General features: G+C 47.8%; 1 protein-coding gene and 1 long non-coding RNA gene across 2 annotated transcripts; both read right to left on the minus strand.

Moving 5' to 3' along the window:
• Positions 1-17,684: 17,684 nt before the first annotated feature.
• ANKRD33B (ankyrin repeat domain 33B) lies at positions 17,685-103,282 on the minus strand. Its single transcript, XM_050794071.1, has 4 exons — positions 102,790-103,282; positions 46,662-46,791; positions 29,102-29,242; positions 17,685-18,557 (listed from the first exon to the last, which is right to left on the minus strand). The coding sequence occupies exons 1-4, from the start codon at positions 103,141-103,143 to the stop codon at positions 17,716-17,718; spliced, it is 1,467 nt and encodes a 488-aa protein (XP_050650028.1). The 5' UTR covers positions 103,144-103,282; the 3' UTR covers positions 17,685-17,715.
• Positions 24,060-28,700, minus strand: LOC126956838 (uncharacterized). The gene is made up of 4 exons (XR_007726493.1): positions 28,130-28,700; positions 28,006-28,098; positions 27,851-27,974; positions 24,060-27,713 (listed from the first exon to the last, which is right to left on the minus strand). It is a non-coding gene; the product is annotated as an uncharacterized LOC126956838 (long non-coding RNA).
• Positions 103,283-144,179: the final 40,897 nt, after the last annotated feature.

Consider the following 144,179-nt stretch of genomic DNA (forward strand, 5'->3'; position numbering starts at 1 on the left):
TGTAACAGAAAAGTTCAGAGTACAGATTTTGAGGCTGAACACCCTGGGTTATATCTCAGCACCTTCACTCACTAGCATCAAGACCTTGGATAGGTTACTTGACCTCTCTGTATCTGTTTCCCCATCTGTAAAACAAGCATGAAATGGTATCTATGTTACAGCGTTGTTACGTGACTGGCAATCAGAGGACCTAGCTGTTCCTCTAACTCTTGGGGTCCTACTATGGTAGGCACTTTTATAAGTATAGGCCATGATCATGATGATGACAGTGACAGTGACAATGATGATTACTGGATTTTCTGTGATATGCAGGTAAACCTGACCTGGTACATATGCTCACAATGGCCGAGCCAGAATGGGTTTTCCCTTGAACAAAGGAAGAGACACTACTCTTCAATACCTTTCAGTAGCTTCCCTGTGAAGCTGCGAGTTCAGAAGAGCAGAGGCCAACCAGACGTAATGGCTCACACCTGTAATCCTAGCACTTTGGGAGGCCAAGGTGGGAGGATCAGTTGAGCCCAGACATTCAAGACCAACCTGGGAAACATGATGAAACCCCATCTCCACAAAAAATACAAAAACTAGCCAGGCATGGTAGCACACACCCATAGTCTCAGCTAGTTGGGTGGCTGAGATGGGAGGATCGCTTGAGCCTGGGAGGTTGAGGCTGCAGTGAGCCAAGATCCCCAACACTGCACTCCAGCCTGAGTGACAGAGCCAGACCCTGTCTCCAAAAAAATAGAGCAGAGCCCACTTTCAAGACAGAGCACACTGGAGCAACAGAAAATAACCCACTTAGCCAATTATTGGTTCAATTGTGCTAAGTCAGCATTCAAGTTGTGGACAATAGAAAGGATCTCCAAGGATGTGTGGGGAAAAGGAGGGAAGAAAACATACAGAGACTAAAGGTCAAGGTTGAGGCCCCAGAGGGAGCATGGGTGCCCAGCAGGGGAGTTGGTGAAGTTGTCCCCTCGGGTGGGGCCTGTTGTGACTGACTCATCCTTCACCGAAGGTTAAAACCTTCGTTGGGTAAGCTCTGCATCACTGGCTGTGGAAGCCAGGCTCCTGATTGCCTTTGAGGTTCTGCCATTTTCTATGTGTCTGTTCTCACGGCATGACCCTGTGATACAATTAGACCCAGTATCAAGTGTGTCTACATGGATGTCAGTGGGCCTCTTGGGATTTGTACCAGTGCAGCCCAGAGCCAGGTACATAGGAAAAAATGTGGCCTTGCCCACAGAGAGGTCTGGCCATTTCCCTCAGCTCTAGGAGGTGACTGATGGCATACCTGATAGGAATGTCTTTGTTGGTGGCAAAGGCTGGCCACGTGGAACCTTAGCATAGAGTCAGCCACATCTGACAGTCTCAGGATAAGAGCTGGCCATGCAGGAAAGACCAACCATGGTGACTTTGAGTTACACAATATATAGGTGGCCTTAGTGCCTGATTTCAATTATGTATGTGATCAATCAATCATTTGTTCATGCTTGTGTAGTGAGGCCCCAATAAAAATTCTGCACACTGAAGCTCTGGCAAGCTTCCTTGGTTGACAATACTCCATGCATTTGCCACGCATCATTGGCAGGAGGGCGACGCATCCTTAGGACAGTGGAAGTTTCACATTTCAGAGCCTCCCTGACTGCCCCATGCTTCTCTGCCTTTGGCTCATTTCTGTTGGTGCCCTTGCCCTGTATTCAATGACTATAATAGCTTTCACTGAGTTCTGTGAATCCTTTTAGCAAACTCTTAAAGTGGGAGGTAGCTTGGGGAACCCTCCAAGCTTGCAGTTGCTGTCAGAAGTGAGGGCGGACTTGGAAACTGTGTCCTGAAACCTTACAGTCGGGGTGCCTGGTGCACCCATAACCTTTCTGGGAAACAGATGCAGACACAGGCATCAGATGGCTCCGTAGCCACCTCAGCCCCATTTCTTTATGCAGCTTCCTCTGGCCGAGGCCCTTCTCTTGGGGGAGCAGTTGCTGCCCGAGGGTCAGGGGCACGCCACGCTCTGTGCTCAGTCTGGGCAGAGAGTCTCGAATAAGACCCCTTTGCATACTGTTTCATTGGTCAGAAATACAGGGGCAGTGGGTTGTGTCTGAGCAGGCTGTCACATGCCTTTCTCAGCCCTGATTTTCTGAAGCTTCCCATATGTCCATAATTTCTTTATAAAAGCGGCATGATTTTTCCTCGCTTGGAGATGAGAAAACAAGCTGGACATAATGAAATCCTTCATCTATTGGCTGCGTTCTGCAGTCTAGAGGCAGCAGCAGGCCATGCTTGCTGGAGCTCTATCCATGAGGATGCCAGCATGGGCTGCAGTTGGGTGCCACCTGCAGGGTGAAGGGCCGAGAGGAGAGGCTCCACCGTTTCACAGAAGGCCCACGTTTCCTGTCGCCCTAGCTTTTCTCCTCGTTCCAAGTGGCTGGACGGTGGGAGAGCAGATTAGGGACACCATCCACCCCGGAGGGGTCCCCTCCTCTCAGAAGGCCCCAGGCCAGGCCTCTTCACCACGCCTTACTCTAGGCTCTGGGAGAAACGGGGGGCTTCTCCTGGGGGCTGCTCGCCTATTCTTACCAGGATTGGAAAGATTTGGGCCCAGATGGTCTGGGACGCTGTTGCTGGTACTGAGGACACCACGGGGTCTTCCAGACCATGATGACAGCATGGCCCTAGGGGCAAGGAGCGGGGGTATCTCTTCACCAGCTGGAAGGCCATGCACGGTGTAAGGCAGTGCACCAGAGCCAGGGCTCACACAGGGCCTGGGGCAAAGAGCTGTGGCCTGATTCTCCTGGAGACCTATAATGGAAGGCGTGATCATTCAGAAGGATTTTAAACAGCAGTCCCCAACCTTTTCGACACCAGGAACTGGTTTCGTGAAAAAAAATTTTTCCAATGACTGGGAGTGGGTGGGTGGCCAGAGAGGGGGCAGCAGATGGTTTCAGAAGGAAACTGTTCCCCCTCAGATCATGAGGCAGGTACTAGATTCTCATAAGGAGTGTGAGACCTAGATCTCTCGCATGTGCAGTTCACAATAGGGTTCACGCTCCTATGAGAATCTAATGCCACCGCTGATCTGACAGGAGGCGGAGCCCAGGCGGTAATGCTCGCCCACCCGCTGCTCACCTCCTGCTGTGTGGCCTTGGTCCAGGGGTTGGGGCCCCTGCTTTAAAACACACCCCACTGCAGGCTGTATTATGCTGATCTACCTTCCATCAAGAATCGCTGGGGGGTGACGGAGTTTGGGGAACTGCTCCTGATCACTGGGAGAGTGTGGAGGCAGAGATGGAGAACTCCTGAGGACTGTCAGTCAAGGTGATGGGCACAGAGTCTATGCTCAGAGTGGCCCCCAGCATCGTTCTGTCCAGGACTGGCCCAGGCAGGGTCTGCAGCGAATTCAGAAATTCGCTCTTCTCTAGGACGTAACACCCTGTCAGAGTCATACAGAGAGTATGCATCCAAGGCTGGAGAAACTGTGTAGCCAGGGCTGGAACCCCGCCTCTGCCCCAAAGCCCCCTCCCCACACAGCCTAGAATATGCGGACTGCTGCTGGGTTTCATTAAGCTGGCACAGTGCCTTCATCCAGTCTGCTTTTCTGGGAGGAGAGCCAAGCCAAGCCTAATGGAGCAGGTACTTTCCGCGTTGCTGTCTCCTGGAGGGCTGATTTCACTTGTTTCCATTGTCATTTAATATGTCCCTAGTCAAACAATGCCCTCATTGAAGCAGGCTAATCAGCAATGTCCTGCAGCATTTGGGAGGACAGCCACCTCCCACAGGCCAATACGCAGCCCCTGGCGGCAGGTCACTTTTCTGACCCCTGGGCACAAGGGAGGAGGTGGACCACTGCCCTGAGCCTCGCTTCTGGCTTCCTCCAGCTCCTGCTCCTCTCCCAGGAAGGCAGCTCTGTCCCTGGGAATGAGTCACTGCCAGCGATGCAGAGGGGAACAGGTGCCAACGGGGGAGCCGGAAACCCCAGCTGGGCCCTGGGCCCTGGAGCGCGGAGTGACTGGAGGCCCTCTCTCCGCTCCTGCCTCTCTGTGGGGTGCAGGGGGCTTTCATCTGGGGTCACTGGGTGGGTTTGGTCAGGTTCCAGCTGTGAACATTCTTTTAGTCTCAGGAATGGAAAAGCCCAGGCAGCCACGGCTGTGGGCCCTGAATAGTCGAGAAACTTAGAGCTGCTGGAAAGTGAGCCGGTGGGCGTGGCAGACAGGGGTGGGGTTGGGTTAAAACTGCCCTCCCTCACCTGCAGCCTCAGTGACTGACCCTCGGGAAGATGACCCTGGTGGTCCTGGGTTTTGTAGCCATCTGTTATTTAGTTTGAAGCAGGACAGAGGAAGGCAGGAAACCACCTTTCAGTGACCTCCAGCTCTGCAGCAGCCTCGTTAAAGATCTGAGTCGAATTTCTGTCATTTAATTAAATTGTTATGCAAACCCTACAATCCCCACTTTACAAATGAGGACCCTGGGCATGGGAAATTAAATAACATGCCCACACCACAGCCAACGCGGGCAGGGTTGACCCACAGGCCATGCCGTGACTCCGAGGTCCAGGCTGCCGCTGCCGGGGTGAAGAGCTGGGCTCTGCTCACGGCCCCTGCTCAGTCGCGAGGCCCAAGTCAAAACGTGGCCCCGGCTCTCCTCTCTGTCAGCTCACAAATACCAGGTAGCAACTCCCGTGGGCCAAGCCCAGTTTAGGTGCTGGGACGGACGCGTCATGGGGAATGGACTCCAGGCAGAAGAGTAGAGAAAATGCCATAAAGGAAAGAGGAGAGTGACAGGGGGCAGTGCACTTCAAGGGGAGCTAAATTTAGCTGGGGGTCCGGCAAGGACCTGAGCAATGACACTGGGCTGAAGGCCGGGCAGGGAAAGCAGGAAGAGGAACAAGCAGGTAGGCCACACCCCATGGGCCTCCAGGCCATGGGCCAGGGGCTGGGTGGCTTTTCTAGGTGCAACCAAAGACTGCTGGCAGGTTTTGAGCAGGACAGCGGCAGGATCCCATCCATACCCTCAACAGATCCTCTGCCCATTGTGGGAAGGATGGATTTGCGGGGAACGAACGTGTAATGAGGCCGTTGTCAGGGAGGTGTGATGGTAGCTCAGGTTAGGCTGGTAGCAGAGAACGGGTGAACGATTTGAGGTCTATTTCACAAATAATACAATATAAAGCCTGAAATTAAAATTCAAGATGTTTTGCTTCTGACACTGGGTGAACCCAGGAGAGAACGGAGTGGTCCAACCATGCGCTGTGCTCCCTGCTCTGCTGCCGTGGATACGGCCCCCAGCCAACCTGCCCTCCTGTCACCGGACCAGATACAGTCCTGTACTGCTCTGCTGCCGTGGATACGGCCCTCAGCCAACCTGCCCTCCTGTCACCGGACCAGATGCAGTCCTGCTACCCCTACAGAGCGGCTTCCATGGCCCACCAGCCCCTGCAATGTTCCTAACAAGCCGATTGTATCTTCCTGTGGAGATGGGGTGGGGGCACCCCACCTTCTCGATACCACAGAGCCTGCCTCGCCCAGGCCCTGGTTGTTTACGCTGTTCCCCCTGTGGTCTGACAGGCAGTGGCCTCCTCCTGGGCTGTGAGTGCGTGTGATAAATACACCACTGTTGATTGAGTGTGTCCAGTGTCGGGTGTTGGGTGTGCAGCCATCCCGATGCCCCGGGGTGGAAATGTCTCCCTCACACAGATGGAGAAGTTGCCATCAGATTTGCAGCTGGCCAGGGTGGTGGGGTGAGGGCCCTTCCAGGCTCTCAGCATCCTGATTCAATAGTCTGTGGTAGTGGTGTGGGTTTAATTGTGTCCCCCCCAAAATATGTTCAAGTTCTAACCCATGTCCCTGTGAATGTGACCTTATTTGGAAATAGGGTCTCTGTACATACAAGCAAGTTAAGATGAGGTTGCACTGGATGAGGGTAGCGATGAGCCAATGGCTGGTGGTCTTATAGAAAGAGGAACATTTGGACACACACACAAAGAAGATGGCCTCGTGATGACAGAAACTAGAGCGATGCTGCTACAAGCTAAGGAATACCAAGGGTCACCAGCAGCCGCCAGAGGCTGGAGGAGGTGGGAGGGAATTCCCCCAGAGCCTTCAGGGGGAGTGCGGCCCTGACAACATCACGTGACCTTGAACTTCTGTCCTCCAAAGCTTTGAGAGAATACATTTATTTCAAGCTATCCATGTTTGTGGTAATTGGCTAAGGCAACTCGAAGAAAGGCATACAGGTGGGGCTGGAGAACCTGCATTTCTACAGTTTTCCAGGTGATGCTGATGTTACTGGTCCGGGGACCGCCCACGGAGAACCACGGTGCAGGTAACTGCGGTTCATCACCGAGAAGATGAGAGTTGCTGCAACGTCTCAAGGGCCCCCTGGCCCTGAGTCCACAATGAGGACCAGTGTGTGGAGTTAGAGGAACACAGCCTGGGGCTGGGCACGTGGAGGAGACCCTCAGGGGCAGCACCTGCAAAGCAGGGGGAGGAAGCGCAGGTGGCCGTGGTTCTACCACCCCACCTGCCCCCTCTCACCCTCCAACAGACATTGTGGGCTTAAATCAAGCCAGGAGAAGCTCGTGTGCACCTGGGAGGCCCTTTCAGATGGGGCTTGGCGAGGCAGGACTTCTCATCCCTTCAAATGGTCACCGTGGACTACGAGCAGGTCAGGGCCCCTGTCATGGGGTGAAGGGGCATTGGGGTGCTCAGGGCTGACACCAAGGCAGGCCCTTTTGGCAGGACACAGACCAGCCATCTTTAGCCCAGGCTGGAGGGCGGCTTCCCCAGGTACCCCCTTGCACTGGGCTGAGGACATTCCACAGCGTTTTTCAGTACAGGGCACCGGCTTCCCCGCACAGTTCGTGCACCCGAACCCTCCTGTCTCCCACGGCCCAGAGAGGGGCCTCCGGGTCTAACTTCTCACCTAGGCTGTGGGGATTAATAAGGCTTTTCTTACATAAGAGCTGACAAAATGGTGAAGTCTTTTCCTTGCAGCTGACCGATTTCTTGATTTCTTGTTTTAAAAATACTGCTTTTGGAATATCAAGGTGCTTTTGAGTTGGATTGATGTATTTTAATTATTTTTACCCAAAAGAACCTATTAACCTTTTGCTAGGTTTCTGTTGGCTTTTTAAGGGAGAGCAGTAAAGGGCTTAGGCAGCATAAGGCTGGAAGTACAGGCGATGTGAGGGGTATGGCAGTGGCGGCCGTCCTGCCCGGCGGCTGTCACCCCTTCCCCACTCCTGCCCAGGCCACACTGCTGGGGGAACAGTGACCCCTCAGGTCTGGGAAGCCCCTGGCTGGCAAGCTGACAATTTCTGCCTGAGCAATTTGCACATCAAAGTTGTCATCAGACTGGAAGCTTTGGGGCCACCTTTCATGTCCCTGGATGGAAACCAGCCTGGACATCATCAAGGAAAATGGCAGGCATGACCTGCTGGGAGCAAAGACCACGTAAAGGGTCTTGGTGAAGGAGGAGCACAAGGGGCTATGTGCAAAATCCTCAGCGGACATTCTGGACCGCTTCAGCCCAGCGTGGGCAGACACAGCCGCGAGGCAGCTGGACTGGGCGAGCTCCCTGGGAAGGTGCTCCTCTCTTCCACAGGAAAGAACTTAGCGCACGTGCCCCCAGTATCTCCAGTCAGGAAGATGAAGGAGACAAGACCACCTTTCTCCTAGCCCTCCCCAACCCCATTTCCCTTTTCCCATCCCAGTTCTCTGGATTTCCCATGGGGATCCTCCCTTGTGTGTTACCTTCCTTTTCAATCATATTTCACCCAACACACAGGCACATTGGCTCTTTCACAAATGAGCACAAATAATCGCCCATAACAATCTCTCCCTAGGACAAAGGTTCATAGATAACATTTTATTCCCTACTTAGACCCTTCCTTAATAATCACGTAGGATTATGATATTTAATGATTGAGACTTCCAATTTCCTACATTCAAAACGGAGCTTCCCAAATAAATAGGGGCTGGTTGTTTTCAGTCCCATCAGATACAACCTAAGTGAGTTGTGTACACATGTACATGTCTTTCAGCTAAAGGGAAACAAAGTACCTATATGTCATTAGAAGAAAGTATAGAAGAAAAAGATTGTTCATTGGGGGTAGGAAAGGCCTTTTTTAAAAAAACACAGGATGCAAATAACAAAACAAACAAAAGTTGGACAAATTTGACTTAATTATAATTTAAATCTTCTGCATTACAGAAGATACCTTAATAAGTGATAAAACAAGAGAAAATGCACGCCACATGAATGAAATATGATCCCAAATACATATCAACCTCCAGCAAAAATGACACCAAAAAGTGAAATGAAAACCAAATGAGGGGCCAGGTGTGGTGGCTCACGCCAGTAATCCTAGCACTTTGGGAGGCCGAGGCAGGCGGATCACTCGAGATCAGCAGTTCGAGACAAGCCTAGCCAACATGGCAAAACCCATCTCTACTAAAAATACAAAAATTAGTGCCCGTAATCCCAGCTACTCGGGAGGCTGAGGCGGGAGAATCGCTTGAACCCAGGAGGCAGAGGTTGAAGTGAGCCAAGATTATGCCACTGCACTCCAGCCTGGGAGACAGAGTGAGACTCCGTCTCAAAAATAAAAAAGTAAAATAAAATTCCACCCACCACTCCCATCCTTAGGAAAAAAAAAAAAAAAAAACAACAACATCAGATGAGACATGGATACAATGTGTAAAAATAGGAAATTAAAATGGCTGAAAAACAGGTGAAAAGATGTTCAGCCTCATCAACAACTGGGAACATGAAAATTAAAACGAGATACAATTTTCTAACTGTTGGGAAAGGACCTCTCTTGCCCCCTGCTGGTGGTTGCACACACCGCAGAGCTTTGAAAAGGCCGCCATGGCAGTGACTATGGCAATTAAAACACATATTCTTTAAACCCGGGCAGATCTCACTTCTGCACTGCTATCTTAAAGGATATCCATTTGTGTATATAATTGGGTAGGTACAAGGATCTTCATTACTAGCAAATCATGACAACCGGGACCATTTGAATAGTTCACCCATGAGAAAATGGTTAAATGAACCATGGTGCACTTCTGCTAAGGAATACTACACAGCAGTGAAAAAGAACAAAGTGGGGACCAACACACCCTTCTCAAAACACAGTGAGTGAATGGGACTGTATGTCCCATGGGGTCCTGTTTGCACAGCACAGAGGGAAGAAGGCATTAAAAAGATATTTCTAGAAGGATGTACAAATAGCTGGTCTGAGGGACTGCCCTGGGGGAAGGTAAGTCACTTTCATCTGAGAACTTTGTAAAATGTTTAGTTTTTTTTCTCTCATATTTGTGTATTACTTTTTTAGCTGTCAAAAGAAAATAAAACTAATATTTAAATTATTTAAAAATCTCTCTAGGGACATATTTTAAGTAAAGAAAAGAAACTGACGGACAACCTGTACAGTATACCATTTAGGCAAAAGAACACACGGAAACTGAACTATATTCTTGTTTTTATGTATGTACATAAATTCATGGCAACACCCCTGAAGGATGCCCACCTGCCAGTGGGTTCTTCTGAGAAGAGGCGGATTGTAATGAGATCATCTGAACATGTGACAAACTATTTGTGGGGAACTCACAATTTTTAAATATTATCTTTGAAAAATAAAGTGAAAGTTTGTCACAATAAGAAGGTGCATGTCTATTTCAATGAAAAGAAGGGAGTGACATGAAAAACTCCTGGTATAGTTCACTGTATCACTCTCTAATTTATACACACTTAAGTTTATTCAAATATCACACATTTGGACCATAAGAATGTGTTTTAACAAGTGATTTTTTATTCTTTAGCTACAATTCTCCCACATTTTTACATTATCCCATTTTTTCCATATTTTTTTAAACATTAGTACATAATTTGTTAGAAGTTAAAAGGGAAAAACATTTTTTTCTGACTAATATCACATTATATTTAGCTTAAAGATTATTAACTTTTTGAATATCAAAAATTGAAGCTGCTGGGAATCACATTTATTTGTAGGTTCCCAAATAGCCCTGAGGTCTGAATAGGAAAATATCTTTTATAAACTATAACAAAACTCTCACCTCAAAATAAAACACTATGAAATTTACACAATATATCTGTACTTAGTATCTTTACAATATCCAGAAACCTAATGGATTATTAGAAATGACAATGCAAATAGGTTTACATTCAGAAAAAAAGACAGCTTATACTAAGAGGACCTAACTTGCAACCTGGCACCCTGTGCAGGAATCTGTTCAATCCTTAGAATGGCCATAAAGTCATCTTTGTTAAAAACACAGGTCCTTGGACACCCCCAAATGCCAGGCAGACCAAAGACAATTCCAGTACACTGGCTTTTACAGTTCATCTGAATGGGGTATAAGTTTCAAATTCCTTCGGATGCCCCGAAGGCTCACAGGGATGCTGGTCATATTTCTGGGACTGTCATCGCCTTTTGCAGTTTTCATCAGGTGTATCCATAGCTGTGCAGTTCTAAACCAGCTACCAGAACTTTTGCTCAAAAAACTGGTGTTAAGGTGCCTCCATACCTACCTCCCCAAACTTCTTAAAGCATCAGGCCAACACAGACCATTGCTTTACCGGATGGAAAGTTTCGTGGTTTTTTTTTTTTTCTTTTTATTTAAATACAATAGAAGGGTGTAGTATTATGACAAAACTAGTTCCTTCAAAAACCAAACTGTGTTAGCATTGATTAGAGTATCTAATACATAGGCAGACTTGGGGAAATACCAGGGCTTCCTCAGGATAAGGTGTTGATTCTACGGGTAACCTGCAGCCAAATGTCAAGGGCTGTAGGCTGAATTCCTGGGGAGCTCTTCCAGGGGTAAAGAATCCTCTTGGGCCTGGGCCCCTTGGGTTTGGGTTCCTCCGTGCAGCCAAGGTAGGGCAGAGGCAGAGAGATGGCCCAGAGCTGGCCAAATGGGTTCTCTATGAGCCGCCTGGGTCAACGCTGCCTTTCAATAAAAACCTGGACTATGATGACCCTAGCCGTGTTCTGTGCCACAGCAGGCGGAATGCTGACAGTGAGACCCCACTGAGTACACTGAACAACACACCATCAAAGCAGGTTCCATCTGACATTGCCCACAGCCAAGCTATAGCAGCATTGTAACCTTTGCCGGCACAAAGCCCAGTGTCCCTTTAGTTCATTTGTGTGTATGAGTACACACACGTGTGCTCGCCTGTGCACACACTCACACCTTAGTGTACACTGGCCACATTGGCACTGCCTGCTGCCGAGGGCTGTGCCTTTTATCAAGTCTTATTCAGGCTGGGTGAGCCTGAGGAAACTGTGTATGTAATACCGGCTTTCAGCTGAGTCGCTCGAAAGTAAGTCAAAGCAATCCAGGTAGTGTGTGTTTCTTTTTCCTGTTTCTTTCAAAACAACCTCCAGAGGAGATTTTTTAGTCACTTATTTAAAATGTTAATGAAGGAACCTGGGAGTGCAAGGGCACAGAAATGAGCAGCTGATTCAAGAGTTATACCAGTGTGTAAGCAAGTTCCAAACGCACCGAGAGGCGTGGAGGGGAAGATGCAAGCAGCGCCTTGAGAGACACTGCTTTTGTTGTAAGCTCTCCGCAGCTCCCAGCATGACCGCCGCAACGGCATTCATCCCACTGCAGTTGTCATCAATGGGACTTTATTGTTTTAGAAAGATGTCATAGTCACGGTCCCACCTGTCCTTCCCTGGACTGTGGCCCTCCAGGCAGTCCCAGGCAGGTGCCGGCTGAAACGGGCTGGTGTAGAAACCAAGGACCAGGCCCAAAGAAACAGGGTCCCCAGGTGTTTCCAAGGGGAAGCACTGATTACCAGGTGCAGAATCCACACAGTTACCCACTGTGGGAGGCAGAGGGACCTTTGCAAATCCCCAGGGAGTGTGCTAGAATTTCCCCAAATACTGCAAAAGGGAAAAAGTGCTTGCGCTTTATCATGTGAAAGACTAATGGTGTCTAGGAGCTGACACAGCACAGGGGGACTCTGACCACTCAGGAACAGTGAGCTGTGTCAGGACGGAAATGAGCAAGCCTGAGTCTCCGGCGCACCTGGGGAAAGAGTAGCGCAGGGCGCACATCAGGGCTGTGCCTCACTCCGCAGAGCACACTCGGGTCCCCAGGGTACAGATGAACAGCAGCCTTCCCACGTCATGTAGTGTGGACAGCGGGGCTGGGGGGAATGTAGTGCTCTTGCAGGCGGGCTACCAGGGATATGGCAGACTCACTTTTCAGGGCCCATTCATTTCCTCTCTGGGATGCATTTCATCATAATCACTCGGTACCCACGCTTCTTCCCAACAGCCTGGAAACAGCAGGCTGTGCATCCTTTTCAGGCCTGGGGTCTGGCCCTACTCCAGGGGCTTCTGTTTCACTCACAACAGCCTCATCTCCACTCCTGAGACCTGGTCACCACCAACAGCAGGGAGAGAAGCGGGCAGAGGGGCCCAGCATGGCCCTCCTGCATCCATAAATCCTATTTTCCAACCGACATCACGGACTCCCTCTCTCCCGCTCCCAGGAGGAGCCTCTTGCCTCAGGAGTGGCCACGCTGAGATGACAAAGCCATTGCAATTCTGATCTCCATAGTCCTGAGGTCTCCAGTGCTGCCAGGAGTCTGTCAGGAGGAGCTTGACAGGACGGAAGACGTCCACGATGTTCCCAAGTGCAGCCAAGGGGCAGCCTCTGCACAGCGAGGTAATTCCAGATGAACGGCTCCATGCTGTTCCCTCCTCCTTTCTGGTGAGTTTAGTGCTGGGCTGACTGTAGAACACTTTATTCACAGAAACAAGTAGAAACAATTGTCACTCTTAGTTCATGTGCTCCAATGTCAGACCGGGAGCAGCCGGTTCCGGAGGGAAGAGAGAGGACTGGCCTATCTGTGTTCTCATCAGCCGCCTCCATGCACACGGAGGTGGATTTCATTGTTGCTGATACACATGTTCCATCCACAAGAGGCAACTCAGAGGGACTGAAGCGACTTCACACCCACCCCAAAGCCATTTCTGCCACCAAAGTCCCCGATCTAGAATCACCAAGAAGTCTCCATCAAGGGTAAGCCCCAGGTATCTCAGTTGTTACCAGCAGCATTGACATTGTCTGAGAAATATTTTTTCTGTCCAGTTAAAGCATAATTTACTCAAACACTAAAAAGTAGTAAAATAGACTTCAACTTTTCCTCTATTTTTATATATAAATTTATATATAAATCCCTGAGAAAGTACCTGTCAACTTGAAATTCACTATCTACAGTTAATAAACATCAGGGTGCAGGTAGGGACCCCAAGTCCCATCCCTCTGCACAGCAGGGGCTGCGCTGTCATGGCAGGAGAGCAAACCAGGTCTCCCTTCCGAGCAAAGAAGAGGCGGTGGGAGAGGCACAGCTGTGGAGGAATTCTAAGCCATCAGCGCAGACACTAGCAGGCCTGCCACTCATTCAGTCTGGGGTCTAGGAGGTCCCACCATGATAACCCCGCAGGGACACCACATGCCTCGCAGAGGCCCTGGCTTTTCTGTCCTTGGTAGACCTTAGTGTAGGTGGTGCCAGGGATGATCAAGAACTTAACCAGCTGGGAGAAGAAAACAGGCAAAGGAAGGAAAGGCTAATGAGGAAGAAGAGATGAGGTGACGGAGGCAGGAGAATGTGGAGGCAAAGCCAGAGAGGGCACTGCCGTGGCCACTGACAGAAGAGGAGAAGGAGTTGGTGCTCATCGGTCCCCTCCTCCCTGAACCACATTGGGGATGCAGGGAGGGTGAGCCCTCGGTGAGTGAATGCAGCTGTTCAAAGCAACGAAAATAGACAAAAATGAAAAATGTTCTCTAAAGACACTAGGCTTTTGGAGAGGCCACTGTGAGACCCCTGACTGCCAGATACCCAGCGGTGCTGAGTGGGGATGGGACAAGAAGCCTGCCCCTCCCAGCCCTGTCCACATCCTGAGACCGAGGGGCCTGTGTCACCAGTACCTAGGGCTGGAGGAAAGGGCTTCCAAATGGCTCAGGAAGATGAGCAGGTGTTTCTCCCCACCTCTATGACCAGATGACCACACCTCCCGTGAGGAATCCCTTACCCAAAAGAAGTGAACATAATAATGTTGCTTAAGTATAAACTGACCCGTCAGGTCACCCCGACACTGACTCCATGACACCCCCTCAAGGTGGCTCTGTTTCCCCATCATCTGGGCTTCCCTCCCTGGTCTCCTGCACTCCCTGAGCCTGACTGGGGGCCCACCTGTCCCCTCTGTGCCCACTCCAAAGAGAACAAGAAACAAAGAGCAGAAGGGCCCCCGACAGGTCGAGGCTAGAGGCTTGGCAACACTTCCTTGACTTGAAAAATTCCTCTACTAGCAAATCTGCTTCCACATGGCAAAAATGAGAAGTGCTGGGCCAGCAGCCACGAGCACAGCTGCAGGAGCTGCCTGGACCCACTGCATGGGCCAAAGGGAAGGGCTGTCCACAGGCAGGCTATGGCTAGAATGAGTCTAGAGAGGGACTGGGGAGAGTCTCCAAGTCAATCAGGAATGACCCTTCTTTCAGTTGGGTCTGGCAGGTTTTCAAAATCCAATCTTTCCACTGAGGCCACACCAAAGCTCCCCAGGAGGTGAGGCTTCCCCCCATGCAGCTGTCGTTTCCCCTCAAGTTGCAAACACTGGCCAGGTAACAGCAGCTTCCACTCACCAGGCAAGTGGCCAGCCCTCCTTCAGGTTTGCCAAAGAAATCCATGTCCTGCCCCACGCTTGTTGGCTCAGCAGGCTTTTCAAAATGCAGGTATCTCTAGAGCTGTTTTGTGGACACCAGGAGCATCACTGGACAAGCCCTTTGCTGGCCCCAGAGTATCCTGTGTACCTGGATGAGGCTGGAACACATTGGAGGCAGGGCCACAACACGTCCACTCCAGAACAGCGTGGGACCTGAGGAAATCACCAGTAATTTGCTGTCCCATCACTGCTGTTCCACACAACCCTGGAGACTCTGAGCATGGGTTGTGGTGAGGTAGCAGCTGGGCAGGACCAGAAATGTCCATTTTTGATATGGAAGCAGCAGACACCCAGGCTTGGGGTAGAAGTGGGGGCTCCATACCACTCCCATACCATGCCAGGAATGCCTGGCAACCCACCAAGGGTCAGATGCCACGTCAGCCCAAGCAGAAGCTGCCTGGCCCTGGCTGTTCCAATGACAATCAGACATTCTTGGGAAGGTGGAGCCTTTGTGGGAGCTCAGAATGGGTGTCCTCCTGAAATCACTATGTTAGAGCCGCAGTTCTCAATGCAGGCTGCAGTGCAGTCACCTGCAGAGCTTTAGGACGCTCCCAGGGCTCGCCTTCTGGGACCAGGACCTTGAGAACTTTCACAGCAGGGGTAGCCGGTGTTGAGAAGTGTGCCTGGAAAACCACGTGGCACTGCCTGGCTGGGTCCTCGGTTGACAGAGGTGGGGGTGGGGCTCGTGGTGTCTTGGTAATGCTGTGAATTATGTACGTGTGGCAGGAAGGTGCCACATGCCAAAGGAGTCAGAAAAGACAACCCCCAAAGATAACCAGTCTCAGTCACAGTCCCCACCTCCTCAAAGGGGACATGGCCAATCCCAACTCCTTGGCCACGAGAGTGACCCACAGTCAACTAGTATCTGCAGTTCTCAAAGAGGGTCCAGTCTCCTGCGGCATTCATCACGGTACCTTTCTGGGATTAAGGAGGAACTCACTGCAATCTGACCTTAAACACTGTATCATCATCGCACCAATCTTCCATTAACCTGGGTGCAGCCTGCAGTCCTGTTCAATGGAGTTTTTGGAGAGGCTAGTTTAGGATCCCTGGTTGCTCGATGCCTGATGGTGCCAAGTGGAAGGGAGTATGGAGAAGCCTGCACCAGCCCTGCCTGCGTCCTGAGACAGACACTCTGTATCACGATGTATCTAGGGTTATTAGGGTTATAGTACAGAGCCTCCAAATAGGCCTGTGATCGTGCGTGTCCAAGTATTTAATACTGAAATAAAGTGCATATGTGACAGATACTCTACAACCCACACAGCCAGAGCCATTAGAATTAGAAGCTCCCGCCTGAGTTTCCAGCTTTCATACCCTGCACTGCCGAATTAGAATACTGCAAATCTGATAATGATTAAAAATACAAAAATATGCAGAAAACTCCCTTTGATAAATTCAAATTTGATCACCAAGAAAAGTGATCTTCATGTCACCTTGGAGAGAAAAGTGATCTCCATGTGACTTTGGAGATAAAAGTGTGGATTTAAAACCCTCACCGAGAGCTTGTGACCCAAGGCAAATCACACCCGTGCCCTGCCCTGCTCAGGGCCCCGCATCTTGGAAATTCTATGAGGTCGGCATGAGGATGAACTAAACACCAAGTGCAGTCCTCAAAGGAAAAGGAAAAGAAATACCCACACACGGGACTCTTTGGAACTGAGCCTGGAGGAGGGGGCTGCCCGGTCTACTCCAGGAGAATTTGCCGAAAACAAGTCTGTTCCCCATTCCATTCTCTCGCCTGTTCTACAAATTGCCTCCTCCCCATTCCTGTAATTTGTATCATTCTGGGCTCCTGATTCTTGTTGCATCTTTTTGACATATTAAGGATATCCGGATTTGAATTACTTAAGAGCACATATGGCTTAATTTTGTATTTCTGGTAATCATTTATTAAATTTGCCCCATTTTATCGAATGACAGTTTTTTTCTCATATCTATTTTTAATGTTAAAGATTTCCTATCCAGTTTATCTAAAACCCTTTGCTTAAAATGAGTTTAATTCTAGCAATAAATAGATGTTTATCTCTCCATTGTTTTATAATTTGACAATATGTTTTCCCTCAATATATTACTGTATGGATAAGAGTTTTTTTTTTTTTTTTTTTTTTTTTTTGAGACAGGGTCTTGCTTTCACCCAGGCTGGAGTGCAGTGGCCGGAAACTGCAAGCTCCGCCTCCCGGGTTCACGCCATTACAATACGGGCGCCCGCCACCTCGCCCGGCTAGTTTTTTGTATTTTTTAGTAGAGACGGGGACCGGGTTCAGGATGGTCTCGATCTCCTGACCTTGTGATCCGCCCGTCTCGGCCTCCCATACAGGCTTGAGTGCCGGATAAGAGTTTTAAAAAGAACTGAGTCAATGCCTCTGTCAAACAGAACTATCTGGCATCACTTAAGCTAATTAGTAAGAACATCCAGCGCACACCTACACCCACGATGAGGAGAAAAGACCAAACAATCAAAAAGGGGAGAATCCCATGATGTCTGTGTGAACTCATACAGGTATCATGAATACTTATTGCTAGAAACAGTATTTTAAACAAAAGGTCTTCAGGCAAGTGTATTAAAACTGCCTTGGATATAAGGGGCCCTATCACTTGTAAAACGTTGCAAATTTGATAAATAATGATTAAAAATACAAAATTACGCAGAAAACGCCCTTTGATAAATTGATCTTTAAAAAAAAAAAAATCCTAATTGAGGTTCTCTAAATGGAGCCTTTTAGGCAACGTGCCCGCTAGGTGTACTGATTGCTAGGAGGGCTGGTGACAGGCGAATCGATGTGGCTCCCCCAGCCCTCTCCTGGAAGCAGCCTGGACAGACAGCCTGGAAATGCGCGTGGCCCCGTGGTCCATGGAGCGTCCGTGGTGCGATGCGCAACGAGGCCGCCTCCTTCTCCGCGACCAGCCCCGAGGCCTCGCCCCGGCCCCGGCCCCCACGCCAGGCACACAGGCCCTCACGTCCTCTTCTTCCAGGGCGCGGAGCGCCTCTCCTTCTGCGCCTCGGCCTGGCGCTTCTTCTCGGCCTCCTCTGCCTTCCGCTTCTCCTCCTTGGCCTCCTTGTACCGCCACTTGGGGATCTGCAGGTGGCCGCTGTCCTTGGTGCTGCCCTTCCGCGCCGGCCGCTCGGGCTGGAAGGTGGGCGCCGGCGCCTTGCTGACTCGGACCCGGGGCACCACCACGCCGGGCCTCACGCTTCTCCGCCGCAGGCGCTGCAGGGGCAGGAGGCTGGCCTTCCGCGAGGAGGGCGCGCCGGGGCCCCGGGACGGGGGCGGGAGGTCGGCTCTCGGGGAGCCCTCCCGGCAGTCCACATCCTCCGTGCCGGTCTGCCCGCGTTGCCCTGCGCCTCCCACCCCATCCGCCTCCTGCGCCTGGGGGCCCCGCGCCGCCCGCGCCGCCAGGATCTCCTGCACCGCCAGCCGCCTCTTCCCCACGCACGGGGGGCTCTCGGGGCACACGGTCTGGCACACGATGGCCACGGCGGGGCTGTAGAGGCTCGTGGTCATCCGGACCATGTGGTCCAGGGCACCCCCGTCCTCTGGGCCCCGCATGGTGCGCGGCGTCAGCGCGGACAGCACGCAGTCCGTGAGCCTCTGCAGGCAGTTCTTGGAGCCCGCGGGCTTCCGCGCCGCTTCGGGGGGCGGCGGCAGCTCGGGCCGGTACTTCTCCCAGAACTGCTCCGGGCAAGGGCGCTCCAGCAGCCTCTGCATGAGGCGGACGGCATCCACGCGGCCCGTGTAAGTGGCCCATTCCTGCGGCGACATCCCACGGCGGGGGTCCCTCGCGTGGACATCCGCCCCTGCAAAACGCAAAACACACACAGGAGTGGGTGGCGGCAACAAGGACTCTTCCCTCCCAAGGCAGAGCCTGGGGCAAAGCCAAGCCTCCTAACAGAGGGCACCCTAGACCCGGCCACTGCGCGAACCCTGCGCTCATCCGAGCACCCAAAGTTGGGCCTGGAGTGCAGTGATGGGAACACGGCCCACTGCAGCCTCAACCTCCTGGGCTCAAGCCATCCTCCCAAGTCAGCCTCCCGAGTAGCTGGGACTACACCACGGCCCACCTGTAGAGATGGGGCCTTGCTCTGTTGCGCAAGCTGGTTTCGAACTGCTGGGCTCAAGCAATTCTCCCACCTCCACCTTCCAAAGTGCTGGGATTACAGGCGTGAGCCACCGTTGCCCAGCCCAGTCCAACCTGCCTTTTAAGTGCTCCATTTGATTATCTGTCTTGAATGAAACCCTGCCTGAATTCAGCACCTACATTACAGATTTTTTTTTTTTTAGATGGAATTTCGCTCTTGTTGCCCAGGCTAGAGTGCAATGGTGCGATCTCGGCTCACCACAACCTCTGCCTCCTGGGTTCAAGCGATTCTCCTGCCTCAGCCTCCCAAGTAGCTGGGATTACAAGCATGTGCCACCACACCGGACTAATTTTGTATTTGTGGTAGAAAGGGGGTTTCTCCATGTTGGTCAGGCTAGTCTTGAACTCTTGACCTCAGGTGATCCACCCGCCTTGGCCTCCCAAAGTGCTGGGATCACAGGCATGAGCCACCACACCCGGCCAAATTACAGAATTTTTTAAAGAAATAAGATCCTATAGCTTTCTGTCAATGGAGAGAAGAACAGACAATAAAGCTGCCTTGGATACCTGAATGCTGTGGTTAGAATAGTCTAAAAATACGACTAGTAACAGTGACTCGCAAAGTGGTGGCGCCCCAGCTGTGGCCTCACTCTGAGGACTGCCATGGGTCCTGGACTGTGGGAAATGGGTGGTCCTTTGCTTCTCCCACTGCGGACTAGCTGGCCGAGCTCTGTCTATCTTTAACAGATGGTGGGCTTTTCCAGAATAGAAAAATTCATTTTTGTTTGCTCAACACATCTCATCCTGGTGGGTAGGGGGCATGAATTTTAAAAAGGCTTGTTGCAAAATGAATGGCAGTCACAGTGGCTGTGGGACCTGCCTGAGACCCCCAAGCTAGTAACAGAGACAGGGTCTAAGACTTGGGTGTCCTAACCTCAGTCTAATGTACTTCCTACCACCTGGCAGGCCCGGTGTGATGGTTAGTTTTAGTTTTCTATGTCAACTTGGCTAGGCTAGAATACCAAGTGATTTAATCAGACATGGATCTAAGTGTTGCCCCGAAGGTATTTTGCAGCTGTGGTTAACATCTATAATCAGTTGACTTTAAGTCAAGATTGACCTCCATAATGTGGGTGGGCCTCGCCCAATCTGCTGAGGGCCTTCAGAGCAAAGACCAAGGTTTCCTGGAGAAAAATAAATTCCTCCTCAAGACTGCAGCATCTACGTACTCCTGCCTGAGTTTCCAGCCTTCAAGCCTACTGCACCAATTTCAGACTCACCAATCCCCACAACCACACAGTCAGCTCCTTAAAATAAATCTCTTGATATCCACAGCCTATTGGTTGTCTGACAGGTCCCCTTACATAGTCTCCCTGACACTAGTCACTAGTCACTTAATAAATCTCCCCAGGCCACCCACTGCCCCCAAATATTAAATATTGCAAAGTTAAACTTCAACTCAACTTGATGAAATCTGCATAAATTTCAATGCTACAGTATAGAAATTAATATGGAATTGCTGTTCAATTAATATTGGTCCAATCTCAATCCCACATACTGTTAAAAATCATTGAGGGGCCAGGCGCAGTGGCTCACACCTGTAATCCTAGCACTTTGGGAGGGCAAGGAGGGAAGATTACCTGAGGTCAGGAGTTTGAGACCAACCTGGCCAACACATGGTGAAACCCCATCTCCACTAAAAACACACAAAATATTCACTTGGCATGGCGACGGGCACCTGTAATCCCAACTACTCAGGAGGCTGAGGTGGGAGAATTGCTTCAACCGGGAGGGGGAGGTTGCAGTGAACCGAGATGGCGCCACCGCACTCCAGCCTGACTAACAGAGCCAGACTCCATTTCAAAACCAAAGAAACCATTGAGGATTTCAAGTCCCATTAGTCCCATCTCCACCAGCAAAGCAACATGGAGAACTAGGGCAGTTATCTAGTCTGTGAGCTCCTCGGGGACTGGGCCCAACAGACGCTTCTTCATGTATATCCCATGCAGACCCAGACCCAGTTGTCTGACATGTGATGGCCGATCAATATGTGCTGAACTGAGGAAGGCCGGGTCCCCAGCCGCTGCCCTGGCCTGCCGGCCCACAGTGGCCTCATGGCTCCCGCAGACCCAGCTCACCTGAGCTTGCCTGGTAAGGATCTGAATTCTGTGACACATTAAAGAATAGCCATATTAGAAGAGTGGTAATTATTTGGAACTGGATATCAGGATGGAACTCATTAGCGAGAGTACAATTTATAAACTGACTAAAATGAAAAGGGGGCAGTAAAAGTGTCATAGCAAAAAATAGATGACACATTAAACCTTAATTAATTGCATGTCACTTAAAAAAGGAACAAACTGCAAAATTAAAATCTTAATGAACACTGCCTGAAAGAGACATTTTTCGAATGCTAATGGAAAACCAGAGGAAGAGCTGTCCAAAGTTTTGCACTCTTCGTCCTGATGTTCACCTATCTTTTCAAAATGATCTCAGAAAAGACAAAGACTCTAAGGAACAAAGGCCACTGGATCCTAGAATCCGAGTCATGCTATAAATTAGGGATCAGCTGCCTTAGGAAGAGACTGTAAAGGGTCATATTAATGACCTGAACACAGTAATTAAATTATAAAAGATAAGTACTGATTAATAACATTTTATGCAAACACCTTTCAGAGAATACAGAGGATTTCTGAAATGCCACTGTATCCATCTTCCTGCCAGCAGACCCCCCAGCATCCTCACCTTCCACCTAGTGTCGTTTTGCCCAGGGCTCAACCATACGGACAAAAGTGGGGCTGCCGCCCATGGGTCCACTTGCTGCCTTGTTGAGCGCTCTAAGTCTACACAAAAATCCTCTATTTCACTTGAGGGAGCAACATCCTCAGTTCTTGGCAATGCATCACAATCAGTCTAACCCAGGACTTCTGAACCTCAGCACTATTGACATATTAGGCCAGGTAATTATTTTGGTATGGGTTGTCCTGTGCATTGGAGAACACTTAACAGCATCCCTGATCTCTACCTTCTTCTAGATGCCAGTAGCACTCCGCCAGTTCTGACAACCAAAAATGTCTCCAGATGGTCAAATGTCCCCTGGGGCAACATTACCTCCAGCTGAGAAGCACTAGTCGAATCTAATGGCTGCAATCCTGTTCCCCATTCTTCCAGCCTCCCTTACAGCTACAAGTAGCCAAGCAACCCAGCAGTGGTGACTGAGCCCTAAAGGTTTTGCATCCTGACGAAAGGGACCAGCATGGTTGGTGCTGCTGCAGCTTCCTGTCTGAAATACGGATTGGGTGATTCTTGTGGAATCAAGGGGTGACAGATCAACAGGCTAAGGGGAGCCAAATGGACAGGAGGAAACCACTGGGGTCTGTGTTGTCCTCATGAAGTCCAGGGCCAGCTCTGGAGGGTGACTGCCAACCTCAGACTTCTAAGGAGCTGAGAAATGCAGCCTGTTTTCTTTAAGCTGCTGTCTAGTCAGGATTTCTGTTACTTGCAGCCAAAAACATTCCAAACAGGTGCTAATGGGAAAAAAAAATCTATACTTTCCATCACTCATTCTCAAGAAGGCTTTCTCCGGGAGCCATGGCCAGGCCCAGGACTAGCAGGAGGTGGGTGGAGCGTGAAGCCCTGAATGTGTCACTTCCCTTCCTGTTTCTCCACCAGCCCCCACCCACCCCCATGTTATCCATCCTATAAACCCCAGCTCAGGTCTCTCTCTTGCAAGGGGGCCTTTCCTGGCCACAGGGGACCACTATGGACCAGCCCTCACTGCTTCCTCTTGTGCCACCTCCAGCCTGCATCTTGGGCATTGTGGGTATAATCAGGATGACAAATCTGGATTAGGGTCCCGAGAAAGAGCTTGTGCTCCAGCCCAGCAGGGAGGACAAGCCACCCCCCCCGCCACACAGCAGGTGGGAAGTGTGCTCAAAGTTCTCATCTCCCCTCAAAGAGGGACTGGAGTTGGAAAATAAACGTCCCAGCATCTCTGCGATATCTTTTCCTCATATTGGAGGGTCCAGGGGATCTGAGTCCCAGCTGCCCACAAGGGGAATCTGCTCATTGGTGGACATGTCTTAGCTTCCATTCTTCCCAATCTCACTTCCCGCTCCCTCCCTCCACTTCCTGGGGCCACCTTCCTACGAAACTACTTGCCCTCAAGTCCTTGTCTCAAGGTTTGCTTTTCAGGTGACACAGAATGCTTGACTTTTCATCCTTCCTCTGGCTAATGACTTCAAACAATTCTACATGGCAAATTCACACTTCATAGGAAACGTATGTTTTCCTTATAAACAGAAAGAAACCTCTATGTGGTTGGAAATCATCTGACTTTCCAGGAGATATCAGGGCTTCCCTGAGACAAGAGCAACCCTCCGACCCACAGTGGGAGCATCTGTGATCTCTGTTCCTCACCGTCCTTTAAATCCACTTTGCTCCTTGGAATCACAGCAAGATTTGAGGTTACTGCTGCTTGTTTTTGCTTCCTGAAGGCTGGGGCAGTTACACCGCACTTCAGGTCTGAAAGTGAACTCCCTTAAGCAAGCCTGGAACCTGCTAACCTCCACAGATTCTGCCTGTCTTCAGAAAAAAATCACATCCTCGATATGCTTCTCGGAGTCACCTATTTAAACAGACCTGTCACTGTGGGCCTTAATATTTCAATGAATTAACAAGGTTCTGCAACTCCCCTTGCAATGCTCTTCAGAACAGCCTGAGTTATTCCTTACGAGGCCAAAACCAAAGATGCAATCGATCAGCCTCTCAGAACCCGGTTATACTTTTTATTAAAATCTGAAGTGTCCGTCTAAAACAAAGGCTCTGGCTATTAGTTTCTTTAAATGGTTTAATTTTTCTTAATATCACATATTTAAATGGAAAGAATAAGACTTAAAATATTTGCACAAATTTTACAAATATACCAACATCTGTCCTTACTGCTGTCCACTAATCCTGGGGAAGCAATTCAACACTTTTTTTTTTTTTTTTACAATACTTATCCATCTACTGGAAAAGGAAAATAAAACCCACTTTTCTTGGGCGAACTGTAAGCTTAGTAGTAATAGTAGAAGATGAAAATTTTCTATAAGTTCTACACTACAACCAAAGCTTAAGAGGCAGCTCAAAAGCTCCCTAAAAAATACATTACTTTTTTTTTTTTGAGACAGAGTTTCATCTGCTGCCCAGGCTGGAGTGCAGTGGCACGATATCGGCTCACTGCAACCTCCACCTCCTAGGTTCAAGCAACTCTCTTGCCTCAGCCTCCTGAGTAGCCGGGATTACGGGCGTGTGCTACCTCACCCGGTTAAATTTTGTTTGTATTTTTAGTAGAGGCGGGATTTCACCATGTTGGCCAGGCTGGTCTCGAACTTCTGTCCTCAGGTGATCCACCCACCTTAGTCTCCCATAGTGCTGAGATTACAGACGTTAGCCACGGTGCCCGGCCAAGATGTCACACTTTTATTTGAGGGAGGAATACAGAACAAGAGAGGAAGAGTACACAGAGGGGAAAATGTTTCTTCTCACTTTGTATATCCTTTCCCATTTAAATTATTTACATCAGTGGTTCTCAACGGGAAGCAATTCTTCCCCCAAACTGGGAGACTGTTAGCAACATCTAGAGATATTTTTGGTAGTCACAACTGGGGAGGTGCTACAGTCGTCTTGTGGGTAGAGGCCAGGGATGCCACTAAAAATCCTACAGTTTGAAAGACAGCCCCTACAACACAGAATTATCTGGCTCTGCATGTCAGCAGTGCTGAAATTAAGAAACCCCCGGCCAGGTGCGGTGGCTCACACTTGTAATCCCAGCACTTTGGGAGGCTGAGGAGGGCAGATCACAAGGTCAGGAGTTTGAGACCAGCCTAGCCAATATGGAGAAACCCTGTCTCTACTAAAAATACAAAAATTAGCTGGGCACGGTGGCAGACGCCTGTAGTCCCAGCTACTCAGGAGGCTGAGGCAGGAGAATCGCTTGAACTCGGGAGACGGAGATTGCAGTGAGCTGAGATCGTACCACTGCACTCCAGCCTGGGCGATAGAGTGAGACTCTGTCTCAAAACAAAAAAAAAAAGCAAAATACAAAAACCCTGAGGTAGGGGCTTACTACCCTCACTAAGAAAGTTTAAGTATCTCATTCACAAGATATTTTTCAAAGGGAAAAACAAACCATATTTTTTCATTCACTTAACAGATAACTATTGAACACACAAACTCACCAATAATGATAATAATAACAATAACAATAATCACAACCAACATGTCCAGAAGGCTTCTCCAAGCCAGGCAGGCACCTGGGGGCTGCTCCCACGTGAACTTGCTCAATCCGCATCCCGCCTTCCTGCAGTGGGTGCTATCATTAGCCTCATTTTATAGAAGAGGAAACTGAGTCCTAGAGAGGTGAGTGACAGGCTGCAGGTGTAGAGATGGGAAGTGGAGAAGACGAATTTGAAACTGGGTCCTGGCTCCTGCGTTATTTCTGTTCAGCTTCTTGCTCTGTACCTTGTACAGGACAGGGAGAGACTCACTACAGGATCCCACAGACAATAATCTGTGGATTGTTCTAGACTGTGACGGGGGATGGGCCTGCAAAGTGGGGAACAGGGGAGGGAGAGTATAAAATCTAATGCCAAATTTGTATCCAAATAACTGATGGGGGGAAAGCAATGTCAGCAGCAAACCCACTGCCCACAGGCTCATCGTTCCAAGAGATGTGCAAGGTGTTTCTGGAATCCTCTAAATGCTGTCACACATGCCTGAAACCCCCAGGAGACCCAGGGAAGAAAGCACAGCAGTTGAACCAAATGACGAGAGGGCAACTGACCTACAAAAGGTTTGCAGTTCAAATTAGTTCAGTCGGAAAGTGCACTGATGTGACTGACATCATAAATGTTCAGTTGAAAAAGTAAATTACCAAAGATCTACACTCAATTATAACTAGATCCAGAAATAGCAAAAGCATCTGAAGCTCCCGCCAAACACAAAAGCACCACATAATCACCATTTAATTAGAAGGAACCATTTCTCATTGATAAGGGCAGGCAGGGCCAAAACTCTGTTGAAACTGATATCTCGTTGATTTTTTTTTAAATGAAACTATCATCTCTGAATCAAAAATACAATCGATGGGACTCACTTTTAATTATGATTTTTTTTCTTTATTTCTAAGAAAGTTTTCATCTTTGAAGCCTCTATTCTTATTCACTGAACTTATTTTTCTTATAGCATCCCCTAGGACTAAAGAATCCCCTAAGGTTAAAGCAGAAGGAAAGATAAATCTGAAGCAGTTGTGAATCCTGTAACTCCAGACTGATCTCGAGAAAAACAACAGATAGGCTCAGACGAGGCAGCGCTGCACACTGGCTGGAATCAAGACTGTCCCGTCACAGGCAACAGGTTATGACAGAAACTTCACAGACCCGAGAAAAGACTAGGGGCGGGATGCGGTGGCTCACGCCTGTAATCCCAACACTTTGGGAGGCTAAGGCGGGCAGATCACCTGACGTCAGGAGTTCGAGACAAACCTGGCCAACGTGGTGAAACCCTGTCTCTACTAAAAATACAAAAATTAGCTGGGTGTGGTGGTAGGTGCCTGTAATCCCAGCTACTCGGCAGGCTGAGGCAGGAGAATCACTTGAACCTGGGAGGTGGAGGTTGCAGTGAGCCAAGATTGCGCTATTGCACTCCAGCCTGGGCGACAGAGTGTGTCGAAGAAAGAAGAAAGAAGAAGAAAGAAGAAGAAGAAGACTGGAAAGAAGACGACGACTAGGGACAGCGACAAAGTGAGACTGTCTCAAAAAAAAAAGACAAAAAAAGAAGAAAAAGACTGGGGACAACTAAGAAGACAACTAAATGTGGGAGCCCAGCAGGGGTCCTGGAACAGAAAAGTGACATTACTGGAAGCACCGATGCCTGGGAAAACTCTGATGCCACCCTCAGGATAACCAAGACAGGGGTGGTGCTGTGGTCTGAATGGTGACGACCCTCCAAAATTCCTATGCTGGAACTTCAGACTCCCTGGGATGGCATTAAGAGGTGAGGCCTTGAGGAGGTGATTAGATTACGAAGGCTGTGCCCTCCTGAATCAAACTAGTGCCTTATGAAAGAGGTTTTGAGGATGCCTCGGCGTCCGCTCTGCCATGAGAGGAGACAGCAAGAAGGAAGGGGCATCAGCAGACATCGGCCCTGCCGGCACCTTGATCTTGGACTTCTCAGCCTCCCCAAGTGTGAGCAATACATTTTACAGTTTGTAAATTACCCAGGTGAGGTATTTTGTTACCGCAGCAGAACAAGTAAGAATAGAGAGGAAATCCACTTCTTCAGGAACTTGCAATGCCAAGCAGGACTGGCTGAACCCAGTGCCAAGAACAAAAATAAAGAGAAATTAAAATAACAGAATTAAGTAACGGTGAAAGCAGCATCGCACATTCACTGAGATTTCAGCTGCTCACTGAATCTAACACCACATGCGCTTGACACGTATTTTCTCATTTAATTCTCAAAATAACCCAAAGAGGTTGCCCGAAGGATGATCATTGATTCTATTTCAGAGTGAAGAACAGAATTAAAGCTATTAGTTGTGTAGCATTTAGCTTAGTAGCTCATTGCAGCCGGATAGCCTTTAGCAGTATATAAAGTGTTGTCATATTTTAGCCTCAGGGAGGTGAGGGAGAAAGGTCATTACTCCCATTTCACAGATGGAACAGGAAAGTGCTTTCTCCAAGATGGCGCGAAAGACAAAGGGAGGTTGATTCAGTTTGATAGCCTGAGAATTTTCCACTCTATGACACATCAAAGAAAACAGAATTTGCCACATACATCACCATGCAATACCACATTGCCTACTAACATTACCACGCAACTCCGCAGTCACCTGCTAACGTCACCACGCGACTCCACGTCACCTGCTAACGTCACCACGCGACTCCACGTCACCTGCTAACGTCACCTCCTAACGTCACCACGCGACTCCACGTCACCTGCTAACGTCACCACGCGACTCCACGTCACCTGCTAACGTCACCACGCGACTCCACGTCACCTCCTAACGTCACCACGCGACTCCACGTCACCTGCTAACGTCACCACGCGACTCCACGTCACCTCCTAACGTCACCACGCGACTCCACGTCACCTGCTAACGTCACCACGCGACTCCACGTCACCTCCTAACGTCACCACGGGACTCCACGTCACCTGCTAACGTCACCACGCGACTCCACGTCACCTCCTAACGTCACCACGCGACTCCACGTCACCTGCTAACGTCACCACGCGACTCCACGTCACCTGCTAACGTCACCACGCGACTCCACGTCACCTCCTAACGTCACCATGTGACTCCACGTCACCTCCTAATGTTACCACACAACATGTCGTCTTCTAACGTTACCATGCAACTCCACATCACCTCCTAACGTCACCATGCAACTCCATGTTGCCTCCTAACATCACCATGCAACTCCACGTCACCTTCCAACATTACCATGCAACTCCATATCACATCCCAACATTAATATGCAACTCCGCATCACCTCCTAATGTCACCATGCAACTCCACGTCACCTCCTAACGTTACCATGCAACTCCACGTCACCTCCCAACGTTACCATGCAACTCCACGTCACCTCCCAACGTTACCATGCAACTCCACGTCACCTCCTAACGTTACCATGCAACTCCACATCACCTCCTAATGTTACCATGCAACTCCACATCACCTCCCAATGTTACCAGGCAACTCCACCTCACCTCCTAACATTACCATGCAACTCCACATCGCCTCGTAACATTACTATGCAATGCCACCCACCAGCAAGCAGGGACCTAGGATGGCCTGGGCCGTTCCCACCATCCCTACACCCACCTTCAACAGCACAGTCTTGCCATTTACAGCCAAGAGATCTCCCCTTTCTGAGGAAGAACAGATATGGACAGGGCTGGGGGTGTAGAATGGGTGAGCAGGAGGAAAACAGAAGGTGAGGGAAGATGCCACCCACTGCAAAGCTCAGCAGGGAGCAGGAAGGGGCGTCCTGAAGGGAACAAATGCATGGCTTCTCCCCGTGATCCTGAAAGCATTTGTTGTTGGCTTTTTAAAAAACTCAGATAATTACAGCAGTGTACCTCAGTGAAGAAACTATTCCTTATTGCAGCAGCTAGGCGTTGTTTCTATGGGAGTGATTAATCTCAAAATATATTCCTTAAAGGAGCAACTCTGGTGTCCCGGGGCCCCCGGAAGTTGCACGGGACAGGTGGACATACCTGCTAGCATCAGGGCTCGGATGCAGTCCGTTCGACCCTGCATGGCGGCTTTCATCAGGGCGGTGAACCCGAACGCGTTTCTCCTTTCAAGGTCAAGACCGGGAAAATAGTTCAACAAGTAGTTAGTGATGATAGCGTGCCCTGTAAAGAGAAGTGTACACGTGTATTGGTTCCCACTTCCACAAAATGTGCTGATTCCAGCCAGGCCTTCCTAGAGGGAGAAAGAAACACCGAGTCAGCCCTGGGCCAGCCAGTCTGCTGTGTGAGTTTTTCTCGGACCCAAGATAGAATTCTCCCGGAGCCCAGGAAACAGAGGAAAGCAGAGGGCACCGCCCTGGCTGCAGCACTGCTGTTTTGGGTTCTTGCAGGTCTCCTTCCACAAAGCACTTGCGGGAGGAGCTGTCCCATCACACTGTTGGGAGTGGACGTGGGGGGCAGGGACTCTGCGGGTAGGTAGGGAGCTCAGCCTCAGACAGCCAATGCGGGCAGGAAGCCTCAACTCCAAGCAGCAGACGCCCATGCAAACAGATGCAAAGCTGCAAATGAGCTTCAGAACCACTTCCAAGTGCTCCGGAGCTGCAGGGAGGAAAAAGTCATCATCACAGCAATAGGACAGTGCCAATTCACGCTGGCACCCTCTGTTCCCACCCAGAAGCGGCAGTCTCTCTCTCTCCACCCGTATCCGCCACCCCACCTTCCCCCCCGCCGCCGTCTCTCTCTCTCTCTCTCTCTCTCTCTCTCTCTCTCTCTCTCTCTCTCCCCCCACCTACCTACCCCACACATCCCACAGAGTGTCGCAGGCAAGGCCCTCAGCTATAAAGCAAAGCAGGTAAGGAGATTTCTTAGAGAACACAGATTTCTCCCCTTTCTCACCTTGCACCTCCAAAAAGGATCTAACTTTCTGCTCATTCCCAGGCACGCCCATGGTGCTCTCAGTTCATGGTGAATAAGGAGACCATCAGAGCAACAGTGCTGTTTCCAGAATTCACCCAAGGAAAACCAAAATGGAGTGGGAGAGCATCCTCTTTGGGTCAACTGTCCATGCCGCCTGATGCCAGCTAGCCCATAGGTCCTTGTGTGCGTATACCTCCCCCACTTCAGTGCCCTGGAGCAGGGTCAGTCCCAGCCTTGGCACAGTCGGCACGGGGGGCCACATGACTCTCAGTTGTGGGGACTGCCCTGCGCACTGCAGGATGCTGGGCAGATCCCTGGTCTCTACACCAATAGATGCCAGTAGCAACCACCCCCACTCCTGCACAGGTTGTGACAACCAAAACTGTGTCCAGACACTGCCAAATCACCATCAGTGGGGCAACAACACCGCAGGTGAGAACCACTGTCCCCAAACTCAGACCTCATTCCTTCATGACCAACCACAGCTGGTGGAAAGAGCTTCCTCCCTCCCTCCGCCGCACCCTCCCCTTAGCTGCCACCTCCATCCAGGCCCCTGCTGATGAGGTCTGAACCCCTTGGGAACATGAGCAGTCTGCCCGAGTCTCTCCTCCTGAACCCCAGGGGAGGTGCTGGGTACCCAGTTCCCATCTTTTTTGTTTATTTAAGAGATGGAGTCTCTCTCTGTCACTCAGACTGGAGTGCAGGAGCACGATCATAGCTCACGGTAGTCTGGACCTACTGGGCTCAAGAGATCCTCCCTCCTCAGCCTCCCAAGTAACTGGGCTCACGGGCGAGCACCATCATGCCCAGCTAATTGAAAAAAATTCTTTTTTGTAGAGATGGGATCTCCTAATGTTGCCGAGGCTGGTCTCAAACTCCTGCATTCAAGCAATTCACCTGCCTCAGCCTCCCAAAGTGCTGGGATTCCAGGCGTGAGCCACTGTGCCTAGCCACAGTGCCCCATCCTGATGCACCGGGGATGCAGTGTTCAGAAATCCCCACATATTCGTTCCAACTCCAGCGTGTTCCTTTCAGCCCCCACTGTTGTAGCTGCAGGGGCCTCGTGGACGTTTCTATGCACTCCCTCCTTAACTTGGTATCACCTCTCCCCAGGAACCCCTGAATCACGGAGAAGCCGGGCTCAGGGCCCAGACTCCCCACAGGCATCTGGTTTGCACAGAAACTTCCAATGGGTGGCACTGCCTGAGATTTGGGATGGGAGAGAGGTGGCAAGGACATTACTCTGGGGTCGGGCAGGCATGAGACCTGAGGTGCCTCCCCAGCCCAGTCCACCTCTGCAGACAGAATACTAAGTGAGCATGAGGCTGCAGAGCTTCCAGCATTCCCCACTGCGGCTGAGATTCCAGCAGGCAGGGCTGGGTGCCCTTGATCTCTGCTCCCCCAGCCCCTTCAGTTCAGCAAATCCAATATGAAACCCTCCGATATATCAAGTGGTTTCTGTCTCCCCAGTCACACCCTGAGGGATAGTACTGCCGGGGCTGGAACCCAGTTTCCCTCTTTGAGGGCCACTCTGGGCTGCTGCCCCACCAGTATGAAATCCTGTGGGTTTGCTCTCCATCAATCCAAGCGAAGAAGGAACGGGCAACCAAAATCAGGAGTGAACTGTCCTGAGGAGCAAGCTCGCCATTGACCTCAGCCCGTCCCCTTTTCACATTTCACCACAAATGTGAAAAGGGGAACCTTGTATCTTTTTGAAAAAGAAGCCCTGATGAGTGTAACAGTGTTCGAGTTATAAGCAGGAGACAAAGGGTACGATCCCCTCGCTGCGTGACTCACAGCCAGTCGCTGGTGCTTTTTTGACTCATTTACACCACATTGCCCTCCCTCGTCCTTTACTATGTGCGGGGAGGGGATAAGGCCAGCTGTCAGGTACCCAGAGCTGCTGAATTACTCTAAACTGGGCGGTGGTGCGGGAAGCTGGGGGAATCCTTTGATCTCAGTTTGGTTTATGGTCCAGTTAAATGCTTGGCGGCACCTGTCAGTTAGATTTAGCCAGGGTCATAGTAAAACGAATTGCAATTCATTTGGAGCCATTTCTTTAAACTGTGAAATAGCATGTCCGTCACAATCTTCAGCAGGATGTTCCTTTGCACTGATATATCCTAAGCGCTTTGAATAGGTGGAAACACGAAAAATTGAAAGTCCACAAAGCAAACCGCCCATTATACAGATCTGTTCTGCATATTATGTTGCGTTCAGAAAAACCAACATGCAGCCAGCTCGTTCTGACTATAGGCCTGAGCTTTTGATGATCCAAGAAATCACGCCCTGCTTCCCACGGGTTTTCCCAGGATGGCAGAATAATACCTCTCATCACACAGATGACCCCATTCAATGGAAATCAAAGGTGGACCCAATACTTCTAAGAATGTATAAGTATCAACCTTTATTCTCTAAAAACAATGATGAGTAACCAAATGGAGCTTTCCTTTTCTTTATATATATGAGACACACAGCCTTCCTTGCACAAGGGAACCCAAACACACGCCATATTGAAATCTACTTTAAGGCCAGGTGCAGTGGCTCACTCCTGTAATCCCAGCACTTTGGGAGGCCGAGGCAGGCAGATCACTTGAGGCCAGGACTTCGAGACCAGCCTGGGCAACATACTGAAACCCTGTCTCTACTAAAAATACAAAAATTAGCTGGGTATGGTGGTGCATGCCTATATTCCCAGCTACTCAGGAGGTCGAGACAGGAGAATTGCTTGAACCTGGGAGGTGGAGGTTGCAGTGAGATGAGATCACGCCACTGAACTCCAGCCTAGGTGACAGTGTGAGACTCTGCCTCCAAAAAAAAAATCTAGTTTGAGCCCAGTCCAACTTGGACATTACGGAATCTGACTCAATTCCTGAAATCCTCAGAGAAGCCCTTTTAAAGGGTAGGCTCACCTAGAGAACCCCAGAACACCCCCTCTCCCCCAGTGAGCCCTACCCTGCTTAAGAGAAGGTGACAAGTGACCCAGGGAGGAAGTGAATTTGAATGAAATTGCATCACTCAGACACAGTGTAGACAATGAGCTCAGTACTGAAGACAGCTGGCTCTGAGAACAGCCAGGTTCAAGGGCCAGGCCTGCCACTCAGAATCTGGGTGGCTTTTGGCAGTCAGCTTTTCCACATCTGTAAAATAAGGGATAATATTCACCTCCCATTTGTGAAAATTACAGGAGACAATATGTGTAAACGGTGACCAGCAGAATAGAAAAATCCAGAAGAAAAATTCTGAGTAATCTAGGCAGGCACTCCACTCTCAAGGGGCCAGAACGTGTTCCCCTCTCCTTAACCTGCAGGCTGTGCGCAATGACTTCCCATGAAAGACTATTACACGGAAACGGGGGAGGAGGGAGAGAACCTTCCAGGGAGAAACCTGCTAACATGACCTCAGCCAGGGGACCAAGGCCAACATTATCAGCAATGGGTCAGGTTGGTAGTGTGTCTCCTAGTGCCATGTGTTGAGAATGGCCCTTTATCAGGGGCCTTCCTCTAAAAACTCATAACTCCAGTCTCATCACAAGAAAAGCATCAGACACGTCCAAATTAAGGAACATTCTGCAATGTACCCGACCAGTCCTCAAAACTGTCAAGGTCGTGAAAAACAAGAGAAGTCTGAGAAGCTCACAGCCAAGAGGAGCCTGAGGAGCCATGAGTGCTAAATGCCACATGTGATCCTGCAACAGAAAAAGGAAATCCGGGAAACGCTGAGGAAATCTGAATAAAGAACAGACTTCAGTTAATAATGGTGCATTGACACAGGTCCATTCATTGTGTCCAACGCATCACAGACGTCAGATCTTAACAACAGAGGAACTGGTGTGAGGCACACAGGCATTCTCTGTACAGTGTTTGCAGTTTCTCTGTAAGCATAAACTATTCTCAAATCAAAAGTTTATTTTAAAAAAGAGGAGACAGGCCTGGTGCAGTGGCTCACGCCTGTAATCCCAGCACTCTGGGACGCCGAGGCGGGTGGATCACGTGGTCAAGAGATCAAACCATCCTAGCCAACATGGTGAAACCCCGTCTCTACTAAAAATACAAAAATTAGCTGGGAGTGGTAGCAGATGCCTGTAATCCCAGCTACTGGGGAGGCTGAGGCAGGACAATCACTTCAACCCAGGAGGTGGAGGTTGCAGTGAGCAGAGATCACACCAGCGTACTCCAGCCTGGGCAACAGAGCAAGACACTGTCTCAAAATAAATAAATAAATAAATAAAAATAAAAATAAAAAAAGGGGAGAACTAGCACAGAGCTATTCAAAATGAGTGCAAGGTTGGGACGATGATTCAGGGCTGGCTGTGCAGCCTGGTGTGGGGCCTCTCCACCCTGGACCTGAGGCTCTCCGAGTGGTGGGGAGCTCACCAGGAGACCACAGGAGCATTCAGGAGGCAGAGTTGGAGTCCAGCCCCCAACCCCGGGCGGGCAGGAGGAGGGAGTGGAGTGTTTGATTCAGAGAGCTCCTAAACGAGTGGATGCACAGGTCTGTGGTATGCAAAAGAGGAAAGCTGGAGATGACGCCTGGCCCTGCCACGCCCCTGGTTCCGCTCTGCATGGATGCCAAGGCGCCTTTATTGGGAGATACACAGAGGTGGACACCCACACCACCTGGGCCCAACCGGCTTCTCAGCCTGGCCCAACAGCCCTCCTGTGCTTCCCGGTTGACTTTTCCCCAGGCCCCATGGGGAAAATGTTAAACTTTTCATATGGAAGTCACCTACCTCAGGCAAACCCCTCTCCTGGATGACTCATCTTCAAGTTCACAGAGGGAACAGAAACCACCAGAAGGGAAGTCCCTCGGCTTTCCCCCATCGCCCCCCACGCTGCCCACATTCATGGGCCTCCGAGAAGGAAAAGTGAAATCCTGAGCCCTCCAACGGACTGAACCAGCCCCCTCCTGGCCAAGAGGACCCCAGAGAACTCTTGAAAACTGACTCCCGGCTATGACAGGATGGAAGGGCAATGCGCCTGTTATACCCATTCCTTGCTAACCACCGCGAGGCTTCCTTTCTAAGGCTAAACAGAAACCAGCCCGTTCTAAATACTCCTCCACTGATATAAACCAACCGCCTGATGCTGCCCCGCCCTTCTGTGATTTGGACAAAACAACCGACCAGCATTCCACCCTCGGATCCTGCTAACGCTGTCGCTTTTTGAACACAGGTCCCAGGGAGAGGCATGGAGCTCGGAGCTCGACTGCACACGCGCATGTTTCTCCTGTCATCAATATTCAATGCTTCTCCCATAGCTTACAGAATGTGTGTATTGAGCCACCTCGTTCACACGCATTGTTCCTCTGTCTTGTTCTTCTGCCCCTGGAAGGGTCTGTTTCTGGCTTCTGGCCAGAGGCTCTGCTTCCCTGCCACAATGGCCACCCTGCAGGCTGCAACCCTTTATGAGTAGAAAGCTCTTCTTTCCAAGTTTATGAACCTCGCCAGTCCTCAGTTCACATTTCCTACAGAAAACGCAGGGGATTCTCCTCTTGCTGAAAGAGGCGCATCCCTGCTTCTCCCCTCCTGTGCTTGACAGCCACTCCCTGCCCACTGCTGTGGAATATTTATCAGATCCCTCCTGTTTCTCTTCAATCTCTCCTTCCTTGCAGACTCACTTCCCTCAGAATGCTGTTGGGGCTTAGGAAGCAATACCCCACAGTGAAGGCCTCAGAAGCAAAGGTTTCTCTCTGCCCTCCTGCGCTCCCGTCTCTCAGTCCCTTCTTCCCGGAGGCCAACCATCCAAACCGGAATCCCTCTTCCCCAAGGCAGATCTTTGACCAGAACCCCCTTTCCCTAAAGCCAGCCATAAAACCTAAAAGTACTGCTCTAACATAAAGAAATTATCTGGCCTGCCATGTCTGACCGTAGGTCTTAAGATCCCCATTCTAGAAGCGCCATTCCCAGAAGGAAGGAATGCTGCTCAGAGAAACCTGGAAGAATCTAGACAGGTGGGCCCGTGGGGTTTCCCCACTCAGTCTATTAGGAGTCCCTCTACCTGGAATATTCTGCCTCGTCTTTTTACCTGGTGACCTGATGAGCCATCCCTTCCAACGCCAGGTCTTCCCTGGTGCCCCGGCCCCACGGTGTCTCATTGCCCACATTCCCATGCACGTGTGGGGATCCCACAGCCGCCACAGCCCTCGTTACCCAATTCACAAGCCTAAAACTTCCAACTGACTGCATGCTCTGGGGTGCTCAATAAATATGCATTAGATGAAAAGGCTGAAACATTCCTACTTCTCCTTTGGGAAAAGTTTATTTATTGAAAGTATCAGGGTGGGCAAGATGGCTCATGCCTGCAATCCCAGCAGAGAGGCCAAGGCCAGAAGAGGCCAGGGAGGCTGAAGCTAAAGGATCACTTGAGCCTAGGAGTTAGATACAAGCCTGGGCAACATGGCAAGATCCCATCTCAAAAAATAAAAATAAAAATTAGCAGGGCTGGCCAGGCGCGGTGGTTCATGCCTGTAACCCCAGCACTTTGGGAGGCCGAAGGGGATGGATCACCTGAGATCAGGAGTTCGAGACCAGCCTGGCCAACATGGTGAAACGCCATCTCTACTAAAAATACAAAAAATTAGCCGGGCGTGGTGGCAGACACCTGTAATCCCAGCTACTTGGGAGGCTGAGGCAGGAGAATCACTTGAACCCAGGAGGCGGAGATTGCTGTGAGCCAAGATCACATCATTGCACTCCAGCCTGGGCAACAAGAGCAAAACTCCATCTGAAAAAAAAAAAACAGGCAACGAACACAAACTGCTCTAAAAATGGGAAAATGTTACAGAATTGGGTTGTCTAAGACTTGACTGACTCAAGGCATTCAAATTGCAGTTCTCCAGACGAGGCCAGTAGAGGGGGCTGTCGGCTTTGAAACTATAACATCATACCAGCCACGCGGCATGAACACACTCCAGAAATTCTTAGCATAAGGCATTTACCATGCAGATGGCCGGGCAGGGTTAGTAGGGGAGGGCAGCATCCCTGCTCTCTGCAGAACAGGCAGGAGTCTGATGCAGGAACCGGGCAAGCCCCCACCTGGCTAAGGAGCCCTCCTGGCTGGCCAGTGGGCAGGGGTGTGGCCCTGCCATGGCCAATCAGAAGAGCTCAGAAAAGCTCGCAGGAAAAGATAAGGCAGCGTTGGGAAACCAAGACTCGCCAAGTTCTACTCTCTTGTTTGAAGCGGTACAAATTGAGAAAAAAGAAAGCACTTCCAAACAACATGAACACCACAATGTGATCATGTGCACTGCTTAATAAAATAAGATCGTGATCATGTGCACTGCTTAATAAAATAAGATAAATAGCATGAAGAGGCATTGTTCCTGGCTTCCGACCAAGTCATACATTCTCCTCTGAACTGGGACTCTCCCTGATTCAGCTCAGGAGCCAGGGCTCCACAGCAGCCCAAACCCACAGCCACCCCTCGGAATCCCTGCCGTTCCGTCCCCGTCTCCGGGCAGCATCCTGCCAGGCTGGCTCTCAGCACATAGCCTTCAGAATTTTACAATTAAATGCAAGAAATAACAAGCTGCAAGCACACATCAGAGGTTCCTTATACCCAAAACAAGCTTCACGGGCTCTATCCCATCACCAGCTCAAAGAGACCCCTGGCGTTTCCTCACTTCACCACGTTCATGCTGTTCTGTTAAAGCACAGCAAGGAAACAGATATAAACACACAGCTCTATCCATGGGACTCCTTATTCATTCCTTTGGTTATCTTATTTTATTTTTGTTAGAGGCGAGGTGGTGAAAGTTGAAATGACTGGCTAAATGAGATTTAGAGATTACATGAGGATTTATTTTCATACATTTCTCTCCATTTACAGACCTAGTACAGATTTGGCTGTATTTTTATTGTGCATTAGATAGCAGAGGAAATTAGACTTTTTAGAGAACACTCAAATGGCAGATGAAGGCATTTGCATCCGAATTTGTGCTCATAAATGCTGCGTCCTCCAGAAACCCAGAGCTCCCAACTCCCAGACAACCAACCTAGTTGCCATAGCAAATAATATAAACATATGGCTGCTTTAAGATTTTGCTTCACAATGCTGATTCTGCTTAGTGTGACTGCCGTCTACACAAGCCATCCTCCATCACTGGTTTGGCACAGGCTTGTGACACAACCCTGGTTGGTGAGATGACAACGACACTCCTCTGGAGCCTTCTGGAAATGTTTTCCTGTGTTATAAAAGGAAATGCCGACAGGGATTTGCTCCTCTTCCTTGACATCCCTGAGTGTTGCAACGTGAAGCCATGGCACTTCTAGCAGCTGGGGCCAGCTTGGGACCATGAGGGAAAAGGTAAAAGAATTTCTGAGAAGGGGCTCTAGGTCCCAGCATCACCCAGCTACTCAGTGAAGCAGCCCTGCAACATCACCTGCAGATGTCCTGTGTTGCAAGAGAAGGCAGCGTCCTTGTGGTTGAAGCCAAAAGCATCCTAACAGGCACTAGGCTCAAAAGAGAGCTGGGGAAATACAACTGAAAACCAGAGTTTTGGTTCGCTGTGAGTAGGGAAATACTGAAAAGACTGATCTCAGTCAGGGCTGGCAAGAACACTCTTGGTCACTCAGGGGAAAGGAGAAATCGCCACAGCTTTCTCACGGCCATTGGCAGCTGTGTACACTTAAAACAGGCACAGCCCTTGCTGAAGCAATTCTGTTCTCAGAGTGTGTCTGCACACTGCTTCTCCTCTTCCTTGCCCTGCTTTCGGCCTAGGAAGCTGACCTGCACCACCAGCACCTGCCCGGTTTCCACCCCAGTGAGGTTTCTGGGGTGGCTCAGCAGGGGACCAGGGTGGAAGGAGCGGGATATCCAGCCCTACCTCCCACTCCAGCCCCTGATTGGGGTTCTAGGTTGAGGCCGCCTCTCAGGTTCCAGCTTCTTGGCCTGGGTCACTCTCTGCAGAGCCCCTCCCCTTAATCCTTTCAATGTTGGTTCCCTTAACTCTACCCTTCCCCTGTAATTGACAGGCCCTCATCAAGTCCTCTGTTCAGCCCTCTGAGCACACCTGTCACTCAACATGCCTCCTGCCAGGACCCTAACACGCTCTCCTCAGAGATGCACCCCAAACCCAAGGACTTCATGACAGCCTTGCTGCCATTGGGTAACTCAAAAGTTCACCTGTCCAATAACCGGGACAGTTAAGTATACCATGGTTCATGCACTTTACACAATATCCTCTTTTCAAACAAGTATTTAGGAAGCAAGTACTTCATGTCCAAGGACTGGCCTAAGAGCCGGGTCCACCACAATGAATGAAAGCAATCAGAATGAAGCCTCCCAAACTTGAAGTCTTGGTGGGGAACTGGTATGAGCCACACATCCCATGCAGGAAGGCAGGGCTATGAGCACCCGGGAGGGCTCAGGGACACCGATGCAGCAGGAGCTCCTAGATTAATTACTAAGTGAACAAAACCACTAAACACACAATCTCAACAGAACTAGCCTAGTCATGTGAATAAAAAGTGCACATACATACGTGCGTGTTTGGAAAGGACTGAATGAGGTCTGAAGAGGTAACTCCTGAGTGCTGATAAGGGAGCTGGAATGTTTGGGAGATTGAGAAGGGATCTTTTTCTTCCTTCCTGATACTACTTTTGTAGTCATTTTTGGCTGTGAGCACATAGGCGTAGACAACTTTTGAAATTAACAAATCATCAAATAAATAAAACTGGTTATGAAATTGATTAAAATGGGACATCACCTGATTGGGCCTAAACAGCCTCTTTGGCAAAACAGCACAGGAAAGTCATTTTCACTGTAATTCCCTGATGCCTCTGTGTCTTTTCTCACAACATCTCTCCTGGGGTCTGTGACTCTGATCGTCTTCAGTGTCCACTGAGAGGCGCCCTTGGCCGTCATCAGACTAAAAACCTCCAAGCCCTCCATCCTCAACATGGGGTCCCTGGGCCAGTGGCATCAGCCTCACTGGGAAACCTGTTGATCTGCTCATTCTTGGGCCACACCCCAGGCCTATCCAAAGAAAGACTCCAGGGCCAGGGCCTGGCAGTCTGTGCTTCCACCAGACCTGTGTTAATGCTCACATGAACCAGCCGAGGTGATGCTGATGCCAGAGGCGCAAGGCTGGGAGCCAGTGTCTAAGCAACGATGCCCATGGGGATGGGGCAGCCCCTAAAGTTTCAGAAAGAAATTAAGGAAAATCTCTTCTGCACGTTGAGGCAATTAAGACACACACAAGGAAGCTTTTTAATCTGTGTTTGTTTAAATGACGTGAAGTCCCTCTCCCCTCCGCCTCCCTGTGCAACCTCAACAATTCAGTCCCAAAGCCTCAGGCAGCGGCCTAGGCTGGGTGTCCAGGGATCAGAGCCCAGGCCAGAGGGTGGGTGCACACCGAGCTGGCCACAGAGAGCTCAAGCAAATCAGTAAATAGGGGAAGATAACAAAAGCCAGTAAAAAAGAAAAAAAAAAAGGCCAGGCCCGGTAGCTCACGCCTGTAATTCCAGCACTTTGGGAGGCCAAGGTGGGTGGATCACTTGAGGTCAGGAGTTCAAAACCAGTCTGCCCTACACGGTAAAACCCCGCCTTTACTGAAAATACAAAAAGTAGCTGGGCGTGGTGACTGGCGCCTATAATCCCAGCTACTCAGGAGGCTGAGGCAAGGGAATCGCTTGAACCTGGGAAATGGAGGTTGCAGAGAGCTGAGATCGTGTCCCCGCACCCCAGCCTGGGCAATAGAGCAAGACTCAGACTCAAAAAAAGAAAAAGAAAGAAAGAAAACAAGAAGACAAAATACATTATAATAATGATTTTATTTAAATGTAAAAGGCAGAGTAAACCCATCTAGGCATCAAATCATTAACAACAGTTAACTCCAGAGAGCAGAACTGGAGGAGGGCTGAGAGTGAGGTACGGGAGATATTCACCCAGAAGTTCCTTGTTCATGTGGGGTTTTTTCCTCCCAAACACTCTGTATTGTATTTTAAAATCAGACTCCAAGAACATCAGCCAGGCCAAGTGGAGGAAGCAGGATAACGGCTGAGGCCTCTGCTCGCCTCCTCCTGTCCACTCAGGCAGGTTGCCAGCTGTGACGCTGCCCTCAGGACAGCCCGGACCCTTGTCCACACCCCGGCCATCCAATCCTGCTACTTGACTTGGACTCCAGCTCTGTCTGGCAGCCTGGGTCCCCCTGGGTAGGCCAGCTCCCAGGAGAGCTGAGAACACGGGAATCTTCGCCCCACCCAGCTTCCCACCTGCCACAGTCTGCATGTTTCTGTCCTCCGAAATTGCTGTGCGAAAATCCTGTACCCAGGTCGATGCTACAGCAGGTGGCTTTGGGAGGTGATTAGGTCCTGAGGGAGGGGGTCCTCGTGGTGGGATTAGTGCCCTCACAAAAGAGGCCCTGGAGAGCTCCTTATTTCCTTATCGCAGCCTGGGCAGCTGAAGACACCATCCGTGACGAAAGGCAACAGAGAGAAGCCAGGAGTGGACTAGAACCATCAAGGACCACCACCCTATTTCTGTTTCTTAAGTAAGATGGCAGAGACAGGCCCCTGTTGATGGGGAGGATGAGGTATTACACCTAATTCAGTGAACCCTGCAAAACTCCGGCAATGCCCCACAGATAGAAGGGCAGAAAAGGAGAGGTGGCCTATGGGGATGCTTTGAGACCCACCGATGACATCTTGCAACACCCCAGGCACGAGGCCAGGCAGGGCACTAAGCTCCCGATGCCACCTTCCCCCTAAGGTGCCACCAGGCAAAGAGCGGGGGCTCCTCCTTGGTTGTTACAGCCTCCCCTGCCACACTCAACTCGGAAGTAAAACTACACAGCGCAGGAGGGGAGTGGCTGTGGGGCCTGCACCTGGTCCCGAATTCTTCCCGCCATGCCCCAGGCTGCTGGGCGCGGAGCCTGGAAAGCAGCTGGAGCCTTTTCCTCCTCTCTTTGCCAGAGCGCCCTCCAATCTCCAAGAGGACCTGTGTCATCCTTGACTTAAAATAAACCGGAGGATGAGCGCAGTCCCAGCAGAAGGATGAGCAAGCCAGAAAAAAAAAAAAAAAAAAAAAAAAACAAAAAAAAACCCTGGATCAGTGTAAAGACAGTGAGATTCAAAAAGAAGGCGGCTGGGCTACAGGATCAGGGCAGCACCTTCATCTGCAATAGATTGATTGCTCCCCGGTTGTCTCGTGCCTAGGAAACCATTTTAAAAATGAAATTGGTTTATTGCAAGAAGCAAAAGAAAATTTTTCAAATTTTAACAATCCATATTCTTAGAAAAATTCAATAGGTCACTGATTCAGTGAAAAACATAAGCATTTGTGGAAAGGGAAGCAATTTGAAATCTGGAGAGACGGCATGAAGTTAAAAAAAATTGAACTGCGTTTTTGAATACGGTGTATAAGACCAAATAACTTTTGGTGGAATATATTGGAAGAAAACAATCACAAAGAAATAACGGGCTTTTACTTAGCAGGTCTGATGTTGGTAGCAGTGGTGGTATTCTAATTTCTGACTCTTTGGTAAAATAAATAAATAAACAAACAAACAAACAAACTATCCATAGCTGGAAACTGAGCTAATGAGGTGACTGGGTCTCTTTTCCCTCCAGGAAAGTGCTGGTGCTGGGTGCTGGGTGCTGGGTTCTGGGTGCTGGGTGCTGTCCAGGGGACCCTCTGGGAGTACTTACTTCCTAGGCGGCTCCACAACTCTACGGGCATAGAAGTTAAGCTGTAAAACTGATTGTCTACAGCAAGGCAATGGCACTGTATCTGGTAGAGATATAATTTACTTCCTGTTATAGCTCAGGCTGCTATAACAAAATACCATAGACTGGATGGCTTAAACAACAGACATGTATTTCTCACAGTTCTGGAGACTGTGAAGTCGAAGAACAAGGCACCAACAGATTCCTTTGCTGATGAGGCTCCTCCTCCTGGTTTATAGGCAGCTGTCTTCTCACTGTGTCCTCACATGGTGGGGAAAGAGCGAGCTCCGGTCTCTTCCTCTTCTTATAAGGACACTAATCCCATCATGGTGGCCCTACTCTCATGACCTCATCTAAACTTAATTACTTCCCAAAATCCCCCCCTTCTAATGCATCATATTGGGGGTTGGCGTTTCAACATATGAATTTGACAGGGGGGACATAAACATTCAGTCTATAACATCACCTTATAGAAAAGATAACCCACAACATTATATTATATTGCTTTATAGGATATTAACCAGTTTTGCATCTATTAGCAGATGTATTTCAGCATTTGTGACTGCCTCTATGTGCCTGTTCTTCAAATTTCCTTTGAACTGGCCTTAACTAATTACTAGCCCATCACTAATTAATGAGTTTTCACTTTCTATCCACCTAACAGTCAAGTTTTAAGCTTTTGAAAATTATCCTTTAGTATCACCATTTTGTGCACATCTGTCACAGGACAGGAAAATGAGTAAATGCATTGTGATTGCAGCAAACCAGGTTTCTTGCTGACAAAGAATGGGGAGAAGCATATAGAGGGTGAAGAGGAGGAAGACTATGGTGTTGCATTTGGATTGGAGGTATCCTTATTTTTAAAATTTTTTTTCTAACTCTGCTCACTGAAATGCCTAGAAGCAATAACATTTAGTGCAAATGAGCACAGCTAGAGGCCAGATTTTGGTTTCTAAACACCATTCCCCACTAAAAAAGAGCTATCATTCCTTGAAGATACAGCTGGTTGCAGATGGGGACTGGGAAACCCCAGGGAGAATGTGGAACACTTTGGTGTGCCATAAATCAAGAAAATACTCAAAACTGACAGAAACATGACAAAAAGACACTGGAGCCATCTTCAGGGTTACCCACTGGCTAGGTTTGGGATAACTTCAGCACTGAAAAGAACTAAGGTGTTATTGAAGTAGAACACACAACATTTTTAAAAAATGAGTAATGGTACTGAAAAAAAGGGTGGGGCTAAAGGAAAGCTCTTCTTTATAGAAAAATATCAGATAATAAGTGTAAAATAAATGATTCAGAAAAGGATTATCAAGGGCAAAAATTGGTGGGGAGACAGGATATTTATACAATCTCTAAGTATCACCTTGCAGATTACTTCTTAATTGCAGAGGGGAAATATCTGCCTTTAAAATGGAGAAATGTGGTGATTCTCACAGTAAGCAGTTCATCAAATTTTAGCATCATCCACATCAGGACAAACTGGCGGTATGTGTTCCTGATCGGACACACCAAGGATATAGCACGGCCAATGCCATATTCTTGCCAAAAATATACACTGTGCTTCAGACTCTGAAGAAACAATCATGGGTGAATACGAAATCAAAACACCTGCAAATAGGCAAGACTTTGGGAAGTACCTCATGAGTATCAAAGCACAGCTATTATCTCTAACACACAAAGAGCTCTGGCAGATCAGTAAGAAAAGAAATCCCTTCTTATCGTACAGTCTCATACCGTCATGACCTAATCCATGTCCCAGCTCTCACCAGCAACACCTGTCCCTCATCTGGATTTTTTTTTTTTTTTTTTTTTTTTTTTTTTTGAGACGGAGTCTCGCTCTGTCGCCGAGGCTGGAGTGCAGTGGCGCGATCTCGGCTCACTGCAAGCTCCGCCTCCCGGGTTCACGCCATTCTCCTGCCTCAGCCTCCCGAGTAGCTGGGACTACAGGCGCCCACAACCGCGCCCGGCTTCTCATCTGGATTTCTAGCAGGGACCAGATTTTGGAGCTCCATCTCTTCCTGACTTGCCATGGAGACCTCTTTACTTAGAGGTCTCAGAGCATTTCAAAGTTATGAGAGCCAGCTCAAAACCAGTGTTCCTCCCATTCCTCTTCTTTTACTTATATGCCTTTTGCAGCTGGTGTTATCCCCTGTCCCAAAGCCCAAAGCCATCCTAGATCCCCAGCTCTCCTCAATGGCCCACATCACCACCACCGCCACCTGTGTTTGCAGCCGCACAGCTCCCGGCCCTTCCCTGTGCTCTGAGCCCTCTGCTAGGCCCCCAGGATCCTCTCACCCCTGTCACCACTCACACAGCCTCACGTTACTGAAATACATTCTCTTGCACTGTGCTTAGACTTTTAATGGTCTGGTCCCCGTCCTCCCCTCATCTCTCCTAGACACATGCCATCCTACAGCCATGCCCACCTACACTGTCCCTAAGACTCGCCATTCCTGAGAACTGCCCGGCTCCCTCTCTGCCCCAGCTCAAACCCCCTTCTTGCGAGACCTCTAGCCTTCAGGCTAGATGGAGTGTTCTTGTCCCACAGCACCGAGCTCCAGCAGACAGATGGTGCCGGGCTTCACGTCTGTTTCTCTGTCCCATGAGCTGCAGAATTACTCAAGGATGGGGCTGCCCTGTACTTCTGTATCCTTGGTCCCTGACATGGCAGCTGGCCCACGAGAGGAAATGAATCACTGAATGCCTTACAAAGCCTTTTCACACTCTTGCTAGGCTTTCAAAGCCTGGAATCCTCCATGGAGGTGATGCCTCACGCTCCGAAACCTGAGGAGGTGAACACATGTTAGCGCAGCCCCTAGCCCTTTCTAAGTTTGGAGAGTTCCCCACTCTATTCGTCTTGATTGAAAAGTGGGGTGCCCAGACCACTCCCACCATGGGGGATGAAACTGTCAAACACTGGTTTTTCCAGCCTCCCTGGCCCCCCACCCATCAGATCCACCCAGGGTGGCTTTGGTACAGGGGCTTGTGAAGCAACAAGGGACAAGGAGGTCTCCCTTTGGTGACAGCAACAGCTGTTTCCCAACCAGAATCAACATACAGTGTGGTCCGGGGCACTTCCTCCAGTTTCCAGGCCCTGAGTGGGATTCTCAACAACCCCTGACAACCGTGTGAGCTTCCCCTGCTTCCCTCAACACACAAGCGCCTGTCCTTCCTGGCTCAGCCACAGGCAGCTTCTTTGCTTGCAACTGAGAACCTGACCAATGAAACAGACAGAATCTTTGGAGGCCAAGAAATTTGAAAGGGGTCAGTGATAAACCTGGTCAAGACCACTGTTCCAAATGAAGTGTAATTATGAAGAGGCAAGCATAGGTTTCATGTCAGTCCTCAAAAAAATGTCTGGATACAATTCCAAAGGAGGAGAGCCGCCATGCACTTGGCAACACTGACATAAGCGCCGTCCTCTCGATGACTATGATGGGCTGAGGGCCACGTGCTTGGATACCCGCTCACAAGAGGCTCCCACTAATTTCGTCTCAGCTTGTTACACGGATACTCTAACAGCTCTCAGAAACAGTTCCTGGCATTTCTTTAATTCTACAGGTAAAGTGCAAGGTCACCTTCTATACGTGTCTACTTTCATGATTAACTACTACCGAGACACACGACTGTCTCTTCCACTGGTGGGTCTGCCAGCCTTGTGCCACCCCCTGTCTTTGGAGCAGGATGGAGTGTGAGGCTCCAGGTGAAGCGGTGACAAGGGTGGCTTTCTGGTGCAGACTCATATTCAAAAACTTTGGACAGTATCAGAGCTTGATCTGCCCACACTGAATTCTGAACAAGTGGGTAAATGCATAGTGTCCCAAATGCACAGCTTGTGCACTCACAGCGATCAGCCCTTCCCTGGCACCCCTCAGTAGCAGGACATGGTTTCCGATCATTTCCATCCTGACTGCATCGTACCGGGAGCCCGGGCTGCCTGGGGGCGGTGCTCTGGCCACGGCTCTGGGAGGAAAGGGGGAAGCCAGCTCTTACCTGCCTGTGCAGCTGTGATTAGGGCTGTGTTCCCCTCGCTGTCCTGCCAGTTGACGTCAACGTGGGGGCACTCTGCTAAGGCCACCACGGTATCCACAAAGCCGTGGTAGCAGGCGACAATAAGGCCGGTCTAGAAATGAAGAGGGGAAGCGGGTCAGAGGGGCAGAGCCGGAGCATGGTGGGTCAGCACTGGGGACCCCAAGGGGCACCCACTACCCTCCAGGGGGCTGGACAGGGCAATGACAGGGACCTGGAGTCCCAATTCTCAGAGGTGGTTTAGAGTGAGCCAGCTGCTCGATCCTTCTCAAATGTGTGTTAAGCACTGACTCGAGTGAGGGCCTAGACGTGAAAACATCAGTGAACTGCTAAGGCCTCAGCCCTCCTGGGGTGTGCTTCCCCCAGGGAGGGAAACGCACCAACTATGGGGCTCGTAGAGAAATAAACGACAGAGCGCGGCAGACGGCGATGGGGTAAAAAAGGTGCGTGCAGGGCAGGGTGCAGCTCTCTAGGGAATAGGGTGGTCAGGCTGGGCTTGGCAGAAGTGAGGTTGGGGTCTGTGCGTGAAAGAGGCAAGGCAATGGGCCACAGGGATAAAGAGAGGGGGAACGCCCCAGTAGAGGAAACAGCTCAAGCAAAGGCCCCAAGTCAGGACCGTGCCTGGTGCATCCAGGGAGCGGCCCAGAGGCCGGCGGGGCTAGAGCAGAGTGAGTGAGAAGAAGAGGAGTAACCTGGGTCCAGGAGGCAACAGGGGGTCTCAGAGGCCGTGGACAGGGCCCTGGGGACCCCCCGAGTAGGGTGAGTGTCCTGAGCCATCGGCTGCCAATCATCCGCATCCACTCTGGCTGCTGGGCAGGAAATAGGCTCTAGAAGAACAGGGTGGAAGCGGGAGCTGGTGGGAGACCACTGTGGGGCCAGGCAGGCGAGGATGGTGTCACACCAGGGTGGGGGCAGCAGTTGGGGAGGCAAATTTGGATTCTGGAAAGGAAGATTTGCTGTTAGAATGGAGGTGACGTTGAGTAGAAAAAGAGCCCAGGATGACCCCAAAGTTTTGGCCCTAGCAGCTGAGAGGATGCAGTTGCCATCAAATGAGAGGGACAGGCTATGGGACAGGGTGGGCGTGGGGACAGATGGCCTGCAGACTTCAGTGTATTGTATGATACTGTCTCTGGACAACCCAGTGGTGACGTCAGGTAGAGATGGATAGCAGCGTGGAGTCATGGAGAGAGAACCAAGCTCGATAGATACACTGAGAGTTGATTTTGTACATCTATCAATTAAATATTACCAAACGTTAAAATCTTAGCTCCCAGTGGAATGGCGCAAGAAGTGGGGCTTTGGTGGGGTGATTAAATCACAAGGGTGGAGCTCTCATGGATGGGATTAGTGTCCTATAAAAGGGACCTCAAGAGCTCTCTTGTGCCTTTCTCCTCCAAGTGAGGACGCAGGCAGAAGTCTGCAGTCTGCATACTGGAAGAGGGCCCGGGCCAGAACCCCACCGTGCTGGTGCCCTGATCCTGGGCTTCCAGCCACCAGGAATGTGAGAAATAAATTTCCACTCTGTGTAAGATCTTAGCCTTCCAGCCCCTAGAACTGTGAGGAATAAACTTCCATTATAAGTAAGTACCCCGTCTATGGTGTTTTGTTGCAGCAGCCCAAGTTGACAAGGAGACTTTATAACAAAGGAAAACAGCGTAGACTCAGGTGTGAGGCTCACCGCCTCACAGACGTACATAAAGTGAGATGCTAAAATTCAACCCAGGGTAGGAGCTAATGACCAAGCAATCAAGTGTCACTCTTGGCAGTGCCAGCCACACCACCACTGCATGGGAGGCACAAAGTTTACCTTGAGAGCCACTCCACAGTGGCCCAGCCGATTTTCACCAGATTTATTGATTTATTTATTTTTTTGAGACAGAGTTTCGCTCTTGTTGCCCAGGCTGGAGTGCAATGGCGCAATTTCAGCTCATTGCAACCTCCACCTCCTGGGTTCAAGTGATTCTCTTGCCTCAGTCTCTCAAGTAACTGGGACTACAGTCATGTGCCACCACACCCGGCTAATTTTGTATTTTTAGTAGAGACAGAGTTTCGTCATGTTGGTCAGGCTGGTCTTGAAATCCTGACCTCATGATCCACCCGCCTCGGTCTCCCAAAGGGCTGAGATTATAGGCGTGAGCCAACACGCCCGGCCAATTTTTAGTAAGAATATAATTTTTCATGGAACAATAAGAGGACTCGAGTAGCTCTGCCCACTTACCTCAATAAGGCTCCTAGTTGCCCCACAGAAGAATATTAAATCACAAATATTCATGTTTTTAAAGTTCTACAGAATACCATTGATTTTCTAACACTGACATCCATACCACGGCATAATGAACTCAATAACTGTTAACTATGGAAAAGGGTCTTTAATACACTCTAGCTTATGCGCCCTTTGAAAGAGGTCACTCCATCGATACGGTGAAATGTTTCACAATAATCTAATTTTAAATAGAAAAGAGTGGGCTGCAGGCAGGCTCTCCTTAGAAGCCGCTGAGGTTTACAGCCTCTCTGGGAACTAAGAGTTCGCTGCCGCCACCACCTCCATTCTCCCAGCTAACCTACCAGCCTGCTTTCGCATAAATGTGCCGGAAAACTTGTCATTCCACCCAGGGAGCGCCCAAAAACCGTTTTTAGCTTCTTTGGATGGAGATATTGCTCTAGTATTCTACAATTTCCTGACTTATAAATAAAACATATTGAACATAATGTAACATCTTCCTCTGCATATAATTACACAAGTAGCTCATATTTATTGCAGAAAAAGATCCAAAAATTAAAGAGAAGAAGTAAAGTTATAGACCAGACACACACATATGCCCACATTTTTCTTTAAACTAAAACAGGACCATTTGCTATATGTCTTAGTTAGGACTATATCAGCAATATCTTCACATCAATAAAAGTAACTCTGTGTCAAAATTTCTGATAGATACGGAGTATTCTATTCTATGTGGGGTAGAATTGTCATTATTTAACAAACCCCTATTCTCGGATACTCAGATGATCTGTTTCTCACTTTCTCATGAGTAAAACCTGCAATGAAAGCCCTGGAGCTAAGGCTTTGTGTATTTTGTTTCTTGTTTTCTCAGGAAACATTGTTAGGAGCAGGATTTCTGGATTAAAGAAAATAGGTATTTTGAAAGCTTTTAGCATATACTGCAAACCTGCCCTTCAGGAAGGTCCCAGATGGCATCTGCCTTTGCCAACCCTGACATCCAACCTGCACTTAAAGGGCTCAGGTTAAAAGGAACGCCTTCCCTAGGTGGCTACAAGAGGGACATGCTCAGGGCTCCGGAAGTATCTGGCTCCTGAATTAGGTCTCTTTCAGGACCACCCTCCCCTCCCCTCCTTCTCACCTCAACCAGGGAAGGGTTCTGCTCCGGACAGATAGCACCTCCTCCCTCCACCACACTCCTCCAGCTTCCTAAGGTAAAACTTCCCAAAATGTGCAGCAGGCACCTGCTGGCAGCCACCTTGGGAAGGCTGATATAGTATTTAGAAACCTAAAAACATCACTTTTTTTTTTTTTTTTTTGAGACAGAGTTTTGCTCTGTGGCCCAGGCTGGAGTACAGTGGTGCGATCTTGCCTCACTGCAACCTCTGCCTCCCGGGTTCAAGCCATTTTCCTGCCTCAGCCTCCCGAGTAGCTGGGACTACAGGTGCCTGCCACCAAGCCCAGCTAATTTTTGTATTTTTTAATAGAGACAGGGTTTTACCATGTTGGCCAGGCTGGTCTTGAACTCCTGACCTTGAATGATCTACCTCAGCCTCCCAAAGTGTTGGGATTACAGGCATGAGCCACAGCTCCCAGCCAGAACATCACTTATTATATTAACAAATTAAATGAGGCCAGGTGCAGTGGCTTGTGCCTATAATTCCAGCACTTTGGGAGGCCAAGATGGGAAGACCACTGGAGGCCAGGAGTTTGAGACCAGCCTGGGCAAGACAGTGAGACACCATCTCTACAAAAAAAAAATTTTTTTAATTAGCCATACATGGTAGCACATGCCTGTCGTCCCAGCTACTCAGGAGGCTGAGATGGGAGGATTGCTTGTGCCCGGGAAGTCAAGGCTGCAGTGAGCCGAGATCATGCCACTGAACGCCAGGCTGGGTGACAAAGCAAGACCCTGTCTCAAAAAAAAATTGGGGATGGGAGGAAGATGATCATTATCTAAGTGAGTTAAAGCTCTCAACACATACACATGCACACACAGGAAACTGCATAGAAAACATCTAGAAGAACCACACCAAAATATTAAGAACAGAAGGAACATGAATGGGAGGTATGTGATGGTTAATTTCATGTATCAACTTGGCTAGGCCACAGTACCTAGGTATTTGGTCAAACATTATTCTAGATATTTCTGTGAAGGTATTCTTTAAATGAGACTGATACTTAAATCAACAGACTTTGAGTAAAGTAGATGCCCTCCGTCATGTGAGTGGGCCTCATCCAATCAGCTAAAAACCTTAAGAGGAAAAAGGCTAGCCTCCCCACACCCTGGGAAGAAAAAACTTGACCAGCAGCACTGCCTTCGGAGTCAAACTGCAACTCTCCCCCAGATCTCCAGGTTTGAACTTGCCAGCCCCTACAATCACACACGCCACTTCCTTAAAACAAATCTCTCTCTTTCTCTACATATATGTACACACACACACACACATACAATTTCTCTGGAGACCCCTGACTAATCCAGGGTGGGTGGGGTGGTGAAGGAATATTTTGGAAGAACTACTTTCACTTTTTTTTTTTTTTTTTAAGATGGAGTCTCACTGTCACCAGGCTGGAGGGCAGTGACGCGATCTCAGCTCACTACAACCTCCACCTCCTGGGTTCAAGCGATTCTCCTGCCTCAGCTTCCCACGTAGCTGGGACTACAGGCGCATGCCACCACGCCCAGCCAATTTTTGTATTTTTAGTAGAGACGGGGGTTTCACCATATTGGCCAGGATGGTCTCAATCTCCTGACCCTGTGATCCGCCCTCCTCGGCCTCCCAAAGTGCTGGGATTACAGATGTGAGCCACCCCATATGATTCTGTGCAGTTAGAATTCTTATGTAAAACAAAGCTGTATTCATGAGGAAATGATATCGTTTTAATTAACATTGAAAAAAGCAAGCAAACACAATGTTTACATTAATAACATCCTCATTAAGAAATAGTTTTACAATAACCACTGTAAACAAATGCAAACAAGAGCTGTCTGTGAAAGAAAAAGGAGGGCTGGGTGCTGTGTGAGGCCCAGCACAGTCTACAGAAGAAGTGGGAGTCCACGACAGCCAGGGGAGAGACCGAGGCACCAGAGGCCCAGGGAGCCCCAGAACCACGTGGGGCCTATGGTACCACAGTAGGGGAGCCATCATCCTGATGACCCAGAATAAAAAGGATGTCACCATGCTTGAGTGTGAGAAAAAATTCCAAGAACCAAGAGAGTACATTTCAGATACTTAAAAATCCATTTCTATAAAACCCCATAATAACACCAGCAATAGGTCAGGGGAGATGTCTGTGTGGCTTTATGAATGAATGCAAGAATTCTGGCCTCTAAAGAGCTACTATATTTCTAAAAGGTGGCCATGAGCTCCTGCTAACACATGTCTGATTTGCTGGGTAAACTATTTTAGGCAAGTTTCAATCATCTCAGGATATTTTAAGACAATGGAAATTAAAATCATCAGGGGTCTAAGAAAAGAATCTTGCATTGGGGACAGGGGTGGGCATCCAGGATAAACATCAGTGATAGCATTTGGTCGCAGCAGCTGCAATGGCACAAGAGAGATGGATTCCCTGTGAGGAGCCGACTTCCCGGTTCAGTTCACACAGGTAATTTAGGAATACTCAGGCGGCATGAATGAAGACTGACTCAAATGCTCCATTCTGAATGTCCTCTGGAGACAGAGCCTTACTATCTGCCATGCACGGAACATTTGTGTCCCTTCAAAATTCATATGTTGAAATCCTAACCCTCACGGTGATGGTATTAGGAGATGCAGCCGCTGGGAGGTAACCAGGTCATAAGGGCAGCGCCAATGGGATTGGTGCCCTTATACAAGAGGACCCCAAGAGCTGCCTTGCCCTCTCCACCCTGTAGGGACACAGTAAGAAAGTGCTGTCTATGAACCAGAAAGCAGGCCCATGATCTTGGACTTCTCAGCCTCCAGAACGGTCAGAAATAAATCTCCATTGTTTATAAGTCACCCAGTTTACTGTATTGCGTTATAGCAGCCTCAGCAGACTAAGACATCATCTAATTAAGCTATTCTCCAAACAAGATTCCAAAGGAAAGGATACTTCATACAAGTCTTAAAAATTCTAAGATCCCTCAACACCAGTTCATTGCTTCAACATATCATAGAAAAGCAGTGAGTACTGCAGCCTCAAGCCCAGTGCCACAGGCAGGAATCCTTTCCCTGGGCCTAAATGGAATGAAAGAGCATGAGAGGGAGGCCCCAGGAAGACAGGGAGTCTTCAACACATGTGGCTTGTAGAGAAGACCAAGTGTGCACATCAACCACCACTGCTGGCCTTAAATTCCACACTACGCTATGCACTGGGTGTCATACAAGGCAAACCCTTCCCGGTCAACTCTCAAGGCTGGTAAATGAATTCAGCTGCAAAGACCAGCCAGCAAACTTCCTTTCTGAAGGGTCTCCCTAGGAGTTCCGATTTGTCTGCAATTTCTATGATATGACATCTATTTTCTTTTAAATACACTCCCTAAGTGTGATTGTTAGTATCTCGAACCAGATACTTTCTGGGATGTGTTGTTAGAAGTTTGGAGGGTAAAGGTCGGGTCCAGTTCTAGTGCAGAGGAGTGGCAAGTGGCAAGGGGAGAGGATTTCCTGGCCAGGAGGCAGGACCCAGCACTGCAGGTCAGACACCACCACTTCAGTCCACTGCCTCTCCAAAGCCAGCTCATTATAAAGAATCCCGTGGAACGTTCCGTGCACCAAACCTTAACCATGGATCAGTGTTGGGGAAAAGCGGGCGAACCACACAGACACAGGGACAACCCCAGTGAGCTGCCTGGACTCAGGCAGCCCCTGTTCCAAGTGCCCTTTGGTATGTGTGTATGAGTGTTTATTACGAAAAAAAATCCAAATATAGAGAAAAGTAAAATAGAAAGTAAGATAAGTAAGATAAACACCCATGTCTTCATCGGTTACATTAACAAAGGTCAATATTTTGTCATAACTGCTTCAAACTTTTTAAAGGAATCCGCATTACAGAAAAAGTTGAAATGCCTTTTTGTACTTTCTTCTCCGTCCCTCCCAGAGGTGATCACTATTTGGTGCTGCTGTGAATGCTCTGATTTTGCTTTTGCATTTTTATTACATATGCATGTATCCATAAACAATATATTTATTTATTTTTACGCATTTATTTCGAGACAGAGTTTCACTCTGCTGCCCAGGCTGGAGTGCAGTGGCACAATCTCAGCTCATTGCAACCTCTGCCCCCCAGGTTCAAGCAATTCTCCTGCCTCAGCCTCCCAGGTAGCTGGGATTACAGTCTCCTGCCACCACGCCCAGCTAAATTTTTTTACTTTTAGTAGAGATAGGTGTTCGCCACGTTGGCCAAGCTGGTCTCAAACTCCTGACCTCAGGTGATCCACCCACCTCAGCCTCCCAAAGTGCTAGGATTACAGATGTGAGCCACTGTGCCCGGCCCATAAGCGATATATTTAATAGAGAGCATTATTTCCTATTTCAAATATTTGCACAAAACGCTCTGCATGTACATTTGAGCCTGAAACTTGGTTTATTCAAGCAATGCTGGACGTGATCTAGCCAAATCACTGGCAAATGCATTGTGATTACTATAGTGTCTCTGCATGTCCATCCATGCCCCTGAACTGATAGACACTGTGTCCAAAGTTCAGTGATTACAAACACAGAGCACTGAAATTAAAACCTTGATCTGTATCTCGTGATGCACCTCAGCTGAAAATTAACTGGGATCCTTGTCTGTGTCAGTTTTTCGACTAGGGCACTATTGACAAGTGGGGCCAGATAATTCTTTATTCTGGGAGGGCTGTCCCCTGTACGATACAATCCCTGGCCTCTACCCATTAGATGTCAGGAGCATCTTCTACCCTCATTTATGACAACCCAAAATGCCTCCAGACATTGCCAAATGCACCCTGGGAAGCAAAATTGCCCCCAGGAGAGAACCAGTGCTCTAAGTGGACAAGCTGGGGGTAGAACATGAGCCAAAGTCCTCTCCAAAGCGGCTGTAACAACTTCAACTCCACCACTCATGGGTGAATGTTACAGTTTTTCTTCATTCTCACCAATTCCCAATACCTTTGCATTTTCACCAATCGGATGCGTAAACACTGTTACTGTGTTTTCACTTCACATTCCCCTCATTGCCAGTAAGACTGGTTATCTTTCCATGTACCTATTGGCAGTCTGGATTTCCTCTTTGCTAAAGGATTTAATTATGTCTTTTGTCCATTTCCCATTGGCTTCTTTGTCTCTTCCTCATTGATCAGTATGAATTCTTTTTTGTTTTGCTTTTGTTTTTTTTTTCCGTCACCCAGGCTGTAGTGCCATGGCACGATCTCAGCTCACTGCAGCCTCCATCTCCCAGGTTCAAGCGATTCTCCCACCTCAGCTGACCAGGTAGCTGAAATTACAGGTGCCCGCCACCATGCCTGGCTAATTTTTGTATTTTTAGTAGAAATGGGGTTTCACCATGTCGGCCAGGCTGGTCTCAAACCCCTGACCTCAAATTATCTGCCCGCCTCGGCCTCCCAAAGGGCTGGGATTACAGGCATGAGCTACTGCCCTTGGCTGATAATTTTAAATTTTCTAGTGGCCAAATTAATAAAAGCCAAATGAAATCCTAATAAATATATTGATTTAACTCAACATATCCAAAATATTACCATTTCAAAACGCAATCAATAGAAAAATTTTAATGAGCTATTTTACTTTTTGGGGATGAATCTAGTGCATATTTTACACTTACAGCACACCTCAGTTGCACTGTGTCCAACAGCCACCTGGAGCTACCAGCTACACTACTGGGCAACACAACTCTGGACACTAAAGCTGGCATCAGGATGGCACTGGTGCCCAAGGCTGACACTAAGATGTAGCAAAGGAGGCCCTGGGACACGAAATTTAAAGAGGCGATCCGTCTCAGGCACCACAGAGAGTAGGTGCCTCTGTCAGTGCTGCCCCTGAAGCTCTGTCGAGGGTGTTGCAATTGTTTTCTCTACACCACTTGCTTTTTCATTTACCATCCCATTTCACATTTCTTTCTTTCTTTTTTTTTTTTTTTTTTTTTTTTTTTTTGAGACAGAGTCTCGCTCTGTCGCCCAAGCTGGAATGCAGTGGTGCTATCTCGGCTCACTGCAAGCTCCGCCTCCCGGGTTCTCGCCTTTCTCCTGCCTCAGCCTCCTGAGTAGCTGGGACCACAGGCGCCCGCTGCCACGCCCGGCTAATTTTTTGTATTTTTGGTAGAGATGGGGTTTCACTGTGTCAGCCAGGATGGTCTCGATCTCCTGACCTTGTGATCCGCCCACCTCGGCCTCCCAAAGTGCTGGGATTACAGGCCTGAGCCACCACGCTCGGCGCCCATTTTACATTTCAATGCAGTCATATTATTAATCTTTTCTTTCATGGGAATGCTTTTTGTCATGTGTTTAAGCAATGTCTCTTATTCAAAAACCCTAAAGATATTCCTCTGTATTTAATTTCAAAAGTTTCAAAGTTTATTTTTTTTCACAGTGAGGTCTTGAATCCACCATGGTTTTTATTATGGAAATTTAAATTTACCTTTTTCTGTTTTCCTAGCACAATATATGAACACATGCATTCTTTTCCCATTGGTAGTAACAGCATGCTCAAGCACATCCCACCTCCCCATAAGCACACGAATGCACTGAGAGTTGCTTCCGTTGGTCTAGCAATCTACCTTGGCCCCAAGGCAATCCTGATTCCACACTGCAGCCTTGTGTTTTGCAAGGAAGAAACCTTCCTTGCTCTTCCCCTTCAGAACTGCCATGGCTCTTTTTTTTTTTTTTTTTTTTTTTTGAGACGGAGTCTTGCTCTGTTGCCCAGGCTGGAGTGCAGTGGTGCAATCTTGGCTTACTGCAATCCTCATGGGTTCACGCCATTCTCCTGCCTTAGCCTCCTGAGTAGCTAAGACTACAGTCATGCACTACCACGCCCAGCTTTTTTTTTTTTTTTTTTTTTTTTTTTTTTTTTTTTTTTTGTATTTTTTGAGTAGAGACAGGGTTTCACCATGTTGATCAGGCTGGTCTCAAACTCCTGACCTCAAGTGATTCACCCGCCTCAGCCTCCCAAAGTCCTGAGATTATAGGCGTGAGCCCCCACACTCAGCCAGCTGTTACTATTCTTGATTACCAAGCTTCGTTTTAAAATCAAATTCAGTTCTCAATCCTCCTAGAAGACGTGGTGAAGAAGACTGTGCAAAACACCAGACCATAGGTCACCAGAGGACACCTAAGACGACATGCCCGGACTGCCAGGAATAGGCATTTGTCTCCTCCTAGAGAGGGCTAAAGGAAGCTGCTGCTGGGAGGCACTCAGTAACAAGGAGCTATAAATAAGAAGATGAACTCACAGACAGTCCAGCAGGAAAACAAGCAGCTGGAAGCTCATCATCCAGCGTGTTTCACCGCCCCAAGTAGACCTCAGTATTCCTCAAAAACGTCCCTGACAACACCCTCCATTCTCTTCCATTTATCCTATACAGTAGCACGCACAGGAGGAAGATTCATTCAAGTATGGGCGACGGTCTGTGAAGAAGCCGGTGAAAGTACACACACACAGTCTTTTTTAATTGTTTGAACCAGGACTATTCAGTTGCACTGGATTCAGCCGCAGTACGCACTGGCATTATTCCATTATCTATTTCTTCTTGCCTCTCGGTAAAATTGCATTTCCCCACCCTTTCTGAGTTCTGACTTGACCATCTGGTTTGCTTTGGGTAATGAAATGTAAGTGAAATAGCAGGTGTCGCTTCCAGGAGGAAGTTTCGAGAGACGGTGGACGATGTGCCACCTTCCCTTTTCTCTGTCTTGACTGCCCATGAAGCTCGGAGATGGGACGGCTCTCAGCCTGGGCCTCTGGGGTGAGGGCAAAGAGAGCAGAGCCCTGCCCCCTCCAGCCAGTGCACAAGAGCATGAATGAGTGAGAGGCAAACCTTTGTTATTTTAAGCCACTGAGACTTGAGGTGGTTTGTTATCACAGCAACACAGTTGAGTGTGTGTGCGTGTGTGTAACAGCAGCATACATCATCTATGCATGTGTCAGGCTGCCTACTTTTTGTTCCCCTTGGGAAGAACTGTCCTTTATTTTAAGATTATGTCTTTGCTACTTGATTGGGCACAAAACATACTTATAAAATGGGTTGGGCGTGGTGGCTTATGCCTGTAACCCCAACACTTTGGGAGGCTGAGGTGGGTGGATCACTTGTGATCAGGAGTTCAAGACCAGCCTGGCCAACATGGTGAAATCCTGTCTCTAAAAATACAAAAGAATGAGCCAAGTGTGGTAAGGCACACCTGTAATCGCAACTACTCAGGAGGCTGAGGCACAAGAATTGCTTGAACCCAGGAGGTGGAGGTTGCAGTAAGCCGAGATCGCACCACTGCACTCCAGGCTGGGTGACAGAGTGAGACCCTGTCTCAAAAATAAATAAATAAATAAATAAAATGATGATGACATGCGTTATGACTTTTAAATTTATTTCTTAGCTTGTAAAACAATAATTTGGCAATCACGTCATGCCACCCATTCCAAAACCATTTTACACCAGGTGAACCCAGCAGCCTGGGCGCCACGGTCCTGTGCTGCGCCACTGAGCGGCCGAGCATGCTGCAGCCATAGTTCTGAACTCCCCCATGGCCACACCAAGCCCCTGGTGGTCTGTGTTCCCCCTGGTGCCGTGCCTCATGTTTTCAGGCCTCAAAGCCTTTGCAGGTGCAGTGGCCTCCGCCGGGAATGCCCATCCTCCCTGCCCCTGACCCTATCACCAAGTCGGCCTGCACATTTCTGAGTCTCCTGCCAGTATGGCCCAAGCCCTTTGACGCCCATTTTCTGACGGTCTCACGGGGCTGCCGTTCACACACCAGCCCTCACTGAACAATAAGCTCCAAGTGGAGGAAGATCATATCTTTTTAATTTTGCTTCCCAAGTGCCTGACATCTACAAGACGCTCAATAAGCACTTGCTGAATGAAGGCACATACCCCTGAAATGGATCAGTGCCTCCTACCCGGAATAACACCCAGCTTACTCTAAACTGTGGGCCGACACGCAGTGCCATGAGCTTGAAGCTTTTTATGTTCCCTCTACAGTCAGGAAAGGAAATGAGTTCAGGTCCCCAGAGACCTCAAAGACGCAGCTCCCTTCCAGTGTGGTGTCACTCTCAGCAGGTGCCCCCAGATCTGGGGATGAACAATATAGATCTGAAAGCAAGAGCCAAACTCAAAAGAAAATGAAAGTGGACCCAAGAACTCCATTCTGAGGAATTCACTTCAGAGACAACAGTCCGTCAAGAGCTGGGCCCGGCGGCTCACACCTGTAATCCCAGCACTTTGGGAGGCCAAGGCGGGAGGAATGCTGGAGCCCAGTAGTACGAAAGCAGCCTGGACAACATAATGAGACCTTATCTCTAAAAAGAAATTTAAGAACTATCCAGGTGCAATGGCACACATGTGTACTCCCAGCAATTTGGGAGGCTAAGGCAGGAGGATCACTTGAGCCCAGGAATCAGCTGCAGTGAGCTATGATCATGGCCCTGCACTCTAGCCAGGCCCTGTCTCCCTGTCTCACAAACAAAAAAGGAAGTCAAGAGATTTGTATCTGTATAAAGACCTGTAACTACACAGCCTGAAAAACACCCAAATATAAAACATACATCAAGAGATGACTGGCTAATGAAATACATGCTCTGGAACCCAGGCACAGTGGCTCTTGCCTGGAATCCCAACACTTTGGGAGGCCAAGGCAGGTGGATCATCTGAGGTCAGGAGTTCAAGACCAGCCTGGTCAACATGGTGAAATCCCGCCTCTATTAAAAATACAAAAAATGAGCTGGCTGCAGTGGTACACACCTGTAATCCCAGCTACTTGGGAGGCTGAGGCACAAGAGTCACCTGAACCTGGGAGGCAGAGGTTGCAGTGAGCCGAGGTCATGCCACTGCACTCCAGCCTGGGTGACGAGTAAGATTCTGTCTCAAAAACAACAAAAATAAATAAATATATGCTATGGGACACGATGTCACTCACCCAAAACAGGAATGAAATTGTGATGCACGTGCTGATGTGGGAAGAGCTTCATAGGAGAGTCTTCAGTGAGAAGTAATAATAGTAACCACAGGTCAGAGGAGCTGATACCGTATTATTTCTTCTTGTGTGAACTTCTAAAATGTGTGCGTGCCTTTGGCATGGCTATGTTCGTAAAATGTCTTTCATTTTTCTGAAAGGGGATGTAGGAAATTTAAGTAGCCATCATCAAGGCACATAGTGAGAGGGAGCAGTCTTTTGGGATTTTATTATAGATTTTGGGTCTGTTTCAATGTCCTTTTGAGGTCACGTATTTTTAAATTACACAAATAAAGTTATGTTGGCAGCAGTGCTATAGGTGATATTTGTGTTTTTTTATTTTTTTATTTTTTTTTGAGACAGAGTCTCACTCTGTCACCCAGGCTGGAGTGCAGTGGTGCGATCTCGGGTCACTGTAACCTCCGCCTCCTAGATTCAAGCGATTCTCCTGCCTCAGCCTCCAGAGCAGCTGGGACTACAGGCGCCCGCCACCACGCCCAGCTAATTTTTGTATTTTTAGTAGAGACGGGGTTTCACCATACTGGCCAGGATGGTCTCGATCTCTTGACCTTGTGATCTGCCTGCCTCAGCCTCCCCAAAGTGCTGGGATTACAGACGTGAGCTACTGCGACAGGCCAATATTTGTATTTTTATCTATGCTTTTCTGCTTCAAATAGAGATGCCTAATAAACTGTTTTAAATAAAGAAATAAGACATTTTACTAATAAAATAAATAAATATGTAAAACACATCAAGATAATTCTTTCCAACATGGGGTCACCTTGTAGCCCTGTAATTAGGATTTGATAAATTCAAGGTTGTCAGTAATTCAAAACAATTTCTCTTTAGACTAAATTTTGCATAAAATATAAATCTTATTATCACTGCAAACCTCTTTTGGGATTTATGATTTTAGATTAGTAATGTATGAAACTACTACTTTGTTCAACTCTAATCCCTCTACCAAGTTCATGTATATACCTAATCTATTTCTATCTCAGAGGCTCGCCTAATTTTCCCGACACCGGGAATGGTTTCCACGCAGTGATCGTACAAGCGTTCTGTGATGAAAGAAAACGAAGCCTGTTAACAGTTGACCTGAAGGCAGTGACTGTAACAATTACATGTTCTTCTGACCATTGATTCACTTAATCTTTTCGAAATTAAGCTTGGAATTTTTACAATGGATGTACAAAGCTTGACAGAGAACTTAAAGGAACTAGCAAGGCTAGAAGAGCAGAATATAGAAACTCACTCGGCCAGGCTTGGTGGCTCATGCCTATAATCCCAGCACTTTGGGAGGTTGAGGCAGGTGGATCACCTGAGGTCAGATGTTCAAGACCAGCCAGGCCAACATGGTGAAACCCTGTCTCTACTAATCATACAAAAATTAGCTGGGTGTGGTGGCGAGTGCCTGCAATCCCAGCTACTTGGGAGGCTGAGGCAGGAGAATCGCTTGAACCCGGGAGGCAGAGGTTGCAGGGAGCTGAAATCTTGCCACTGCACTCCAGGCCTGGGCAACAAGAACAAAACTCCAGCTCATTGGGAAAAAAAAAGAAGAAGAAGAAAAGGAAAGAAAGAAACTCACTCAATGAGAAAGAGCTCATGAGTATAATATTCTTATTCATTCCGCACCCTGTACTTCTAATATTCACAACCACAGTTATGGCGGCCAGTCTCCCGGATGGCCCCAGTGGTCTCTGTTGCCTCCTGGTACTCACATCCTTGGTGATCACCCCTCATGCTGAATCAGGGCTGGCCCCTTATGGCAGGATTAATGGTGTATGCCTTCCACGGCCACATCCTAAAGGATCTTGCAGCTTTCACCCCAGTCTCCTGGATTGCAGGCTCTTGAGGAAGCCGGCCGCCATGCCCTGTGGACACTCAAGAGAGACCCACAGGGAGAGGAACTGAGGCCCCCGGCCAACTGCCAGCACCAATGTGCCAGCCACGAGACAGAGCCACTTTGGAAGGGGACCCTCTGGCCTCAGTCAAGCCTTCAGACAACTATAGCCACAGCCAGCATCCCCACTGCAACTCACAAGAAACCCTCAGTCAGAACTGCCCAACCAGGTTCCCACGTTCCCGAGCCATAGACACTGTGAGAGAAAAGAAATGATAATTATTATTTTAAACCACTATGTTTTGGGGTGATGCATGTAGCATTAGCTAATACAAACATCAACAAGTCATAAGGATAGAATAATGACAAAATCCAGTTACAATTTTCCAAAGCCTGTCATATTAACACACAATTCCATGTTTCTGTCTTGAGAACTGGATCATTCATTAAAGTTGAATATATGCTTATACAAGATAATATATAATTAAATAAAACACGTTAGTATTTTATTAATAGCCATTGAGATCTACTAGATGTTAGGTGCAGCTAGATTAGATATAATTAATGCCACAAATCAGCTAAGAAAATTTCCTCTCTGGACTTCACTATATTCCCAGAAGACGTCAGGAAAGTGCTATATTTCTCTTTTTTTTTTTTTTTTCAAAAATGTTCTCCTTTTGGTAGGGCACAGTGACTCACACCTGTAATCCCAGCACTTTGGCAGGCGGAGGTGGGAAGATTGCTTGAGGTCAGGGGTTCGAGACCAGCCTGGTCAACATGGCAAAACCCCATCTCTACCAAAAAATACAAAAATTAGCCAGGTGTGGTGGTGCATGTCTGTAGTCCCCACTACTCAGGAGGCTAAGGCGGGAGAATCACTTGAACCCAGGAAGTGGAGGTTGCAGTGAGCCAAGATCACACCACTGTACTCCAGCCTGGGTGACAGAGAAAGACTCCGTCTGAGGGGGGAAAAAAAAAAAATTCCACGCACAGTGGCTCACACCTGTAATCCCAGCACTTTGGGAGGCTGAGGCGGGTAGATCACGAGGTCAGGAGTTTGAGACCAGCCTGGCCAACATGGTGAAACTCTGTCTCCACTAAAAATACAAAATTAGCCAGGTGTAGTGGCACACACCTGTAATCCCAGCTACTGGGGAGGCTGAGGCAGGATAATCACTTGAACTCAGGAGGCAGAGGTTACAGTGAGCCAAGATTGCACCATTGCACTCCAGCCTGGGCAACAAGAGTGAAACCCCATCTTAAAAAAAAAAAAAAAAAAGTCATCCTTTTGAAATTATTTTTAAAAGTTAAAAAAGAAAAACCCTTTTTCTATTGTATAATCTTACATGTTATCAAACAATAGTGAAATTGAGGTATATTAAGAATTTTAATCATGAGGAAAGGCTTAAATTACCATAAAAAAATAAATATACATTTAAAAAATTATATAAAATCATCTATTAACAATGCATGACAAAAAACAAGAAAGAAAATGCACTAAACCTTCAGTAGTAATTGATTCTGAATGAGGAGGTTATAAAAAGTTGTAAAAAGTCTCATTTTCCCCTACGATGAACATCTATTTTTATTTAATAATCAGAAAATACAACACTTTTAAGGACGGGAGCTGGGCACAGTGGCTCACCCCTGTAATCCCAGCACTCTGGGAGGCCAACGCAGGTGGATCACCTGAGGTCAGGAGTTCAAGACCAGCCTGGGTAACATGGCAAAACCCCGTCTCTACTAAAAATACAAAACTTAACCTGGCATGGTGGTGCACACCTATAATCTCAGCTACTCAGGAGGCTGAGGCAGGAGAATCACTTGAACCTGGGAGGCAGAGGTTGCAATGAACTGAGATCACTCCACTGTACTCCAGCCTAGGCGAGGGAAAAAAAAAAAAAAAAATTAAGGAGGAAAAAATTCTGATGAAGCTTCCTAGTCTCCTGCTTAACTGTAGTTGTGTACAAATAGGTTCACAGGCTGTGAGAAAACTACAGAAGACAGAAAGCTGCTTCCCATCCTTTTCTAGAAAGAGAGAGGAAGATATAAATAGACAATCAGACTGGGCATGGTGGCTCACACCTATAAGCGCAGATCCTTGGGAGGCTGAGGAGGAAGGATGGCTTGAGTTCAGAAGTTCGAGACCAGCCTGGGCAACATGTCAAAACCCTGTGTCTACAAAAATATACAAAAATTGGCTGGGTGTGGTGGTGCACACCTGTAGTCCTAGCTACTCCAGAGGCTGAGGCAGAGGGATTGGTTGAGTTTGGAAGGTCAAGTCTGCAGTGAGCGAGCTGTGATCATGCCACTGTGCTCCAACCTGGGTGACAGACTAAAACACAGTCTCAAAAAAAAAAAAAAAAAAAAAAAAAAAAAAGACAAGCAAATTGGACCTTTCAGGATCTCTGGACTATGATCAGCTTCATAAGCTCCTTGCAAAACGCTGCATAAAATTTCAAGAAAGGAATCTACATTGTCCATTTGTTTCAGACTCAAAGACTTGAAACCCTTTTTGGATTTTTTACCTACTCTGCCAAGTGGTTCCCACTCCGGAGGCTCCCAGCCAGCTGCTCTGAAGCAGGCTCTCAGACGACAGCATGTTCCACTCATGAGAAATAAAACTCTCCAACTATTTTCAAGGCAATGTTTTCACAAATGTCGGGCCTGTCATGCACAAATACTGGTCTACCTCACAAAAAGTGTGGCCTAATTTAGTACAACCCAACCTAATGGATGCAGAATTAACAACCTGGCTAATGATTTAGCCAAATGACCTATTTACTGTTTTCTGCCAGGCGCAGGTTTGACTTCCGCCACTCATAGTGCAGTCCCAGGACCAGCAGCATCAGCGTCCCCTGGGAGTGTGTGAGAAACGCAGACTCTCCGGCCTCAGCCTACGCTCCTGGCTGGGAGCCTGTAATGACTTTTGTCTACAGGACCTAAAGTGTGAGCATGCTATGCTGATGCCCTGGGTGAGGCTCCGGGATGGACAGTGGTGGTGTCACCTCTACACCCAGGAACGGAGGCTGCTCAGTCACCCCTTCAGGGACACAGGACACAGAGCTCAGCTTGTGTTCTTGTTCATTTTCACTTGATTGGCTTTCTTTCAGTGGGGAAATGCGCCCACCTTCTTGTCCCGCCCAGTCTCTGCTAGACACAAATCCAAATAAATTCTTGCCTAGTCCTGGCCTTGGTGCCTACAGCACTCCCTCACATGCCCCCTAACTGGTCTTGTTCTCATCTGCACCAGCTCCTGGGTGCTCTACCCGACTCATCCCTGGCCCCACAGGGGGAAATGGCAGCCCCTTGTCACAGGCTGGGGTGGAGTGGTCAAAGGAGAAGGGCAGATCTCGAGATATTGTGGTGTGTACTTTGTTTTACAGATTTAAGAATATATAGGTGTCGTCACACTTAAAATGTGTGTGACTAAACCAGCACATCCACAGAGAGCATGCCCCGCAGGGAGGAGGGCTGCACTGCTTTCAGCTGGCTGTTGTCATCACTCATGAGCATTTATTCACCATCAGCAGGCTCACTGGTCGCTGGCTGGGTGTTGAAAATACAATGATCGCTGAAATGAAAGTCCCTCCCTTCAGGACATTCAGTCTGGGGAACGAGGCAGAGAAGTAAACAATGACCACGCCAGGCTCAGCCCAGGGGACGGTGGGAGCACAGACGACTGGCAACTGGCCCAGGCTGGGAGGAGTTGGCACCCAGCCAGGTTGTGCCTCGTTAGCCAAGCAATGGAGGCGGGAGGTCTGCAGCACTAGAGAGGGTGAAGGGACCGTGTCCCAGGCGGGAGGCAAGCATGTGCAAAGGCGTGGAGCTGACGAGTGGGGAATTCTGTGCCAGGACGGGCTTCCACGGAGGGCTGAGGAGGCTGAAGTGCATCCAAAGCTAGTGGAGAATCTCGCAGGGTCTTAGAAAGCATCATGATCAGATTTTCCTGCTAAATATCTGGCTCTCAGGTGGGAGCTGGTGTGGGAGGAGAGAGCCTTGCCATTTTCTTCTATTTTCAAAATATTCTTTAAATATATGCCCCCAACCCTATTCTTTTTAAACTGACTTGGCAACTCATTTGTGATTTAAGGTGTAACTGAAACTGACATCTGTCTGTCTGACTCATAGCTGTCAGGGCAGCGGCTTCCACATGATATTCTGGGCTTTGGGATGTCTGTTCTGCAGGTGTTCATTAACGTCTTCTAACTTGATTTCTTTTTAATGTACAAAATTTAAATTATAACCTTTTCCAAATGTGAAAGGGCTCGATATCATTAGTCACAGGGAAATGCAAATTAAACCCACAATGAGATACCACCATACACCCACCAGAATGGCTAAAATTAAAAAGACTGACAATACCAAATGTTGGCAAGGGTGCGGAACTCTCATGTTCCCAGCAGGTGGGAGTGTAAAATGGAAGAACCACATTGGGAAACTGGCAGTTTCTATTAAAGTTTAACACATGTCTACCTTATAAGCCAGCAATTCCATTCACGGATACACTCTCAAAATAAATTAAAGTCTATATCCACATGAAGATGTGTACAAGAATGTTCAGGACAGCTTTATCCATAACATCCAAAAATTGCAGACAACCCAAATATTCATCAAGAGACTAAATAAGCAAAGTCTGCTATAATCAAACTTGAGAATTCTACTGAACAACAAAAGAAGAACAAAATCCTGATACACACAGCAGTACCAGTGGATCTCATGCATATTACATTGAACAAAATACGCCAGACATCAAAAAGTGCATGCTGTTGGATTCTGTTTAACGAAATCCAAGGACAGGCAAGACGAATACTGTATACAGTAATAAAAAATAGTGAAGGGGGTTATTAGAAAGTGGCACAAGAGAACTTTCTGGGGTAATGGAATCATATCTTAATCTGAGTGATATTTACATGTGCACATTCGTTTGTGAAAATTCATTGAACTATACACTTAAGAGTTGTGCATTTCACTGTATGTAAATTATCTCTCAATGAAGTAATGATAGCAGAAAAAGCAAATTTGCTTTTTATGCAGACATACAATGGTGAATAAGCCTATGAAAAAATGCTCAACATCATTAGTCATTGAGTCATGAGAAATGCTCATCTAAATCACAAAAAGAAATCACTTCACCCTTGTTAGGATGGCTACAATTTAAAACACACCTATATATAAAAATAACAAGTGTTTGGTAAGGATGTGAAGAAACAAACCCTTGTGCATTGCTGGTCAGAGTCTAACGTGGTGCAGCCACTGTGGAAAGTAGCTTGGTTTTACCTCAAAAAGCTCAACCTAGAATTGCCATATGATCCAGTAATTCCACTCCTAGGTATATGCCCAAATGGGTTTAAAGCAGAAGCTGAAACAGAGATTTGTACACTCATGTTCCTAACAGCATTATTCACAGTAGTGAAAACATGGAATACCCGAATGTCCATCAACAGATAAATGGATAAGCAAAATGTGGTATACACATGATGGAATATGTTCAATCTTTAAAAAAAGGAAATTCTGATATATTTTATAACATAGATGAACACTGAGAACATCATGCTAAGTGATATAACCCATATGCAAAAAGACAAATATTGTATGATTCTATTTATGCAAATATCTAGAATACGCAAATTCATAAAGACAGAAAATAGGGGAGCGGTTACCAGCGGCTGAGGGGAAGAAGGAAGGAGGAGGAAGGGACTGCGGGGAGAGGGATGATAAAAACATTTTGGAAATAGTGGTAATGTTTGCACAACATTGCAAATGCCACTGAATTGTACACTGGTTACAATGGTTAAAATGAACAATTTTATGTTGTACATATTTCACCACAATTTTTAAAATTAATAATGGAATATGCCCCAAACTATCAAGTTGTATACTTTAATGAATTGTCAAAAGAGCTGTTAAATATGGAAAGAAAAAAAAAGCAACCTAATGGTACACACAACATGGCTAAATCTCAAAACCATTATGTTGAGTGAAAGAATCCAGGCACCAGAGCACACACTGTGTGATTCCACTTAAGTTTCAATACTGGCTAAACTAATCCATGGTGACAGAAATCTGAACAGGTCTTTGCCTCTGATGGGACGGGGACTGAGTAGAAAGGGGCAAGAGGAAATTTACTATGGTGATGGAAAAGCTCTATATCTTGAGTAGGGGGATGACTGCACAGGTATATATATTTGTCAAAATCATACAGCTGTTCATTTAGAATTTGTGTTCTTTCTCATATATCAATTATACCTCAACAAAGTATTTTTTTTTCTTTTATTTTTTCTTAAGACAGAATTTCTCTGTGTTGCTCAGGCTAGTCTCAAACTTCTGGGCTCAAGCGATTCACCTGCCTCAGCCTCCCAAAGTGTTGGGATTATGGGCATGAGACACCACGCCTGGCTAACCAAGTGTTATTAACATAAAATATGACTGGCCAGGTATAGTAGCTAATGCCTGTAATCCCAGAACTTTGGGAGGCTGAAGTGGGGGGATTGCTAGAGCCTAGTAGTTCCAAGACCAGTCTGTGCAACATAGTAAGACTCTGTCTCTAAACATTTAAAAAAATTTTTTAATTAAAAAAATAACAACAACGAAAACACGGCCAGACACGGCAACTCGTACCTGTAATCCCAGCACTTTGGGAGGCCGAGGTGGGTGGATCACCTGAGGTCAGGTGTTCGAGACCAAGCTGGCTAATATGGTGAAACCCCATCTCTACTAAAAATACAAAAATTAGCCAGGCATGGTGGCACACACCTGTAATCCCAGCTACCTGGGAGGCTGAAGCAGGAGAACTGCTTGAACCCAGGAGGCAGAGGTTGCCGTGAGCCAAGATTGCGCCATTGCACTCTAGCCTGGGCAACAGAGCAAGACTCCAGCTAAAAAAAAAAAAAAAAAAAAAAAATATATATATATATATATATATATATATATATATAAAAAAAAATATGGTTAAAAGGCAACAAGGCATTGAGAGTGCTAGAAGGGGCAGGCTAGAAGTCAGAAAATACTCAAAAGGCTCCTAGGAGTCACTAGGTAGAGATGACACCACTGAATGGGGTGGTCGCTTCCAGGTGCTGAGAGGAGAAGGCAAACTTAGAAGAGATGGAGGCTGGATAACAGACACCTGGATGAGGGAGGAGTGAGGAAAAAGTAGTGGTAATTAGATTCTGACTCCAACCCCTCAGAAGGATCAAAGTCATATGCCAAGAAAAGGAACACAGCAAGAAAATCTAGTACTCCTGGTAAACATGTCAAGGTCCAGAAATCCAAAACTAAAAGGAAAATCACATGTATGTACAAGATATAATCAAGAATCAGAGGTTCATATTAGAAAGCATAATTAGTTTGTGCTGTGGTCTGAAAGACTGTATGTTATGATTTAGTTATTTTGCATTTGCTGAGGAGAGTTTTACTTCTGATTATGTGATCAACTTTAGAGAAAGTGCCATGTGGTGATGAGAGCAATGTATATTCTGTTGTTTTTGGGTGGAGAGTTCTGTAGATATCTATCAGGTCTGTTTGATCCAGAGCTGAGTTCAGGTCCTGAATATTTGTTAATTTTCTGTCTTGATGATCTAATATTGTCAGTGGGGTGTTAAAGTCTCCCATTATTATTGTGTGAGAGTCTAAGTCTCTTTGTAGGTCTCTAAGAATTTGCCTTATGAATCTGGGTGCCCCTGTGTTGGGTGCCTATATATTGAGGATAGTTAGCTCTTCTTGTTGAATCGACTCCTTTACCATTATGCAATTCCCTTCTTTGTCTTTTTTTATCTTTGTTGGTTTAAAGCCTGTTTTGTCAGAAATTAGAATTGCAGCCCCTGCTTTTTTCTGTTTTCCATTTGCATGGTAAATTTTCCTCCATCCCTTCATTTTCGGCCTACATGTGTCTTTGCATGTGAGATGAGTCTCTTGAAGAAAGCACACTGATAGGTCTTGACTCTTTATCCAGCATGCTATTCTGTGTCTTTTAATTGGGACATTTAGCCAATTTACACTTAAGGTTAATGTTGCTATGTGTGAGTCTGATCCTCTCATCATGATGCTAGCTGGTTATTTGCAGAGTTGTTTATGTTGTTGCCTCATAGTGTCACTTGTCTGTGTACTTCAGTGTGTTTCTGTAGTGGCTGGGAGTGCTTTTTCCTTTCCATATTTAGTGCTACCTTCAGGAGCTCTTGCAAGCCAGGCCTGATGGTGACAAATTCCCTCAGCATTTGCTTGTCTGAAAAGGATCTTATTTCCCCTTCACTTATGAATACTTAGATTGGCTGGATATGAAACTGAGTTGGAATTTTTCTTCTTTAGGAATGTTGAATATTGTCCCCCAGTCTCTTCTGGCTTGTGGGGTTTCTGCCGAGACGTCCACTGTTTTTAGTCTGATAGGCTTCCCTTTGTAGGTAACCTGGCCTTTCTCTTTGGCTGCCCTTAATATTTTTTCTTTCATTTCAACCTTGGAGAATCTGATGATGATGTGTCTTGGGGTTGATTGTCTCATGGAGCATCTTACTTGGTTTCTCTGCATTTCCTGAATTTGAATGTTGGCCTGTCTTGCTAGGTTGGGGAAGTTCTCACAGATGATATCCTGAAGTATGTTTTCCAAATTGGTTTCATTCTCCCCATGTCTTTCAGGTACCCCAATCAGTTGTAGGTTCAATCTCTTTACATAATCTTATAAACCATGGAATACTATGTAGCCATAAAAAGGAACAAAATCATGTCCTTCACAGGAACATGGATGGTGCCTGAAGGCATTATCCTCAGCAAACTAATGCAGAAACAGAAAAACAAACACCGCATGTTCTCACTTATAAGTGGGAGCTGATCGATGAGAACACATGGACACACAGTGGGGAATCAATGCACACATGGGCTTATCAGGGGGTGGGAGGCGGGAGAGCATCAGGAAGAAAAGCTAAAGAATTCTGCGCTTAATACCTAGCTGATGGGTTGATCTGTGCAGCAAACCACAATGGGCATGGCACACTGCCTGTGTAACAAACCTGCACATCCTGCACACGTGCCTCAGAACTTAAACTGAAAGTTGAGGGGAAAAAAAAGCAAGCAAGCATAATTAATTTTAAAGGGTGCTGGTACATAATTAAGTCATTCTGTTGTTTTGTTTGGCTTAGTTTTTTCTGACCTGGAACAATCTGCTCAGCTTATGCCAAAAACAAAGATCCCCCAGGCACAGGTGAAACATGATCTTTTCAAACTTTTCCATGAGTCAGCGAAGGCAGTTTCACTTTTGTCCTGGGACACGTAATTCCAGGAAGCGCCTCCCCTGCCCTGGTACACTCAGCCTTCTCCCTCTCTGGTTTCAGGCCATCACACCTGCTCGTTCACAGAGGAGACAAAAAAATGGATGACGGACAGAGATTTCCAGAGTCATAATCATCCAGATGGTGGCCACTAGAAAAGACTGGAGAAAATGTCCAGGGTTGGAGTGCAGAGATAAGCCCAGGAAAGATGACATCGCAAGCAATAGCTGAACCTCTGAAGAAGGAAAGATGACATCGCAAGCAATAGCTGAACCTCTGAAGATTCGTTTCTTCTCTTAAGGGGGTGTCCAGGTCTCTCCTCTGCACATCGGGCCCCTCTGGAGGAATCTGAGCCCCTCTCCTTCAGTTACCCACTAACTGCCTGTAGTAGGTTGAAATGTATCTCCCAGAAAAGATAGGTCCACGTCCTGACCCCGGGCCCTGTGAAGGAGACTCTGTTGGGAAATCACATCTTTATAGACCATAATTAAGGATCCTAAGATGAGATCATCCTGGAGATTTGAGACACAGATGTGCAGAGAGGACAGATGAGGACAGAGAGAGATTGGAGCGATGCTGCTACAGACCACAGAATCCCCGGCTCTGCCAGAGGGAGCGCAGCCCTGCCGTCCCCTGGACTTCAGACATCTGCCCCCAACAATTGTGAGAGAATCCATTTCTGATGTTTAAACCACCTACTTTGTGGTCATCTGTCATGGCAGCCTTAGGAAAAAAAATCCACTGCCCATCTAGCACCACCACAACCGCCCATGTCCCCCAAGCCGCTCCTCCACCTGGCCTCCTCCCTCCTCTCCTGCTCAGAACGTCACCCTCAGGTCTGGCCCCAACGGAGCACCTCCCTCTGGCCTGACTCCTCTCCACCCTCCACACTCACAGGGCACACTCTCTAGAGATATGATCCATATTTGGTGTTTCCTCCCTGCTTAAAAACATCTGCTCCTGCAACTCTCTTACTTGCCATAGGAAAAGTCCAGGACTGCCCCTGCTGGGTCCCACCGATCACCCGGGGAGTGAAATCCCATCTGCTCAGCCCAGCTCCTTCAACTCTATTTGCAGTTCACCCAGCCTCTACCAAGACAATCACCACTCCTGTTGCCTGCACCTGGAAGGCACTTTCCTACCACCCCCCTCCATCGGCAGTCAAATCCTCCTTTCTCCTAAGGCCCCCCACACAAGGTTTCCCAATGCCGAATCCCACCCACATCGCAGGCGGCTCTGGGTTCCTGGCATGTATCCGTGAATTCCTTCCCTGTTACCTCATTTTCTGCCAAGAAGTCATTCTTCTTAGGTTCACATCTTACCCCACCTAATGAATCAAATAACCTCTGAGGGCTTCAGTTTTGAGGCCGTGAACCCCATGTGGCTCCCAGGGACCTTCCAGAACATGTGCCCTTGGCATGCATGGGGATGAGTGCACGCACGGGAATGAGTGCACGCACGGGAATGAGTGCACGCACGAAGGGAATAAGAAGTAGAAATAAGGATGTGTTTTTTGGCCGGGTGCAGTGGCTCATGCCTGTAATCCCAGCACTTTGGGAGGCCGAGGTGGGCAGATCACCTAAGGTCAGGAGTTCAAGACCAGCCTGACCAACATGGAGAAACCCCGTCTCTGCTAAAAATACAAAAATTAGCCGGGCGTGGTGGCACATGCCTCTAATCCCAACTCCTTGGGAGGCTGAGGCAGGAGAATCACTTGAACCCGGAGCGGAGGCTGTGGTGAGCCGAGATCGTGTCATTGCACTCCAGCCTGGGCAACAAGAGCGAAACTCTGTCTTAAAAAAAAAAAAAAGAAGGATGTGTGTTTTCAAAATGCATATGTTCTGCAGCACTGGACATCAACAAATAAATATATGATATCTTTAAACATCACTCCCTGAATAAGAAGTGAGGAAAAGCTTTAAGTAAGGAATAGATCTGTGACAATGAAGAGAATTCCTGCCCCTGGAGAGGAGAGAAAATCCCCGTGAGCTGACAGCTCCCACATGTGGTTACTCCTCGCTGTTGAGTCTTTGGGCTTTGCTCACTGCAGAGACTCTGGGGCAGGTTCTGCCTTGCCACAGGACCAGAATTTGGCTCAGAGACAGCACAGGCCTTGGGTCTGAAAAAACTGTAGCTCAACAGCCAAGAGTAGTCTCACAGCAGAAAGCAGATAAACTATCCTTAAATAGGAGAGGGATCATGGGAGGTGAGGGTAAGTGAGTTGAGAGGGGTGGGGGTTGTGCTGGAATGGGGATCCAGGTGAGCCAGGTCAGGGGAGTTGAGCCAGGGTGAGGGGTTGAGGAGTGAATGGGGCATTGAGTCAGGGTCTGATGTGAGCCCTCCTGCCCGGGAGGTGGTGACTTGGAGAGGGGCTGGAGACGGGAAGACTCAGGGCTCTCGAGGTGAGCTAGGGTTGGAGGAGTTGAGCTGGAGCCATGGCGAGCGGGAGGTTGAGCCAGGGTGGGGTTGGGATGAGCAGGGTCGGGTGTGGACTGAGACAGGGGTGAGGTACAGTGCAAGGGAAGTTAAGGCACTAAAAAGTAAATGTCACACAACAAATGTGTAGATGGCCCCTTTGAGGAGCTCCCCACTCAAATATTCAGTGTCTAAAGGGGAGGAAAGTATTCTCTCATTGCAGATGGGGTAGCACATTCATTGATGGCACAGGTTTTTGCTTTATTTTGTTCTTTCTTAAAAGAGTCAATAGCTAACACTTTAAAAAAAAAGTAAACAGAGTAAAATATATTATCTGCTATAATAATTTAAAATATGTTACTGCACAGGAAAAAAAAGGTAGTCCTAGCATGCCAGTTGACCCAACTAATAATAGTTGTAGTATTATAACAATATAAGGGTTACTTGTTTTCTACCTTTGGAATCAAACTATAAAGTTGAAATAATAAGCATAATTAATCCAAGAAAATGTTATTAGTCTTGTAAGTGGAAAGTTAGTGAAGACAATATGAAGGGTAGATGCGGGGCGGTGGGAAAAGGTTAGGAAGGTCCTTACCTAACAGAGGAGAAGTCAGGAAATACCAACTAGAATTGACGGAGAAGGAACTGGGGTTGAAAAAAATACATACGAAAAATGACAGGTGGATGGGTCTGATCAGAGAGGTGAAAAGGGCAAGTCAGCAAAAAGCTCTACTGCCATTGCACACAATCATCTCCACTGCTTCAAATGGGCAAACCAAGAGGAGCTATGACGAGCAGGTTGCAATTGGCAGGGAGGGGACTGCCAGGTGAAATGAAAGCAGGAATGGTGGCAAGTGACAGCTCTGAGAAGCAGACGGGTGGCCCAGAAGCCTGGGATCTCTCACTGCAAGCTCATCTGCAGAATTCTATTTTCCTTTCTTTTTCTTTTTCTCTTTCTCTTTTTCTTCTTTTGAGACAGAGTCTCGCTCTGTCGCCCAGGCTGGAGTGCAATGGTGCAATCTCGGCTCAAGCGATTCTCATGCTCAGCCTCCCAAGTAACTGGGATTACAGGTGCCCACCACCACACCCAGCTAATTTTTTGTTGTTGTTTGTTTGTTTTTTAAGTAGAGATGGGGTTTCACCATGTTGGCCAGGCTGATCTTAAACTACTGACCTTAGGTGATCCACCCGCCTTGGCCTCCCAAAGTGCTGGGATTACAGGCATGAGCACCACCACGCCCGGCCAGGATTCTATTTTCTATCACATATATGCTCTGTTTAACAAAAATGAGAGACAAGAAAGGTAGAATACTAACAAGAATAAAGTTTCCCCACAAATTAGTGAGAAGAAAATAAAGCAGATGGCCCAAAATAAGACCCTGTCTTTAAAGGGGAACATGTGTTGAAGGAGCAATCTGGGCAATGATGGATGACTCAACCAACATTGCTGGAAAAGTTGATTACCGAGCAGCAAACACACACACACACCATACAATCAAAAGATAATACAAAAGGACTAAAAAGTTAAGGGTATAATGTACATACATACATACATACATACATACATCCATACTTATAATCCTAAAATAGTTTACTGATTGAGGTAAGAAAGAGATTCAAAAGCTAAAAATAAAGAAGATAACAATAAATATATAAATGTACTTTACTACATAAATATAATATTCCTTATATAAAAATCATAAGTAAAATTGAAAGAAAAATGAAAAAGAGCAATCAAGATTAGTGACATTCACAGTATGATTTAAATATCAACAGAAATATTATATTAAATATCAGCATAAATACACCAAGAGGACAATTTTTCAAGGGTAAAGGAATGAGTAGAAAAACCAAACAATAGCAAAAAGCCAGTAAATACATGTAAAATATATATAATCTCACTAGTAAGCAAAATAATGGAAATTAAAATATTAATGAGACGCCATGTGTTTAACAATAAATATTGTATTTCAGATCCTCACAAAAGATGAATTAATTAATGGCTCTGGACAAAAGTCCTAGTCACATGGAAAAAAATAAGGTTGGATCTTCATCTCATATCTCAGGTTGAAATGAATCATTAAATATTCAACCATAAAAACACTAAAAAGTCTCGGTGCAGTGACTCATGCCTGTAATCCCAGCACTTTGGGAGGCCAGGCTGGCAGATCATAAGGTCAGGAGTTCGAGACTAGTCTGACCAATATGGTGAAATCCTGTCTCTACCAAAAGTACAAAAAAAATTAGCTGGGCATGGTGGCATGCACCTGTTGTCCCACCTACTCAGGAGGCTGAGGCAGGAGAACTGCTTGAAACCAGGAAGGGGAGGTTGCAGTGAGCCGAGATGGTGCCACTGGACTCCAGCCTAGGCAACAGAGCAAGACTCCATCTCAAAAAAAAAAAAAAAAAAAAAAACAAAAACAAAAACACTAAAAAAAATTTAGATGACTATTTCTATAAACCTGGCTTAGAAACAGCATTTTGAAGCAATATAGCAAGGCCGGAAACCATAAAGAAATAGATACATCTGACTACACAAAAATTTAAACCTTCTCAGCAAAACAACAGTGTAAACAAAGTAAAAAGGCAAATGACAGGGACTCTCACTTTCAGCTCTGAGAAACTGGCTTCAATCAGAGGCACTTTTCCCCTGAGAACAACTGAATACTTTTTTTTCCCGAAATACTATTTGGAGGCATCCAGTTTCCAAGACAACCAGGACTTGCAGGCCTGACTGTATTCCAGAAAGAAGGCGGAAGTCCCGAGATGAGCTTCCATTCTCATAGCTTTCCCTAAGGGCATTTGCTGAGTCGTAAGGCTGGGTGCTGAGAAACCAAGCAGAGAGCAGTAGTGAAGGGTAGGAGGAGCTAAGCAGAGTCTGTCATACTCTCAAGGGTTTGCAGGGAGGGGTATCCAATCTTTTGGCTTCCCTGGGCCTCAATGGAAGAACTGTCTTGGGCCACACATAAAATATACTAACACTAACATTGGCTGAAAACAAACATACACACACACAGACACACAAATCTCATAATATTTTTAAAAAGTCTACAAATTTGTGTTGGGCTGCATTCAAAGCCATCCTAGGCCTCGTGCGGTCTGCAGGCCACAGGTTGGATAAGCTTGGGTTAAGGAGACAAAAGTGGCATTCATGGTCTGCCCAGGCCATATTTCTATAGGAAGCCAAAAGGGCTATCCCCTACAAGACAGGCTAGAAAGAGGCCAGATCTTATAAAAACTACAACCTAGCCTAAATCTTCTGTCCCACTCTGTCTGCCACAGGCAAATTAAATACTCCCTGGACAAGATAACATAATCTAGTGCTACTTCAATTTTCATACACAATGTCTGGCATTCCAAAAATTACCAGATGTATCAGGAGACATTGCCAAGAGAAAAACGGAAAATAGAAAATATCCCCAGAAGATCCAGATATTAGAATTATCAGGCTTTAAAATAACTAATATGTAAAAGCAAACAACGACAAATGAAGGACTTTATCACAGAAATAGAATCAATAAAGAGTCAGAAATTTTAGAAATACAACATAATTGAAATTAAGAATGTAAAAAGCAATTAAATAGTAGATTAGGGTAAAGATATAATTAGTGAATCAAAAGATAAGTTTAATCAAAAATGCCCACAAAATTTTTTTTAAAAGATTTAAAAGATAGGAAGAAAAGCATAACATACACAGGCAGCATAGTGTAAAAGGTCTGACGTGTGTGAATTTGGTGTCACAGGATAGGAAGAAAAAGGGATTGGAACAAAAACAATACTTGACAAGATAATGGCAGAGAATTTTCCAAAACTGACAAAAGATATCAAGCCACATATTCAGGAAATTCTATAAACCCCAAACAGGATTTTTTAAATGACAAATTAGAAAAAGAAGGTAGAATATAATAACTTTAGCATATGTAAAAGTAGCCTTAGACCTCAAGAAGACAAGACAGACTAATCAAAAAATTGACAAAAGAATTGGCAAAGTAGTTCAAAGAAAGAAATACAAAGGGCTAGTAAACGTGTGATATGAAATACGTCTCAGCCTCACTAATCAACAAAAATACACAAATAAAAGTGAGGTATCATTTTTTTGACAAGTGGGAAAAAAGTAAAAAGAGTCAAATTAATTGGTGTTGGCAAAAGTGTGGAAGGAAATGGACTCCCTTACCTTGCTAGTAAGCTTAAGTGTTGTGATGTTAAGTGAGGTAGTGAGGCTTGATGTAGTCAGGTGCAGCACAGTGTGGGACACTCAGACTGGAAAATGAATCAAGTTTACTACTCACAGGTCTGGAAAGAAGAGGACAGCACCCCTGGCAAGACCAAAGAGAAGAGGGGAGGAGCCATCCAGGACCTGCTCCTTCGACCAGCAGGTGGGAAACAAGAGAGAAATGGAGGGGCCTGTGGGTTGGATCCTTTATGGGGTTACCTAGGTGGGTTTCCCACAGCACAGTTGGATTAGTTCACTTGAAGGAAGCATGAGCCTCAGCATGGGAACTCAGGGGTTACCTTATCAGATCCCCCAGGCTTAAAGCAGAAGTAATGTGGTTAAGCAGCTCAGGGTATGGCGTCTTATCCACCCAGAACATGAGAACAGGAGCTGCATGAAGACTGCCTCAAAATATGTTAGCCAAGGGTGACAAGCCAGGAACAGAACAAGCAGATGGATGCCCAGGCAGTATTCATATGCATGAGTGATAACAATAAGCAAGTTCACTCTTTCTAGGGGGCCCCTGGCTAATATGCATTCGGTGGGTCGGGGGGAGTTAGACTGTGCAGCAGAACAAGCAATCTCCACGTCCCAACAGCACAGGACAAACGTCTGCTTCCTGCTCATGCCACATGGTTGGTATGCAGCTTTTTTCCACATTGTTTTCCCTTCCAGGACTCAGGATGGTGCAGAAAACTCTACCTGGAAAATTGTGGGTTGCCTGGAAGGGGGAAAAAGGATATGGCAAATCATATGCTGGATTTTAAAACTTCTGGCCAAGAGTTACACAAGTCACTTCTCACTGAATTGGCCAAGCAAGTGACATGGCCAAGTGTGATGTTATGGGGAGAGAAGTCTAATCTTACCCCAGGGAAAGGCAGATTTACTTTCAAAAATAAGAGAACCTACTACACAGATCCAAACAAAATCTAACAATTTCCTAAGAGAGTCAGTAGGTTTTTGTACAAAGATGTGCAAATCTCTGTGTTGTTACTAAACTGCAAACTAGAAATAACCACTAGGAAGTCATAGGTTAAAGAAATAAACAGATCCAGAAAGATTACATTGTAGTCATTAAAAATGAGATGTATTTGCTGGCAAAGAAAGGTGCCCTCATGAAGTTGCTAAAGAAAAAAGATTATAAGTATCATGTTATATTAAATGTCACTAAAGTTATACCTCAAATACATAAATATGCCTAGATCATGAATTGGCAGTCACTTTTTTTTTCATCTTTGGCATTTTACCTTTTTATGTTACCTGACTATTTTATAATAAGCATGCATGACTTAATATTTTGAAAATCAGCAAAGCCATTTCAATATTTTTGATAGTTAACATTTGGTGTGATGAGGATACAGTGAAACAGGTAATTTCATACCCTGTTGGTGGGAGGAAAACTTGGTACAGTAATAACATACCAATAATATACCTTCTTGGAATTGATCTAAAGAGAAATGCTCAAAGAGCCAATAGACACATACTTAGACATTCATACATCAGAGCATTATTTATATAGCAAAAATTTCAGAAACAAAAAAACACCTAAAATTAGTGAATAAACTATGATATATGCAGAAGACGGATTTTTAAAATCAAGATTCTGAAGTATTTCTAGTATAGAAATGACCCCTACAAGTGAATAAAACAGGACTCAAAACTTTATCTATAGATAGATAACTTTACAGATAACTAATCAGACAGAGCATATATATTTCACAGCACACGTCAGAAAAGAACACCGAATGTTCACTATCATTAGCTCCAGGTACTGGGAATACAGGTGACTGGTTTTTGGTTTTTTTCTTTGTACTTCTCTTTTTTTTTCATTTTCCACACATACAAAAAAATTCTATCAGAATAATAATAAAATACCTAATAAATATTACTATTCAATGTTGTCCAAGTAAAAGAATAAGGATCATGTTGTGAATGTGATCATTCACAGTGAAAATAAAGTAACTCTACTCAGAAAGATCTTTAACATCACTAAAATCTGGCAGGGTGCGGTGGTTCACGTCTGTAATCCCAGCACTTTGGGAGGCTGAGGCAAGTGGATCACTTGAGGTCAGGAGTTCAAGACCAACCTGGCCAACATGGTGAAACGCCGTCTCTACTAAAAATAAAAAAATTAGCCAGGTGTGGTGGCAGGTGTCTGTAATTCCAGCTACTTGGGAGGCTGAGGTGGGAGAATTCTTGAACCCAAGAGGCAGAGGCTGCAGTGACCCGAGATCGCACCACTGCACTCCAGCTTGGGCAACAGAATGAGACTCCATCTCAAAATAAATAAATAAATAAATTAATTAATTAATTAAATAAAATCACTAAAATCGGAAACACTCTCCCACAATGAAAACTTCACATACTCCCAAATTCATTGCTTTTTTAAATTCAGTAAGCAAAAAATTCTCCCAACTTCTTAGCTAAGCAAATACTGCTGTTGAGTTAAAAGCCAGGCAACACATGACAAATATCCTGGTCCATGTAAATGTATCGGAAAAGGCCCATATTTGCAGTGCTGTGAAGTTAAAAGCCAGGAAACAAATGAGTAATGTCCCGGGATATGTAAATTATTGGAAAAGGCCATGTTTGCACTGGAAAGATCCTTCACCAACTGATTCTGGCTGTGACTGCAAGATACCAAGAGCAATTTCCTAAATTGTGCATTAAGATGCCACACAGCAAAACTTATTCGGCACTAAAAGACTGAAGATGAGAACTGTTTGTTGGTCTAAATGTCCTCTTATAAACTGTATGGAAAATAAAGAGAAGAAAGCAGTACACACATATACACACACACACACACACACACAAGTTACAAGAACCCAATGCACATCGTATTCTCACAGTGTATCAGGTCTAAACAAGAACTTCCAATCAAGTAAAGAGCCACTGGCTGTGGCACCAACACCAGACCTTTCTTTCTTCTTCATGTAGGGCTGCGTTACAGTTGAACCTTAAACAACTCTTGAACTCTCAGAATACACTTACAGGTAGATTTTTTTCAACCAAATAGTAGGAAGTGAAATCTACCTACAAAGGGCTGACTGTTTGTATACAGGGGCTCCACAAAGCGGACTGTGGGACTTGAGTATATGCAGATTTGGGTATAGGTGGGGGAGTCCTAGAACAAATTCCTCACATGTCCTGAACAATGACTGTATTTCTCGGTGTTACATAATGGATGAAAGAAATGCTATGCAATTGGCATTGAGCAGAGACAACAGAAAAACTCCCAAGACCCACAATAACATAGAATTCAGGTTCTTCACCATAGCCTGTGTTGCCGCCTGTTGGGTCCTTGAGGATAGAGCCCCATGGCTTGTACTTGTCTTGGCCTCCAGTCTCCTGTGGAAAGCCTGGCATGCAGAAGCCATCACCAAAACTCTGGGATGGGCAAAAGACTGATGGCTGCATCTGCTTAAGGTGAGGACAGAGAGGAGAGGCCCTGCGGTAAGTCCCATCTGTCAGACCCTAGGCCCACAGCTCTGCTTCACGCATGGCCCTCATGGCCCCATGCTTTACGCTGTTGGCACAGCGCCTTCACCCAGCATGGTAACCCATCAAACACCTGGGCCCAGGGCATCATCTTTCGTGAGGGTGCCCAGCAAGGCTACAACCCAGACATCTCCAGCACACCTGTTAGCCACACAGGCCTTGGGGCAGCCACGTCTCCGGGGCTAACAGAGGAAGCCACAAACGCCCAGGAAGTGCTAATTCTAGGTGTTTCTCCGTGCGTTTCTTTTCCCCAGAACAAGCAAAGCCACATGCTCCACAGACCCCATCTAACCACATGCTTAAACTCCCTTTGTCAAATGGAAATGACTGCAGAGACTCGAAGTCAGACTTAAAACGCCTAAGCTGAGGACCGCAGGTCAGCATCCCAAATATGGATTTGTCCATCAAGGACAATGTTTAGGGGACCTCAGGTTCCAGCTCTATATGCATCCAGGAAAACACTTGTTGATTTAGACAAACACTGAAAAGGCATTGATCTAATCAAGCACAATATAAGAGACGAGCTCACCACAACCAGAACCTAAGAAGATCTGCCCTGGAAGACTTTGTCCACTTGAAAGAGGACCAAACTTCCACAAGACGCTAGCAAAGCTCTCACTAACGACTGGAGGTGGGTCTTCTTCCTTCCCCTCCAGCAATCTTTACCCAAGTCTGTCCTTCCCTTTGTGAGTTAAGCACTGGTCGCTTCTGACCTCATCTCCTGCCCTCTCCCCACGGTGCTCTGCTCTAGTCCCCCTAGCCTCCTGGCTCTTCTAGAACATTCCAGGCTCTACCACCTGCTCCACCAGCCTGGAAGGCTCTTTCCTAGACCTCCAAACAGCAAGACTTTCACTTCCTTCTAGGTCTTTACTCAAAGGTTCCTTCCTCAGTGAGGATGGAAATTTTCAGCTTCAGCCCAGTGCTACAAAACCCTTTCCCTGCCTGCCTTATCGCATCTCCTGAGCACTTGCTCCCTCCCCTGAGAAGGGTGTGCATGTATTTAAGCTTGTTATTGTTTCTCTCCCCAACAATCACATAAGCTCCACTTCAGCAGCAATCTCCATTCCTGTCTGGCATTCTGTCCCCTAGAACAAAGCCTGGCACAGGTACCCCCGTCCAATAAATATTTGCTAAATAAATAAATACATTAAACTGAAAAAGAGGCAACTTCATGCTGAATCAAGAGGCTTATTTAAGGCAAACTGTTCTGTGACATTTCTTTATCTATTTTTTATTTTTTTGGAGACAGGGTCTTCTTGCTCTGTCTCCCAGGCTGGAATGCAGTGGCATGATCATGGCTCACTGCAGCTTCAACTTTCTGGCTCAAGTGATCCTCCTGCCTCAGCCTCCAAAGTAGCTGGGATTATAGGCATGTACCACCACATCTGACTAATTTTTGCATTTTTTGCAGAGACAGGGTCTCACTATGTTGCTAGACTGGTCTCGAACTCCCAAGCTCAAGTGACCAGCCCACTTCAGCCTCCCAAAGTGCTGGGATTACACGCATAAGCCACCGCCCCCAGCTGACAGTTCTTTTTAAAGGGAGAATTCCAACAGAGAAAGTGCCTGCTTGAAGTGTTATTAGTTCATAAAAATCACTTTGAAAATCAAAGCCAAATGCATGGTTTCTTGGTAAAACACGTGTCATGCGGTTCTGTTAGGTGTAAAACAGTCGTCTCTGGCCCCTCATTAACTTCCTGTCAATTACATTTTCACCGGGCAGGTGGCAGCTGCCACCACTCGTCTTCTAGGCTGCTCATGCCAGGCACTGGATAAACATGGCAGGTGTCCTCAAAAGACCAACTGTGATCTTCAGAGGGATATTTCATGCCTCCTGGGGCTAATCTCCTCAGATTACACTTTTAAAAGCTCCCTTGTCCTATTACAAATCCAAGAGGAAAATACGGTCAAATGTTAAGATTCAAACAACAAACACTCCAAATAACAAACAAGAGAATCATTTACAGAGCCAGGAACTCTAATTGTAGGTATTTTCCATCTTACAGAATAGGACCACTTGTTGTTGGAGGGGCTGGTAAACACAATTTTCCTACCAAAGCACATAAATTCTTTAACTGTAAAAAGCACCTGACAAAACTCTTGGTGAGGAAGAGGCAGGAGAGAGCAGCGAGGAGTGCCAAATACCGCAGATCCTTCCAGGTAAGAAGGCGCCCAGGTTCACAACTCCAACCATGTTACTCCCTTCAGTCTCTATTCCAGTGACTTCAACAGGGGAAACTGGCAATGTCTGGAGACTTTGGTTGTCACAAAGGGGAAGGCACAGGTGCTGGCATCCAGTGGGCAAGGGCCAGGGATGCTACTCAGCACCTTGCCATGCACAGGACAGGTTCCCACAGCAAAGGATTATTGGAACCGAAACGTCCACTGTGCTGAGACCTGCTTTATTTTTAAGAACTTTCAAAATAGTGTATGTAACTGGCAACAGGGCATGGTACTTGAATCATGTTCAAAAAGCAAGGACAGGCCGGGCGCGGTGGCTCGCGCCTATAATCCCAGCACTTTGGGAGGCCCAGGGCAGGCGGATTACCTAAGGTCAGGAGTTCAAGACCAGCCTGGCCAACATGGGGAAACCCTGTCTCTACTAATAATACAAAAAACTTACCCAGGCGTGGTAGCATGCACTTGTAGTCCCAGCTACTCGGAAGGCTGAGGCAGGAGAATCACTTGAACCCTGGAGGCGGAGGTTGCAGTTAGCCAAGATCACCCCATTGCACTCCAGCCTGGGCGACAGAGCAAGACTCCATCCCAAAAAAAGAAAAGAAAAAAAAAAAAAAAGCAGGGACCATCATCCACCAACCATGTGCAACAAACTGCTGGACTGTACAGGGCAGAAACTGAATGAGGTTGAGCATCTCCCTCATGCAGCTGACCGAGCTTCAAGAGAAAATATCCACCAATCGGTACAAAACAATGTAGAATGAAAGGCATCTTTGCCAAGTTGCAAACTGCAATGAGGGTCCAAAGTCGGGGAAGCCATGCAGCAAAGGGGCCCACGGGAAGTCCCATGGGAGGGGACCTCTAAGTGGCCTGTAGTCAAAGGAGGGAGAGGTGTGTGGTCCATGGAGAACAAGGATCCACTGTGGTGGATCAGGGAGCAGGAGGCACAGCGCACGGCTGGGGGGACAGCAAGTCACCTGGCTTCCGTGACACAGAGGGAAGCATCTGGAGAACTAATGGGAGGGGCCCTCCAGGGAGAGTTTCCAAAGACGAGTTGCTGTAAAAAAGAAAATAAAAAAGCCACATACATGAAGATAAATCTAGAAGCAGCAGCAGAACAGACTGGTGAGAGACTCCAGGGCAGGGGGTTATAGCACTTGTTTAAGTGAGACCCCAGTGAAACATGGGAGACCATCATAGTGGACATCCCCCTGCTTGGGAAGTGACTGGATACAGGAAACGAGAAAGGCTGGGCTGACTCTTGGATTGTAAACATGGGCAGCCAGAAATGCAGGGACAGCCAGGACCAGTTCTGTACTTTGCAGCCCCAGTACAAAATGAAAATGCAGGCCCTGGTTCAAAACCATTAAGAATTTCAAAACAGTAACAGCAGAACGTTATACCAGACACAGGGCCCTTTGAAGCACAGGCCTGTGGACTGCACAGGCTGTACACCCAGGAAGCTGGCCCCGGAGTCAACAGGAACACGTTAAGAAGGAGAAGCTGGGAGAAGACTGGCAGGAGGAACTCTGCACATGAGGTTGAATGCACACGTGACTCTTAGGAAAGTGGTCCAGGGCTGAGAGCTGGCACCAGCTGCGTGAGCCTGCCGAGGCTCTGCCAGCAGACAGTGTTCCTACGGGAATGCATCAGTCAGGGCTCTCCAGAGCGACAGAACCAAGAGGAGACACAGACATAAAGAGATTTATTTTAAGAAATTGGCTCATGGGATTGTGGGGGCTGGCAAGTCCAAAATCTACAGGGCAGGCAGGAAGGCAGGCTGGAAACTCAGGCAGGAGTTTCTGCTTTGAGGCAGAATTTTTCTCCTCCAAGAAACCTGTTTTTATTCAATGGATTGAATGAGGTCCACCCAAATTATAGAGAGTAACCTCCTTGACTTAAAGTCAACTAATTGTAGATGTTAACTATAGCTACAAAATACCTGCACAGAACACCTACACCTTGACTGAATACCTGGGTTCTGTGGCCTAGCCCAGCTGACTCATAAAACTAACCATGACAGGGAGTAAATAGGCCAGCCCGTGAAAAGCACCTCGTGGAACAAAGGAAGGGAAACCAGACCGTCCAGGGGAGACCAAAAATGAGCAGTGTAAAGAAGCAAAAAGAGGCTCCCGGGTCCAGGGTGGAGGCTGTGGTGTCAGGATCCCAGACGCAGAGCAGTTCCCAGGAGCTACAGTGTTGGCGAGCCCAGAGCGCCGGGCCACTGTGCACCTCGAACAGGCTGCTCACACCTAGGACACCTGGTTGAGAGGCAAGGGGCCAAGGGAATCTGAGACTCTGCCCTGGCATCCCAGCCCCCAAAGCAGGTTTGTCATCATGTTCCAATTCTGACAATAGTGCCCAAAACGCTTGGGGAGGAGGAGGCAGCCCTGCCAAGGTCATGAGAAGTCTTAGTGGGTTGGATGGGGAAGAAATCAGGACTCAAGGGGTAGGGCCAGGCCCCAGGCACAGATGCTTTCATGACACCCACCAATAAAGCCAACACATGCTGTGGAGAAGCAGCCTGAGAAGGCAGAAGCCCTGGGCTGGCAAGGGCAGAACCAGTCCACCCCAAGGCTGGAGGCAGGACGAGGACTCAGGACCCACCAATTGGCAGCCCTTTGGCCTTGGGAAGCAGAAGATTTAGAGGACCTGCCGGAGCCCAACCCACTGCCAAATGAGTTTGGGGTTTTGGGTTGGTTCTGTTTTTATGACAGGAGGGATCTAAATATGTTCATGAAAAGGAGGGAAAGAACCAGCAGAGAGGGAAGGATGGAGGCGGCGGTGGGAGGAAGCCACTGACAAGACCGGATCCAGGGGCAAGTCCAGACCCAAGCCACTGGCAGAAGCAGATGTCCATCAACATCTGTCCACTCCCGAGTCCCTCCCAAGCCCCACCCCTGGACACCCCACCAAGGGCAAAGCCAAATGGCCTACTCTCCACAGAGCTCCCCCACCCCAAACCGGAAGCAGGAGCAAGAAAAGAAAGAAAAGAGAGGAAGGGAACAGACAAGACCCAGAGAAACCAATCGCAACCTTCTCTTCAGAAAAGAAAGCAGGAGAGAAAACCTGAAGGGTGGTGGGGTAGGGGCGGCAGGGCCGGGGGTGGAGGGGGTAAGAAACATCAAAAGAGACGATGTCCTGAAAGCAGTCCATCCATGGTGCTCAAAGGTAAGCAGGCAACAGAATCCGCTGGAGGGTTTGCTCAACAGTGATGCTGACCCTGCCCCAGCAAGGGGTCTAAGGTAAGGTCCCAAGTGAGGTTGGGTGGGGACCACACCCTGAGGACCTCTGCAGCGACAGGTCAGCAAACCAACTAGAGATGAATGAACGGACAGCGTGGCCCAATGCTCAACACAGAATGAGTCAGACTTAGGGCTTTGCCTACTTGAAAAGACTCAGCCCCTCATCCTCCACTGTAATTGACAGGTAATTTATGGTGAGACACTGACAGGTAGAACCCGCATATGTCTTGCATGTGGCAGCCACTCCTGGGGGTAGAGTGAATGCCCTACTCTCTTACTGAGGAAAATATCAAGACAAGGTAACATAAAGTTATAAGGATCTGGTTCTTTCATAAAAATCCTCCCATAAGTCATGTAAATAGGCACACAAAGTAGACTAATGGTTGCTTAGGGCTGGAGGGGGTGGGGAATAGAGAGTAAAAGCTAAAAGGTATGCGGTTCTTTCTGAATTGATGAAAACGTTCTGAAATTAACTGTGGGGACAATTGCACAATTCTGTGAACATGCTAAAAACCACTGATTTGTAAACATTAAACGGTTGAATTGTATGGTGTGTGAATTCTGTGTCAATACAGCTGTTATTTAAAAGGTTCCTCTTTCTTCACTTTGCCTTTCAAATTACTTCCCTTTAGTATGCTTTTTGGGGATTTCCCATTACTTTGACCTTTTCCATTAGGTTTCTTTAAAAAAAAATTTCTGTTCCTAGTCATCCCGTGACGACTTTATTTTAATCATTTAATTCTAATCATTTAATTTTTTTAATCATAAGATAGAATTCCATCAATTTTTAGAGCTAGAGATAATCTATTTGAGCATCGATTAATTTTCCAGATAAAGACCCTGGCATTTTTTGAGTGAAAGTGACTTTTTCAAAGTCATGCACAAGTAGTTATATTCAGAAATTTTAAAAACTACATACCTCTTCTGCAAGTAGAAAGACACTCAAAATACAGAATTTCAAAATTATCCCTTCAACACGTGATACTGTGTTTTAATAAAGTTCAGGAAAATCTATTCTTTTCCAAAAAAAAAACATTACTCACAGTCTTCTTGGATTTTACTGATAGGAAACATAGCCTTCCTGTCTATGTTAGAACTCACACACCCAAACCAATCCATAAGAATGATATGAGTATTTAAGTATTTTCAAGGTCCCTCTGCCAGATTAAAACAAGGAATTTTTAAAAAAGGAGAGTATCTTTTTTTTTTTCTTTTTCTTTTTTGAGACATAGCATCACTTCCCTTGCCCAGACTACAGTGCAGTGGCGCGATCACCGCTCACTGCAGCCTTGACTTCCTGGGCTCAGGTGACTCTCCAGCCTCAGCCTCCTGTGTGACTGGGATTACAGATGCATGCCACATGACCAGAAAACTTTTGTATTTTTTTGTAGAGGTGGGGTTTTGCCATGTTGCCCAGCCTGGTATTGAACTCCTGGGCTCAGGCAATCCACCCACCTCAGCCCCTCAAAGCGCTGGGGGATTAGAGGCATGAGCCACTGCGCCCAGCCAAGAGTATCTTAAATATTCTTAGACCCAATAAAATTATTAGTAGAGTCACTGTAAGTCACTGTCTCTAACAAATGAGATAGGTTTGGGGTTTTTCAAAATTAACTCAAAACACTTGTGCCTCATAAACAAACCCGATGGTTCAAATTTGTTCACACTTGATAAAATTTAAAAATGATGATTTCTATTAAAAAGAAATGGACCGTACCTTCTCTAGCATATCTTAAGTAATCGAATTTTTTCAAGAAATGTATTTAATCTACTTTTCCCCAACTCCAATTCAGTCCCACCCTCCACCCCATGGGCCCTCTCTGATCAAGGGCTCTCCTATCTCCCAAAATCCTCCCAAGAAGATCTATCTCTTCTGTGTCCCCGTGTGGGCCCTGCCCCTGGCTGGGTGATGGCTTTCTTGTGTGATGAAAGAACGCAGTATAAGGGACTAAGTTTAGTCCAATGCTTCCTTCCATATAATGTAACTTCACACGCTGCTTTCCTCCGAAGTCAGGGGCCAGATAGTGCTAAAGGAGAAATTCTGTGGTTGGTGGGTGCTTCAGCTTCTCTTAGGCAGCACTTTGTGTGCAGCCTCAGCCTAAGGGTGGCCTTGCTCATAGGCAGGGTGACTAACTATCCCAGTTCCCTGGGGACAGAGGGGTTTCCCAGGATGCAGGATTTTCAGTGCTAAAAACAAAAAACAGGAAAGTCCCAGGCAAACCAGAATGAGCTGCCTGCCTACAGGACCTGTACTTGCAGCTGGAAGTGGCCTTCCACCCATCACAGTGTGTGAAAGAGCCTCAGAGACAGCCTGGTGCAGTTCACTCTTCAACAGAGGACATGCAGGTGACAAGGCACTGCCCCTTCCCTCACTCCTGAGGGCCCATCCCAGGCCGTGCCAGCTTCCCAAAATGACATGACTCTTATGTGTCTAGGGCCTTTGCACTCGCAAGGAAACACGTCCCCCAAAGACCTGGACCCTCCAAAGCATGGAAGTCAGCAGGGAGATGACTGAAGGACCCCACGGTGCCGCAAGGTGGGGTCAAGGTCTCCAGTGAGGTCAACTGAACCCGGCTCTACATGGAATTCATTTCCTAGAAACCTGCCCATTATCTAACACCAGAGACAAAAGCTGAATTCCCAGTGCCAGCAAAACTGACTGCGGAGCTATGTCACTGCTGCTATTTTTAGGAGATGACTATTGTCCCTCGAGTTTTAAAATGCAAAAGCTGTAAGGTCTAGAAGGAAAGGATGCAGACTGACCCTCCCGCTACACATGGAGAGGACCAGGCCCTTTGGATGGCTGCCTTGACAGCGTTCAACGGAAGCAGATGTGGGGAGAACCCGGGAATCCACCAGTCACCTGTGCATAGCCCAACACCAGACAGAATCAGTCCCTGCAAGACCCAGGATGGACCCCGACTCCAGGGGTCTTTGCAGTAACTGGTACTCAAGGGAAATGCTGAAGAAAAGAGAAAGGCGGCCAGGCATGCTGGCTCACGCCTGTAATCCCAGCACTATGGAAGGCGGAGGTGGGTGGATCACTTGAGGTCAGGAGTTCAAGACATGCCTGGCCAACATGGTGAAACCCCGTTTCTACTAAAAATACAAAACTTAGCCGGGTGTGGTGGTGGGTGCCTGTAATCCCAGCTACTCGGGAGGCTGAGGCAGGAGAATTGCTTGAGCCCGGGAGGCAAAGGTTGCAGTGAGCCGAGATTGCACCATTGCACCACTCCAGACTGGGCAAAAAGAGCGAAACTCCATCTCAAAAGAAAAAAAAAAAGAAAGAAAGAAAAGGGAAAGGCTTGTGACCATCCCCGGCACGAGCTTCTTCCCCCTCCTTGAAAAGCTCTCCTCATGCCACTTCCGAATCTCCTCCCACTCGTGATAGGCTTCTGTTCCATTTCCTGGGCCAGCGTCTCAGGCTCTACCCTCGCGTCATCAGAGGTGCCCACAAGATGCACCAGAAGCCCCAGCACCCTCCTCTGCTCCCTTCTGGGCTTCTCCCCATGGCACTGGCTGCCACTTTTAACAGTTACAAAAGAGGCCTCACCATGTGGATGTGCTATTTTCTTAACTACTCCTCTTTGGTTAAACATTCACTTTGCTTCCACTTTTCCCCTTGGCTAAAATGGAACTAGCAGTACTGGAAAACCGTCTGGAGATTCATTCGCCCCTAGAAACAACAGCTCTGTTTACTGGGTGTCTATTATGGCACAAGCACGTTCTCTATAACTTACTCGTTAATTCTGCCTAGAACCTCTAGGAGGTGTTATTACCTTCATAGTAAGCCTCCCAATTTCTAGATGGGGATCTAAAGGAACCTGAAGATCAAAAGATCACGGGACTTGTCCAGGATCATGTAACCAACAAACTGGATTTCTACTCTAAGAAAAGTTCTAGAGCTCCTGAAACTTAAATGTATGTGCAAATTGTCTCAGGACCTTAAAATGCAGATTCTCAGGGGCCTGAGATCCTGCATTTGGTAGACGCTCCCAGGCGATGCCAATGCTGCTGGCCCATGAGCCACAGTGAAGGTAGCCAGGTTCTGTCACCCAATATTTCCAGGGAGTTCTCTTCCCACCTATTAACAACTAGGTCTGACCCCGCTTTCATGTCCAAAATTGGATTGATTGATGGAAGCAAGGCTACAGAAAAAAGGTCATGTGTGCAGCCTTTCACGCTCATTCAACTTTTTATTTTGAAATAGTTACAGCCCCACAAGAACTTGTACCCTTCACCTGCCCTCCCCAAAGGTAGCATCTTGCACAATTACCATATAATAACAATGCCATGAACTTGACATTGCTGCAATCCAAGCAGCTTATTCAGATTGCACCTGTATGCACACAATCGTGCGTGTGTGTGTGTGTGTGTGTGTGTGTGTATACGTCCGTCTATGCACGTAGCTTCCTGTAACCACCACAATCAAGGCACAGAACGGCTCCAGCACTGAAAGGCCCCCTCCAGCTACCCCTTTGTGGTAACACTTATCCCCTCCCCACCCTCGGCCCCAGCAGCCTCTGATCAGTTCTCCGTCTCCACAACGGCATTATTTCAAGACTGTGATGTCAATGGAAGCACACAGCATATAACCTTCTGAGACTGGCTCTTTCCACTCCCTGTAATTCCCTGTCCTTCCTTTATTTTTAAATCAGCAAGAGTAAGTCAGTGTCCCTGTGAAGGGAAGCAGAGTGGCCTGGAAGTGCTTGAATGTGCAGCAGAAGGTCTCTGGAGATGGTGTCAGCCATACTCTGGAAAGCTACAGGAAGCTCTCCAACTTAAATAGGGGACTCTGTCACATTTACCCTTAGCTTTAGCTCTAAAGGACAGAAAACTAGTTTCATTTGCCAGGATCTGTTTACTTATTCATAAAGGTAAGGCCCAACAATGGCATAGAATTAGGACTACGGGGAAGGAGTAATAAATCCAGCAAGACCTTTTTTTTTTTTTTTTTTTTTTGAGACGGAGTCTCACTCTGTCACCAGGCTGGAGTGCAGTGGCGCGATCTCAGCTCACTGCAAGCTCCACCTCACGGGTTCAAGCGATTCTCCTGCCCTGCCTCAGCTTCCTTAGTAGCTGTGATTATAAGCACGCACCACCACATCCAGCTAATTTTTGTATTTTTAGTAGAGATGGGGTTTCACCATGTTGGCCAGGATGGTCTTGATCTCTTGACCTCATGATCTGCCCACCTCGGCCTCCCAAAGTATTGGGATTACAGGTGTGAGCCACCGCGCCTGGCCCGCCAGCAAGACTCTTAAGTGAGAATTGTTTGTTTGTTTGTTTCTTGGAAACAGGGTTTCATCATGTCATCCAGGCTGAGTGCAGTGGCACCATCCTAGCTCATCCTCAGCCTTGAATTCCTGGGCTCAAGTGATCCTCCCACCTCAGCCTTCCCAGTAGCTGAGACAACAGGCATGTGCCACCACACCTGACTAATTTTTAATTTTTTTTTTTTTTTGGTAGCGACAGAGTCTTGCTATGTTGCCCACACTGGTCTTGAGCACCTGGCCTTAAGCAACTCTCCCGCTTCAGCCTCCCAAAGCGCTGGGATTACAGGCGTGAGCCACTGCACCTGGCCAGTTTTAAAATGTAATAGGATGACATTCTTATAGGATCTCTTTGTAATCTTTGTTATAACTGTGCTATAATCTGTTATCCTGTATTTTCAAATTTGTGCTATTTCTCTTTTTTATGACAACTATTGTCAAAAATATCTATTTTATTATTACTTTCAGAGAATCAGCTTTTGTCCTGGATCTATAATCTTCATCGTTTCATCAATTTCTGCTTTTCATTTGATTATTTCCTTCCTTTAGTTTTATTCTACCTATAATTTTCCTTCAAGATATCACTTTTGCTTTTCCCCACAAATTTTGATATGTAGTATTTTTATTACTTTTCAGCTCTAATTTATATTATGGTTTCCCTTTTTACCTAGGAGTTTACAATTGTGTTAGATTTAGAAAAAAAGAAATTAACCAAATTCAGAGAATATGGTGTTTATGACACCACTTTTTTGCATTTTCTTGAGCTTGGCTTTACAGACTACTGGGCTAATAATTCTAAATCATAACCATGTGAAATTTTTCTCCAAATTAAGTCAAGACAATTCCATATGTAAAAGAATACATAAATCCTTTTAATTAAAAGAAATAAGGGTGTAGAAAAGTTATTAAAATATGTGAACAAAGAAAATATGCTTCGTTCACAAAAGGTGGCACTCTTTTAGACAGCCGGTGGATGATATGTGTGTATGTGTGTGTATTCACATGCTCACTCATGTTTGTGCGTGTGTAAAGGAGCCCATGGGCAAGGAAGGAGTTGATGGCTGTCACACAGACCTGAAGAGCATGACTGAGAAGACGCCCCTTTGAGTCGTGACGGGGAATGGAAGGGTATGATGGTGTTACCTGTTTGTAGATCTGATGATGTCAGAGTTTAAGATAAAGCAGGGTGTCAGGAGTCCTTGATGTAATTAAGTATGTGATATGGTTTCCCTGTGTCCCCACGCAAATCCCATCTCAAATTGTAATCCCCACATGTCAGAGGAGGGGCCTGGTGGGAGGTCATTGGATCTTGGGGATGGATTTCCCCCTTGCTGTTCTCATGATAGTGAGTTCTCACAAGATCTGATGGTTTTAATGTGGCACTTCCCCCCTCACTCTCTCTCTCTCTCTCTCTCTCTCTCATGACACCATGTAGTAAGACACGCCTTGCTTCCCCTTCGCCTTTTGCCATGATTGTAAGTTCCCTGGGGCCTCCCCAGCCATGCGGAACTGTGAGTCAATTAAACCTCTTATAATTATAAATAAAGAATATAATTATAAATAAAGAACTGCCCAGTTCCGGGCAGTTCTTTATTTCTTTATAGCAGTATGAAAATAGACTAATACAGTATGTATGTCCATAAAAGAATTGGAAGAGTTTTTTTGTTTGTTCATTTTGTTTTTGTTTGTTTGTTTGTTTGTTTTTTGAGATGTAGTCTCACTCTGTTGCCCAGGCTGGAGTGCAGTGGCGCGATCTCGGGTCACTGCAACCTCTGCCTCCCAGGTTCAAGTGATTCTCCTGCCTCAGCCTCCCAAGTAGTTGGGAATACAGGAGTTTGCCACCACACCCAGCTAATTTTTTGTATTTTTGATAAAGACGGGGTTTCACCATGTTAGTCAGGATGGTCTCGATCTCCTGACCTCATGATCTGCCCACCTCAGCCTCCCAGAGTGCTGGGATTACAGGGGTGAGCCACCGCGCCCAGCTGGAAGAGATTATTTTTAAATGATGTCCCTGAATTTAAAGGACAGCTGAAGGTGGATTTTTCTTATTTCTACTAACTCAGAGATACAGAAATTGAGGTAGAAGTGAAATCCCATGTCACAGCTGGCTCAGTGGCAACTGATTGGATTGGAGTGGTGGGATTTGAGAGCAATTTCAAAGAAACGGAGAAACAACAATGTATGCTTCCAGAGGCATATTTGTGTTGGGTCTGATGAAACGCAGATCAGAAGCAGGCCTCTGATCACACGGGAATGAAGAATGAAGCATTTCCCTCTGGCCTCTGTCTCTGGGATGCTTACCTGGCTCTTGAATTAGGACCCGTACCTCTGGCAAGGGACATTCCAGCTGGGAGAGGCGCAGACAGGGAGGCCCAGGAAGAAGCAGGCATAACCATGTCAGCCTGTGCTCAGCAGAGGTGCCCAGTGAACGGTGTTAAGTGCATTCACAGTGGCACACTTTTTCTGAGACAAGGAAAGATAGAAGTCGCATTCCAGTGTCCACTTGGGGAACAGGCCCAGACCGGGCTGCCTGTCACTAATGCTGTGGCATGGGCAGTAGGTGAAGCCATGTGTTGTGGGGATGCGAAGTTTCAGACTCAGATTGCACTGGAACTGCCTCCTGGTTCCACCACGGGAGCGCCTATGGTACCTCCCTGAACCTGTGACTTCATCCTTTCACCACAGACACCCACGTCCACATCTCAGCGCTCCGAGAGTGGAATGAGATGCTCTGTGCTAAGGCTTCTCAAAGGCTCCATTGCTCCCAAAGCCCCTGGCAGGTTTTGCTGAAAAGTAGGCCCTGACTCAGCAGGTCTTGGTGGGGAGGGCTGGGATTCTGTACGCCTAACAAGTTCCCCAGCAGGGAATCCCCTGCTCCGGGTCTGAGGACCCCACTTTGAGTTCAAGAGTCTGCACCAGTGGTTGTCAATGTTGGCTGCACACTGAACTGACTCTGGGAGCTTCAGAAAATACGGATGTCCTGGCCGGGTGTGGTGGCTCACGCCTGTAATCCCAGCACTTTGGGAGGCCGAGGTGGGTGGATCATCTGAGGTCAGGAGTTCGAGACCAGCCTGGCCAACATGGTAAAACCCCATCTCTACTAAAAATACAAAAATTGGTCAGATGTGGTGGCAGGTGCCTGTAATCCCAGCTACTTGAGAGGTTGAAGCAGGAAAATCACTTGAACCTGGGAGGCGGAGGTTGCAGTGAGCCAAGATTGTACCATTGCACTCCAGCCTGGGCAATAAGAACAAAACTCCGTCTCAAAAAAAAGAAAAAAGAAAATACTGATGTCTTATCTCACCCTCAGATTCTCAGTTAATTCTGAGATGTGGCCTGGGCACTTGGACTTTTACAGACCTTTCCAGATGATTCTAATGTACAGTCCAAGCTGGGAACCACCATCGCTGGGAGACTACCTGGTGCAAAACACCTCAGAAATCTGGACTCACATTTTTTTAAACTTTGTCATTGTTGTTCAAATTTATCCAAATTTTGTTTTTTAAATTTATTTCAGAAAACTATTAACTCCTTGAGGTGATGGATATTTCCTCAATCTAAAAAATCAGAGCTGGAGATCAGGACTAGGAAACGAAAAGCACGCTCTGGGGTCCAGGCGCAAGCCCCAGTGTGGACACCTGTTGGCTCAAATAAACACTCAAGAGGCCAGGTGCGGTGGCTCACGCCTGCAATCCCAGTGCTTTGGGAGGCCGAGGTGGGTGAATCACCTGAGGTCAGGAGTTTGAGACCAGCCTGACCAACATGGTGAAACTCCATCTCTACTCAAAATTCAAAATTTAGCTGGGCGTCGTGGTGCACGCCTGTAATCCCAGCTACTCAGGAGGCTGAGGCAGGACAATCGCTTGAGCCTGGGAGGTGGAGGTTGCAGTGGGCCGAGATCGCACTACTGCACTCCAGCCTGGGCAACAGAGCGAGATCCATCTCAAAAAAATAAATAAATAAACAAATAAGATTTTAAAATAAGTACTCAAGAAACCCAAACGCAGCAGAGCCCCCTCTCCATTTCACACTGAAGATCAGGGGCAAAGTCACAGACTGTGGGGGAAATCAGCACTGTAAGTACAGACTTGAAATGGGTTATTCTACCTGTTCTGTTTGTTTTCATATTGGCAGCTGACCAATAATGATAATAATTACAATATTATAAACACACACTTATATCAAGGAATTTTTTTTTAAAACTCAGTGCCTGTTTTCTCTTCTTTAACGAGTCCTAATTGACAAAAAAAAAAAGATATTTGGGTCATGTTGTTAAAGAATCTCATTGAAAAGAATAAAGGAGGCCAGGCATGGTAGCTCATGCCTGTAATCCCAGCACCTTGGGAGGCCGAGGCAGGAGGACTGCTTGATGCCAGGAGTTTGAGACCAGCCTGGGCAACATAGCAAGATCCTGTCTCTACAAAAAATAAATAAAAATTAGCCTGGCATGGTGGTGTATACCTGTAGTCCCAGCTACTCAGTAGGCTGAGGTGGGAGGTTCATTTGTGTCCAGGAGGTCAAGGCTCAGTGAGCTAGGATTATGCCATTGTACTCCAGCCTGGGCAACAGAGTGAGACTCTATCTCAATATAAAATAAAATGAAGAAGCAATACCTGACAAAGCAGCCACACTGCATCAGTCAGAAAACTCCTGCAAATCCTACTGACTCCTTCGGACCTCAAGCTCCCCTCCAGGGACTCCACGACTCCCCAGCCCCAGCTCAAAAGCTAGAAGCACACTGCAGACCACATGTCCAGCCTGAAATGCCCCAGAGGGAGAGCTCATCAGAAAACCCCTATCAAAGTCTCATCCTTATTCTGGCAGACCAACTGCAAAAATGGCTAAAATTATTCCCCTCCCTTTATCCACACCTCTCTTGTTATGTGACTTTGCATTGAGAGGAGTCTATTTTCCTACCTCTTGAATCTGGGCTTGGCCTTGCGGCTTGCTTCAGCAGAAGTGATACTGAACCTCAGCCAAGCTGAAGTATCATGAGGCCATATTTGCTCAGCCTGCTCTCCTGGAACCCTACCCCTGCCACGGAAAACAAGCCGAGCCAGCCTGCTGGAGGATGAGAGACCAAAGGGAGCAACGATGAGTCCTCCCAGTTAAGACTGTTTTGGTCTTGCCATTCGCAGCTGACCACCAGTTGAATGCAGATGAATGAGCAAATCCAGCCTCCATCAGCTAAGCCAGGCCACCCCCAGTAAAACATTTACAGTTGCAAACACCCGTGAGATGTTGTAGCTATTTGTTAGGCAACATGATTGTGGCCACAGATGACTGACACTCTTATATCAAAAACACATGGGGGCTGGGTGCAGTGGCTCATGCCTGTAATCCCAGCACTTTGGGAGGCCGAGGTGGGTGGATCACTTGAGCTCAGGAATTCAAGACTAGCCTGGCCAACATGGTGCAACCGCGTCTCTACTCAAAACACAAAACTTAGTCGGAAGTGGTGGTGCGTGCCTGTAATCCCAGCTACTCAGGAGGCTGAGGCAGGAGAATCGCTTGGATCTGGAAGGTGGAGGTTGCAGTGAGCTGAGATCACACTACTGCACTCTAGACTGGGTGACAGTGCGAGACTCCAACTCAAAAAACAAACAAACAAACAAAAAACACATGGGCATCTCTACTGCTGCTAGGCCCAGAGCGCCCCCAATCGCCCACCTGCCACCAAACCCACTTCAGCTGAGTCCTCCTCTGACTCCAGCCCCTCGGACTCCCGGTCTAGCATTCTGCTCAATTCGCCCTCCTCATCCCCTTTCTCACAGTTCAAAATCTGGTGATGCAACTAAAACACTAGCATACATGCCTTTATTTATTTATTTTCAAACGCGGGTTTTGTTCTGTCTCCCAGGCTGGGGCGCACTGGTGCAATCTCAACTCACTGCAACCTCCGCCTCCTGGGCTCAAACGATTCTCCTGCCTCAGCCTCCCTGGTAGTTGAGACTACAGGCGTCCACCACCATGCCTGGCTAATTTTTGTATTTTTTTTAGAGACGGGCATTCACCACATTGCCCAGGCTGTTCTCAAACTCCTAGGCTCAAGTGATCTGACTGCCCCGGCCTCCCAAAGTGCTGGGATTACAGGAAGGAGCCACCACGCCCAGCCTAACATACATTCCTAAAAAGCAAAGCAAACCTCTCGCTTGTGCTTGCAGGCCCTCGGCAAGCATACAGAGGCCTGAGGTCAGAATTAACTTTCTGTGGTAACTAACAAGAACCAGAGAAGTCACTTTTTTTTTTTTTGAGACGGAGTCTCACGCTGTTGCCCAGGCTGGAGTGCAGTGGCGCGATCTCGGCTCACTGCAAGCTCCGCCTCCCGGGTTCCCGCCATTCTCCTGCCTCAGCCTCCTGAGTAGCTGGGACTACAGGCGCCCGCCACCGCCCCCGGCTAATTTTTTGTATTTTTAGTAGAGACGGGGTTTCACTGTGGTCTCAATCTCCTGACCTTGTGATCCGCCCGCCTCGGCCTCCCAAAGTGCTGGGATTACAGGCTTGAGCCACCGCGCCGGGAGAAGTCACTTTCTATGCTAATCAGCCCATTTCAGTGCACACACAGGCCATGAGCACGGAGGCCCGGTAAGGATGAAGGACTGTTCCAGTAGCTGGAGTCTCATTTTAGGGGAAAAGTGATTCTGAAGCTTATAAATCTTTCTGAAGCATATAAAAAAATAAAATAAAATAAAAATAAAATTTTCTCACATACATTTCAAGATAAAGCCCTGATCATAGCTATAAATCTATGAAAATGAAGTTTTAATTTTAAGCACCTCAAGAGTAAAGGGAAACACCCACACTGGGTGTGATGTGGGCTTTGCTGACCTAACAAAACAAACCAATGGAGGGGCCTTTGGAAAACGTCACCAAGAGACCCTGGAAATTTAAATATACAGAAGCGGGCCAGGCACGGTGGCTCACACCTGTAATCCCAGAACCTGAGAGGCCACGCAAGAGGATCACTTGAGGTCAGGAGTTCGAGACCAGCCTGGCCATCATGGTGAAACCCCATCTCTACTAAAAATACAAAAATTAGCCGGGCGTGGTGGCGCACACCTGTAATCCCAGCTACTCGGGAGGCTGAGGCAGGAGATTCACTTGAACCCAGGAGGCGGAAGTTGCAGCGAACAGAGATTTTGCCACTGCACTCCAGCCTGGGTGATAGAGTAAGACTCAGCCTCAAAAACAAACAAGCACAAACATGCAGAAGCAGAATCCCATCAAGACAGGAGTGCAATATTTTAAATTGAACACATATTTGGACCTAATTAAGTCCAAGAGCTGTCTGACATTTAAACTGCCCTTCTGCAACAATTAAAACAGCACACTTTGTTTGTTTTCACTGTCATCTCAAGAGCCACCAAGGCCATAAAGGTGAACTTCAGGTGATAGTAAGTGGAAGAGAAGAATTAAGAAAAAGAATTATGGCAGCTTTCACTGCCTCAAGTCAGAAGGAACAAAACCACCATAAATCTGGACGAGATCAGGAGCACCCTTTGAATGTTTCTGGGCAATTATTTGACAAATATTTACATGTTGCATATTAAATCATGCAATGCTTTTAGAGCAATAAATATTTTAGAAGGAAAATGGTGTGCTGAGCCACATCCAACATTCTATCAATCTCAGGAGGCAGGAGAGAATGCACTTTCTTAAACAAAACGCATCTGACCCTTAGTTACCCAGACCAAATGGAATGCCTGTCAGCTCAGGCAAAGCTCCCTTCTTAAATGCCCAGAGATGAAGAGCTCAACAAGCACGTCCCAGAAAAGTTTTGAGATCATTTCCTCCTAGAAAGGCGGCTGTGGGCTGTACCTGTGAGCTGTCATTCTGTCATTAATGCAATTACCCCTCCACCGCACCAAAGCTCTCCCGGCCTTCTTTAAGGTTTTCAATATCACTAATCATGATAAGCTTGGAGACCAGGCTCCAACGAGGTTCCCACCCCAGAGTCTCTGCACACACTGTTCCCTCCGTCTAACTCCTCTTTCCCCTAGATACCATCTCTGCTCAAATGTCACCTGCTCTCTAAATGATCATCCTATTTATAATTTCAGACCTCAATGTCTGAATGCCTACATTACCCTTGTTCAGCTTTCAGGTTCTGTAGGCTTGGAGAGGAAACAGAAAAGCATCCCAGGGAAGGTGCCCTTAAACCAGGAGCCTGCAGGCAGTGAGGGAGTGAGCCATGCTGCCGTCGGGGAGACTGGACACCGTCATGCGAAAAGCAGTCCGTCTCCCAGTTTCCTAGGTCTTAGCTAGCTGCTCTTCCTCTGCAAGTTCTTTTCCTCACTAAAAGGCTAGGACTCTCAAAGGCAGGGACTGCTGGATTCAGCTTTGAGTCTGCTAAAGCACCTAGCGGGAGCACAGTAGGTTTGCAGTAAACTTTAGCAATGACTCACTGCATTTACCACAGAGCGGGCCATCAGGGCTTTGCCACACTTGATTCTTTCAGCTGTTTTTCAGGAAGATGTCTGATCAACAGCCTTGAGGCTCCTGCCTCACTCCCCCCACTGACCTCCCAAAGCACAGAACACAGGTCCTGCTCCCTCTGATCCAAAGATGAAGGAGTCCAGGGGTCTCTAAGTTAGCAGGCTATGTACGGGCCTACATCATTATTTTACGTGACACAGACACACAAAGTCTTCACTTCTGCTGTCATCAAGGGGGAAGAAAAGCAGAGAGAGAAAAAGCCTTGCCTGGCAGAAGACAAAAAACAAAACAAAATAAAACTGGAAGGTGCTCTCTTCCAAGCCAAGAGAAGGCAGGTGAATGAGAAACAAGATGGTGAACACAGGCCTGGGGCCGGGACGGTACTAAGCCATTTTATGCTCACATCCTAGGAGGAGAGGCTGCCGTTATCCCTATTTTACAGATGAGGAAACTGAGGCAGAGAGCTGCTGGGAGGCTGGAGCTAGCCTCCCATACCACAGCCCTCCCCTGCCTCTCTGCTGTGTGGCCTGGAGACTCAGTCTGTTAGGCTCAAGCCCCTGGGGATGGTTTACATTGCTGTCAGTTTTCTCCAATGCAGCTGTTTTCAAACATTTACATTTTGCCCCTAAAGGAAACATTATATAAAGCTGAGCCCAGTGGTGCCCTAGAGTGGGGACTGGGCGAGCCAGGCCCCTCCTGTGCCCATTCCAGCCCACTGGAGGCAACCAGGCTGCCCAGGAAGCAGGAGAGACCCGCCCCTCCTGTTCCTTTATGAGCTTGGTGGGGCTTCCTTTAAAGCTGGTCCCCATACCGGCTTCCAGAAAGCAAGGTTTCTGATACACACATTTGTGCCTGAAAACTCACAGTTAAACCAAATGTAGAGCTTGAGAAACAGGCCCTAGGACTTCGGGAGGGGCTCCAAGCCCTAATCACATGCCAGCCAGGGCATCTGTCGCCCGGGCTGGGGGAGGGGGCACTGCAAGGGGAACAGCAGCAGGAATTACAGGACTCCAGGTGATGCTACCCACGGGGACCCCACAGCTGATCTCACTGCCTAACACATGACAAGGGCAGACCCTTCCTCCAAGTTCAAATGCTGTGGGATATGGTTTGGCTGTGTCCCCACCCAAATCTCATCTTGAATTCCCACGTGCTGTGGGAGGGACCAGGTGGAGGTAATCGAATCACGGGGGCAATGTAGTACAAGCAGAAAGTGACATTCAAGGGCTTCTCATCCACCTAAGCCCAGCCCAAACCACAGTCAGGGCAAACCACCTGCCCCACCCACTGCAGGATAAACCAAAGGCACAAGGTCACCCCGGTCCCCAAGTCAAAGCACATGTTTTCTATCAGCTGCAGGCTCCTGAGCAAAAGCATTTGCATTTGTGCTAGGCTGCATCTGCAGATACAAGGTACCTCGGGGAATATAAAAATCAGGTGAGAACGCTGCCATTTGCCCACTGAGCACAGACTAATGGGCACTTGGCCATCGTGGTCTCTCTGCAGTTTTCCCTTGAAGTGCTTTGATTGGTGGAAGGTGTTCCACCAGCCAGTCCTTCTCAGGTCTTCTTAAGCCAACTTTTTCTTTTCTTTTCTAAACATCTCTTGCTTTCTCTGAGTCTGGTCATAACGAATGGATAGCCTGTGCCTGCCTCCACGCCGCCTGCCCTCCCGGAGTGCCCTACCCCCGCGGCTCTGGGGCTCTCCCCAGGCCCTGCCTCTGGGGAGCCCCGGCTGTCTCTGGCTCGCGGAGGTGACCGTGCGGACAGACCAGTAAGAGATCACGTTGGCTGGTCGCGGCGCGGGCCACAAGGCTCAGCGGAGGTGGGGTAGGGGACCAAGCTGTCCCGGCGAGGGAATAAACTGTTGCTTCCTAATCACTGCGACTGGAGGAGCCGATCTGAGCCCCAGCGTGTTAGAACAAGGGCGGCGCGAGGGGCCCAGGGGACAAATGGGGCGCTGGGCAGGAGGGGCTGTCTCCTGCAGGCGAGAAGGAATGGTCCCCTGCCAGGGGCCTGGGGAAAGGTAACGGTCAGGAGGGGCCCGGGTTGAAGAAACCCCGCAAAAAGCCAATCCTGGATTGCAGCACTGGCCGCCAGCGCGAATTCAGTCAGGAGGTCCCTGGGGGCCGGTAAACGAGAAGGAGATGGGGTGAGGACGCCGGACTGGCGTTTCCTGCCGCGCTGCCACCGCGGGCAGAGCAAACTGCTCCTCCCCGCACCGCGTCCCCCAGCCTGGGACGGGGAGGCCACCTAGGGCACCCCACACACCGCGCTCCCAAACAGCGGCGAAAAGGAGCTCTGGGCGGCGGCTGAGTGACCAAGGGACCCGTCCGGAGCCAGGACCTGGGAGGCGCGGGGATGTGGTTGGGAGGAGGGGAGCGGAGCAGTGGGGTGCTCAAATCCTGCGGGGACGCCCGCTTACCCGGCCGTTGCGGTCAGTCTCCTGCGCCTCCTCGACGCTCACCCCCCGCCGCAGCAGCGTCCGCAGCAGCCCCACGTTGTTGGCGCAGGCGGCGCGCAGGAGGGTGGCCGCCTCCGGGACGCCCTCCGGGACGCTCTCCGCGCTCTCAACGCCTTGCTCCTCCTCGTCCTCGAAAGGGTAGAAAGAGTCGTCCGAGGCGATGCTGCGGGTGTCGGGCAGACTCGAGAAGTCCTCAAACTCTTCGTAGTCAGTGGGGTCCTCCTCGACCTGCGCTCCCCGGGGTGGGGACGGCGGTGGCGGGGTCATGCAGCGCGCCCCGCCGCCCTCCGGCCCGGTCCCGGCCAGCAGCACCATGCCTGCGGCCGGGGCGCGGGCCGGGGGCCGGGGCGCGGGCAAGGAGAGCGGGACGCGGGGCGCGCGCCGAGGTCCCCGCTTCTCGCTTCTGCGTCCCCAAGGAAGCCGTGGCCCGCGCGCTCCAGCTCGGCGGAAACCGGCGCCAGGCGGCTGCGCTCAGCGAAAAAAGTCTCTGGAGGCTGAGCGAGTCCCTGGGGTGGGCGGGACCGCGGGGGCTTTCCGAGGCGGGGCGGGGCGGGGCGCAGGGACACGCCTTCACCCGGGGCCTTCCCCGGGGCCCGTTCCTGGCCAGAGTTCAGAGCCAGGCACGCGCTCTCCCGAGCGCCGGGACGGGGCACCTGGCAGCGTTGCCCCAGAGCTGGGGACAGCTCGCGCAGGAGAAACAGAAGCAATCACTAAAGAAGCCGAACCCGAGTCTCGGGCGGCGAGCCGCCCCGCCCCCCCTCCGCCGGCCCGCGGGATGGGGGCGGAGGTGGCGGTGGGGGGACGCCGGGGTGGAGCCGGCCTCCAGCTTAGGGAACTTGGGACCCCTGGAGCCGACCCCCGCCAAGGGCGTCGGGCCCCCGCGCCAGGATGGGGCCAGTTTCTCCCGCGGCTTCGGAGGTGCCGAGCGAGTTTTCTCCCTTCGGGGGATCCCGGGCTTTGGGGCGGACTCCACCCGGCAGCGGCTGCTTTGAGGCCGGGGAATCCCCGGGGCGCTTGGCGGGCGGAGGAGGCGGGAGCCGGAGCGGAGCCGTCCACCTGGGACCTGGGCCCGGGGAGCGCTGCGGGGGGGCTGCCACTCTGAACTGGGGGCCGTCGGCTGCCGTGGGGGAGTCCCAGCCGGGAGGGGAGGACGATCCTGAGTCCCCCGGTCTCGCAGAACCCGGGCCTGCCGTGGCTTGTGGGTTGGTCACACCCTGGGATTGGGAGCCTGGTGTTCCGGAACCTCAGGGAGCATCGGGGTGGGAACGGACGACGAGGAGTTCCCCGACCCCACGCCTGGCCTGTGTCACGTGCTGGGATCTGCGGATTCACCCCCGGAGGCTGCCCAAAAGAGCAAGGGCCGCGGGCGACAGCCGCAGTCCAGGCCCAGAGCCCCTCTGGCCGGGCCTTGCCCTCTCCCCGTCAGTCCTGGCGCCGGGGATGGGCGGGGAGAAGGAGGGCCTGTGAGGATTTGCCACGGGGAGCCCCTGACTTCGGGGTCGGAGGCGTCTTGAGCCAATCTTGGGGGACAGTCTGTGTGCAAAGGCACGGTGGTGCGCTCGCGCCCGTCGCAGGTCAAAGAGTGCGGAGGCCACCAGCCCTGCGTCCCCCTAGCCTCCTTCCTTCCTTCTTTTCCCCCGATCTTGACAGCGTGTCCATCAGCTGCCAGCCGGTGGGAGGCCCTCGCAGCCCCAAGGTGAACACAGCTAGGCGGGCGCAGCCGCTAGGGACAAGGCTTGAGGCCCACGTGCCGCTGGGCAAGCTGAGGGGGCACGAGGGCACCGAATCCAAAACAGCCGTGGGAGGTGTAGGCTGCGGACAGGTTTAAACTGCGAAGCCGCTCGAGCCCCCGTGTCACACCGCACTGGCCCGACCCGCTGTCCTGGTCGCCTGGTCTTCCAGTGTCTCCAGCAGGAGCCGAAGGGCCTGGTGCCGGCCCAGGACCCGGCATCTGCGGGGCGCCGGAGGCTGGGGCGCGCGGGAGCAGCGATTTCTGGTGAAGACGCCCCCGCACCTGGGCGGCTCTGAGCGAGCGGCGAACTGAGCCTCGCTGGCCGCCTTCTCTACTCCGGGGATTCTTTCTGCAACAAAAATACCCCCCAGATTACGGTATATTCTCTACCTTTTTGTGTAACTGACCACAGTTTGCGTCAATTCCCACTGGGAATTTCCCCTTTCAAGGTTGAGGGTTGTTTCCAAAGGCCTGGGGTATTTACAATTTCAAGTGCCCCCTGAGGGCTGAGCTGGGTTTGCTGGACCCACCGTCCTCCCAGGGAGAGCACTGCGTCACTTTACAGCAAGAGTCCCGGCTGCGTGTCACCAGGGCCCGGGTGGACAGGACCAGGCCCTGAAAGGGGGGCACCACGCAGCCTCTTCTGGCCTCCCGCAGGCGACTGGTGCTCACTGACCCCATCACTCGGCAAGGAAATTGAGGCTCTATCTTCAGAGTTTACCACTTCCTTTTCTTCCTTAGAAATTTGAGTCCAAATAGCATTTGAATGTGTTTCCCCTTAAATATAAACTAAAATGTCACCGTTTGCTCCAAAGAAGAACTATCGTTTATAAGTGGTCCGATTCAGGATGCAAGCTGATCATTTTCCTGTCTTTTAAAAATAAACTGCTAGGAAGAAACAATAAACAAAAAATAAAATATGCTCCTTTTACAGCAAAGACAGTAGAGTCTGGACATTTCTGGAAGATGGGCTAAAAGAAACAGAAAATCAGCCGGGCGCGGTGGCTCATGCCTGTAATCCCAGCACTTTGGGAGGCCGAGGCGGGCGGATCACGAGGTCAGGAGATCCAGACCATTCTGGCTAACACGGTGAAACCCCGTCTCTACTAAAAATACACAAACAAAATTAGCCAGGCGTGGTGGTGGGCGCCTGTAACCCCATCTACTGGGGAGGCTGAGGCCAGAGAATGGCGTGAACCTGGGAGGCGGAGATTGCCACTGCACTCCAGCCTGGGTGACAGAGGGAGACCCTGTCTCAAAAAAAAAAAAAAAAAAAAAAAAAAAAAAAAAAAAAAACGAAGCAAAAAAGACACAAAATCAGGCATGGACATTTTTAGTAAAGCCAACATTTATTATGTGTACAAAATCTGCATAGGTAGGAGAAAGTAGCTTATCAAAACTGCCGACTCAGGATAATTTTTAAGTTAATAACATTCTGAGGCCAGGTGTGGTGGCTCATGCCTGTAATTTCAATATTTTGGGAGGTTGAGTCTAGCGGATCCCTTGAGCCCCAGGAGTTCAAGACCAGCCTGGGCAACATGGCGAAACCCTATCTCTGCAAAACATACAAAACATAGCCTAGTGTGGTGGCGCGTGCCTGCGGTCCCAGCTACTTGGGAGGCTGAGGTGGGAGGATCACCTGAGCATGGGAGGTTGAGGCTGCACTGGACCCTGATGGTGCCGCTCCACTCCAGCCTGGGCAACAGAGTGAGACCGTGTCTCAAAACAAAAAGAGAAGTTCTGAGAAATTATACTTCATCCAACTGTCAAGTTTCAATGAATTATTTTGTTATGATTTTGGGATATACATAGCAATTACATAATTTGTTCACTTAGTTGAATAATTTGTCTTCGGACCATTTTTTAAAAATTCAGCACTAGCTCAGTTATCTGTCTGTAACATGCCTTTCAAAATTACAAGCAGTGTGTTTATCTTGAAGAGAGAGAAAACTGCACGCACCTATAGGGCCCACCCCACCTTGGTTTGGAAGGAGGGAGGTGGGGGGAACCTAATGGTGGAGGAGCACACAACTGTACCACAGTGTTACAAATAACCAGTGTCATAAAATAACCAGCTCCGGCACTTTGGGAGGCCAAGGTGAGTGGATCACTTGAGGTCAGGAGTTCGAGACCAGCCTGGCCAAGATGGTGAAACCCCATCTCTACTAAAAATATAAAAATTAGCCAAATGTGGTGCTGCACGCCTATAGTCCCCACTACACAGGATGCTAAGGCGGGAAAATTGCTTGAACCTGGGAGGCGGAGGTTACGGTGAGCCAAGATTGTGCCACTGTACTCCAGCATGGGTGACAGAGTAAGGCTCCATCCCCCTCAAAAAAGAAAAGAAAATAACCAGCTCCCACCTCCCAAGGCTAAATGAAGAACTGAACGAAAGAGTGATTTAAAACCTTCCCACACTGTCTGGAGTTTGGCAACAGCAAGTGTTAACTTTCATTAGTATGAAAATTAAAGTATCCATTCGCCTTGATATAAACTGTTCTGTAGGAGCTGCTTCTCCAGATTCATTGCCTTATTTGCCAAGAGAACCAGCCAGGTGAAGTGAATGAGAAATGCATATAGAAGGCAGTGCAGCTTGGGGTAAAGACCTGATAGTGATATCAGACAGACTGGCTTCCAATTATGGCTTTACGACTGCTAAGTTACAATGATAATAGTTCTGGATTTTGAACGTCTATTACTGTGGGGGTACCAATCTCCTATTCTTAATGTTTAAGGTATTTCCAGCATTTTCCTTAGAGGACACAAATGCACTCTTGTCCAGGTATTTCCTCAGAAAAACATCCCACCTCAAGTGGCTTGAGTTTTTTAAACCCCAGCATTATGTGTAAAAATTGTTCTCAGTGAGAGAGACTTGGAGAGCCATACCTCGAGCTCAGATGGGAAGACTCGGGGCTCTAAAGATCCTATTTGTCTTCGTACTGTTCTAGAAATGACATGACCAAATTCCTGTGTGAATTCTTGGAGGGGAACATGACAACACTAATCTAAAGTAGATCTCATGAAATAACAACCATCTGATCATTTCTTTTGCTGCTGTTGTTTTCATTGTCATTGACTAAAGCTTTCTATAGTTTCTGTTACTAGCAACTAAAACTCAGTTCAGCAAAACAGCATATTAAGAAAAAAAAACTCGGCCGGGTACGGTGGCTCACGCCTGTAATCCCAGCACAAAAAGAAAGAAAGAAAGAAAAAAAGCTAAATGGGGAAAAAAATCATTAATTTCAGAAAAAATCATTAATTGTGCTGCTTGTGACAAGTGGTTAGGATGATAGCCAAAATGTAGAGAGAATTCACAAACCAAGAAGGAAAAGCTGAGCATAGTTATTAATTGGTTTAGCCCCTGTTGTTCCATAGTGAGGGAAATACAGCTCATTACAATGAAAAAGACTCATTCGCTTGCCTTAGGTGGCCGAGGGGAAACTGTGCCAGGGAGGCGTGGGCTCTGCTTTCTTCAGAAACTGGGCTGAGTGGTAGCCATAGTTAAAGGGAAACAGGCCAATCCTTGAAGTTGGATGCCAGAGAAGAAAACGAGGGTCTGGGGTCAGTCCAGGCTGCAGAGGTGACCTTAAGGTTCAGCTTCACGAAGGCTGGATGCTTTGTTTTCTCAGTACCACCTTCCTGTAAGTCATCTTCTCAAAAGACAGAGCTGGGAGATGCTCATGAGCTGAGGTTTGTAACAGGCTCCTCCAGCTTTCCCACTGCCTACGAGAGAAGAAGTGAGTGGGGAATGGGACATTTCTTAGTCACTCATTTTTTAAAAAGCAGTTTTAAAACACTCATGCTTTTAAAAACCAAAATGATTTGTTTTGGAGTTTTTGCAAATTTCTCCGAGTTGATTCCCACACTCGTGGGAGCAACCTAGAGTGTCCTGAAGTCAACCTGCAGAATCGCTGGGCCAGATTACCTTTCTCATCAGCTTAGGAATGTAAAGAAAGGTCTCTGTGTATTTCTGGATCTCCCTATTAAAGAGATTAGTTGCTGTTTGGGCCTCACTCCATTCAACTGACAGCAACTAGATCCCTCCTGTTATAATCTCAATTCATGTCACCATTTCGGAACTTCAGCTTCTTTTAAGGAAGTTTTTTGCCTTTGTGGTTAAATATCTAGAAGTAAATGCACATGTGCACTTAACTGCCAGTTCTGCCACCTTTTTCCTGCTCTGCATGGGATTAGCAATAGTGGGGTATCACTAGAAAATCCATGCCTACTCGAAGAACAAAAGGCCTTGGGTCTGTTGTCAACGGACCCCTTTATTCAACAGAATAAATGTGGTTGGATTCACAAGGCCAGTTGAGGGAGTCCTATGAGGTGACAGCCTGTTAAAAGACTTACTCGTCGACCAGGCGTGGTGGCTCTCGCCTGTAATCCCAGCACTTTGGGAAGTTGAGGTGGACAGATCATGAGGTCAGGAGTTTGAGATCGGCCTGGTTAACATAGTGAAACCCCACCTCTACTAAAAATACAAAAATTAGCCAGACGTGGTGGCACGTGCCTATAATCCCAGCTACTTGGGAGGCTGAGGCAGGAGAATTGCTTGAACCCAGGAGGTGGAGGTTGTAGTGACCCAAGATCATGCCACTGTAGCCCAGCCTGGGCAACAGAGCAAGACTCCATCTCAAAAAAAAAAAAAAAAATACTAATCAAGGGTTTCCCCATGACCCACCCTGATTCCCCGAAGTGTAGGAGAAACTCCACCCTTTTCCCTATCACTTCCCCTATTACATGCCTCTATAATCACTCTTTTTTTTTTTTTTTTTTTTTGAGACGGACTCTTGCTCTGTCGCCCAGGCTGGAGTGCAGTGGCACGATCTCAGCTCACTGCAAGCTCCGCCTCCTGGGTTTACACCATTCTCCTGCCTCAGCCTCCCGAGTAGCTGGGACTACAGGCGCCCGCCACCACGCCCGGCTAATTTTTTATATTTCAGTAGAGACGGAGTTTCACCGCGTTAGCCAGGACGTTCTCAATCTCCTGACCTCATGATCCTCCCGCCTCAGCCTCCCAAAGTGCTGGGATTACAGGTGTGAACCGCTGCCCAGCCTATAATCACTCTTATTGCTCTGCTTTCCCGTATGTTTTTGTAAAACTACCTTCCTTTGTAAGCTGACAGTTTGCCAAAAGCAGGAACCAGGTCTCATTAATTTCTTTTTGAATCCCCAGCATCTAAAGGATGCCTCACCACCTTGGTTGATGTTCAACAGATGCGTTAAACAAAAGAGAAGGCGATGCCTGCTAGACCCGGCTCTGCTGCATCTTGGAGCCTTCTGAATGTACACAAGGTCAGCACAGAGCAGCCGATCACCAGGAACCTGAGCTTTCTTTAGCCACTTACACTTCAAAGTCTTTGTATCTTCAGGACTTTTTTAAAAAACTTCCTGCCATAGGTAGGTAAATGTGGGACCCAGGAGGATACTCAGATTCTGTGTCAGCTTCTGAGGATCAACAGCCCTCTGTAAAGCTGGATTCATGCCTTAGCACGAGTAAAACTGCCAGACTGAGACTTCGGGGGCACCAAGCAAGGGGACTGGAGCTGATAGAGGCAGCACCTTGTGAACCAGGAGGGATGGGGGCATCGTGCCTGGCTCTCAGCTGGGACCAGTGTGCTTAATGCCAGGCCTACAAGTTGCCACCCCATCCTCTCCCTAACTGAGCATACATTCAGTCAGCAAAGCAAAGCCTAAATCAGGATTTTAAACTACTGTGGTGAATCACACAGTTTGGCTTCCCTTGTCACTTAGCTTATTCTCTCTTGGTCAAAATGTGCCCATGGGGACAAAGCTGAAGGCAGGGAGAATGCAGGCTGGGCAGCGACTGCATGTCAGGAGGCTCAGCCATCAGCATCCCTGACTTTGTCATTCTGATCTCTGGGAACGGAGAAGAGGACCGTCCCCTGCAGCCAAACCCTGAGCCCTCCTTCCCTGGGACTCTGGATCCCCCCAACCCTTCCTGAGGTCCTCCCGTCATGGTTTGGCATCTGCTTCTGCATCCACAGCCCACCAGATCCCCACAACACAACAGACTTTACGCCCCCACACGCTCCTGCACTACCCCCACCAGCTTAGCTCACAGCTGAACCTTCTGCAAGACAGATCTGCACAAGCTGCAGTTTTCCATCTTCCATTTCTTCATTTGACATATGTATGTACATATAATCGAAAATTACAAAAGTCGTGCACGCTTCTTGGGAAAACCCACAAACATTATGCTCTACACAGTAAGAAGGCGGTGTCAGCCAGGCATGTGGCTGTGCAGAGCTCTCATCCCAGCTACTTGGGAGGCTGAGGCAGGAGGATTGCTGGAACCTGAGAAGTTGAGGCTATAGTGAGCTGTGGTCACACCACTGCACTTCAACCTCAGTAACAGAGCAAGACCCTGTCTCAAAAAGTAAAATAAAATAAAATAAAAATTTAAAGAAGGTAACGCCTTTACTTTCATTTCCTCCTGTTGCTCTTTGAATTGCTGCCATCTGCTCCTGCCCCACCCACCCTCACCATCCCTGGCTTCCCCAAGGATCCCACAAGGGTTTCTTTCCTGTGAAATTCAGTGGACATTTCCAGCCCTGAGCCAAATTTGATGACGACATGCGTCCCATACTTTTCCTGAACAGTGATCATCTCCAGGAAATACAGACACGGTCCCCTGGGTTCCCTTCAGCTGTCCATACTATGGTCATCCAAGCACTGCAAACAGAGCTGGAAGGTGGGGATCCCCATACTCCACGCCCCTGGCAGTCCTGAGACCACAGGAAGGGAGAGGAGCCTGGAGTTCTGCTCACAGCCTTGCAGAGGGGCAGGGCTGCGGACTGTGAATTCTCCAGAACAGAGACTGTTCCCTGTTGTATCCTAAAGCAGCAGGTGGCCCTAAGTGCCTGGGAAACATTTCTGATGACTAAGTGAAGGAGGGATGGCTGAGCCAGCCCAGCTCTCCTGTGGCCCTAAACCTAAAGCAACCTATTCTATCTACCTAACCCGGAAGCGACATGCTTAGCAGTGCCAAAGCTCAGCTCAACGCTGGCACAAAGTGTGTGGGAACTAAATCCATGCTCCTAAGACGTGGACTGCAGTGGAGCTGATGGTTACTAATTTTCTTCCTTTTCTTTTCTTTCTTTCTTTCTTTTATCTTTTCTTTTTTTTTTTTTTTTTTTTTTTTCTGAGACAGGGTCTTGCTCTATCACCCAGACTGGGATGCAGTGGCAAGTCATAACTCACCTCAGCCTCCAACTCCTGGGCTCAAGCAATCCTCCCACCTCAGCCTCCCAAGTAGCTGGGACCACAGGCGTGTATCACCATGCCAGGCTAACTTTTCATTTTTTGTAGAGATATGGTCTCGCTATGCTATATTGTCCAGGCTGGTTTCAAACTCCTTGACTCAAGCCATCCTCCTGCTATGTCCTCCCAAAGTGCTGGGATTACAGGTGCAGGCCACTGCACCTGGCCAGTTACTACTTTCCATTAGCACACTTTTATTTTTTGCACTTGAGTACGATTGCCTCTGTTTCCATGGCTGTATATGCATATAGGGTATAGATTTTCTCAAACAATTCACCAGAACATTTTGGTATTTTATTTTTAGAACCAAAAATACCCCAAGTTTATAATGATAAAAATTCCCAAATTCTATTCTCTCTCCTAATCTGGAGTTATTCAGTCAACTGGCTCACTGAGCGCGGCAGATGCACGCTCCACTTCTCAATATGCACATTTTGTCATGGTTTTCCTCCTCAGAGGCCCCCACTGGTGACTCATGCCCACATTCCCTGTGTCAGCAGCCGGCTCCCAGGCCCCACAGCAGACCTGCCAGGATGCCTCGGGGCTTGTGGCTTCTGGTCTCTTTGTTGGCATAGACTTCCTCTCCCATCCCTTGCAAACGTTTTCCTCAATAATATTTACTCAGTATTGATGTATCAGTTACATATGTAGTCCAGACATCCACTGCAGGCATTGAGAGGGAGAGAACAGGATCCCGGTGTCATCCTGCTTGCAATTATTCATAATGATGAGATTCCTGCGTGTGCAACCTGTTCACCGGATGTGCAGCTACAGAGCACTCAAACGGGAAGGGCGGGAAGGTGTTGCTGAAGAGGTGGGATGTCACCAAAAAGCACAGGATCTCAGTAAAGCTCTGGAGTTTAGGTGGTGGAGCAGAAAGTATGGTCTGTTGAGGGGAAAGGACCACACACACACACACACACACACACACACACACACACACACACACACATATGCCTCAGAGGACAGAGCAGCACAGCTGGTTTTGACTTCATATAAGAATTCTTTCTCTCTCTCTGTCTTTTTTTGGGGAGGTTTGTTGTTGTTGTTGTTGTTGTTGTTGTTGTTGTTGTTGAGACAGAATTTTGTTCTTATTGACCAGGCTGATGTCAGTGGTACGATCTCAACTCACTGCAACCTCCGCCTTCCAAGTTCAGGCGATTCTCCTGTCTCAGCCTCCCGAGGATTACAGGCGCCTGCCACCACGCCCGGCTAATTTTCGTACTTTTAGTAGAGATGGGTTTCACCATGTTGGACAGGCTGGTCTCGAACTCCTGACCTCAGGGGATCCGCCCGCCTCAGCCTCCAAAAGTGCTGAGATTACAGGCATGAGCCACGGCACCCAGCCTCTTTCTCTGTCTTGCATATAGTTTTTCACTGCACCTCAACTCATCCTCTACTCTCTCTCTTTGAGTTCCGGATTCTGGGGCCCGAATTGTGTTTCCCCAGGTTGTCAGAAGAATGGAACCAAATCTCACCTCTCCCTTAGTTTCAGATCATCCACCCCTTGAAGAAGGTATCTGAACCCTATCAGTGTATTTTTTAAGTCTTTTTTTCCTAAGCCCTAATGATATCTTCAACTGAAAGCCCTTCCTTTTCCCCACTCTAGCACTCTAGGGACCCTTGCTTTGGGCCCTCTATTGGGGCCGCTTCCTCCACTTCCCTCACACTGCCTCCAACACCTGGCAGCTCCTTTCCACTGCTTCTTCCTCTTGCACCTTCCCACCGTCCCCAGCCTCTCATCCTATCCAGTCCACTCCACACTGACGTGGTTCTCACACTTCCCAGATATCACTGCACAATCAGAGGGCCACGGGGGAGCCACCATCCATTACACATATGTTTAATCCCACCCCGTGAACTGGGATCACTCTCACCAGCGGAAAATCTACCTTTATTGGCACAACATGAAATCACAACAAGTGCCCTCCACCCTCCACCCAGCACACCTGCATGCACACACACACACACACGCACGTACACACACATACACATACACACACACACGTACACACACATACACATACACAAGCTCTCCAGTGAAGCACGAGTGTGTCTCTCAGTAAGGATCTCCAGTCATAGGTACAGTGCTTACTGCTCATTTATTCCCATGGTCATCTAGGAACATTTGCCACTAAACAGTAAAAGGCACTGAAAGTAACGGTAAATGTTGGCGTAAAAGACACTGAAAATGGAGATGGCAGAATTCCTCAGAGCCAGCATTTTTCTGTGCATTGGGAAAAGGCTGCCTGTTTTATTCTAGCTGTGGCTATTTCAGGTGGCTTAGGGAGCTTTCCACCTGGCCTCTCTCCTGACCTCCACGCCTCCTTTGACCTTGCCCTAGGCCTTGCCCCTAAATCTCTCAACCCTTTTCACCACCCAGATTGCCCCGAAAGGTTTGAGGCTGTGCTCCTAAACCCTGCAGCTGCTGAGAGGCTGGACAACTGCCCTGGGCTCGGGCGGTGGCCCCAAGGCGACTCTCCAATGCTTCACTTTCTGGCACCCTTTAGGGGTAATAGCTCAACCCTTTTCACCACCCAGCACCACAACCCTGCTCTTCTGGTTTGTTTCCTTTCCTGCCTCGGGTCACTAGCTGGTCTCACATGAACGCCTCTCTTATCAAATTGTCTCCTTGCCCTGCCTTAAGCATCTGTAAGCCCCACACCATCCTCGCTGCTGAGGACTGCCCCGCAAAAGTCACACTGCTGAAAAAGAAGGCTACTTAAAAACGCAGGTGTCGGCCGGACATGGTGGCTCACGCCTGTCATCCCAGCACTTTGGGAGGCCGAGGCGGGTGGATCACTTGAGGTCAGGAGTTTGAGACCAGCCTGGCCAACATGGCAAAAACCTGCCTCTACTAAAAATACAAAAATTGGCCAGGCATGGTGGTGCATACCTGCATGCCTAACATCCCAGCTACTTGGGAGACTGAGGCAGGATAATTGCTTGAACCCAGGATCTGAGCCAAGATCGTGCTACTGCACTCCAGCCTGGGCAATGGAGCAAGATTCTAAAAAAAAAAAAAAAAAAAAGCGGGTGTGGTCTGCACACAGGAAGTTCCCAGTCACTCAGCAGTTCTTGCACTTGGCCTTGCTTTGTAAACAGTCACCACTTTCTCTCAGTCCCACCCCACTTCGTCTGAGCAGTCAACATCACTCTCCAGTGGTGGGGGTGGAGGGCCCAAGGCGCAAGGCTTGTCTCTGTGCCCTCCCTCCCTAGGCACCTAATCTTCAGCCCTGGCTGGCCCCCTCACACCTAGGGTTCCCATCAAGCTTAAAGAGGCATAGCCAGACGGCACCCTGGATAGTGCTTCCTGGGGTCACACAGGCACCTGGAGACTCCCCAAGCCTGACTAACATGACACTACCATCTGCCCAGGAGGCCTCCCTCTGTAGCTCCTGCTTCTCATCCCTCCCTCTGCATTCCCACTGCCACCTCAGGTGTCTTCTCTGTAGGCCTCCACATCCACATGGTGATCTATGCCATGGCACCACTCTTGAGTCTAGAGTAGGCACATCTAAGCTCAAAACCCCACTTAGCACCAACCCTGTGACTCAGTCATTCCACTCCTGGGCACGTACCCAGCAGAAATGTGTACATATGGCCAACCAAAGCCATGAACGGGAATGTTCATAGAAACTTTATTCACCGTGGCAAGAAAGAAAGAGAGGAAACAAATGTTCCCCGACAATAGATTGGATAGAGTAGTTGCGGCACATTCATCATTGCAGCACCGTACAACAGTGAGAACAGGTGAGCTGCACGCGACAGAAAGGAATGCCGCCCACTTAGGGTTGACCAAAAGAAAGCAAACACAGAAGAGCACATGCGGTATGATTCCATCGATAGAAGCTTAGAAATCAGGCTAAACTAATCGCTAGTGCTGGAAATCACGATAGTGTCTACCTTTTGGCAGGAAGATGGGGTAGTGATTGGGAAGGGGACAAGGGAGGTTTTGGGGGCACTAGAAATGGCCTATCTGTTGTCCCGATAGGTTCACTTTAACATCATTTCATCAATGTATATACTTCAGATTTTTCTGAATGTTTGCAACCCTTCAATAAGTTTGTTTGTTTTTTGTAGAGAGTCCTCCTGCCTGGACCTCCCAAAGTGCTGGGATTATAGGCAGGAGCCACCATGCCCGGCCCTTTTAAAAAAACTCAGCTCTTTTTAGCTTGGGTAAGTTAAGTATCCCTCTCCAGGAATACCAACACCTGCCTCATGAAGTGGTAATGGAAGACAGAGCAAAGCAATGCATGAGAGGCATCTAGTGTGGAGCCTGAAACTGAGCAAGCGCTCAATTAATATGAGCTGTGATTATTAATTAACACTTAGCAAATGCAGAAGGAAGCTAAACCCACTGCCCCAGCTCTCTCCCTATCCCAGAAATTCTCCTGATTCCCGTAACCCCTCTCCTGTAAGAGGCGCCCTGGGAACCACCTTAGTGCTAGTGCCCACGCCCTGTGGCCTCCCACTGAGAATGGAATTCCTAGCCCCGCTCCCTCCAGTGGTGGAAGGAAGGCTCCCTCCCAGTTCCGGGCCTCCTCCGGGTGGGGATTCCAAGCAGCCCATTGGATTTCAGGATCCTTTGTAGTGCTACTCACAGTTTAGGCATTTCTTGTTGGCTCTTGAGCTTAATGATTCATATCATTGTTTACCCCAAACTCCCCAGGGCCAGATCACTGGTTGGGAATGCCCACCCCGGGTGTCCTCAGACTTTGGCTGCACGTTTAACCCAGAGAGTGCCACTGATGATGAAGAATGTGCTCATTAGCTCCCAGCCCACAACAAGACTGACAATAAACACGTGTCTTCTGGCCCGGCGCTGGAGCTCCCGCCTGTAATCCCAGCACTTTGGGAGGCCGAAGCAGGCAGATCACCTGAGGTAAGGAGTTTGAGACCAGCTTTGCCCAAAGGGTAAAACCCCATCTCTACTAAAAATACAAAAACTAGCCAGGTGTGGTGGCAAGCACCTGTAATCCCAGCTACTTGGGAAGTTGTGGCAGGATAATCACTTGAACCCAGGTTGCAGTGAGCCAAGATCATACCACTGCACTCCAGCTTTGGGCGATAAGAGTGAAACTCTGTCTCAAACAAACAAACGAAAACACTGGCCTTCAGATGGGCTTTTTCTGGGGGGCATTATAACACCCTAGGCTCAGGAAATGTATCAGCTTCTCTTGACAAGTAGAACAGTCTTTCAGCTACTGTCTAACCTCTTTGTGCTTCTATTTTCCTATCTATAAAGATGGGAATGAGAATAGAGCATTTCTCATAGTTTTTTGGTGAGGATTAAATGAGCTAATTTATTTAAAATTCCTAAAACAGCACGTGGCACATAAGAAGCATTGCATAAGCGTTAGGATTGGCATTCCTGCTATTGCTGGTAGAACACAGAGCATTGCTTCTCTAATTGAACTGTCCTGGGGCTGTGCAGTGGTCCTACCTACTCCAAGCAGCCTCCGGTCATACTAGAGTCCAGAAGACAAATTGGAGAAACCAAGGGCAGCTTGGCAAGGGTACTAGTCACTTGAGGCCTGGGTGCAATTCTGGAAGATTAAAAACGGCAGCAGAGAAAAACGTGAAGGGCTTAGGCAGAGAGGTCATCAATGTCGTGTCCACACCTCCAATGCCTCAGGTGCCAAAAAGTAAGGTACTGGAGAATCACCTTGGGGCCACCGCCCCAAGCCCAGGGCAGCGGTCCAGCCTCTCAGCACCTGCAGGATCCTTTTCCTCCAGCATGTTCCTCCTTCCCGAAGCCACACCTGAGCCCTTCTCTAGTTGTGTAGTTAGACACAGTCACCTCCACTCTGACTGCCTTCTTTCCTTGTGGCCCAGGACAGGAGCACAAAAATAACAAACATGGAAGCGTTTCCAGAACCTTACGATTTCTACAACCACAGGCGTGGTCTGGAGTTGCCAGCTCCTTCCACTATAACTGGAAAACCCACTGACTTCTCCCCTGCCACTCTCTCCTATGGGCAGGCATAATCTTTCCCACCAGAGTGTCTGCTTCCCAGCCCTGAAGTTAGAAAAACCACTCGAAGCAAGGCGGGGTGCAGTGGCTGACACCTGTAATCCCAGCACTTCTGGAGGCCAAGGCAGGTGGATCACCTGAGGTCAGGAGTTCAAGACCAGCCTGACCAACATGGTGAAACTCCACCTCTAGTAAAAATACAAAATTAGGCAGGCGTGGTGACAGGTGCCTGTAATCCCAGCTACTTTGGGAGGCTGAGGCAGGAGAATTGCTTGAACCCGGGAGGTGGAGGTTGCAGTGAGCCGAGATTGTGGCACTGCACTCCAGACTGGGCAACAAGAGTGAAATTCCATCTGAAGAAGAAGAAGAAGAAGGAGGAGGAGGAGGAGGAGGAGGAGGAGGAGGAAGGAGGAGGAGGAGGAGGAGGAGGGCGACACACACAGAGAGAAGGCCATGTGAACGTGTGCAGATAGAGGCAGAGGTTGAGGTGATACTGCTCGAAGTTAATGAATGCCAAGGATTGCTGAGAACCACCAGAGTCTGGAAGAGGCAGGAAGGAGTCTCCCCTACATTGTCCTGCAGATGCCTTGATTTCAAGCTTCCAGCTTTTAGGACCATGAGACCATTCACTTCTGTTGTAAGATACCTGGTTTCTGGGACTCGGTTATGGCAGCTCTAGCAAACCAACACACCTGCTAACACATGCCAACACACATGCTTACAACACAAATCTGCAGCCTTCTTCATGGCCGTGTAGCACTGAACGGCATTGCCATGCCATCATGCATTCAAATGATCCAATGGTGATGAGCCCCTGGCTTATTTCCAGTGGTCACTACTGTAAACAAAGGTGCAATGCACAGCCTTGTGTATCTATCTTGGCTCAACTGTCTTTTATATGCTTATAATTATTTCTACAAGTGGAATTATTTATATATTTTTTCAAGCTTTATTGATGCATAATAGGCATATGAAAAAACTGTACCTAATTAACATATACAATTTGGTGAGTGTGGCCATATAAATATCCTCATGTTACCACAACTGAGGTAATAAACATGCTCATCACAGAAGTTTTCTTGTATACCTTGGTTGTTCCTGTTTGTGTGTTTGTTTTAGAGACTGGGTCTCATTATGTTGCCCAGGCTGGCCTCGAACTCCTGGGCTCAAGCAATCCTCTTGCCTTGGCTTCCTGAATAGCCAGGACTGCAGGTGTAAGCCACCATACCTGGCTCCATATACCTTTGAAAGGCTTTTGAAAACTTAGGCCAAATCACCTACTAAAGAGGCAAATGAGAAAAAAAATAAAGAATAAAAAATACAAATAATGATTTATCTGAAAAGTTTCTCAATTTACAGAGCTAACTTTCTAGCTATCTGTATGTTGCTATGCCGGAGGAAGCAATTGTTTAAGAAAAAAAAAAGGTTTCCATATGACGTGAGTTCAGAGGCAGCACAGGATGAAACTGGGGAAAGCAGGCACAGAGTCTAATTATTATTCATTACTAGAAATCACACTGAGCAGCGGTGAAATTGGGTCAGCAGCAGCATGGTGGGGGAGTTTGGTGGAAAAAAGGGGTCAAATATCTCCCAACTGTGGCTCGCACAGGAGCCACTGGGGATGATGAGTATTTGGATGGGGGAAGGTGGGCTAGATTCAGGAGAAAGCCTTTGACTCGGGCCTCAAGTGAGAACCCCTCACCACTTGAGGTGAAGTACAGAGAACCCAAGAAGATGAACTGGGAGGCTGGAGCAGGTTTGTTCGTTTTGTTTTGTTTTGTGTTTTTGGCCCAAGCTGAAGTACAGTGGCACAATCATAGCTCACTGCAGCCTCCACTTTCTGGACTCAAGGGATCCTCCCACCTCAGCCTCTCAAGTAGCTGGGACTACAGGTGCACCACCACACCCGGTTAATTTTTTATTTGTTTTAGAGGCAAAGTCTCACTGTGTTGCCTAGGCTGGTCTGGAACTCCTGGCTTCATGGGATCCTCCTGCCTCAACCTCCCAAAGAGCCGAGATGACACCACACCCAGCCTGGAGCAGGTATTGAGTAGGAGGTCAAGGATGCTCAGGAGAGCCTTGCCCTTCTGCGGCACTTTGCTTAGGACTGGACCTGGCCCATGAGGAGGGAAGGGAATTCCCTTGTGCTTCCTGTTTTCTCCCCTTTTCACTGTTAAAAGATAATTTTAAAAAAAGAAAAAGAAGAAAATCATGACTCGCTTACAGATATAAAAATGAATGTTTATTAAAGATGTTCTTTCATAAATGAAAGAACCAGGCAGGTGTTCCATCCAGTTTAAAGAGAATCCGAAGAGCAGATGTGTTTCTAGATCAGGACTATGGAAATGATTGTGCAAATTAGGGCAAAACTGGTTTTCCAAGGTGGCTGGGCAAGAAGTCAATTGAACCTCTTCTGAATAGGACAGAATTTGCATATCTATAAATAAGAGTTATTTCTCATTGCAATCAGTTACTGTACTAGGTTGAATAGTGTCCACCAATAACTCATGTCCACCCAGAACCTGTGAATGTGACCTTATTTGGAAATAGGGTCGTTGCAGATGTAATAATGTGAAGTGAGGTCATACTGGAGAAGAGTAGACGCTAAGTCTAACGTGGCTGATATCTTTATAAGAAGAGGGCAACTCGGACACAGAGACCCAGACACGCAATGGAGAAGGCAATGTGTAGATGGAGGCAGAAATCAGAATGATGCATCTACAAGCCAAGAAGCACTAAGCATTGACAGCGACTGCCAGGAGCTGGGAGGAGGGTGGGAGGGAACCTCTCCTAGAGCCTTTAGAAAGGGCATGGCCTTGTTGAGACGTCGGTTGCAGTCTCAGTAATCTCTGAACTGGAACCTTCGGTTCTGTGCTAAGTTACCAAATTTGTGGTGCTGTGTTACAATAGCCCTAAGTAACTAACACAGTTATCTACAACTTCCTGAAGTATGAAATAGCTCAAAGACAACGAAAGGCTAAAATCAGTTACCCTGGAGTTCTAGCTACTAAGAAAATGCACAGTTTTCCATGGAAGCAAATATACTTCCTGTATCATATTAGAGTTTCCTGCTCCTAGTAACCAAATTTGAAGATGGGCTGGTTTTTCTCTGTACAAGTCTATACAATATTGTCATTCTACAAGTATGGAACCAAGTGTTTTTGCCAAAATCTTTCGCTTTTACAGAGCTTTGTGTGGGGAGGGTTGAAGATGTCATCAAAATTTTTGACAATGTTTACTGTCATGTATGGATTCATGCAAAAGAATGGAGCATTTCTTTCAGTATGCTACATTTCCAAAAATGTTGTGTGATTATGCCAGAAATTCTTGATTTAAATAATATTTTAGTCAAAATATTTTAAGAAGAACTTTTGTATGTTTATACATTTGTTTTTCCATCAAAGGAGCATTTTCAGCAGCACAGAAGATTGGACAGAACAAGACCACACTCTTGGGAATGGACAAGGTGCTGTAGATTCTGTATGAATTAGCTTTTCCCATCCTCAAGATTAAAACAACACTAACAACAACAAAAGCCAACCTTTCATGGCAGTGGAAGTCGTGTGACAATTTGCATTCTGACAGCTGCCAAAGTTTTGTTTGGAGAGGAATCTGATGGAATGCTTCAGATTGCTGTTTAAGCCAGTCCCATTTTTCAATTGAACAATGATTAGCTGAATTAGCTTAGGACGTGAAACTTCAAGTTTTGCAAAAGATTGATATAACACCTCTCTTGTCCCTGTTACTTATGATAACAAAGGAAATTGAGCATGGTCATTCGTCTAGGTACAATGGCTCGAGATTCTGTTGGAAAAGAATTGTGGTTTCTGGGACCTTGGAGTTCATCATAAAACCATTTTATATGTGTGTGTATATATATATATAAATTTAGATATATAAAGCATATATATATATAGAGAGAGAGAGAGAGTCTGTCTCCGTCACCCAGGCTGCAGTGCAGTGGCCTGATCTCAGATCCCTGCAACCTTCACCTCCCAGGTTCAAGCAATTCTCATGCCTCAATCTCCCAAGTAGCTGGGACTACAGGCACGCGCCACCACTCCCAGCTGGTTTTTTTGTTTTGTTTTGTTTTGGTTTGTATTTTAATAGACACGGGGTTTCACTATGTTGCCCAGACTGATCTCAAACCCCTGAGCTCAGACAATCCACCTGCCTCAGCCTCCCCAAGTGCTAGGATTACAGGCCTAAGCCACTGCACCCAGTCCTTTACGATATTTTTAACACTGCATGAAAATTCTTCTAAGCAAGTTTGCTAAATAGCAAAAAAAAGAAAAAAGAAAAAAAAATTAATGGGGTTTTGCCATGCTAGTGCTCCAGATGTGCTGGGGTTTGCTGATACTGAGTGAAAATCAAAGGAAAACACTCATTTCTGGTGTGTGCTCTGTCATGCACCATCAGTGGTACCTTTCAAAACTCTGTCCAGAAATTGATAAGAGAACTTCAACTAAAGATGATTAATGAAATGAAAAGCTGTGCGTCAACCCCCAGAGGTTTTGCTTTGCTCTGGATGAAGATCTGAATCCCAATCAGAAAGGGCTGCTCTACTGGGCACTGGAGTTTGTTGGTTGTGAAAGGAAAATAAGCATTTTTACCTGCTGGTTGAGGCAGGTATCCTATGTTTGGAATACTAGAGAAAAGAAGCTCCTTAAAAGATCTTCCAGCAAAGCTTATCATATTAGACAACTATGTTCGAAAGTTTGAATATGAACTTTCCCTTATTAAAACATTTAGAGCTCAAATCAAGTCACAGATGTCAGGAATCATCACTAAAATTGTATATTTATTTGTTTCAACATAAAACTTTCAAACATAATGTTCTTAAAAGAATTTCATGGAAAAATAAACTTTTACCTAGTGCATGCTTAGGCTGAATTGGGGGACTCTTTTCTAGATACCATGGCTGAAAAATCCTATTTCAGAGCTTATCAAGAAATCCTCTTTCCTCCTAATATTCTATCTGTACCAGGAAACACCCTCAATAATTTCTTTCTTTTTTTTTTTTTTTTTTTTTTTTTTTTTTTTTTTTTTTTTTTTTACCAAGTCTCATTCTGTCACCCAGGCTAGAGTGCAGTGGCACAGTCTTGGCTCACTGCATCCTCCACCTCCAGGATTCAAGTGATTCTCCTGACTCAGCCTCCCGAGTAGCTGGGATTATAGGCATGCATCACCACGCCTAGCTATTTTTGTATTTTTAGTAGAGACAGGGTTTCACCATGTTGGCCAGGCTGGTCTCGAACTCCTGACCTCGAGGTATCCACCCGCCTTGGCCTCCTAAAGTGCTAAGATTTCAGGCGTGAGCCACTGTACTCGGCTTGGCTTTGACATTTACAAGTCTATAAAGGGAATGGGTCTCTAGATAAAACTGTCTCTACAAAAGGAATAGAAAAAGGACAGACGGGCTTCCTAGATTACATAACTGAGTCATTGCATCAACCTGCCCGGAAATCTGCCCACCTCTGGACTTCTATAATGGGAACCAATGAGTCTCCTTTGTCATCTAAGACAGTTTAAGTTGGGTTTCTAATTACTTGCCACATAAAGAATCTTTGCTAAATCTGAATTTGGTGCCAGGAGGTAAGTGTTGCAAATCATAAACACTAACAAGCTAAATTGCCCAGAGAATAGTGAGGATACCTCTAGCCCAGTTTTGAAATGAGCAGTTCTTATTACATGTTTGCAAAATGGTTAATTAAATTGTCTTCAATTATATCTTAGGAAATAGGTCATTTATCTATTATGATAGTTTTAGGGGATGTGTTAGGAAATTTTCTAGAATGTGTTGGCTAATTCTTGTGATCTTCTGTAAGGTTTTAGAAGAAAAGATAAACAGCTTGAGTCAAAGGCAGCCCAAGTAGAATGTGAGCTGATAATTCCTGTTAATCACAACAAAGTCTTAACTGATACAAGCACTTGGGAGAATTGCTGGGTAAAATATCCCTCCTTAAAACAAGAGACAAAGGATTCTTATGGTTTTTCTATTTTTACCCATCTATATTTGATTTTTCCTTCCTATGGACTTTGAAAACAAAACAGTGCATTAGGCTAGATGTTGAAAGGGTCATGGTGAGCTCTGTTCTCCCTCTTCTTCAGAAGATGCCAATGCAAGACTCCAAGCTTACTCATATATAAACTGACAATATTTTTAAATGTATCTTTAAAAATGCCCGAGTGTGGTGGCTTCACGCCTGTACATTCCAGCACTTTGGGAGGCCGAGGCAGGAGAATTGCTTGAGCCCAGGAGTTTGAGACCAGTCTAGACAACCTAGGGAGATGCCCTCTCTACAAAAAACAAAAATAAATAAAACATTAGCCAATTATGGTGGTGCATGCCTGTAGTCCCAGCTACTTGGGAGGCTGTGGCCGTGATCATGCCACTGTCCTCCAGCCTGGGAAACAGAGCAAGACCCTGTATCAAAAAATAAATAGATAAGTAAATAAATAAAATAAAAAATTTGAAAGATAAAAATAATATTTTCTTCTATTCCTATCATGGTATTGGTTTAGTTTTGGTCACCATGTTGTTTTGAAATTTCAAGTAACATTAAAAGAAAGCATATACTTTGTATATTTTCTCAAAATTGAGACAGATTTGAAGTTTGAGAATATTCTGCCAGAGAATCTGGAAGCAGAGAAACGAAAGCTGCTTCAATACATTGTCAAAGGGAGTCCAACCAAAAATAATTGAAAGATCATAGAACAGTAATGTTTGACAGAGGAAATGAAGAGGAATTTGATTTACAAAAAAAAAAAATTACTTTAACTTTTATAGAACTTGTCTATTTTGAAAGGCATGAGTAATTGAACTGATTTCCACTTATATCCGCCTTCCTGCCAAAGTTTTCAAAGCTCGTTTTTTCTAATGATGATAATGCATGTTCCTTGCCTCTTAGCAGCTCCAGGGAGCTCAAAGCATTTTGCAGATATTATCTCATTAGTCCTGACTCTATCCCCAGGTACTTTGCAGACATTATCCTGCCTTTTAAAAATGATCACAGCTCAAAATGGAAAATGACACCAACTCTCCTGCACCTCTCTCTTTTTAAAACACTGTATGTAAATAACTATATGCAGGTATTAGTCTAGATCCTCGGTTGCAGACAACAGAGCTCTCACTGCAGCTAGGCTAAGCAAGAAAGAGATTTAAACGATGCTGAATAGCTCACCGAATTTCCTGGAGAGAGGGAGATTCTGGTTCACAGGCTGTCCATCCCAAAGCTCATTGCTGCAGGGTTTAAAAAAAAAAAAGATGCTCCTCAAAAAAAAAGTTTTAGATTTACAGATATATTGAGCATATAGTTCAGAGTTCCCATATGCCATGCCCCTATTATTAATATCTAACATTAGTATAGTAATTTTGCTATAATTAGCGAACCAATACCAATGTATTATTAGGAACTGAAGTCCCTAGATTATTCAGATTTCCTTCATTTTTACCTAATATCCATTTTCTTTTCCAGAATCTCATCCAGGGTCTCACATGACATCTAGTCCTCATGTGTCTTTAGACCCCTCTTGGCTGTGACAGTTTCTAACTCAGGATTTTGGACGATCTTGGTGGTTTTCAGGAAGACTGATCAGGGATATTGTAGGATGCTCCTCTATCAGAATTTGCCTGATTTTTTCTCATGGTGAGATGAAAGCTGTGAGTTTTAGGTGGGAAGACCACAGAGGCAAAGCTCCACACACATCGCATCTCAGCAAGGGCACACGTCGCCAACCCGACTAACGCTTGACCTTGACCATGTGACAGGCGGCAATGGTCAGGTCTTCCCATGGCAATGTTGCTCTTTGCCCTCCCCATTCCTATGCTGTGCTCTTTGGAGGGAAGTCACTATTCACCGCAGGGGCTCACTTCGTCTACTTCCAGAGTCTCCGGTTGGAGACTCTACTTCCAGAGTCTCCGGAGGAATGTAAAAGATAATTGCCTTAATCCTTAGCAGGGCCTTCAGGGTCCTCCTGGCAACCCTCTTCCCTGCTGGCTTCTTAGCTAAATTCTTTCTGTGCTTCTCCTGACGGAAGGCTGGCATCGTGTCTCCCTCATTCACGCATCCTCCAGGGGACCCCACATGGTACCCTGCACACAGTAGGCCCTTAACAAATCTCTAAAAACTTTGATAGAACTGGATTTCATCTAATAGTTAATACGAATCATTCATAGGCTGCTGGTAGGTGAGTGAGGGTGAGGGCCACTGGGGCAGAGGGAGACGTAGCTGGTTGAACACTCCAACTAGAGCAGTGGACAGGCTCTAGAGTTCTCATCTGGACGCTCTACCATCTGCATTTTAAACACCTACTTGGGGCCAGGTGTGGTGGCTCACATTTGTAATTCTAGCACTTTGGGAGGCAGAGGTGGCAGGATCACTTGAGGTCAGGCCTTTGAGACTAGCCTGGGCAACATAGCAAAACCCCATCTTTATTATTTAAAGAAGAAAAAAAGAAAAAGAAAACAAAAACTTACTTGGCAGAAGACTGACTTACTTAACTGAGTTTTTCTTTTTTTTTTTTTTTTTTTTTTTTTGAGATGGAGTCTTGCTCTGTTGCCCAGGGTAGAGTGCAGTGGCACAATCTCAGCTCACTGCAACCTCTGCCTCCTGGGTTCAAGCGATTTGCCTGCCTCAGCCTCTTGAGTAACCAGGATTATAGGCGCATGCCACAATGCCCGGCTATTTTTTTTTTTTTTTTTTTTTTTGTACTTTTTTAGTAGAGATGGGTTTCACCATGTTGTCCAGGCTGGTCTTGAACTCCTGACCTCAAGTGATCCACCCACCTCAGCCTCCCAAAGTGCTGGAATAATAGGTGTGCGCCACCGCCACCCGGCCTGGATTTTTCCCTTCCCCCCCACTCCCCGAGGGACAGAGACTCTCCCAAGACTCCTTCAAGTTACAGGGTGGAGTTTCCTGTCACAGGAGTAATAAATTAGGAGGTGACAGAGCTTCCTAATGCCCAAGACCCTGATATGTGGTTCGGACAGGCCTTGGCGACACTGGAACTGGGTATCCCGTGGGTACAAAGCATCGTGGAATGAACCAGAGGAGGTCTGTGCCATAGGTCAGGTCTTCCCTGTCTGCTGGTATGGACTGAATGTTCGTCTCTCCACCAGTTCTTGTGCTGAAGCCCTAGCCCCCAGTGTGATGGTATCAGGAGACGGGGCTTTGGGGAGGTGATTAGCTTTAAATGAGGCCATGACAAAATGAGTGCGCTGGTAAGAAGAGACTCCAGGGCGCGCTCTCTCTCTCTCTTTCTCCATCATATGAGGACAGGGCAAGAGGGCAGTCACCTACAAGCCAGGACGACATCCCTCATCAGGAACCGAATCAACCAGAACCTCAATCCCGGACTTCCAGAAATAAATTCCTGTTGTGTAAGCCACCCAGTCTGTCGTATTTTGCCATAACAGCCCAGCTGACCAAGACAGCAGTTTTCTCTCTGGTCCTCCACTGCGCTGGCTTAGTGCTTTCTCTAGCTCACTGAATCTTCCCACTCACACAACTCTGACGAGCCTTGGATCTCTCATGGCTCCTGTCTGACCTGCTGACCATGTTGCAGCTTTAACTTTTGCTCCACCCAATCAGTTATCACAACCAGAAAGGCAACCCGCCCAGTCCTTCCCTTCCTGTTCAACCCTCTGTGTGTCAGTGTGTTTCTCAGGCAGCCGCATGAGTTTCTCTGGGGTTGGGAGCCCATCCACTCTTGACCAACTCAGCTGAAGCCAACAAGGGGCCAGCAGGGCCTGGGAGCGGGGCACGTTCTCTGAGGTAGGGCTGTGGGCATTCCTAGCAGCCAGGTTTCCAGGTCAACCCAAAGACATGGGACTAGGCTTGCCTGTATTGCCGCTGAAACATGCCCAGCAAGGTTTCAAAATCACGTGGGGAAGTGGGGCTGGGGGACTCAGCCGGCACAGTGGACCATGATCCAGCCTCACCTGCAAATGCCTCAACTCCAGCCGCGTCTCCACTAGATTTTCCCTGCGGAAAGGGCAAACACAGTTGGACCTGTTTCACAAGAATACACATCTATAAAACCAGCCTAAGCTAAGTGTTGGATGTATCCTACTCCATTCTGGATGTTATCAGTCTAACTTTCAAATGACTTGTTTTACATGTTTGGATGTGTTACAGGGGGACAGGGGAACGGAGTAATCCTACAATGAATGTTTACAGTGACTCCTTGGAGGTAGCACAACATAAGAAATCATGAGGAAGAACATTAATCAGCCTGCCGTGCCATGGAGGTGTGGGTCGGGTTGCTCCCTGCATCTGCGCTTCTGCCTCAGCGATCAGTCATCCCTTTCCCTGCCAGAGCCCCACGCATGTGGGAGGCGTGGGGAGGTTCTATTTGTTCCTTTTCCACCTTGCACAGCATGTTCTTCTAACAAGGCATTTATTCCCAGCTTAGAATCAGCATTTCATAGTGGGCGTGGCATGGAGTCAGGGCGCCCACCGCCCACTCTCGCTCCATGCTGCTCCCCCTAGGTGGCTGCCTACAGAGAGCACACCAAGCCAAGTCTCAAAGGCTGCAAAGAGGACACGAAGCCCAGGCTCGAAGGCTGCAGAGAGGATTCCAAGCCCAGTCTCAGAGGCTGCAGAGAGGACGCCAAGCCCAGGCTGGGAGGCTGCAGAGAGGACGCCATCCCGATGCTCAGAAGCCCAGAAAAGTGTCAGAAAGAAGGCTGGTTCTTCCAGATGGAGGTGGGAACTGCCAGAGATCCTGACCCCTGACGAAGGCACCAGGAGCCCCCAGAACACTCACAAACCATTCAGAAGTGTAGGTTCATGCCCACTGTGTGTTCACACGCCCATACTGACTCACACACTCTCACACCCACACACCCTCACAGTCACTCATGCACGCACTCAGCCTCGCTCATGCATGCACACACTGGCACACTCACATCCAGTCCCTCTGACACTCTCTCTTCTACATGCACAACACAACCAGGCACGGAGAGCGTCCCCAAGAGCCTCTCTCCAGGGCTTTTCTGTGCAGGACTGCAGGTGGTCACCAAGTCCAGTTCTCTCCTGCATTCTTATGGCCACCATCTGGACTTCTAGGGTCTGGGCTTTTGCCCCGAAACTCTTCCACCTCCTGGAAGCATCACGCAGGTCACTGGATGATGGAGAGTAACGGGAAAGGCCAGGACTGGGGTGGCCCACACCCCAGCTTTCCTGAGTCACAGCACCTCACCTCACCGCGAGTTTCCCTCCCACCTCTGGGTTTGTGTGGTGGGCAGAGAGAGACCAAGGGGGTGCCCAGGATGTGGGCATCCTCATCGTGAGGTAGCATCACGGAGTTGCAGGGTGACTTCCTCCCCACCGACTCCAGCAGTCCTCTCTCTGCCCACCGGCTTCAGGACCCCTGGCACTGCACAGGCTCCCCTGGGACAGTCTGGGCTGTGCCCTCTTTAAAGGGATGGACCTGGATTCCCTCTGTAACCGGCTCCTCTCCCCAGTGCCTTTGAGGGTGGTAGGAATGGTGGCCTGGGATGCCTCGCGGGGCATGGAAGAGCCAAGGAGGGACTTTCATTAGCCTAAACGGAGAACTTCCCTGCTGGATCTATTGTCCAAGAGCCACGGCAAATGGTGAATGCCAGTGTCCTTCTGTCGGAGCCCTTTGGGGAGCCATCCGCACAGAGGGGCCCAGAGCAACGCCTGGCTCTGAGGGCCTCACCAGGATTTCATGAGTTAATGTGGGAAAGGCTTATCAGGACCTGTCACAGAGTGAGCGTGGGATTACATAAGCATTTGCTTAAAAAGGAAAGGAGAGAAGCCACAGCAGAGGGACATGCAGGCCTTGGGGTTCCGGTGGAGCATAACACTGGAACTCTTCGGTGAGCAGCAGTGGGAGAGACCACAGCCCCTCAGGACATGCTGGTGCCATGCATGTGGCTGACAGGCTCTTCTGGAAGGCAGGGGAGCCTTCTCAGTGACAAGAACAGTTGCCAGGTCGAGGAGGAGAAGCCGTGAGAGGCTTCTTGAATTTTGCTGAGTGCAATCTTATCTAAATTTGGAAATGGACTTCCTCTGTGGGTTCTGTTTTTTATTTTAACAATACCAGTCCCTGGGAGGTTCTATGAAACACATTTCAGGAAGTTGAAATGAATGCAAAATTATTTAAGATCGTCACCTAGGTATGACAGATCGTCAAACATGGCAATTCTCCCAGTTGAAAACGAGATAAGCTAAGAAGTATATTTTCAAATGTTATGGCTGGGTTTGCTTCCATTAAAGTCTGGAAAGTAAAATTACAATAAAGTCTGGTTTGAGAACAAATAACGTATTTAAACCTAAAAACAAAAACAAAACACAGGAGGAGAGAGGATCACTGAAAAGGCCACACCTTCCAACTCCAGCGACCCGGTACTGCGATGACGGGAGCCAATTTCCATGGTCTTGTGTCTATCAAAGGAGCCAGGCAGAAGGACGTTACAGAGAACAGACCTGTGACTGTCAGGGACTGGGTCAGAGGCGGGGGACCCTGCAAAGAACATCATTTGGGAGGGATTTTTGGAGGTGATGGATCTGTTCTCTATCTTGAATGTAACAATGATCACATGATTGTATGTATTAGTCAAAAATCATAGACTAGTATATCATGTAAATCACACAATATTATATACCATATTATACTACATAGATTATACTATCTCATTTTATAAAATAAATAATACTATATATATACACACCAGTAAATTACACTATATAATTTTGTTCCAAATTATATCATAGAATTATGTAATACTATCAATTATATTATGCTACAAAAAGACATACAAATAAAAATTATATTTCAATAAACTGACTTTAAAAGAAGACATTAGGCTGGGTGGCTCATGCCTGTGATCACTTTCGGAGGCCGAGGCAGACGTATCACTTGAGGTCAGGAGTTCGAAATCAGCCTGGCCAATTTGGTGAAACCCCGTCTCTACTAAAATACTAAAAGTACAAAAAATTAGGCCAGGTATGGTGGCAGGAGCCTGTAATCTCAGCTACCTGGGGGGCTGAGGCAGGAAAATGGCTTGAACCCAGGAGGCAGAGGTTGCTGTGAGCCAAGATAGCGACAGAGCAAGACTCCATCTCAATTAAAAAACAAGAAAAGGCATTAGGGATGGGTGAGGTGGCTCGTGCCTGTAATTCTAGCACTTAAGAAAGCCAAGGTAGAAGGATCGCTTGAGCCCAGGAGTTTGAGACTAGCCTTGGCAACATAGGGAGACCTTGTGTCTACAAAAAATAAAAAATTAGCCAGGTGTGGTGGCGCACGCCTGTAGTCCCAGCTACTCGGGAGGCTGAAGTGGGAGAATTGCTTGATCCCGAGAGGTTGACGACGCAGTGAGTTATGATTGTACCACTGCACTCCAGCCTGGGTGACAGAGCAAGACCATGTCTCAAAAAAAAAAAAAAAAAGACAGTTGGAGGGTGGGTTTTCTCAGGCGGCACTTTCCTGGGAGCCAGACATCTTGCCCTGCTCCCTGCTACCCTTCCACCCACCCACAAGGGCTGGATTAGGGCTGGATTTGCCCCTAGACAGCCTGACACCATTTGTTTCCTGAGAAGGGACATCAAGGGACAAGGATGCCCCATAAACATCTCCCTGTGCCATGCCCAGGCTGGGGCATCCCTGATTCTGATTCTGTCACTTCCTGCCCTCCCACCCAGGTCTGTGTCCTGAGAGGCCAGGAGCAGCCTCAAGTCTCCAGAGGACAAGGCGCAGGGCCATCTCTAGGCTGACGCTCCTACCACACCTTGGTCCTCCTGCCTGGGTTCCCTGCACCTAGTTATGTGAGGACACATAGTGATATGAATGGCAGGAGCTACAGGCTGCCCTGTGGCTCTGCTGTCACCGCTCTGCCTTGGGTGCCTCCTGTCCTGAGGGCTTTGCATCCTTCCTTTTCATAGCTACACAGCAGATGTTATGTCCCCAAACAAACATCCTGGAATTCCTCTCCGAGAACACGAAGGCCTCGTCACAGGGAACGAGCTTTTGAGGGAGGAGCATTTGGCTTATGAATGAAATGGCTTATGATGGGCAGAAAAAATACTTCAAGTGAATTTCAGAAAAACAAAAACAAAAGCAAAAGCCACTTTATGTATTTTCCACCAGCAGAGAGGAACTGGAGTGGGTTCACTCAAGGCTTCAGGATTCTACGTAACCTGCTCACTACGGAGCTGAGACAACCAGCAACTTTCTCTTATGGGTGTGTGTGGGCACGTGCGTGCACATATGTGCCTGTGTGTGCACGTGTGGGCCCACACAGCTGCTTTCCAAAGTCACTGAGCTTGCTCCCTGGCTCCCTGATGAGAAAGATGGGAAAATGAGTAAAATGACATTTCACAGCGATCTTCAACATTCTGGCTTTTTCAGCACCGAAAGCCTCCTCTGTAGCAGGGAAACTGCTCTTCCCACCCAGGCCTCGCTAACCCTGGCTTCAAGAGGCGCAGATGTCTGTGTGTGTCCCTGGCAGGTACTATGGTGACTTCCACAGCGTCTCTGGACGGCCCCCACCCAAAATGTTTTCCCCCTGGGACTCAATGATTCCAACAGGACTCATTCCTTGGGGTTCTTCTCCTAGAAAGCTTTTCTTTCTCTCTCTCTCTTATTTATTTATTTATTTATTTATTTATTTATTTATTTATTTATTTTTTAGACAGAGTCTCACTCTGTCGCTAGGCTGAAGTGCAATGGCACGGTCTCAGCTCACTGCAACCTCTGCCTCCCAGGTTCAAGCAATTCTCCTGCCTCAGCCTCCCGAGTAGCTGGGATTACAGGCTCCCGCCACCACACCTAGCTAATTTTTGTATTTTTTGTAGAGACGGGGTTTCACCATGTTGGCCAGGATGGTCTCGATCTCTTGACCTCGTCATCTGCCCGCCTCGCCCTCCCAAAGTGCTGGGATTAGGGTGAGCCACCACACCCAGCCTCTTTCTTTTCTTTTCAGACAGGATCTCGCTCCGTCACCCAGGCTGGAGTGAAGTGGTGCGATCTTAGCTCACTGCAGCCTCGAACTCCTGGCCTCAAGTGATCCTCCCACCTTGGCCTCCCAAAGCACTGGGACCACAGGCACCACAATCTCACAGGCTAGGATGCTTTTCTGAAATGCACAGGCTGCTGGCGGGGCCGTGGTGGGCACACGGGCTCTGGGGCCACTCACCCACCTCCACGCTCCCTCCACCTCGGCCCTGGTGCAAGAGGCTCCAGGACCCTCCCACCGTTGCCACCCAGAACGGTAGGAGGGTCCTCTCCTCCCAGCCCTTCCTCCAGGACAGGACACTCCTCTCGCTGCTGCAGGCCGCCCTCCTCTGGGAGGGTCGGGGGAGGCAGGTGGGGAGGGGAAGAGACCGATCCTGGGGGGGGAAGGGCGAGGCAGAGACAGATCCCCCCGACCTCTCCATTTTGTGTGTAGGACGAGTTTCTAAAATGGCTTAAAAACCAAACAGATCCCAAAGCCTCCCTGCTTTTTATAGAACATCAGTCCCTGCTTCCAAATTAGCAACCCTTAATCTCCTGCCGCTCCAGTTCTGAGGGGCCCTAAGCTGCTGGGTGAGGACTCAGCCCTGCATCAGGGTGGAGACGCAGGCGGAGGCAGGGAGGGGACCCGGGAGGGACGTGGGGGGCGGGGCGAGGAGGAGACGGAGGGCTGGGGGAAGGGGTGACCGGGAGGGGACTAAGGGCAGCAGTTCGGGGGAGAGGACCAAGGGTGCTGGGGGTGGCGTCCAGTGGAGGTAGCTTCAAGGGGGATCCCAGGATAGGGAGGGCAGGAAAGGGACCGAAGGTAAAGAGTGGGGGGGATGGGAGGGGGAACCTAGGGGGCTTCCTGGCCTGGGCCCAGTGTGTTCATGTCCTAGGGCCCCCATAACAGAACATTACAGATTGGGTAGCTTAAAAACAGAAATGTGTTTTTTTCACCGTTCTGGGGGCCAGAAATCCAAACCCCGGGTATCAGCAACACTGTTGCCTTCTAGAGGCTCTGAGGGAGGACCTCTTCCAGCCTCTCTGCCCACTGCTGGTGGCCAGGCCAGCCTTGGCGCTCCTGGCTGTAGCCGCACAGCTCCTGTGTCTGCCTCCACTGCCACAGGTCCTTCTCCCCTGCGCCTGTCTTCAAAGAGCCCCTTCTCATAAGGACGCCAGTCGCAGGGATGAAGACCCCCTGCTCCAGAATAGTCTCATTTTAACTAACCCCATCTGCAAAGACCCTATTTCCAAATAAGGCCACATTCTGAGGTGTGAGTGGACATGAGTTTTGGGGGGACATTATTCAATCCAGTGTCAGGACCACCCACAGGCCCAGACAGAAAACCCGGCTGATTCCCTCTCACTGTATCCAAGAGGCAGGTTGTGCCAAGAAAAAGTCTCCCCTTTGGATGGGAAGGAGTGAAGGTGTCACGAAAGCTGAGCCACCTAATGGGTGGTGATGGGGACAGGCCTTTCAGCCGCCTCCCTCCAGCCCTGACTCTCTGTGAGGACCATGACTTTCCCCAAGGCCCTGGGAGCTTCATTTCCTTGGCCCTACCCCAAGAGTTAGAGCGCCCACCTTCAGAACTCCTCGCTCCTTTAAATGACATTAAATGATTGTATCACATGTGCTCCTTGTGCAAAACTAGGACAAATTGCCAACTTACACATATGGTCTATGATCCCACCACTCTCAGCATTTTCGTGAACCTCTTTTTAGCCATATATATATATTTTTTTTTTGAGATGGAGTCTCACTCTGCTGCCCAGGCTGGAGTGCAGTGGCAAGATCACAGCTCACTGCAACCTCCACCTCCCAGGTTCAATCAATTCTCCGGCCTCAACCTCCTGAGCAGCTGGGATTACGGGCGTGGGCCGCAACATCCAGCTAATTTTTGTATTTTTAGTAGAGATGAGGTTTCACCATGTTGCCCAGATTGGTCTCAAACTCCTGACCTCTGGAGATTCACCCCCTTCAGCCTCCCAAAGTGCTGGGATTACAGGCATGAGCCACCGCGCCCAACCAGCCACATACATATTTTAAGTTATCCTTTGAACCTCAGATGGACAGAATTGCAGTCACCACCCTCAGTCTACCACATACCATGGTTTGCACACACATTGCTCTTTTTATTTTACTTATTTTTCTGGTAATGTGTGTCCAAATAGGATGCAGCAGATGTGATAGCTCCTGTTCATCTTTTGTGTTATACATTGTCCAAAGCATGTATTTATTTAATCCCCAAAGCCCCTAGCTGTTGCTGTGCTAGAGTCAGCCCAGGCTGGCTTGTGAGGGTGACTTAAGTTTTCAGAAATTCTGTGAATAGGTTGTTAAGTCACTGGGAGTGTGATGTTGGCCATTATGGGAGTATTTGCCACGGAAGCCAGCAGATGCAACAAATCAGGGTTTTTTCATCAAGAGCCCCTTAAATGCCACCCTTCGGCCTGTGGGGCTGGTACTCTTGTCATTCCCACTTAACCGATGAAGAAACCAGGGTAGGGAGGTTGGTAACGCCCTAGGACTCACACCCAGCCAGTGGCAAGTCCAAATTCAAACCCAGGAATTTTGTACAGTGCTGGAGTCTAATGACTCTGTCGCTATGTTGAACTCTGCCATTTTGAACTCTGATATTTTCTATCCATCACAAGCAGCTTCCCAGGCACTAAAAATTAGTCAAATTTCACTTTTGATGACTGCATAATTTTCTGTTATGTGGACATACAGTATCTTGTTAAATTAGCCCCAGCCGTAAAACAATAGGGTTCTATGCAGTGTTTTCTCCTTGTAACAATGTTTCAACCCACCTTTCCCCTCTTCATCGGTGTTGGCCCTGTGGATCCAGTCCCAGGGGCTTCCCTGGTGAGCAGGGCATCAAGCTAAGCCTCCCAGCAGCTGGCCCTGAGGATCGGGCTGTGGGGGTCAGGACACACGCAGCTCCTGCTGAGGGTGAGGTGCCCCCTCGCAGACCCAAACCTTCCCCAGGTACAGCAAGACCCGCCCTGCCTATGTGTAGCCAAGAGACCCTGCAGAGGGTTTCTCTTTCTCCAGCCTCTACTTCCAGAGTGACGAGGGGCCAAAGCCCCTGACAGACTTCCTGTGAGAGCTCAGTCACACTCACACACGCTCATACTCCTACACAGCCACACACTCATATGCACTCAAATACACATACACACGCAGATTCACACCCAACACTCTCATACACACACACACACACACACACACACACACACACACACAGGTGGACATACAAATGCTCGTAAAATCACCCAGCACTCAACACGGAGACAGTCTTAAGGACACACCAAGGTATGAGGTACATTCTGTCCCCATGAATGAGAACTCTTGGAAGGCAGGGAAGGTGTGATCAGTTTTCCAAAAGTTCAGCAAGTTGCCCTACGTGTACCAAGGGCTCCGTTCCATAAAAGGAAAAACATGGACAGACATGAGCAAACACATCTCCACCTTGGAAAACTGCAACCTCTTAGTTGTCAAGCTCAGCTTCCTTGTGGGGTGTATTGGTTGCCTATGGCTGCTGCAACCCAGCACCGTGCAGTGGGGGTTCCCACCACAGGAACGCATTGTCTCACAGTTCTGCAAACTGGAAGTCCGAGACCAAGGTGTTGATAGGGTTGCTTCCTTCTGAGGCTGTGTGGGAGAACTTGTTCCAGGCCTGTCTCCTCACTCCTGGGCTTTGCTGGAGATCTTTGGCGTCCTTGGCTTGTACACACATCATCCCGATCTCTGCCTGTGCCTTCACATGGCATTCTTCCGGCATATGTGTCTGTCTCATGCAGAGAAAAAAGCAATTGAAACAGAAGCAAAATTTGACAAATGGAATCTAATTAAACTAAAGAGCTCCTGCGCAGCAACAGAAACTATCATCCGAGTGAACAGGCAGTCTACAGAACGGGAGAAAATTTTTGCAATCTATCCATCTGACAAAAGTCTAATATCCAGAATCTACAAGGAACTTAAACAAATTTATAAGAAAAAAAAAACTCCATTAAAAAGTGGTCGAAGGAGATGAACAGACACTTCTCAAAAGAAGACATATATGTGGCCAATAAACATGAAAAAAGCTCAACATCACTGGTCATTAGAGAAATGCAAATCAAAACAACAATGAGATACCATCTCATGCCAGCCAGAATGGCAATTATTAAAGTCAAGAAACAGGCCGGGCGCAGTGGCTGACGCCTGTAATCCCAGCACTTTGGGAGGCTGAGGCGGGCGGATCACCTGTTGGGAGTTTGAGACCAGCTGACCAACATGCAAAACCCCGTCTCTATTAAAAATACACAAAATTAGCTGGGTGTGGTGGTGCATGCCTGTAAACCCAGCTATTTGGAAGGCTGAGGCAGAAGAATTGCTTGAACCCAGGAGGTGGAGGTTGTGGTGAGCCGAGATCATGCCATTGCACTTCAGCCTTGGCGACAAGAGCGAGACTCAGTCTCAAAAAAAAAAAAAAAAAAAAATTCAAAAAACAACAGAGGCTGGCGAGGCTGTGGAGGAGAAATAGGAATGCTTTTTACACTGTTGGTGGGAATATAAATTAGTTCAACCATTGTGGAAGACAGTGTGGTGATTCCTCAAAGACGTACAATCAGAAATACCATTTGACCCAGAAATCTCATAACTGGATATATACTCAAAGGAATAGAAATGATTCTACTGGGCCAGGTGCGGTGGCTCAAGCCTGTAATCCCAGCACTTTGGGAGGCTGAGACGGGCGGATCACGAGGTCAGGAGATCGAGACCATCCTGGCTAACAGGGTGAAACTCCGTCTCTACCAATAAATACAAAAAACTAGCCGGGCGAGGTGGCGGGCGCCTGTAGTCCCAGCTACTCGGGAGGCTGAGGCAGGAGAATGGCGTGAACCCGGGAGGCAGAGCTTGCAGTGAGCTGAGATCCGGCCACTGCACTCCAGCCTGGGCGACAGAGCAAGACTCCATCTCAAAAAAAAAAAAAAAAAAAAAAAAAAGATTCTACTGTAAAGATACATGCACACATATGTTCATTGCAGCTCTAGTCACAATAGCAAAGACATGGAATCAACCCAAATACCCATCAATGACAGACTAGATAAAGAAAATGTGGTACATATACACCATGGAATACTATGCAGCCATGGAAAGGAATGAGATCATGTCCTTTGCCGGGACATAGATGGAGCTGGAAGCCATCATCCTCAGCAAACTAATACAAGAACAGAAAACCACACACTGCATGTTCTCACTTAGAAGTAGGAGCTGAACAATAAGAACACACGGACACAGGGAAGGACACAACACACTGTGGCCTGTTGCAGGGGGTGCAGGGGGAGGGCAGGCATCAGGATAAATAGCTAACGCAGCTGAGCTTAATACCTAGGTGATGGATTAATGTGTGCAGCAAACCACCATGGCACACATTTACATACGTAACAAACCTGCACGTCCTGCACATGTATCCCAGAGCTTAAAACAGAATTAAATTAAATTGAATTAAAATTTTTAAAAACCCAGTCATACACATGAAAAAATGCTCATCATCGCTGGCCATCAGAGAAACACAAATCAAAACCACAATGAGATACCATCTCTCACCAGTTAGAATGGCAATCATTAAAAAGTCAGGAAACAACAGGTGCTGCAGAGGATGTGGAGAAGTAGGAACACTTTTACACTGTTGGTGGGACAGTAAACTAGTTCAACCATTGTGGAAGACAGTGTGGCGATTCCTCAAGGATCTAGAACTAGAAATACCTTTTGACCCAGCCATCCCATTACTGGGTATATACCCAAAGGATTATAAATCATGCTGCTATAAAGACACATGCACATGTATGTTTATTGTGGCACTATTCACAATAGCAAAGACTTGGAATCAACCCAAATGTCCATCAGTGACAGACTGGATTAAGAAAATGTGGCACATATAGACCATGGAATACTATGCAGCCATAAAAAAGGATGAGTTCGTGTCCTTTGTAGGGACATGGATGCAGCTAGAAGCCATCATTCTCAACAAACTATCACAAGAACAGAAAACCAAACACGGCATGTTCTCACTCACAGGTGGGAATTGAACAATGAGATCACTTGGACACAGGAAGGGGAACATCACACACCGGGGCCTATTGTGGGGAGGGAGTAGGGGGAAGGGATAGCATTAGGAGATATACTTAATGTAAATGACGAGTTAATAGGTGCAGCACACCAACATGGCACATGTATACATACGTAACAAACCTGCACATTGTGCACATGTACCCTAGAACTTAAAGTATAATAATAATAATATAAGAGAACAGAACAGAGACTTCAAATGAAAAATTTTAAAAACCCCAGTCATATTGGATTATGGCATCCACCTTATTCCAACATGACTTCATCTTAACAAATTACATCTGCAACAATCTTATTTCCAAATAAAGTCACATACTGAGGTACTGGGACTTAGGACTTCAGCAGATGAATTTTGGGGGGTACACAATTCAGCCCATAGCAGGGGGCAATCCGGTCCTCTCTCCTGCTCCTGCTACTTCCTCAGGGTGCCATGTGAGACGATGGCATGAGAAGAGGCAGGTTTGGACTTGCCCAGCCCTGTCATTCTCCAGCCCTCACACAGACACCCTACATGCATTCATTCACTTGGCCGCAGTACAGCATTCTGGATTTTTTTTTCTTTTTTTTTGGTAGAAATAAAGCTAATTAAAAAGTTGTTTAGGTTGCAAGGTATTTCTTTACAATACCTGAAACTTCGTCCTCACACTCTCTTTCCACACATTTGACATGAGAAAGGCTATCATGTTAACTGTCCTCAGAGTTATTTAACCATCATTCTGCTATATCCTCTTAAGAAGAGAAAGGAATGAAACAGATGGGCCCTTCATCTGTTTCTTATTAACACAGCATTAGTTTCATCATGACAAAAATTTCATATCTATTAATGTCTCTTCCAACAGTTCCTAACTCACATCGTCTCTAAATGGTGCAGAGAGCAACACGGCAGTTTCCTTCAGTATATGCACCGACAGAGACATTTCCCTAAGTTAATGCTCTGTTTTCTGAGTCACAACCTCAAATGCAAAGTTTTCTTTTCCTTTTGGTGAGGACAGGAGGGTGGGAGTCTTTACAGTGACAAATTTTGGCTCCCACTCTCCTATCCCCACCAAAAAAAAAAGAAAACCTGAGCCTCTAAGGTTGTGACTGAGAAAATAGAGCATTACCAGTCACTCGTGGGTTCTTCACTGACAGATTTCCATCAAGAAGATGGAGGGTGTGGTGCCTCACGCCTGGAGGCTGAGGAAGGAGGGTTGTTTGAGCCCAGGAGTTCGAGACCAGCCTGGGCAAAAAGGTGAGACCCTGTCTCTATGAAAAATATATATATATTGTAAATTAGCTAGACATGGTGGTACATGCCTGTGGTTCCAGCTACATAGCAGGTGGGAGGATGGCTTGAGCCCAGGAAGTCAAGACTACGGTGAGCCGTGTTAACAAGCCTGCACTCCAGCCTGAGTGACAGAGGGAGACCCTGTTTCAAAAAAAAAGAAGAAAAGTAAAGAAAAGTAATTATGACTGAAGTCTCATTATGTGCAAGGCTGGGTTGCTGCTATGGGAGAGATCAATGTTGGGGAGTCAGATCTGCTCAACGAGCTGTGTGACTTTGGGCAAATTACTCAACCTCTCTGAGACTTGGGTTGGGAAAACATAAAAGAAAGAGAATAAAGTTTGCTTGTCAAAGTGGATGTGAGAGTTAAATGAGGTGATGTAGGTGAAGTCTCTTGGACACAGCAGGCACAGACTAAAAACCAGATTCCTTTTGTCCCTCCCCAGAACAGAAATCTAAACAAGCACCCAATCCCCTCTCCTACTGCCTATGAGAAGATTAGGGCCTCCTCAGCATGAGTCATTTGTCAATTCAAAATTTTATTTATTATTATTATTTCGAGGCAGTCTCACTCTGTTGCCCAAGCTGGAGTGCAGTGACACGATCTTGGCTCACTGCAACCTCCGCCTCCTAGGTTTAAGCAATTCTTTCACCTCAGCCGGGCAAGTAGCTAGGATTAGAGGCACCTGCCACCACACCCAGCTAAATTTTTTGTACTTTTAGTAGAGATAAGGTTTCACCATGTTGGCCAGGCTGGTCTCGAACTCCTGGCCTCAAGTGATCCCACCGCCTCGGCCTCCCAAAGTGCTGGGATTACAGGCATGTGCCACCATGCCTGACCCAAATTTTTTTTGTTGCTGTGCTTTTTTTTGAGACGGAGTCTCTCTATGTCGCCCAGGCTGGAGTGCAGTGGTGCGATCTTGGCTCACTGCAAACTCTGCCTCCCAGGTTCAAGTAATTCTCCGGCCTCAGCCTCCCAAATAGCTGGGATTACAGGTCCCCGCCACCATGTCTGGCTAATTTTTGTGTTTTTAGAAGAGAGGGTTTCACCATGTTGGCCAGGCTGGTCACAAACTCCTGACCTCAGGTGATCCACCCATCTTGGCCTCCCAAAGTCCTGGGATTACAGGCGTGAGCCATCACGCCCCACTGCCTTAGTGCATTTTAAGTCAGAAACTAAACATGTTAGAACTACTGATACCAGAATTCTCTCAAGATGAGAATTATCAGCCTTTAAGTTCGTAGTTCTTCCCACCCTTTCTGTAAACGAATAGACTCAGCTGAGGTTTGGAAGTGTGTTTGGTACCCAGGTACACTGCCACACAGCACTTACCATGTTAAACAAAGGAATACCTGTGTGTGAGGCTGATCTGTGTCTGCTGCTAGGAGTAGGGAGTCCAGCCACCAGAGCAGAGGGTCTCGTGTGTCCCATATGCTGAGAAGCCCAGAAGTCACAGGTTGCTGGCCTTGCTTCAATTGCTGGACAATGCCATCAGGTATGCAGGCTTTTCCTTGTCTTTGTCAGGTTGGCTTTTCATCCTCAGGCTGGTTTCCTCTTGGTTTCAAATGGGCTGCTGTAGCTCCAGACATCACATCTATCTTCGAGAAAGTAAGAAGTGGGAGAAGAGGAAGCTGTGACCATGTCTGTCTTTTATCAGGAAACCTAAGATTTTGCAGAAGTCAGTTGACTTCTGCCTCCATTCAGTGAGCCCCTGGCTGCCAGTAGGATGAGTTTTGTAGGGTTGAATGAAGGTTCTCTTGGTAAGGCAGAGAGGAGTCACGGATGTTGGATGGACTGACCATGGGTCTGCCGTAGAAACTCAGAATGGCATAGATGCAATTGATCAGGAGGGAGGTAGTGAATGCGTCCTGGCACAGTGGCTTTGCCAGGTGAGAAGAACAAGGGCCAATCCTGTACCTGTACCTCTGTCATTCAGGGGCCTCTGCTACTTGCATGAAGACAGAAAAGAAAGTGGGAAATGGTCAACAGATGCCAACAAATTGATTCCTTTCTAAAGCAAGGACATCTTTACAGGACGGTCTAACATCTTTTGGGGGAACATTACCTTGATCATTCTGGTATACAGTACTTGTATACTTGTATAAATGAATATGATTGCTTGAAAGAAAAAAGAAAAGAACACAAATTTTCTTTCTCGAAGTGGCAGAAGAAAAAAAAGTTCTTAGTTTTCCCATCTGAATGAATGTCTTCGTGGGCTATCTTGGGGAATAATACTTCTAGAACAATACCGCTCCCTTTGCCCAAGACGTCTGTATCATACTCACCAAATTCAGGCTAAGAGTCACTTATGAAAATCAATTGGATTGCTTTAAAGTCATTCCTCATTTTTCACCTAAAAATACCTTATCCAAATTGTCTCACCCACCTTGTGCCCCAGACTCAGCTGTAAGTGACTCGGCTGTTTCTAGAATTCAAATCAACCCTCCGAGAATGAAGTGTATTTTGTTTTGTTGATTTGTTAATGGGAATACATGCAAAACAATTTGCCACAGGTTTGAAAGCAGTTCAAGCATTAGGGACACGGAAGTTTGCGTCTCAGCTCTCAAGGTGACTCCTTTCTGGGACCTTTGCATTCTGAAGGTTGAGAAGAATCCGGTGCCTGCCGTGTTCTCCTGGTCTGCAGGGGGAGGCTCCAGCCATTTGCACAAGGTGAGCCACACATTCAGGCCCCCATGCCCATGGGAGAAAAATGTACAGGATGAATCAGTGCCTGAAGCAGCCTCATAGAATTCCCAAAAGAAAACAAAAAGAAGTGAGCGTCTTCCTGGGCAGGCTGGATCCTCAAAGACGCTGAGGTAGGAAGTGAGCTAAACTGCTTAACCACCAGCAATGAGGCTCCACGCCAGGCCCATCTGGTGTCCAGAGCTGCCGGCGAATGGGGCCAATGACAGTGAGGTCAGTGACGGTACTGTCTTCTGGAAAGGCCACGTGGGGAGGCTTGGCAATGGCCAGCCCCCTGGGTGCAGATGGTGAGGAGGGCCGGGTGGCAGATGCCGGGCCGGGCAGGTGGGATTATGGAGGGGCAGCAGTCATTACTTGTTGCTCGAGTCTCTTCCCTCCGGTTTGTAGACTCAGGGTCCTAAGCAGACATACGCTTTGCATGGCTGGTGTTCACCATCACAGCCGCTGCAGGCTGGGAGATCTCAATTAGAAAGGTTTTAATGAGCTCCTCCTAACTGCCAGTGCCTTCCATCTAGTGATTCATTCATTCTCATCCCACAAACGTTTATTAAGTACCTGCTATGGGCCAACGAAGGCGCAAGGACGCTTAACCACTTGGGAACCAAAAGTGATGATAATATAAATCTTTTTTTTTTTTTTTTTTTTTTTTTTTTTGGCCAAACCAGAGAGCAGTGGTGATTCGGATTCTTTCTGGGAAAACCCTCACATCCCCATCCCCGTCTTTAATAACAGCAGATGGCACACAACGGATCTGCAGCACAATAGGTGCTTATCAGCAGAAGCATTTGCATCAAAGTATTTTCAAGGTCATTAAAACTGCTAAACAGCCCCCTGGGGCTCAGCCGTTTCAGGCGTCTGGATAACGTGTGTTTGATGTCTAAGGCAGTCGGCCGTCAGCAGAAGCTGAAGCAAACCTGGCGATGTGAAAATTGTCATTATTTGGTCACCAGAAAAAGTGAAGCTGAGGGCTGGAGGGCAAGGGAAAGGTTAAACCAGGAGTGAGATCGCACTTCCATGTCCACTCACTGTCCACTCACACAGGGAGAATGAGATTCCACCTCTCTCTTGATGCACCAGCCCAGACCTGCAGGTGAGTGCGAGGTGGTGCAGGAGGGACCCCCTGGCACGGGCAGAACACCTGGAAGAAGACTTGACTCTGCTTCCTTTTGTGCCCTTCCCATTTCTCCCCCCTTGCTGCCCGCTGCCCTGGCTAACATGGGCTTGGATCATGAAATGGTTTGGCTCCGTGTCTCCACCCAAATCTGAATTATCACTCCCATAATCCCACTGGGGGGCAACTGAATCATG

Source organism: Macaca thibetana, chromosome 6, assembly GCF_024542745.1.
Source record: "Macaca thibetana thibetana isolate TM-01 chromosome 6, ASM2454274v1, whole genome shotgun sequence".
Taxonomy (NCBI): domain Eukaryota; kingdom Metazoa; phylum Chordata; class Mammalia; order Primates; family Cercopithecidae; genus Macaca; species Macaca thibetana.

Coding starts and splice junctions, on each gene's coding strand:
- ANKRD33B (XM_050794071.1), bottom strand. CDS start 103,143: ATGGTGCTGCTGGCCGGGACCGGGCCGGAGGGCGGCGGGGCGCGCTGC. Junction 46,792..102,789: donor AGACTGACCGCAACGGCCGG/GTAAGCGGGCGT, acceptor CTTCATTTCTAG/ACCGGCCTTATTGTCGCCTG. Junction 18,558..29,101: donor CCGAGCCCTGATGCTAGCAG/GTATGTCCACCT, acceptor TGCGTTTTGCAG/GGGCGGATGTCCACGCGAGG.